This window comes from Ascaphus truei, chromosome 7, assembly GCF_040206685.1.
Source record: "Ascaphus truei isolate aAscTru1 chromosome 7, aAscTru1.hap1, whole genome shotgun sequence".
Classification (NCBI taxonomy): domain Eukaryota; kingdom Metazoa; phylum Chordata; class Amphibia; order Anura; family Ascaphidae; genus Ascaphus; species Ascaphus truei.
In genome coordinates, this window is record NC_134489.1 from 52,490,969 (window position 1) to 52,635,147 (window position 144,179).

General features: G+C 43.1%; 5 protein-coding genes across 13 annotated transcripts in view; 4 read left to right on the forward strand and 1 right to left on the reverse strand.

Moving 5' to 3' along the window:
- The first annotated feature begins 6,655 nt into the window (after positions 1-6,655).
- On the forward strand, positions 6,656-27,487 carry LOC142499281 (ferroportin-like). 5 transcript variants are annotated; one of them, XM_075608406.1, is made up of 9 exons: positions 6,657-7,840; positions 10,373-10,781; positions 17,400-17,467; positions 17,832-17,991; positions 18,191-18,306; positions 19,089-19,215; positions 21,896-22,138; positions 22,885-23,550; positions 24,296-27,485. In XM_075608406.1, exons 2-9 carry the CDS (start codon positions 10,466-10,468, stop codon positions 24,622-24,624), a joined length of 2,025 nt encoding a protein of 674 aa, XP_075464521.1. In that variant the 5' UTR covers positions 6,657-7,840; positions 10,373-10,465; the 3' UTR covers positions 24,625-27,485. The 5 variants fall into 5 exon arrangements, with proteins under 5 accessions (XP_075464523.1, XP_075464521.1, XP_075464522.1 ...); XM_075608407.1 differs by having other exon boundaries at positions 6,658-6,779; XM_075608410.1 differs by lacking the exon at positions 6,657-7,840 and having other exon boundaries at positions 10,689-10,789; positions 24,296-27,483.
- Positions 27,488-44,383: 16,896 nt separating this feature from the next.
- LOC142499283 (ferroportin-like) lies at positions 44,384-68,014 on the forward strand. Of its 3 annotated transcripts, XR_012802644.1 has the most exons (9): positions 44,384-44,702; positions 45,967-46,034; positions 46,399-46,558; positions 46,758-46,873; positions 47,656-47,782; positions 50,354-50,596; positions 51,344-52,009; positions 52,755-53,330; positions 67,835-68,014. XR_012802644.1 is itself a non-coding variant. In XM_075608411.1 (8 exons), exons 1-8 carry the CDS (start codon positions 44,657-44,659, stop codon positions 53,081-53,083), a joined length of 1,755 nt encoding a protein of 584 aa, XP_075464526.1. In that variant the 5' UTR covers positions 44,384-44,656; the 3' UTR covers positions 53,084-54,156. The 3 variants fall into 3 exon arrangements, 2 of the variants coding, with proteins under 2 accessions (XP_075464526.1, XP_075464527.1); XM_075608411.1 differs by lacking the exon at positions 67,835-68,014 and having other exon boundaries at positions 52,755-54,156; XM_075608412.1 differs by lacking the exons at positions 46,758-46,873; positions 47,656-47,782; positions 67,835-68,014 and having other exon boundaries at positions 52,755-54,156.
- A 5,028-nt stretch (positions 68,015-73,042) lies between these two features.
- On the forward strand, positions 73,043-96,923 carry LOC142499284 (ferroportin-like). Of its 2 annotated transcripts, XR_012802645.1 has the most exons (9): positions 73,043-73,349; positions 74,627-74,694; positions 75,059-75,218; positions 75,418-75,533; positions 76,316-76,442; positions 79,237-79,479; positions 80,227-80,892; positions 81,643-82,218; positions 96,726-96,923. XR_012802645.1 is itself a non-coding variant. In XM_075608414.1 (8 exons), the coding sequence occupies exons 1-8, from the start codon at positions 73,304-73,306 to the stop codon at positions 81,969-81,971; spliced, it is 1,755 nt and encodes a 584-aa protein (XP_075464529.1). In that variant the 5' UTR covers positions 73,043-73,303; the 3' UTR covers positions 81,972-83,042. The 2 variants fall into 2 exon arrangements, 1 of the variants encoding a protein (XP_075464529.1); XM_075608414.1 differs by lacking the exon at positions 96,726-96,923 and having other exon boundaries at positions 81,643-83,042.
- A 5,241-nt stretch (positions 96,924-102,164) lies between these two features.
- LOC142499285 (ferroportin-like) lies at positions 102,165-112,101 on the forward strand. 2 transcript variants are annotated; one of them, XM_075608415.1, is made up of 8 exons: positions 102,167-103,064; positions 104,238-104,305; positions 104,672-104,831; positions 105,031-105,146; positions 105,927-106,053; positions 108,105-108,347; positions 109,095-109,760; positions 110,506-112,101. In XM_075608415.1, the coding sequence occupies exons 1-8, from the start codon at positions 103,019-103,021 to the stop codon at positions 110,832-110,834; spliced, it is 1,755 nt and encodes a 584-aa protein (XP_075464530.1). In that variant the 5' UTR covers positions 102,167-103,018; the 3' UTR covers positions 110,835-112,101. The 2 variants fall into 2 exon arrangements, with proteins under 2 accessions (XP_075464531.1, XP_075464530.1); XM_075608416.1 differs by lacking the exons at positions 105,031-105,146; positions 105,927-106,053 and having other exon boundaries at positions 102,165-103,064.
- Positions 112,102-139,165: 27,064 nt separating this feature from the next.
- Positions 139,166-144,179, reverse strand: part of WDR75 (WD repeat domain 75) — a 36,853-nt gene continuing 31,839 nt past the window's right edge. Inside the window, exons 19-21 of the mRNA XM_075608417.1 lie at positions 141,832-141,969; positions 140,628-140,719; positions 139,166-139,454 (exon numbers count right to left, since the gene is read on the reverse strand). Coding sequence (XP_075464532.1) covers positions 139,259-139,454; positions 140,628-140,719; positions 141,832-141,969 — 426 coding nt within the window. The 3' untranslated portion in view covers positions 139,166-139,258. The remainder of the gene's footprint in view (positions 139,455-140,627; positions 140,720-141,831; positions 141,970-144,179) is intronic.

Sequence of the window (144,179 nt, forward strand, 5' to 3'; positions counted from 1 at the left end):
GGTCAGACTAATTAAGCAGCCCTTCTCAACTGAAACTTAACCTCGTCACTGCTGCACTGCAAGCCTAAACATAGGTTTGCCAGGTATATGGCTGGTGACATTCATTCACCCTGTCACACATGCCCTCAGTGGGAGCAGGATAGGCAGAGGTACAGGAGACAGATGCTGGTTATGCAGCTGATTGCGTCTGTTGACGTGGAGCTTGTGTGCATTGCGCACGCGTCATGTGCGCGCGCCACGTGCTGTTGGTGTGGGAGCACAATCCGGAGGCGGGACACTCCGCCTCTGTCCTCAGCAGAGAGCTGGGTGCACGACTGCGCATAGCGCTGCTGGGAGCAGGCGTGGGTCCTGCAGACTGCCATCTGATCGTAGACCAGTAAGTGATAAGGAACTCAGGCCCCAGCCTCAGCAATAGTTGTAAGTCTTTTAGAAAAAATTACAGGGGTTACACCCCTTACCCTAATCCCCATCCCTAAAAACCTGACCCCTTACCCTAAAACTCCTACCCTTAGCCCCCTACTCTAACTGCTAAAACCCCTTAAATTAACTTACAGTTCCTTCTGGCGAAGCAGGCAGCAGCTGAGTATCCAGCAGCGGAGCAGTGGTAGCGTAGGATCCCTTGGCAGCCAAATGCTGGTGTAGACTTGTTTGTTGAGAGATGGTTTCAATCAAATGTCCCATTCCATTGGAGTCAGTGTGAAGGGAGAGAAGAGATCTCTAGGCCAGAACCCTGGGCTACCTTAACAGAGAGATCGGCAAATCAATAACAAATAGAGACCATATGGATGTATTAAAATGCATATGTAACTATGACACTCTTACTTCATAAAAGCATTTTTTGATGCCACTTATTTTAACTATGCTTACTTAAGATTCTTTAAATACTTATCCACTGAAATGTAATTTACTTCCTAATGACTAGTGACTAGTAACCTTATTGCAATAGTTCAGAATGTATTAAATGTAATAAGTAAAATGTTGCCAAACAGGATTTGTGAGTTTGCACTCAGTCTGAAGTCAAATATGTGAAAAGGGCAGATTATTGTTCAACTCACTCCTACTAGTTGTAGAATGCCATTTTGAAATCATTGCATAATTATATATTTTTCTTACTTGATAAGGAAATCCTCTCATTCTAAATATACTTCATTCTGTTCCCTTCTTAGATGACCGTTGATGGAAGTTGAGCAATAAAGATTGTTAAAATAGCTGGAATAGGTGTGAGTGTCAGAGTTCAGTGGTGAAATATATGGGCATGTGAATCCCATATATTCCATTCATTGCACTATGGAAGTGAAGGGGGAGTTAGACAGGATATACTGTAATTGTGCTGTTTTATTTATTTATTTATAAAATGTTTTACCAGGAAGTAATACATTGAGAGTTACCTCTCTTTTTCAAGTATGTCCTGGGCACAGAGTTATAAGGGCAAATACATGGTTACAAATAAATAGTTACAGTTTGTGAAATGGGTTATACAGTACATTATATACAAGACATTGCATGCACAATAGGAGATAGTATATATTATAGGCGTATATAACAGTTACAGAGCAGATAAAAATGTAAGACAGCTTTAGTTTTGAGACTGGAGGCAGAAGTGAGAGTCTCCGATAGACTGTTCCAGTTGTGGGGTGCACGGTAAGAAAAGGAGGAGCGGACGGATATTTTGTTGAACCCTGGGACCATGAACAGTCTTGTGGAGTCAGATCTCAGATGATTTGGATTTGGTTTTACTCAAACGCGATTTATTTTGTTTCGGTGTTGGATGAAAAATCATATTAAAAAATCATATGTGAAAAATCATATAAATCACCCCAAAAATGAGTACATGCATTGCATGTACAGTACTCGGTCATGAATTGATCCTCAACTTGAAAGATGGAGATTAAAGCTTTCTTAATCAATGCTATAGCCTATTATCCCTCTGGTGGAAAGTAAATCAGAGACACCTAAGTCATCCCAAACAGTATATTGATGCAGTAATCTACAGAGAGATACTAGTAGGTCTCTATATATCATGATACATTATACTGTAATTTGAAACATGGCACAAAGTGTGCTAAGTTGCTTCCAATTAAATAAGTAAATAATTCTGTACTGCATCTGCATTATGTAAATAAACAGTGGGTCTGGCTCTAGTAGAGGATCCTGAAGATGGGGAAAAGTAATTTGAAATTGCACCCAGTCTACCCTATCCTGATACTCTTTGGTCTGACAGGTTATCAAGGATTTTACATGTGGAGTAGCATTGGCAAAGTTAAAAGTTGAACGAGTTTTTTGTTGACTTTCCTCTTACATACACTATATAGAGCCAAACATTTGTTGCCTTGACTACGATGAAGGGTATTCACGCTCCCTGGTAACATGCTCTCAGGGTACGCCCCAACAAAGTTTCTCTGGTAAGGGTTTAGGCAGCCCCCTCCCCGGTGACGCCTCAAGGAGAGATTCCCCCTTTCCTTGACACGGATGGGTGCCAAGTGTCCCTGGGGTAGCATCAGGAGCCCCGCCCCGGCCTTTTTTGCTATCTACTGCCAAGTCTCTGAAAGCCTGTCCTGATCTCAGCAGCGCCTCCAATTGTAGCCCTGCTTCCCCCCTCTCTGAAAGATGTACTGCTGGCTACTGCTCTGTGGTGCGTGCATACCCGTGAGAGGAGAGCTGAGTGGTCCGTGATGGTGTGGGGGACAGGCTTTGGTGAATTCTACTTGCTTCTCAGGGTGTCAGAGTCTCTAGCTCCGATGGGCTCCAGGGTTCCCAGAAACATTCTCCACCAGAACAGACTTCTTTCACACCCCTGCCTAATAGATTGTAGACTCAGGCAGGGGTATACAAAAAGGGATGCTTTATTGAGACATCCACTGTGGATGGTATTACAGCGGATGCAAAGTAGATTGATCTGGGTCCCAGACCTCTGGATGGTGCTTGGCTCTCTGATAGCATTGAGGCCCCTGATTTCTCTCTCAGTCAGCCCATGAGGGACTGCCTGGCATGTCTCACTCCCAGCAGGGAGGAGCAGCACATACCTCGTCTCCCTAAGAGGGGTGGAAGAGAACTCTCTTTGCTTCCTCACCCCAGGATGGAGGGAGCTGAACTGTTATAATTTAGCACTTCCTCTTTGATGCACCAGAAGGGGAGGGCAGAAGGTCTGCACCACAATTGGTTATATGCAGATCCCTGTGTCACCAGCACTCTGTGACTCAGAGAGTCAGCATGAGGGGGGTCAATGCCACTAGAATAGTCTCCCACAGCCTGTAGCTACTAAGGACTTACATGACAGGAGGCAGAGAGGCAGTCTGGACCAGCCATTGCTACATATATTAAGGAGGAAATAACGTGAGAAGGGATCTGATCCAAGCAAAAACCGAAAATGACGCTTTCACTTCGGATTGACTATGTAGCTACAGTTGTATGGTCCATAACAACCCAGAAAGCAAGTGGTCACACCACCCGGATTTGGGGAATACGGTCAATTCCAAATGTTCATGTGTGTCAAATGTTAGACCATATTTAGAGTCACTCACTGGCAGGAGCCATGCTATTCCTGGACTAGTGAAAATGCTGTTAATTCATTTTTTAAGCCTCATTTCAAAATACAGTTGCTGCCGTAAATGTAATCTTACAGTTCATTTTCTCTCTCTACGAATTCCTCTGTGCATTTAAAATACATACAGGGGGAAATATATATTCCCCACATGAAAGGACAGCTTGGTAGGAGTTAAAATATTGTTTCTATGTAATTGCTGGTTTCCCCAATGTGATGGGTGCCACAGATTGCACGCATGTAGCATTAGCCCCACCAAACGGGAATTAGAGTTTTGCAACTGCAAAAACGTAAATGTTGCAGGTGGTATATGATGCCACAATGGGCATTCTAAGCAGGCTCCTGTCACAATGCCCATATCCTGCATCACTCATCCCTTGATCGTCTTTTTGAGGAGGGGGTATATGGCAATGCATGGCTATTAGGTTAGTAACAAATGCGTTCATTTATTATTTTTGCACACATTCATTGAACTGTTTACCACTTTAAAAAGTAAATTCACCTTACTTTTTTTTTTGTTGCAAATATTTTTATTGTTTATTCAGGAGGGTTACAACAAAAATTCCAAATCATTTTCGGGAGGCATGTTTACCCGACACAGTGAGCAAACCGTAGCCCAACAAATCCTTAAAAGCCTATACAGGGAAAACTGCATCGAACATACCGATGTATGAACTCCACTTAACTCTGTGGAGAAGATAGAAGAGGACAGACAAGAAGGAGAGATAGAGAAAGAGGGAGAGGAAGGGAGAGGAAGGGTAGGGGGGGGGAGGAGGGGAAGGGATGGAGCTAGGGGAGGGGCGGGGAGAGGAGGAGGGGGAGATTGTCTCCCCCTCGTCCCGCCGGGGCCCCCCCCGTCCATGGGGGGGGGGAGGGGCGGCGCAGAGAGCTGGCGGTTCAAGTGGAAGGGCCATCAGGCCTCTTCTAGGCCTAATTCTTATACTATTTCAATTGTATGGCCACTGGTCCCATACCTCGTTGAACCGGTCTAGTTTCTGGTTCAGGAGAGCCGATAAGTACTCCATTAGTTTAACCTCATTTGTTCTACTGAGCACCATCTGTTTGGACGGGTTTTTATTTTTTTCCAATTGGCTGTGTGCGAGCAGTGAGCTGCGGTGAGCACATGTGAGATTAGTTTTCTGAGAGGGGTGGGGACTGACTCCATCGGTTTTGCTAGGAGAAACACCAGGGGATCTAGGCGGATCTCCTCTCCGGCTATTTCCTCAATTAGAGAGCAGATCATGCTCCAGAATATCTGGACCTTAGGGTATGTGCACCAGATCTCCACTCTGACTGCATCCTCTCCAACACATATCAGGCTGGTCAAGAAAGATCTGGTTCAGCCTGCTCGGGGACAGGTACCAATGAAATCAAATGTTGTAAATATTCACTTTGATAGTAGTACAAATGGAAGTTTTGGCTGCAGCTTCCCAAATGTCCTCCCAGTCTGCACTATCTATTTCTAGATTGAGGTCCTCAGACCATTTCATCATATAGTTATGGTTGGCGGGTATCATGGAACGTGCTAGCTCTGAGTAGATTCCAGAGATCAGGCCTCTTTGATATACTCCCACCGCACATTTCCTTTCGAAGGACATGGGGCCTGAAAACTTAGACTTTTGGGATATCGCTTGGAGGAAGTGCCTAATCTGAAAGAATCCATATAAGGGGAGTTTTACTGAGTGGTGTCTTTCCTGCAACTCCGAGAGTGGGATCAGAGTCCCCTTATTCAGTAGGCCTGCTGCCGTTTTTATCCCCGACACGCGGAATTGCATGAAATCCCTGGGGTCACAACCCGGGGGAAAATCTGGATTTTCAAATATGGGGGTGAGTACAGAGGGGGGAGATTCCCCTTACTTTTAACATCAGTGTAGATGTGCCAAAGTGTTTAAAAAAAAAGTTAATGAATGTGTACTTAATTTATTTAATACTAGCTAAAGTGCCTGGCTTTGCATGGGTTGCCATAATCAAAATCACTAATGCAAGTCAAAATTACAGGTTTGAGGGTTTTTTATTAAAAACTTCAGCTTCAACCTGCATTCTCATTCTCATTCTCACTCTCTCTCTCTCTCTCTCTCTCTCTCTCTCTCTCTCTCTCTCTCTCTCTCTCTCTCTCTCTCTCTCTCTCTCTCTCTCTCTCTCTCTCTCTCTCTCTCTCTCTCTCTCTCTCTCTCTCTCTCTCTCTCTCTCTCTCTCTCTCTCTCTCTCTCTCTCTCTCTCTCTCTCTCTCTCTCTCTCTCTCTCTCTCTCTCTCTCTCCTCTCTCTCTCTTCTCCCCCTCCACCCCTTCTCTCTCTTCCCCTCTTCCCACACCACTCTTGTCCTCCTCTCCCCCCTCATCTCTCTCCAATAACTTTCCTTTAATACTTTATGATTTCCCCAATTCTTTCTGCCTCACTCTCCTTCTCCTGCATTCTTGCTTTCTCCTCATGTGTCAACTGACTTTCTCTTTCTTTCTCGTCATCGGCTTTCTGTCTAAACTTTATAGCAGTGAAAGAAAAAAAAAAAAAACTGCACTCCAAAGAGGAAGTGATGACAGTGAATGTGACTATAATAATGTGAAAAAATGTGAAAAATCAATACATACAGTATAATAGTGACAACAATTGTGCAAAAAAGTGTTGATAAAGGTGTAAATAAATGCAGCTCAAAACCCTTTCAAGGAAAGGTCTGCAGTGTTCCCTCTTTGTTGAACGTTTGTATATAGTAGGGGAGCGCAGATCAGTAAGTTGTATATGTGAAGGAATAAAAATATAACATAGTGCAATAAAGTTTTTAACTGTGGGGTTGTTTCTCTGTGTTGAAGTGTACTATAGAATGGGAACTCACATTCTCCCAAAGAATAAAGTGCATCTCCAAAACTGTGGCAATAAGTAGAATGGGGTGATCTTTATCAGTCCTCTCCAGGCTGGATGATGTCACTCAGCGCGATATAGATGTGGCAATACATGGATTAAGAACGAAAAAACAAACATTGTGCAACCCAGTAATTGCAACATATTTAGCTATTAAAATCTATTCACATGTACACTTACATAGTGTTAAAAGGCTAAAGGCACATAATAAAAGCGAGTACTGCTCCCAGGCTCTCATCACCCTCTTTCGCTTGGATCTCTCAACACGCCGCATCACTTCCGGTTGTGACGCGCTTCCGTTCTCGGATATAGGAGGATCCTGGATGCAGTCAGGTTAGGGCAGAGCACTGGTAATGATTCTACACGTTTCGCATGGACAGCTTCGTAAGTACAGTGTTTTTGTCCCCGCTTTTGAAGATTGGGACAACACTGGCAGTTTTGCAGGTCTTAGGGAAATGGCCTGCAGACAGAATAGAGTTGACTATGGAAGCAGTTGGTTTGGCAATGGCTGGAACTTAGATTGCAGTAAATCAGGTCCACATTGGCTGCTTAGTTTTAATTTGAGGAGCGCTTGTGTAATCTCCTCTTCAGATACTGGACAAATTTGAAAAGCAGTGTTGGGAGAGGGTGGGGCTATACAAGTACTCAGAATGAGGTTCATGTTTGTGGTTTGGGTTGCATTTCGTTAATAATTTAGTAGCACACCCCACAAAGTAATCATTGAATGCATTTGCAATATCAATGGGATTTGTCAGAGTAATATCCTCCTTAGTGATATTACTTGGTTGTTGATGGCTAGAAGGCTGGCATATATTGTGGACAACCTTCCAGAAGCTGGGTTTGATGTGTAAGGATGTGGTAGGAACCTCATATGTGTGTTCAGTTGGTGTTTGACTCTGTTCAGTGAGAGGCCTGTGGAGTGTCTGCAACAGTGTTGCAGTGTGTCAGAGCAGAGTGAGACAGGCAGTGGCTGATGCAATAGCTGTGTGTCTGTGCAGATTAAGGCAGAGAGGCTCCGTGGAGAAACTACAACTCCCATGAGCTCCTGGGCAGTCACCTGATGTGAATAACCAATCAGAAGGCTAGGATGACGGGAGCAGGAAAGGGAAGCGTGGGGGAGAGACCATGCTAGTCAGAGGAGATCTGGACGGAGCTGAAGGAGGTAGTGTGAGTGCAGGGGGTCCGTGACCCACCTGCATAGGCCAGCTATCCCCTCAGGCCCATAGGAGCATCCCCTGAGTTCCAGTAGGCTGCTGTACTGCAGGGACGCCCTGTAGTGGAAGTGATTGTCACCCTACTATACATTAGTTAGGGACAAAGCACAGAGTTGCGGCCGGTTGCAGTCATCTGGGACCAGACGGCTGGACACCGCGACATCTGGAGGTCAAGGGTCGGAGGCATCGGATCCTTTGTGAAGAGGTACCGGTCACCGCCGTGACAGGAAGGTATATTGTAACAACAAGTACACCAACACCGGTCATCAGGCGCTGATCCCGCCTTAGGCTAAACTCTTTAGGGACACTAGCGAGTGGCTAGAGGACTGAGCCTATACCACGTAAGACAATACAAGGACAATACTCTATAAGAGCGTGGCTGAGCCACTATTGTACAGGACAATATTCCCTAGAGGTGTGGCCGAGCCACTATAGTATAAGGACCGTAGCAGTTATAACGGTGTTAGGTATTGCTGCCAAGACTAGCATTATAGTATAAGAATATGTTATGTGTGATGTCATATAGAGTATAAGGTATGATTGCATAGTAAAACTTGGTTGCACGCACTGTGGTGGTATGTTTCTTGCCCAGGGGAATCTTGCATAACGGGGATCCTGGGTAAGAGGAGGCGCTGCGCTAGAATAGTTACCCGAGGCTCCCAGTTAGCGGAGGCTCAGATCTCCTGGAGCCGCAGGTTGTGTACAGTGACCAGTAGTCCCTTTGGGAGGTGTCAGAAAAAGGGCTACAGATGTATTCTGGTGAAGATTGTCAGAGTAATATTGTGCTTTTGCGTGTCTTGTTTGCCGTGTGCACATGTTCCGCAGGCATCTGTAGTTATTAAGATCCTTGGTAGTGCCAGTTACTTTGTAGCTTTTCCACAAGGCATCCCTGAAATGGTAGAGCGCGATCAGGTCAGTTATATTCCACTGAAGGTGGGCTCCCCACCGTATCCTTATTCTGCGTAGTGGAGCATGGGTATCACAGAGGTTTAAGAACTCAGATAGGAAATAGTCGAGCGCAGAATCGGGGTCTGGAATTAAGTCGATTCTGTACCAAGTGCAGTTGGTAAGGTGAGCCAGAAACGGGTGTGGGTTAAAGTTTCTAAATGTTCTAGTGAGGAGAACTTTAGGACTTGATTGCGGTGCTTTCATTTTCCTTACACAGTACACTATTGCATGGTCACTGAAAATGGCAGTAAGGATGCCAAAGGATTGGATTCTGCTGGGATTTGAGGAGAGAATCCAGTCTAGCAAAGAGTGGTTGTGAGATTTCAGGTTTGTCCGTGTGGCTTGGGAAATTAGTTGCGTTTGGTTAAGTGACTTCAGTTGTATCTGGATGTTGTGGTTTTTTGGGTCGTGCCAATTATAGTTGAAATCCCCAAGAACTAACAGCTCACTCTTCTCATTCAGAGAGGAAATGGAGACAAGAAAGTGGGTGAAATCAGTCCGGGACTGTAGAGGGGCTTTAGGGGGGCGGTAGATGCCAGCAATCAGGACAGGCTTAAAAAAGGCGAGGAAGATTTTGCTAACTAGGATTCGAAAGAGGGTGGGCTTTGGGGGGCAATTTAACAGTGTAAATTGTAAGGTTTCTGCAATATAAAATAACAACGCTCCTCCTCTCTTTGACCTATCTCTCCTAGAAATGGAGTAACCCTGAATGGCAATATTTGCATTGAGGGTTTTAGGGGTTAGCCATGTTTCTGTGAGAACGATGGCTTTGGGTTTATGAATAAGGCACCATGCCCTTAGTTCATCCAGTTCGGGCAGCAGGCTCCGGATATTTATATGGGCGACAGATAGACCTTTTTTTTTTTAATTTGAAGGGGGTATTCTCAGTTGCACAGGACAGAGCTGAAAAGGGAGGGCCTGGGCTAAGTTCAATATCACCTGCTAAAGAGAGGAACAGTATGAGTAGAAATTTGACTAGTTGTTTGCAAGTTGTAAATTTGTGATGTTTGCCATTAGAATAAGCGGTGGTTGGCGTGCTGATTTTCAGAGTTCTCCACCAACATTCAGTAGATAGTGCAAGGTTTTTGAGTAATGAAGGGTGTATAATGATATTGGGTGTGGGCCAGGAGGGGGGGGATTGTAATGGATAGAGAGAGTAACATTTCCATGAGGCCACGAGAAAGCACAACGTTGAGGTACATAGCAGGTTCATTATCACAGAGGTAGGCAATGTTGCATGAAGCTGTTGTGAGCCACGTGAGTGTGTGCAGACTAAACAGCAGGGGTGTGCCTTTTTCTTGTCAAAATATTTTGCTGCATTGCAATGCTAGGGTCTATTCAGGGTTTGTTGAGGAAGTTAGTTGGGAGATTATGTAAAGTACCAAATGTAACCTCGTTCACCAACCTAATGCCCACCTTTAAACTTATAAAAGCATTTCATGGCAATATTATATGCCATTGTCCCTTGTGAGAAAATAAAGAATTATATTGTGTGTCATTATAAATGTCATTGTAAATATGTAAATGACCGTGATTATTTAAAATAATACCACACTAATTCTTCAAAGGAATATTGTTATTAATTACTGTTAGTTCACAGTATTCAGAATGCAAACATTTGCAACAAATAACATCAACATATACAAAATTAAAATAAACCAGACGTCGTCTTTTCTGTCTTGGATTGCTGGTTTGGCCAACGCACAGTCATCTTAATCCATGCTGGGGTTCCTGTGATGGTGTGTTTGAATATTTATGGTCTGTGTAGAGGCCTCCTGTGCTACCACAATGTTGTCTTCTGTTATCCCTTTTTAGGAGGACTAAATACTGTATTTCTTGGTTCTGTACTGACATCACATCCACCTCATAAGCAAGAATTAGTGATTCAACTGATTGTGCAGCAGCTGGATGGGTAACAGTTGGAGAAGCCACAGCAGCAGCCAGAAGGGCCACATTTGGAGAGACCACAGAAGCAGCACAGAAGGAGAGGCTACTGGAGAAGCTGGGGGCCCACAGGCAGGGCTACTGGAGAAGAGGGGCCACAGTCAGGTCCACCAGAGCAGCCAAAGGAGCCACTGGACCTCTGGGCCATTGGAGCAGCTGGAGGGGCCAAAGTCAGAGCCACTGGAGCAATGGAATGGGCCACAGATGGAGGTGCCACAGCAGCACATGGAGGGCCAGCAGCAGGTGGAAGAACCACAGTTGGATCATCTACTTCAGAAAGGTAAAAAGGTGAGGATTAAATAAGCCTCACTCTTTGCTGCCTATTATTTTTCCAGATCCAATACATTACCCTCTGCGGCTTGGGGTTGCACATGTTTTCTGTGTGATGGCCCTATGTTTAAAAAAATGCATTCTTCATTAGAACCTAAAGTGTTAAAATGATAGGTTTCAATAAAAAATATGTCTAGATCAAGAAAAGGGTGATAAACTTTAACACACTTTTACTTATTCCCCTTTTGTGAATCTGGCACTTTGTAACAGGGACTTATCACTGTTTGAGAGAACCTTCTTCTAAATACAGCAGTGTGCTGGTTAATTGCACACAGGCAATCAACCAGACACCTGGTTGATTACTGTAGGACTCTTAGAAAAAGCCTGACGTGAGAAACAGGAGAGGGATACCTTAGCTCACAATTGGACTGACACAGGAAAGCAGATAAGCCTGCACACAGACACAAGTCTTGAGCACAAAAGTGTGCTGAGATCAAGACATGCAGACACCCAGAGACCTATATTTCCTGGACACAGAGGACCCATGAACCTGCCAGAGACTGACATGGAGGGCCCCCTTGCTTAAGGTACTTCCTGAGACTTTGGGGTGATAGGCTGGTAATGGGAATATCCCTTCAGTCCCTACATGTCTAATCGATTCTTGGCCAGGAGCTATTCTGCCAAAGATGTGTCAGCTGATTTTGCCAAAGCGGATGCTATGGATAGGGATACCCTCATTTGTAAGAAGAGAAATTCCTCGCCCAACAAAGAGAGAGCCAAATCATCATACTCTAATAATACACAGAGTCCATTTTTTATTACTACATACAACAAACAAGCTCAACAAGTTTGTAATATCATATCTAAACATTGGCATACCATTTTATTGGACAAGGACATTCGTACAATGGTCCAAGGTGGACCTAGATTCACCTACCTTAAGGCCAAAACATTGGCCTTTCATTTGTCACCAAGCATTTTTGATTCCAGATCTAGTTTCCCTAATGTAAGAGGTATACCCAAAGGGTTCTTCAAGTGTGGCCAATGTTCAATGTGTCAGTATGCGTGCCCTACCAAGTTTATTACACACAATGATAATCATAGAAAATATTATATTAAGAATTTTCTCAATTGTAATATTAGTTTTGTAATATATGCCCTTTATTGTAGCTGTGGACATAGATATGTGGGTCGTACAACGAGACCCCTAAAAACCAGAATAGCCGAACATGTACGTTTAATCAGAAAGGGAGATTTGATTCACCCCGTGGCTAGACATTTTTTTTAGTGTTCAAGTGGAGGTATTAACAATTTTTTATTTTCTGCCATAGAACACATACCTTGTCACACGAGGGGGGTAACAGGGAAAATACTCTCAACAAACAAGAAATGTATTGGATATACACTCTCAACACTCTCCACCCACATGGCATGAATTTTGACTGGGAGATGAAACACTTCCTTTGAGCCAGTGGTATTAGGAGATTGTTGAGAGTGTATGTCAATGCATTATATCACTTTTTATTTTTTCATACGTATATATATTGTCCTCTTTTTTATACGGTTATGTATTTACTTTATCAAGATATATTTCAGTATCATGTTCGGCTGTTCTGGTAATATTGTATATTTCCACTGTTTTTAATTTTTAACTTTTTCATTTATTACATTTTTTATTTTTTATTTTTGTTTATGGTTCTAATCAATTATTATAATATATGTTTTATCAATATATTTTTTCCTTGACATTTAACTTTATTCAGGGATATCATTCGTTGTGTATCTTCCCCATATTCAAATTCCATGTTGTTGGTTTTTTCTAATTATTTTATGTATCATGCTCCACATCACATATTTTCATGTTTTTAATATTTTTTATATATTTTTTTGTTTTGTTTTTGGTTTATTGTATGTATATGTGTTTTCATTATTGTTCTAATGTTATATCATGTCACACAGACAGCCCTATATGGCATATTTCGACTTTTTGGCATACCGTTGACTTGTGCTCCCTGAATTAATTCTGTGAAACAAATGTCTTTAATATCAGGGGAAGAACAGGGAATGTGTAAATGTAACCCATGTCTGTAAGAATGTATTTCAAAGCATGTATTCTTTATTCCCTGTGACAATCCTTCCCCCAGTTTAGAAAGCCGGCATTATCTTATGATGTGATTTGGGCTAGCTGTGTGTAATTCTAAGTCCTGTCTTTTACATAATTACCTTATGTCTGTATGTATGCCTGTGTTAGCAATTCCTCCCAGCTTTGATACTTGGTATTGTGTGATGATGGAATTAACATGCCAGCCCTGCAGGAAAGTAAATTAGATATTCCACTGTTACTGTAATTTTTATGGAAAAAGACTAAGCAATCCTCTTAGTTGAAGCTCTCCATAGAAATAATAGGATTAAAACCATAGTTAGAACAGCTAGGTGTCAGGACTCCAGGGTGGAGGTGAAAGGCTGCTGATCAGATCTGGTAGTAAGAGCATTGTACTGCCCAGACTCTGAGGATCCTACCCACTGGGAGATCTTGAGTGCCTTAGCATGCCCTCCTCTGGCATTTGTGGCACCAACCTAATCCGTGCTCTGATTGGCCAGCAGCCCCCTCCCATGTAAAAGATAGCCCAGAGAAGGCTATATAAGGGGTGCTGCTGATCAGAGCATTAGAGACTATCAGTGGGAGAGACCATGGCGACCATCTGAGAGACACTCTGGGAAGGAGTGTGTAGAATATCTGAGGGACACTCAGGGAAAAAGTGTGGAGTTGGACTGTGACCAGCTAGCGATACATGTCAGAGTGGCTGCTGTGTGTTCAGCACTCTTATATCCTGAAGCAGAGAAACGGACAGGGGAACCCCATTTGAAGTGGGTCCCTGCACCTAGGAAAGGTAGTTCTCATTCCCCAGACCCTCGTAAGTGTGTATATTTTTGTATTTTGTATTCTTGTGTGTTTCCGAGGTCTTATCCAAAATAAACTACATTTTATTTCACTGTCTTGTTTTGCCCTGTAACTGATCCCTTAAATATAAAGGGTGTTAAAAGACCTGGTCTACCGTGACAGTGTGCACTAGGTTGGTATTAGAAGTTAACACGCATGTGTCGGCCTACATCTGTAATGGGCATGCACGATATTGGTGGAATTGCGCATGTGTATAACTATGTGCAGTGGCAGATTTCCCATTAGGCCCGTCAGGCTGGGGTGGCAAAATTTTGGGGCAGCAAAAATGCCCTCCCCATATACATTTGTCGTGCTCGCGAGTCAATCGGCCTAATGGGAAGGCACTTAGCTGTGGCGGCCGCCTCTTTGCTGCCACCCTCCTTCTCCTTCTTAATCTCAGAATATCATGACATTGCATTACCATGGAAACGCAACGCTGTGCGATGTCACGTTGGTGACGTCCGCTGCATCATTTGACGCTGCGGTTCAGACGGAGCAGGAAGGTGGCAGCAAAGAGACGGCTGTCACAGCTAAGTGCCTAGGTGCCTGTATGTGCATTAGCATATGTTTAACACACGTGCTAAAGTATGTTAATATTGCTAATGAGATGTATCAGCTGTTGTTTTTGCATATAATTAACCTTATGGATTCGGGTTAATCTCAGGGAAAATACGTACATTATAGATTTGGTCAGTACATTGTAAAACCAGATTTAGCAGAGTTCTGAGGATCTGGAGAGATACTTGTGAACACACCTGAGATACTGAGACTCTTTTTTTTGCTGATATTTAAAAAAAAAAACACCTCTCTTTTTACATTTCTGTACTTGTATTTTGGAGAGAATGGTTCCTGAAAATTGGCCACTGCCATGCACACTACAGCCAAAGAAACAATCAATAGATGAGAACAGCAACAATTAACATTAAAAGTAATAAGTACTGTATCACTTAATCATAAGACTTAATTATCAAAACAATGTGTTGACAGCCCATCTGGCAGTAAAATGGTTAAATGCTCTTTTAAATATAAGTGGAACTGCATCTTTAGAATTCTATTCCCTAGTTGACAATCTTTCAATAACTAGCCGGAGTCTCACGCCAAGAAGAAATATGTAAAGAAGTCACGTTGCTCAGTATCTCTCAATACTAATGATAAATACATATCTTACCATATCTGACCATTGATCTGAGCCCTTTGGGTCCTTGTGCAATAACCACTTTCCCACCTCAGCCATTTTGTTTGGGCAAAAAGCAAATAATTGAAGGAATCAATAACGAGGCTGTTCTAACCTCATTTCAGCTTCTGCGATATTACATTCACATATGCGCTGGCTGTTTGGGCTAAGTATCAAGTTATGAAAACTATTTCAATGAGTGCAAACATACTTTCAGATAATTAGGATTGATAAAAATAGCATATTCTATAAGCTCCGCGATCACTGATCCGGTCAATCGGAGACTCATTTCAAAGGGTTTTCCAGGTCAGACTGCATGGATCGGCGATCTCGGATCTTATAGAATATACCCCAGAAAATATCTAATTAAACAGCAAAAGGTGCAGTCCCATAAAGAACCAAACATAAGATAATGGACGTGATGTTTAATAAATTACATTTTGGCAATAAATGCCTCTTTAGATAATAAATGTATAAATGTTTTTAACCAATAATGCAGTAGCCGTTCTGTATGAGACATTCAGATAATACAGGTTTTTCTTGTTGGCTTGGATGTCACAGTGTACATCTACATACTGTTTATTTACTGCCACATGACTAAGGCAGTGCCTTCTCAGCACTTGTCAAGGCTTATCAAAAAACAGTGGTTCTGCAAATAATTTCCCATGATCCTAATACTTTCATAAAAATGCTGGTGGGGGGGGAATTAGCACTGCATACTAAATAGTGGGGCTATACTGTAAAGAGTACAAGCAATGGAATTATTTATAGCTGTCTAGTGTTTATATTTTGTGTATTATTCTACGAGGACTGAAGAAGATATGGGTGGAGCATGCAAATTCCTGAGTGATGATTAGTTGACCTTGGTTGCCCAGTGATAGAATATGTGCCTTACACCTGTGCTCGTATCATTAGTACATCAATAGGAAAGGTAACCTGAATGAATACAACAACAGCATCGTCAGTTGCCGTACTCATATGTTGAGTACTAATCATGGAAGAGTTGTCAGATCTTTCACGGTTGATTCAGTGTCATCCTCACTACAAGACTTTCAGGTTGTTTGATTTCAGCGAAGGAGAATAATACGTTTCTAGTGTATCAAGTATCAGTGCTGGCAATACTATTTTGGTGATCAAATAGCCTGTGCATGGAGAATAAGAGCTACAGACAGCTACATGATGAATAGAACAAGTGATCAAAAGCACAGTGAGGGGTGCAGTGGTGAGTATGTGAAATGTTAAGGGGCTAATAATTTAAAGTGGGATGTGGGATACTGTGTTAATGTTTTAGCATAGCATATGAACTTGTACATAATATTACAGGTAGCTACTGTACGTTGTGATGCTGTTTTATATGTTCCTCTCAAACCTTGATGTTTACATTGTAAACTCTGCAGGGCAAGGAGACACAGCTCTTGCCAGGGTGGTTTTCCATCTTTCCTGTGCAACAGGGTCCCAAAAATTGGGCGACCCCAAGACTGACAAATCTGTTTATCCTGGTTTCATGCATCTGCCCCTCTAACTGATCACTGTAATTGAGTCATTTTGGTCCTATGTGGCACAAACTTTTCAACACATGAAACATACTGTACCACTGTCATTAGAATATTTGGAGTCAGTTTGGAATTGACCTGTCATTGGCAGTGTGTGGGACTGATCAACTAACCCATTCAACAATCTCCCTACTCAACTTTATATAGTGCACGTTATGCATTGCATTGACCCTGGCATGTTATTTAACAGTAGCACGATTGAAAACAATGGTAAGGATATAACACGTGTTATTAAACATGTTTTTCGCATTGACCGGTGGTAATAACTTTTGTTACATCTGTAGTAGTCTTGGTAATGGTGAAATGCAAAGAAGAGAAGGTCTGATCATGGACAAACAAACATACTCAAAATTCTTAAGTTGATTCAACCAGAGCTGCAGTTATCAGGACTGATCTACAAATACATGTTTAGCAACTCAGTATGATCACCTTATTTATGTATTGCCATTTACTGTAACTCACAACATACAGCATTCTGATAATATATATTTAAAATTAAGATATCAAAGAATGGTCGCTTATCCACATAATTAATAGGAGTCCATTGATTGGGGTTGTTACAGTCAGAGAATATAAAACAAGGATAATGCATAAAAAAAGCAAATCCCCTATATTCATATTAATATTCCTAGGAATAATACATAAATAAGCTGTGGAGTGTGTGTATTATATCAAGGATTCTCAAACGTTTCTATACTGCAGAACACCTTAATGTGTCAACTTCAATGTTAATAATCATATGGAGAACACACACACACACACACACACACACACACACACACACACACACACACACACACACACACACACACACACACACACACACACACACACACACACACACACACACACACACACACACACACACACACACCTTTATATCATGTCAGTGTGTCACAAACTATAATCTCTAGTCATTATGGGTTTGTTTAATATTTGTATTTTTCTTTTCTTTTGCAGGATCCATTATCAATTATTTGACATCAGCAAAGTTTCTTCTTTACCTCACCCATGCGCTCTCCACCTGGGTAAGTGGGATATATTATCCTCAATTGGCAAATTAAATATTGATCATTTACTCCTCAGCAAGACGAAATGCAAGATGACATATAAATAATCGTAATAGAATACATTTAGTCCCTTGAGACAAGTGAAGTGACAAAACCACATTCCTTCACTATTATAAACATACTGTAGTATACTGCATACATTTACTCGCACACATGGGGACCTTTCTACTGGTGACACAACACAGAGAATATGTTGCTAGTCCCTACTGCAGTAGATTTGAAACCTGGGTGTGAATGGCTACACGAGACAATGACGTGAATGGCTTATTTCCATCTTTTAACATAATGTTCTCTGCATCTGCACTCTCATTCCTTTTTAAAGGGAGATCATATGTGGAATTTTGCAGTATCCATCTTTCTGGTTGAACTTTATGGCTACAGCTTACTGCTGACCGCAGTCTATGGGCTGGTGCTTTCTGGGTCTGTCCTCCTGCTTGGAGCCATCATTGGAGACTGGGTGGACAGGAACCCAAGACTTAAAGGTAACTAACATTAGCACTGGGTTTAGGATGGTAATTTACTTTGATGTGCAATGTAATCTACTTATTTATTTTTTGTTACACAATCTTTATTGTTTTTTTGAGGGAAATTGGGTACAAAAATAAAAAGGGGTAAGGATGGGATAGATGGAAGGGTACAAGCAACACATTCTAATTTACAATCCCTTTTCACCTATACCAGCGGCACGGTCATCTTTGATTGTACAGAATGTCTCTGTTATCCTCTGTGGGATCATCCTGATGATGATTTTCATGAATAAAGCGCAGCTTATGGCAGCTCAGAACAGCTGGCTCTTGGTGAGTGTGCAAATTGTTCTTATTTGCTTCAAAATTAAGTCAGCATTACACTCCTTCCCATACTGAATACAATATTCTGCACTATAAAAGAGCACTGAATATCCATATAAACACGTTACACTTTTCAACTCCTGTGTTGAATATGATTAAACACATAATCATAATATTTGTTTCCGTATATTCCGATGACAGTGTATGCTGTGCTGAACGTAGAGTCACAATGAGTTAGCGTACAATCTAATTTTGGTGTATAAGGCACGCAGAGATAAAGTGATTTGCCCAAGTTTACAATGAGGGGTGATACTGAGATTTGAAACAGGTTTGCCTGCTCTAAAGACTGTGGTCTTACCATTGAGATACTCCTTCAGTCTGTATGTAAGCTACATATAGTATAAGCCTTTAAAACGTCTTCTTTATTGAGACTCCAAAACATTATTGGGATCAACTACCCAACCCAAACTACAGCTTCTGAATCCTACCTAACTAATTCCCACTAGCCTATTCTGGACTAAAGACACCAGTACTGTGTGAAAAGACATCAGCTATTTAATAGTGTAGCTGGAGTGCTGCAATGGTTAAACTTATCTGGTCACAACAACACACTGTTACACTAAACTGTATTTATTACATCTATAAAGAATGGGTTCTTCTTTAAAACAATCTTTAAGGGTGTTGGTTGTATGCCTCCAATTATAGTATATTTATTATTATGCATATGATAGAAGGATATGTAATGCATTATGGGTTTCATTGTTTAACATGTTTGCTGTATTATTCCAAAGACATCTTGCTACATTTTAGTGATCATAATAGCAAGCATTGCAAATCTGGGGAGCACTGCTACAGGTATCACTATTGAGAGAGACTGGATCGTGGTAGTAGCAGGTGGTGATAAATGCACACTGGCAGGTAAGATATGAGACAAATACAGTAGAGCAAAAACTGCCCTTGAACTGGTTATTAACCCATTCGTGTATTGCTCTTTAAGAGACAAGAGTGAGAGCTAAAATCCAAAAGTAAAACCAAAACCAATTAAGTTACAGCTAGACCAAAACCCAGCATTTCTTTTAGAACCAAAACCAAAATACAAGTGAAGGTTTCCACCCTTATTACATATGCCATAACATGTGCATTGATTAGCAGTTTTCTTGTGCTATCTCCATAACTGAAGGGATTAATCAATGGCACGTGTTGACATTGCATTGTTAAACATGTGTTGGCATCTATTAGCATGGGACGTGTTGCACACCAACGACTTAAAGGAAGTGACCCATTTGTTTTTTTTTAGATGTTATTATTCTCATTAGAAAAACACTGGGATTCCAGGTGACTTACATTGTAATTATATCCTGGTTCAAGTAACAACTTAGTTCACAGCTACTAATGTCCTTTATCTCCTGGCATCCAAGCACCAAAATGTTGATTGTTTGTAAGGTTTATGTGTTTAAACATGTGTTCAGTTCATGCATTATCACTGCTTTGGAAAACAAATTATTTACTATTCAACTCAGCAACGTTTGTGGTGCACTTAAATAGACCCTGTACAGACACTTTGCCAGTTAAAGATGCACATTGTGGAATCTCAGTTTCATTATTTAGAGGCACAAAGGTTTATGGCTACATTACTAATAGAACAATACCCTGGGATACATTATATTTACTATATCTGAGCAGTGAGGCCACTCAGGGTTTGCTGTCCAGTCTGAAAACTACCATATGCTTGACAAAAGAAACAGACAGCCCTGGATGAAGTGTGATGTAATCAGGTTATGAAATACAACAGCTTTTCTATTCACAAGCTCAAAGTTCAACTCTTCTTCTTCACAAAATTATAGTTTCACTTTAATTAGACAGATAAATGTATTTTAAAAATCCTCTCTTATTTATTTTTTCACCATACTCTAAATATTTTATTAGCATTTCTAAAATGAGGTACAGAGTTTTGTCACTTAGTTTAAGAGGCTTAATGGTTTTTTTCCTAAATGAGTCACAGTACAACTGTTTTAATGCATCTCAACCACTGCCAGAGTATAAGTATTAGTCACCTAATGCTGTCTTCCAATAGTGCTTTTTAAATGTGCAATTGAACGTGTACAGATTTATTTTTTAAATATTGTCAAAAGAAATCATTCTGAGTCCCAGGGTTATTTTATATATAAATATATATATATATATATATATATATATATATATTTTTTGTGGGAGAAAAGGAAGACCCCGCATCCACAAGATAAATAATTGTGACTAAATACCGACTCTAAAGTTTCATCAATATGCAGTGATAAGTCGGTGGTGCTATAATGGCAAATAAATACGGTGAGAGAAGGAAAGGGCCCCAAACAAAAGCACTCTAGTATGCCTCTGAAGTACAAATTCACATAATCTTTATTTGATGGTTGTCACAGAACAAAGGTTAAAAAAAGCACAGAAAATATAAAATTGGGCATGGATCCCCTGTAAGTAGCAAGACTTGACAAATCCTCCAGCAGTTAAATCCCAATAGGAACAAAACCAATATCAAAATTGACAACGATTGCACTCTAAAGTACCTGACAAGGTTGACAGAATGAAACAGACAACAGGCCAAACTGTGGTGGCTATGGCTAAGTGGTCAAATCACATGCCACCACAGTTTGGCCTGTTGTCTGTTTCATTCTGTCAACCTTTGTTCTGTGACAACCATCAAATAAAGATTATGTGAATTTGTACTTCATAGGCATACTAGAGTGCTTTTGTTTGGGGCCCTTTCCTTCTCTCACTATATATATATATATATATATATATATATATATATATATATATATATATATATATATATATATATATATATATGAACAACAAGAAAAGTAAGCGCCCGTTGCCCGGCGCTCTCTTTTCTTGTTGTTCGCAGATTTCTGGGAGTTCGTTGGTCCTTGCGGAGAGCAGCCAGATCCTAGATATGGACCCTTGGTTTGGTTGATATATATATATATATATATATATATATATATATATATATATATATATATATATATATATTTACAATATTTTTTTTTTTTTTTCATCCTATTTTTTATTTTTTATTTTTATTTTTATATACACATATGTGTTCAATTTTTGCATTTTTTTAATATCAATCTTTAAAGTATTGTAGTACCATCCAGGAGGGTTTCTATTTGTGCAACAGTAGAACCTCACACAAGTGCCCATTCACAGCTATTATATTGTTTCATTGGTAGCAGCTTTTTAACCATTTGCACATTCAGCAATTAATCACTATCACATTGTGTGTAACTTTATTAGTGTGAGTCAATCAGCCATTTTTATTGATATATTAGCCACTGCCAAATCCATATTGTTCATTCAAATATAATACATCTATTTTTGTATGTAAGTGTTAGATACACCTAAGGAGCGCAGTCTTTTTCTTTTTTGTATATATTTCTTTATTGTAAATATATATATATATATATATATATATATATATATTTACAATAAAGAAAATCTGCATTTGATACTACTGTAATTTATTTTTGACTGTGTGCTAACCCTTCTTTGCTTTTGATACCTGAACAAATACAAAATCTGTTGTGTACCTACCTGTGTACAGGTATGAATGCCACAATTCGAAGGATAGACCAAGTAACCAATATTTTGGCACCAATGGCGGTTGGGCAGATAATGACGTTTGGCTCACTGGTGATTGGCTGTGGATTTGTTGTGGGTTGGAACTTGACTTCAGTCTGTGTGGAATACCTGCTGCTAAGGAAAGTGTATGAGAAGATACCAGAATTGGCCAACAAGAGTAGACGAAAAGAAGAACAGGAGATGAAACAACTAAATGTGCATGGAGGTAATCCAAGTACTGTGCAGATAAATCACTTTAAATATAGAAAAACAGCTATCATGTCCTTAGTACAGTACCTAACAACGACCTACATGAGAACTGGTCTGTGAAATATTGTTACCTACTGTACAAATGTGCCAGGCTACATTAATAATCCAGAAAACAATATATTCCATTACAATGCAGAATATCACAGAGTTTCCATAGGGTTCAATGGCAGTGTTGGTGCACAATATTACAACATATCCCACCATTTCCCATCAAAAGGGAACAATGAAGCCAGCTACATTTGTTGTTAATCATGTTTTAAATGCAAAGAGATGTAAAATTATAATTACAGATTAAAATATTAGAAAGGGTCAAATAAAAGTATTTGAATAGTGACTTGGGAATGCCCAAAGATTTTAAAAAGTTAACCGTAAAAATAAAAATGAATTTGAACACATTTAAGGTACAATTGTAATATTGCCCTCAGAACAGGGAATAACCAGTCCATTAATGCCCACCCTAGTTAATGCTCCCCTAGCCATGGGCAGTAACAGCCAGCAAATGTCCCTTTATTGGGGAATATTACTAAATTATAACATGGAAGTAGGTTTGTGATAGGATTTGAGATGTTCTAGTATTCATTGATCAGAACAAGAAGCTATGGGGTTTCCTTTAGGACATTTGAGAGCGATCCATAATGCTTTATTTAATTATGTTTCTGTTAATGAATATAAAACATGTTAAAGTTGCATTTCTTTCAACAGATAATGAACACAACACACCAAATGAAGTTGAAAATTTGGTTACTGACAATGCATCAACAATTTGTAGGCCTCAGAAAGAAGACAAGAACACCTGTTTTTCCCAGATTGCAAAACCTTTCCACACATTCCGGGATGGATGGATCCTGTATTACAAGCAGCCTTTTTTCCTTGCTGGTATGGGCCTTTCATTCCTCTACATGACCGTTTTAGGCTTTGATTCTATTACAGTTGGATATGCTTACACGCAAGGTCTGACCAGCTCTGTACTCAGTATCTTAATTGGAGTATCAGCCATTGCAGGCATTCTAGGAACGATGGCTTTCACATGGCTACAGAGAAAATGTGGTCTGATACAGACAGGCTTTATCTCTGGGATTGCCCAAATTTCTAGCCTGGTGTTTTGCGTGGTTTCTGTTTTCATGCCGGGAAGTTCTATGGATTTGTCAGTTTCCCCATATTTCAACATCAACAGCACACATAACCTGGATGGAAATTCATTTTTCACAGTTGCTCCTCATGTATGGTCCACAGCTAACTTTACCAGTGACATTGAAAACTCTGTTAATAAATCTACTACAGTCAACACAGCCATTGAGTTCAGTTCCAACACAGTGCCTTTAACTTCAGTTATACTGCTGTTCACAGGAATCATTGCAGCTAGAGCTGGTGAGTATATTTGTAAGAGATGCGTTTATGCATTTTGTGGGTGGAAAATGAACATTGTAATTATTTCATTTGTTTCTCTGCCCTTCCTCTGGGTTATCTATTCTCTTGGTGTATTATTCAGTCTTAATTGGATGATTGAACACGAACCTTAAATGACTAACTTCTATCAAAGTGATTGTCTATTCTGGGAATCTTATATAAGATAATATTGCTATTGACTCGTTACTCATGTAATAGGACTGTACTGTATCTTGTTTATCTGACTTCCAAGTTTTCTGTAATGCAGGAAATCTCTTATCGCACAATTGGTACTGGCATAAAATGTATTTATTTTCATCTAACTGCACAAATATATCTTATGTTACTGCTCTCTCTCTACTCTCCATCGTGCATGATCATGGTTGCCTCTGTATATTAGAGTGCTCCCTATTGGAGCTACTGTCTATGCTCAAAAGACCTCATATTAAAGACAGAAAAGTAAATTTTTATTAGTTGCCAGGGAGTTCCTAACTTATAAAGACGATTTAGTCTGACCATAATTACACAGATGAGAGAGATTTGGGAGGGAAACCTTCCACTGATTTGAATTGGGATGATAGAACTTTTATAATGGAAAAAGCACAAAATGCCACTGTTTTCAACTAAGAATCAGAGTCTGCCTAAAGAAATAAGAAGTAACCTTCCTATAAGAATGATTACCTCTGTAGCATATAACAGAAAATTAAATCAAATGTTTTCCCTATAGGTCTTTGGTCCTTTGATTTAACAGTGACGCAGCTGATTCAAGAAAATGTGAATGAGTCAGAGCGAGGGATTGTAAATGGTGTTCAGGACTCGATGAATTGCCTTCTGGACTTACTCCATTTTTTCATGGTTATCATGGCGCCCAATCCAGAAGCCTTTGGACTACTTGTGCTTATCTCAGTCTCATTTGTTGTTATGGGTCACATCATGTATTACCGTTATGCCTACAAAACTCTCGGAAAGAAGCTCTATACTTGCTGCCAAGTGTCTTCAAGAAGACCTCTTCCAGTGACTTCTAATTCCCAAGAAGTTATTTCTGCCAATACTTAAAGGGGTTTTTTAAATGATTTTTACCTTCCAGGACTGGATACCTTTGAACTATGCTTAACAAATCAACTGTCCTGTATACAGCACAGGAAAAGCCATACAGATTGGCGTTTAGTAGTCCTACGACTCATTGTGAATATAACTGACGCTCTTTCTGATGTAGAAGAAGATGAACAAACTAATATTAAAAGAGATGTGAAAATATCTGTTATTATTCAAAATGAATGGACAATGTTTGGAATGTGAACAGGTATGAATCCGACAATGTGAAGAACAGATTAAGAAACAAACCATATCATCAACTTCATGATACAACACAGAGTAGTAAAACTACAATGCAAACTAATCTTAAGGTGATAACAAAAGAATATGGTGTAGCCTCAAAAGCTCATGTGCAACCTACATTTAATACTGCTAACTAAAATAAGACAAGATTGTTTTATAAATAATTGCATTTTGAAATGAATGCAGATATAATGTGGGGTAATGGGTCTTTAATACAATAATGCAGCATGTTGCCAAAACACAATTTTTTACTTAGAGCAGTGGTTTTTCACACTATCCTCGGGCAACCCCCCAATCAGTAGATTTGAGGAGTAATTGGACTAGAAACAAACACCTTGATGCACTTATTTTACATCTGAATGGAATATTGGTTGGTTATCTACATAACATGGTCTGGTTGGGTTCCCCAAGGACAGGGTTGAAAAACATTGTTTTAGAGGTTCAAAAAGTATGCAATGTATTAATAAATAAAGAAGAGTGCAGTAATAGTTTCCACTCCTTGAATGTGTGTATCTAATGGTATGTTAATTTGATAACAAATAGCACTCTATGTAGGTGGGAGGAATAGCCCTATGAGTAAAGACACTGAGTCAATAAACAACCATACTGAGTTTGAATCAGGGGAACCGGGTTCAGATTCCCGGTGTCAGCGCCTTGTGAGCTTGGGCAAGTCACTTTATCTCAATGTACCTCAGACAACGAAAACATAGATTGTAAGCTCATCTGGGCAGGGACTGTGTCTGTAAAAATTCCTATGTGCTGCGTACCGTGCGCTAGACAAGGGGTGCGCAAACTGGGAGGCGCGGCTCACTTACCTGGCTTCAGTCCACGCGTCTCCATGACAACACGCAGTGACATTTGATGCTGCATTAGAGGTAAAGGGAGGGCTCGACACAGGGGAAGAGCAGGCAGTGGGGGCACAGCGCAGGAAGTTTGCACACCCCTGCACTATACTGTAATTGTGAAGCGCTTGAGCCCCATAGGAAGAAAGACGCTATATGAAATAAAGTTATTATTTATTATTACTCTGCTAATAAAAAGCCTGCCATTGATTTGAGGCTCAGCAATGTATTACCATATATTTGGTTGATGATATGAAAACGGTGCAGTATATTCAAACTTATAGAGTGTTTCTGCAGATATATTAATAGTATACCTTTTGTTACATAGTGCTGCAGTGTACACAGGACGATATCTAGTATTTGATGTCTGAGGAAAAGAGAGCAGAAGAAACAACGTGTCGAAGGTCACAAGTAGCTGGCTTTGGGATTTAAATTGGTAATTCTGCTCCATAAGCAACATCTCTACTTTAAGAATGTAACCCCCTGTGTGATGCAAGCAACATAATCACACTGCCCTCTGTGAGGTTCCGCTCCAGTGTGCCATTGGCCATGTGATTTATGATGGACATATGATCAGCTAATAACTAAAACTGGGGAAGAGGCAGGACTGAGGAGAGAGGAGCCTTTAAGAGTGGTTGACAGACACGTGGAGTTAGATCTGCATGCTCGTGGATAACTCCAAGCTCGATCAAGTGTGACCCAGGGGCCAGTCTGTGTCCTGCTAAGAGAGAGCTGCCATTGACTGGAGAGAGAGCAGTACAGCGTACTGAGAGGCCCAGCAGATAACCGCCGGGAAGCCTCCTGGAGCAATAAGCACTGGAGGGGACCTTCAATGGTTGCAGTTAAAGTGTTTTGTGAAGTACATGTAGCCATGACCCCTGGTTAGCCCCGAAAGAGCGGGAGATTGCATGTGTAGGGTTTTGCAAAAGCCCGCGAAGGAGGGGGAGCACAGTTGGCGGGAGAGAGTAGATCCTTGACCCAGCAGCCCCGCGGGGAGCGTCATGGAGAGGAGGGGATAAAGGGAGGTGGTTGCACGCACGTGAGTTAGAGCGCGTGGGAGAGGAGAGGAGACGGAGTGTTGGAGTAGGGGAGGTTCAGCTGCCCCGGCGTATGCCGTGTGCCCCAGGCCCAGTTTAGCCCTGAGTCACCATATGGACGAGCGGAGTCAGGGATCACCGTAGATAGGTTCCTATTCCCTACCATCTGTGTAATTGTATCAGGACAATCCTATTTGGCGTGCAGTCGGGGATCATACCCCGCAAGGTGTTACTAGTGTCCGGGTGGGATCGCCCTGGACCAGAGAGAGAGAGAGAGAGAGAGAGAGAACGGGAGGAAGGCTTCGATTGTGGAGACCCTTTGTGAAGATCTTTGCAGATCCGAGTACTGGAGTGCTCGGCAGGTATTTCAGCAAGGGCCCCAACGGTACCATTCACAAATCCAAGACATAGTGGCTGCGCAGTCACCCATACACACATAGAGACTGTGAAGTAACGGGACAGTGTTGTTTGGGGAATTGGACACGGGGGGGAATCACCCGGTGGCGGGTTCGGGGATTGTGGCATCCGCCATGGCGCATGAGTGTGGTAGCGTCCGCCGAGGCACGAGTCTGTGTTAAGCCCGCCGTGGCTTGTTATGTTGGGTGGATTCGGGGGATGCCATTGTGTGTACATATATCTGATCTTGGCCTAAGAGTAAAGGAAGTTGATTACGGTAATTGGCTGTGTGTCAGTACTTATTGCTTAGACGTCTTGCGAAGACTCACTCCCCCACTGGCGGGAGCTGTCGCAAGTGGAGGCGCTGCACCCGTGATAATAGTGGCTTATACCCCAGGCTCTCCGTGGCAGAGACTCAGACCCTGCGAGCCTACAGGTGACACAGCACAGAGTAGCAGCTTGCTAGTGATAGGAAGCAGGGCTACATTTGAAGGCGCTGCTGAGATCTTAGACCTGGGGTGCCCCTCGAAGATAAATTGTTGCTACCATGGCCCTTCCTACCCGTCACGAGATACCCGATTGGGCCCGCCAAGTCCGCACACCTACCCGTCGTGCCATAGCGCTGGCCCGAGTGCCCATGGCCTTGCCCTTAGAGACTTTACAGACCGCTTTACGACAACTCCTCGGCTTTGCCATAGCTCGCTTGGTAGATGTAATTGTAGACCGCAACTCGAATTGGAATACCTTGCTTGTAAACTGTTGGCGCAACCTGTTAGCGCTCGAGCCAGCCGTTCCACAATGTCTGGCCCTGCCTGACACCCCGCCGGGCGGTAGTCTCTTTGTCTACCCTCTCCAGGACACCCCCGTACGTCCGCTAGACAAAGACGACCCCACTCTTCCTTTTGCTTGTTATGCCGAGAGCGATGCCGGTAGTTGCCTATCCACCTCCAGTTACCCAGGGTCCAGCACCTCTGCCGAGGCCGAAGCGCGTAGTAATATGCTGCGGAAACTAACGGACAAAATAGACCAGTTATATGCCCCCCCTATTCTGCCGCCACTAGTTGAAGCGCTTACAATAGCCACTCATGCCCAGAACTACCGGAAGCTAAAAGCCTTCTCGGGAACCCTCCCCGTACCCACCGGTGAAGACGGGGTAGAAATCTGGAAGGAACATACAAGGGGCGTAATGGAGGAATGGTCGTGCACCGATGTGGTGAAACGGCAGAGACTTATGGAATGCCTGCGGCCCCCGGCGGCCACTCTGATCGGCATACACCGCGAACAGTACCCTGATTTAACCTCTCGCTTAATGATTGAGTTCCTGGTAGAAGCATATAGCACGAAAGAAAATGATGGGGCTTTATGGGCTAAATACTATGCCGTAAATCAAAAAGAAGGGGAAGAGCTGTCTGCCTATATCCACCGAGTGCAAATGTCTCTGGGACCGTTATTGCATCATAAACATGTACTACCTTCTCAGATGGATGAGTATCTACGTAAGCAGTACCTCCACGGATCTAGCCCTGTCCACCCCATAGCCAGTATGATCCGTGATCACCTCACGAGGGGCCCTCCCCCTTCGTTCATTCAGCTCCTGCAGCAGGTGAAAGAGCACGAGACGCATTTGATGTTGCACTCCCCTCCAAAGCCGAAAAGCAGCAGCAGTGCTAAACCCAAAGGGGACGTGGACAAGAAGGAAGACACCCCAGACAAGCAGGGCCCAGGAAAAACCCCTTATGCTGGCCGGTCATCGCCCCTCCTTGATCGACGCGGGGTCTATCGAGATATGTCGTGCTACAAATGTGGAAGAAGGGGGCATATATCCTATGACTGTCACCTGGGAGACTCTAGATGCCGAAGCCCTTCCCCCAAGAAGTTCCCGCCTCAAGCTATGGTGTGCGGGGTGTATGTGGCAGATAGCGTTCGGGCCGTGATGCCCGCGAAAGGATACGCAGCAGGGGACGACAATAACCGGGTAGGACCGGTAGTGTTAATCCGGGTGCTCGTGGACGGGAATCTACTCCTCCGCGCTACTAGACACGGGATCCCAGGTCACCATCATCTATCGGGGATTCTATGATCGGCATCTTCAAAAACGGCCGCTGCGGCCGGCTGAACACATCAAAGTGCGTGGGTTAATCAATGACGACTACCCTATCGACGGCCTAGTGACTGTGGATCTAGAAATACAGCAACTCAACACGGGAAAAACTCACCCCATGAAGGTGGACTCCTTGGTGTGTCCAGAACCCCGGGATACCCCCAGGTACCCCATCATACTCGGCACCAATGCTGACATTGTGCAAGCAGTCATCCGGGCCTATCTACAGGAGAATAAGGAGCTCCCCATGTCCAGTCTACAGCTGCAATTGGTTCAAGCAGATCCAGCCCCGCCCCCTTCGTCTCCCGAAGACTATGGACTGCTATTCTGCGGAAGGAGAGGCCTGACCCGCTTATTCCCAGGAGAAACGCAAAGCGTTCCTGCATGGTGTGCCTATGCCGAGCGGCTCGGCGAAGACCAACAGTTCTCGCTAGAAAGTACCCCTGAAGAGGATGTACGTCGAGTGTATCGGCTCATACCTGAATTTCGCCATTGGCGGGGGCCCATTCCTCATCGGATTGATGTGATGGTACAGAACCTGTCACCCTTCCCCCTGGCCATCGACGTGGGTCAGCGAATAGGGTGGATATATCCTGTCAGTTCGGTGGACGAAGCCGTACAAGTGAATGCGAACCGGGTGGAGAGGACCGGTACGGCTCTAAACTTTGACTTTGGTTCGTCCGCCTTGCCAGACGCCTGGAAGAGACGGTTGCAGGTGCAGCTAGAGCAGAGGTGATCCGTGTTCTCTACGGGGAGACAGATGTGGGGTGTAGCCGCAATGCCCAACACACCATTCGAATGACAGATGAGAAGCCGTTCCGGGAGCATTCTCGGCGACTCGCTCCCCGAGACGTGGAGGATGTGAGGGCCGCTATAAATGAAATGGAAGCCGCCGGGATTGTCAAGGAGTCCCGCAGTCCCTACGCCTCGCCCATAGTAGTTGTAAGAAAGAAAAATGGAACAGTGAGACTATGTGTGGATTATCGGACGCTGAACAATCGGACGGTGCTGGACCAGTATAATCTCCCCCGCATAGAAGAAATTCTGGACACTTTACATGGGAGCCATTGGTTCAGCGTACTGGACCTGCGGTCCGGGTATTACCAGGTCCCCATGAGCCCCGAGGATCAGGAGAAGACCGCTTTCGTCTGCCCCCTTGGGTTTTATCAATTCACCCGTATGCCCCAAGGCATATGCGGAGCACCCGCTACCTTCCAACGACTAATGGAGAAGACGCTGGGGGACCTCAACCCCCGAGAATGCCTGGTGTACCTAGATGATACCATAGTCTTTGGGAAAACCCTGGAAGAGCATGAGAGTCATCTTCTGAAGGTCCTGGATAGATTGTCGCAGGAGGGTCTCAAACTCTCCCTGGACAAATGCCGATTCTGCCAAACCTCTGTGACGTACGTAGGACACATTGTATCCAGAGAGGGGATTGCCACTGATCCCGCCAAGATAGAAGCTGTTGTTAACTCGCCCCGCCCAGAGAATGTGGGAGAGTTGCGCTAATTCCTGGAATTTTGTGGCTATTATCGCAGATTTGTGGAGGGGTACTCTCGCAGGGCCAAAGCCCTCAACAGCCTACTCAGAATCTACCCCGTGGAGACGAACCAGAGATCCAATCCTGCCCGACTACCGTTTGGAGATAAATGGACTCCCGAGTGCGAACAGGCATTCCACGACCTAAAACAGAGCCTGACAGCGGCCCCCGTTCTGGCCTATGTCAACCCCGACCAGCCCTACATTCTACATGTGGACGCCAGTCTGAGTGGCCTAGGCGCCGTGTTGCACCAGAAATATCCTGAGGGGTTGCGACCCGTTGCATATATCTGCCGCAGTCTCACCACTAGCGAACAGAATTATCCGGTACACAAGCTCGAGTTTTTGGCGCTGAAGTGGGCCATTGTGGACAAACTGCGAGATTGTCTCGGTGAAACTCGCCACCCGTCCGAGATGATGCCTACCTCAGTCAACTCCGGTATTATGCTTCTGGAAAGATGGGGCATCTTCGGGCGCGCTGCCCCTCCCTACGGAAAACGGCGTCTCGACCGGCCACGTCCATGCTGTGTACTCCCCAGGATGGCAGAGCCGTGGCCCAGCCTTCGACGAGTAATCGGATCGGACCAGCTGCCATCGTCCGAGTAGTGATTGAAGGCATCTATGCTTCTGCGTTGATGGATACGGGGTCTCAGGTGACCATAGTGTATCGGCCCTTCTACGATCAACACTTACACCGGCTGCCACTGTTATCTGCTGACTCTTTACGGTTGAGAGGGTTGAGTCACGAAGATTACCCCATCGATGGAGTGGTGAAGGTACATCTGGACATTCCCCAGCTGAACACCGGTAAGCACCACCCCATGGAAGTGGAAGCCTTAGTGTGTCCAGAACCACAAGACCACCCCAGTGCCCCGGTAATCATGGGTACCAACACCGACATTGTGCAATTGGTGATCCGCATGTACTTACAAGAAGCGGGCGAAGCCCCGTTGTTGGCTCTCACTACGTGTCCAGCACTACAAGAGGCTAACGGTAAAATCGCGACTGAAGAGGAGCATGGAATGCTGTACAGTCAAGAGTGGGGCGTGACCCAGATCCCTCCCGGGGAAGGGAGAATGATGATCGTGGCCTGCCACTACCCGGATAGACGTCCGGAGGTTCAGCTATTCTCATTGGAGAGCATGACACGGGATGATCAGCGGCTTGGCTACGAAATATTAGCTTCAGTGAAGAAATGGCCGAGGAAAATTCCGAATAGAACCTGGGTATATGTGCAGAACATCTCTCCGTACCCCATGTGCATTGATCGTCGGCAGCCTCTGGGTAGAATCTATCCCGTGATACCTGAAAAGAAGGCCGTAGAGGAACGGCCGGTGGCCACCACCCATGCAGTAACTCTCCTGTTGGCATTTGACTTTGGAGATTCGCCGCTAACGGAGGACTGGAGAAAAAGACTGCAGACCAAGCTAGGAGAACGATGAGAGGTGTTCTCCACGAGTGATATGGATGTGGGGTGCAGTCGCAGCGCCCACCACACCATTTGGATGAACGACACCGCCCCGTTCCGGGAGCGTACCCGCCGCATGGCTCCCCGAGCCGTGGAAGAGGTGCGGAGATTACTAGCCGAAATGGAGAAAGCTGGTATCGTTCAAGGATCACGCAGTCCGTACGCCTCTCCCATCGTGGTGGTCCGCAAAAAGAATGGGACGGTACGTCTATGCGTAGACTATAGGACACTGAACAATTGTACGGTACCTGATCAGTATACCCTCCCACGCATTGAGGACCTTCTGAACGCCTTTACGGGAAGTAAATGGTTCAGTGTACTAGATTTGAGGTCGGGATACTATCAAGTGCCCATAGGATCTGGAAGACCAGGAGAGAACAGCCTTCATCTGTCCGCTAGGGTTCTACCAGTTCACCCGCATGCCACAAGGGATCTGCGGGGCCCCTGCCACCTTTCAGAGGTTAATGGAACAGACCCTGGGAGACATGAACCCGCAAGAATGCTTAGTGTACTTGGATGACATTATAGTGTTCGGGAAAACGTTGGAGGAGCACGAGGAGCGGCTAATGAAGGTGTTGGATCGACTTCAGACCTCCAGAAGGAGGGACTCAAACTGTCCCTGGATAAATGTCAATTTTGCCACACGTCCGTGACTTATGTGGGCCACATTGTATCAGCTGAAGGGATATCCACCGACCCAGGAAAGATAGAGGCTGTAGTGAATTGGCCCAGGCCCAGTTACGTCCAAGAACTCCGATCCTTCCTGGGGTTCTGTGGCTACTACCGGCGCTTCATGGAGGGCTACTCAAGCAAAGCTAAGCTCCTGAATAACCTTTTACAGATCTATCCTGAGGATACGGGCAGGAATACCATCACGGCGCAAACGCCCTTTGGAGAGAAATTGACCCCTGCTTGTGAGCAAGCGTTCTTGAAACTGAAAGCCAGTCTAACGCAGGCCCCAGTACTGGCCTATGCCGATCCTGACCGTGAATACGTGCTACACGTGGATGCCAGTTTTAGTGGACTGGGAGCAGTGTTGCACCAGAAACATGACACAGGGCTCCGCCCCGTGGCGTATGCGAGTCGAAGCTTGACCCCAAGTGAACAGAACTATCCTGTCCACAAGCTGGAGTTCCTAGCCCTCAAATGGGCAGTAGTAGACAAGTTACACGATTACTTGTATGGGGTACAGTTTGAAGTCCGGACAGACAATAATCCAATGACGTACATTAACACGTCCGCCAAATTAGATGCGACAGGTCATTGGTGGTTGGCGGCACTGGCCAACTACCGTTTCAACCTCAAGTATAAACCAGGGCCCACCAACGTAGGGGCCGATGCTTTGTCATGAAGACCGGGGCTCCAGCCTGTCCTGGATGAGGAGGTGTGGGAAGAAATTCTGGGGCCTGGTATACGTGCTCTATGCTCCATAGCCGCAGTAGTCGACGACCAGGTCGCATTCTTGGAGCTAAGAGTAGCCGACTCATTAGGTTGTCAATCCCGTGCTGTCCCTCGGGCCTACCGAGGCTTGGAGGGAATGAACCTCACGGAAGACAAAATTATCTCCTGGAACGAGCTAGTGCAGCATCAAATTCAAGACCCAGGGGTAGAATTAGCTCGCCAAGCCCTGCAGCAAGGAAACCCCTCTATTCTTAAGCAAGCCCCCAGAGAATTGGTGAAACTCTTGTTGAACGAGTTCGGGAAATTCGAACTGGACAATTGCCTCCTGTATCGGGTCATACCCTACCATAATCATCCCAACCGGCGACAGCTATTCCTGCCCAAGATTCTGCGGAATATGGTCCTCAGGGCCCTACACTATGATCATGGCCATCTGGGTGTCGACAAAACATTTGGATTACTTCAGGACCGATTCTACTGGCCAAAGATGAGAGAATCCGTCGAATTGCATTGCCGACAGTGTACCCGCTGCATACAGAGGAAGACTCTCCCAACTCGGGCACACCAAATCCATGCACACCAAATCCATGGCACATTTGAAAAGCTCCGGCCCCATGGATTTGGTGTGCATGGACTTCTTATGCATCGAGCCAGATTCCCGGGGCATCGGTAATGTACTGTCGGAGCCAAGTTTATTCGAGCATTTGCCCGGTCTCGGCCGCAACAGTAACCGGGTGCGCGCCGGGGTGTCCCGGGCGCGTGCCGAAGCCTCGGAGGAGTGGCCCTCCGATCGGGGCTTCCCCCTCTCCTCTCCGGGTCCGCCGGGTCCCCCGGAACCCCCCACCGCCGTCCCCCACATCGCGGGAAACCAGGGCTCCCTCGGGGAGCCCTGGGCACGCAAAGCAGGGGGCGCAGGCACCCGATGACGCGTGACCGCGCATCGGTGACGCGCGGCACGCCGAGGGGATTCGGCTAGCAAGCCGGGACATCTCCCGGCTTGCGGAACTAGCCGCAGTCAAATTAAATGTGTTGCCACTGTACTAGTGATTACGGACCACTACACATGATATGCCCAAGCATTCCCCACCAAAGATCAACGAGCGGTGACTGTGGCTAGAGAATTATGGGAAAAATACTTCATTCATTATGGATTACCGAACCGGCTACATTTGGATCAAGGCCGAGATTTCGAGAGCACTCTCATTAGAGAACTGCTGAAGTTGCTAAATATAGCTAAGTCACGAACGACCCCGTACCACCCAGAAGGAGATGCTATGCCTGAATGGTTCAACCGCACGCTACTTGACATGCTGGGAACACTAACAGGCTCTCAGAAGACGGAGTGGAGCAAGCATGTGGAGACACTGGTGCATAAATATAACTGTACTCGCCACGAGTCTACCGGGTATACTCCATACTTCTTGATGTTTGGGAGGGAAGCTAGACTGCCCGTGGATGTGCGACTGCGGATATCTACCGATGGGGTATCCAACAGGACGCATTTCCGATATGTACAAAGACTACAAGACAGTCTACAGCAGGCCTATAAATTGGCAGAAAAGACGGCGGCGCAATTAAATGCAAGCAACAAAAGACGCTATGACCACAAGGTGAGGCATAAAGAGATTCGCCCGGGGGATGCTGTTCTTCTTCATAATTTAGGCATTCCTGGAAAGCATAAATTGGCTGATCGGTGGAGAAATGGGGTGTATGAGGTAGAATCACAGATGCCTGGCCTCCCGGTGTACCGCATCAAGGATTCAGAAGGCCGGATAAAGGTATGGCATAGGAATCATCTGCTCCCCATACCTCAAGTAGGGGACAACGAATTGGAAGTGCCCACTGTTTCAATAGATGGAGAAGATGAAAATACAGAGGTTGGCCCGGAGACTGTAATAAATGCCACCTCTGAGAATCCTATGGAGGGAACCTCTCAAAGGGGCCTTCCGGGCGCGGGGGCATCTCCTGAAGGAGCTACGGGTAAAGAGCCCTTGGTCCAACGACAATGACGCTGACTCCAATGAGCCAGCCGCTAGATCCACAGAGCCCGTGCTTTGTGCCACAAAGAGACTTTTATCAAGCCCCTCAAGGGTAGAGTTGGAAATGCCAAATGGGAATTGCTATTCTCCAGAGGAGGTAGCTGAAGAACAAATTTGCAGAAGCCAAAGAGCTGGTCAACCTCCAATGAGGATGGCTTATGATCAATTTGGGGTACCCCATTATGAGGCTCAGCAGTGGGCTCGCCGCAGAGTACAGTCGGTAGTGATAATGTTCACTGAACTGTGCAATTTAATATAGAGCAATAAGTAAGATGTACTGTGTTGCGTTATTTTTGGTTATATAACATTCTGTGTATAGTTATGTAGGTGTAGCCCAAGCAGGGCCGTTGGATTCTGCAAGGGGGAGAATGTAAGGAAGTGGTAGGAACCTCATATGTGTGTTCAGTTGGTGTTTGACTCTGTTCAGTGAGAGGCCTGTGGAGTATCTGCAACAGTGTTGCAGTGTGTCAGAGCAGAGTGAGACAGGCAGTGGCTGATGCAATAGCTGTGTGTCTGTGCAGATTAAGGCAGAGAGGCTCCGTGGAGAAACTACAACTCCCATGAGCTCCTGGGCAGTCACCTGATGTGAAGAACCAATCAGAAGGTTAGGATGACGGGAGCAGGAAAGGGAAGCGTGGGGGAGAGACCACGCTAGTCAGAGGAGATCTGGATGGAGCTGAAGGAGATAGTGTGAGTGCAGGGGGTCCGTGACCCACCTGCATAGGCCAGCTGTCCCCTCAGGCCCATAGGAGCATCCCCTGAGTCACAGTAGGCTGCTGTACTGCAGGGACGCCCTGTAGTGGAAGTGATTGTCACCCTACTATACATTAGTTAGGGACAAAGCACAGAGTTGCGGCCGGTTGCAGTGATCTGGGACCAGACGGCTGGACACCGCGACATCTGGAGGTCAAGGGTCGGAGGCATCGGATCCTTTGTGAAGAGGTACCGGTCACCGCCGTGACAGGAAGGTATATTGTAACAACAAGTACACCTACACCGGTCATCAGGCGCTGATCCCGCCTTAGGCTAAACTCTTTAGGGACACTAGCGAGTGGCTAGAGGACTGAGCCTATACCACGTAAGACAATACAAGGACAATACTCTATAAGAGCGTGGCTGAGCCACTATTGTACAGGACAATATTCCCTAGAGGTGTGGCCGAGCCACTATAGTATAAGGAACGTAGCAGTTATAACGGTGTTAGGTATTGCTGCCAAGACTAGCATTATAGTATAAGAATATGTTATGTGGGATGTCATATAGAGTATAAGGTATGATTGCATAGTAAAACTTGGTTGCACGCACTGTGGTGGTATGTTTCTTGCCCAGGGGAATCTTGCATAACGGGGATCCTGGGTAAGAGGAGGCGCTGCACTAGAATAGTTACCCCAGGCTCCCAGATAGCGGAGGCTCAGATCTACTGGAGCCGCAGGTTGTGTACAGTGACCAGTAGTCCCTTTGGGAGGCATCAGAAAAAGGGCTACAGATGTATTCTGGTGAAGATTGTCAGAGTAATATTGTGCTTTTGCGTGTCTTGTTTGCCGTGTGCACATGTTCCGCAGGCATCTTTAGTTATTAAGATCCTTGGTAGTGCCAGTTACTTTGTAGCTTTTCCACAAGGTATCCCTGAAATGGTAGAGCGCGATCAGGTCAGTTATATTCCACTGAAGGTGGGCCCCCCACCGTACCCTTATTCTGCGTAGTGGAGCATGGGTATCACAGAGGTTTAAGAACTCAGATTGGAAATAGTCGAGCGCAGAATCGGGGTCTGGAATTAAGTCGATTCTGTACCAAGTGCAGTTGGTAAGGTCAGCCAGAAACGGGTGTGGGTTAAAGTTTCTAAATGTTCTAGTGAGGAGAACTTTAGGACTTGATTGCGGTGGTTTCATTTTCCTTACACAGTACACTATTGCATGGTCACTGAAAATGGCAGTAAAGATGCCAAAGGATTGGATTCTGCTGGGATTTGAGGAGAGAATCCAGTCTAGCAAAGAGTGGTTGTGAGATTTCAGGTTTGTCCGTGTGGCTTGGGAAATTAGTTGCGTTAGGTTAAATGACTTCAGTTGTCTCTGGATGTTGTGTTTTTTTGGGTCGTGCCAATTATAGTTGAAATCACCAAGAACTAGCAGCTCACTCTTCTCATTCAGAGAGGAAATGGAGACAAGAAAGTGGGTGAAATCAGTCCGGGACTGTAGAGGGGCTTTAGGGGGGCGGTAGATGCCAGCAATCAGGACAGGCTTAAAAAAGGCGAGGAAGATTTTGCTAACTAGGATTCGAAAGAGGGTGGGCTTTGGGGGGCAATTTAACAGTGTAAATTGTAAGGTTTCTGCAATATAAAATAACACCCCTCCTCCTCTCTTTGACCTATCTCTCCTAGAAATGGTGTAACCCTGAATGGCAATATTTGCATTGAAGGTTTTAGGGGTTAGCCATGTTTCTGTGAGAACGAGGGCTTTGGGTTTATGAATAAACAACAAGATATCCTCACGGAAAGAACGGATGAATATAGGCAAAATTCAGAATTCCCTGAAGAAGTAGTTAGATCTACGAAACATGTTGGATGTATTAATGCCATAATTTTGCCTATATTCATCCTTTGGATTTGTATCACTATCAGCTTATATTGGCTGCCACCGTGCTAACTGAGCGATCTCTGCGCCGGTAAGAGACTGTAAGGGACTCTCCTTCCTCCCTATTGATTCCTCCATTGCCACGAGAACTGTGACGTCACTCCGCTATACCACGTGACGGAGCGGCATCGTGGCACGCTGTGTAAGCCCCTGCAGCTGCGGAAGTGTTTGCAGAGCAATTCCAACAGCTCTGGACTGCCCTAAGATCATAGCAGCTGGGAAAAGCAGCAAATCTAGACAGGAGAGACGGGGGACTGTAGGGGAATTCCCCTGGAGGCAGTATATCGCCGGTTGAGGAGCGGTCCCACTAAGTGTCTGAATCTGCAGTGAAACCAGGCTGCTTGAAAGGAATCCCCTTGTGAGCAGCGTCCTGCTGTGTGAGGAGTGCATGAAGGATCCCATGCCCCAGAACCATCATAGAGGCTCCTGCAGAGACAGCTGAGTGCCGGACCGTCCTGTTTTACAGCTACAGAGTGGTAACCAGTGTGTTATGCACTAAATGCACATGTTATTTCTATCTGATGTACGCAGATTTATTACCCCTTTAACATTGTAATACATTCTATTACTTACTTCACTATTTGGCGTTGTGCGCTGTTTTCTTTTTGTTTCCATTTCCTAGAGTGTGTGGGGTGCTGAGCCACCCCTAATGTTTATAGCAGCAGACGCCCTTATCAACCACACGGTTATGTTATAATTTAATTATTTAATCACTTATTCACTGTGGTATTGTGGTTTACTTTATTTATATATGGTTTAGTCACTGCACTGTATTCAATTATAAGGAGATAGATAGTAGCGCACAGTTTATTTCTGTTTTTCCAGGGCTACTGGTGAAGAGGGGCCACAGTCAGGTCCACCAGAGCAGCCAAAGGAGCCACTGGACCTCTGGGCCATTGGAGCAGCTGGAGGGTCCAAAGTCAGAGCCACTGGAGCAATGGAATGGGCCACAGATGGAGGTGCCACAGCAGCACATGGAAGGCCAGGAGCAGGTGGAAGAACCACAGTTGGATCATCTACTTCAGAAAGGTAAAAAGGTGAGGATTAAATAAGCCTCACTCTTTGCTGCCTATTATTTTTCCAGATCCGATACATTACCCTCTGCGGCTTGGGGTTGCACATGTTTCCTGTGTGATGGCCCTATGTTTAAAAAAATGCATTTTCATTAGAACCTAAAGTGTTAAAATGAAAGGTTTCAATAAAAAATATGTCTAGATCAAGAAAAGGGTGATAATCTTTAACACACTTTTACTTATTCCCCTTTTGTGAATCTGGCACTTTGTAACAGGGACTTATCACTGTTTGAGAGAACCTGCTTCTAAATACAGCAGTGTGCTGGTTAATTGCACACAGTCAATCAACCAGACTCCACCTGGTTAATTACTGTAGGACTCTTAGAAAAAGCCTGACGTGAGAAACAGGAGAGGGATACCTTAGCTCACAATTGGACTGACACAGGAAAGCAGATAAGCCTGCACACAGACACTGTCTTGAGCACAAAAGTGTGCTGAGATCAAGACATGCAGACACCCAGAGACCTATATTTCCTGGACACAGAGGACCCATGAACCTGCCAGAGACTGACATGGAGGGCCCCCTTGCTTAAGGTACTTCCTGAGACTTTGGGGTGATAGGCTGGTAATGGGAATATCCCTTCAGTCCCTACATGTCTAATCGATTCTTGGCCAGGAGCTATTCTGCCAAAGATGTGTGAGCTGATTTTGCCAAAGCGGATGCTATGGATAGGGATACCCTCATTTGTAAGAAGAGAAATTCCTCGCCCAACAAAGAGAGAGCCAAATCATCATACTCTAATAATACACAGAGTCCATTTTTTATTACTACATACAACAAACAATCTCAACAAGTTTGTAATATCATATCTAAACATTGGCATACCCTTTTGTTGGACAAGGACATTCGTACAATGGTCCAAGGTGGACCTAGATTCACCTACCGTAAGGCCAAAACATTGGCCTTTCATTTGTCACCAAGCATTTTTTATTCCAGATTTAGTTTCCCTAATGTAAGAGGTATACCCAAAGGGTTCTTCAAGTGTGGCCAATGTTCAATGTGTCAGTATGCGTGCCCTACCAAGTTTATTACACACAATGATAATCATAGAAAATATTATATTAAGAATTTTCTCAATTGTAATATTAGTTTTGTAATATATGCCCTTTATTGTAGCTGTGGACATAGATATGTGGGTCGTACAACGAGACCCCTAAAAACCAGAATAGCCGAACATGTACGTTTAATCAGAAAGGGAGATTTGATTCACCCCGTGGCTAAACATTTTTTTTAGTGTTCAAGTGGAGGTATTAACAATTTTTTATTTTCTGCCATAGAACACATACCTTGTCACCCGAGGGGGTAACAGGGAAAATACTCTCAACAAACAAGAAATGTATTGGATATACACTCTCAACACTCTCCACCCACATGGCATGAATTTTGACTGGGAGTTGAAACACTTCCTTTGAGCCAGTGGTATTAGGAGATTGTTAAGAGTGTATGTCAATGCATTATATCACTTTTTATTTTTTCATACGTATATATATTGTCCTCTTTTTTATACGGTTATGTATTTACTTTATCAAGATATATTTCAGTATCATGTTCGGCTGTTCTGGTAATATTGTATATTTCCACTGTTTTTCATTTTTTTACTTTTTCATTTATTACATTTTTTATTTTTGTTTATGGTTCTAATCAATTATTATAATATATGTTTTATCAATATATTTTTTCCTTGACATTTAATTTTATTCAGGGATATCATTCGTTGTGTATCTTCCCCATATTCAAATTCCATGTTGTTGTTTTTTTCTAATTATTTTATGTATCATGCTCCACATCACATATTTTCATGTTTTTAATATTTTTTATATATTTTTTTGTTTTGTTTTTGGTTTATTGTATTTATGTGTTTTCATTATTGTTCTAATGTTATATCATGTCACACAGACAGCCCTATATGGCATATTTCGACTTTTTGGCATACCGTTGACTTGTGCTCCCTGAATTAATTCTGTGAAGCAAATGTCTTTAATATCTGGGGAAGAACAGGGAATGTGTAAATGTAACCCATGTCTGTAAGAATGTATTTCAAAGCATTTATTCTTTATTCCCTGTGACAATCCTTCCCCCAGTTTAGAAAGCCGGCATTATCTTATGATGTGATTTGGGCTAGCTGTGTACATAATTACCTTATGTCTGTATTTATGCCTGTGTTAGCAATTCCTCCCAGCTTTGATACTTGGTATTGTGTGGTGATGGAATTAACATGTCAGCCCTGCAGGAAAGTAAATGAGATATTCCACTGTTACTGTAATTTTTATGGAGAAAGACTAAGCAATCCACTTAGTTGAAGCTCTCCATAGAAATAATAGGATTAAAACCATAGTTAGAACAGCTAGGTGTCAGGACTCCTGGGTGGAGGTGAAAGGCTGCTGATCAGATCTGGTAGTAAGAGCATTGTACTTCCCAGACTCTGAGGCTCCTATCCACTGGGAGATCTTGAGTGCCTTAGCATGTCCTCCTCTGGCATTTGTGGCACCAACCTAATCCGTGCTCTGATTGGCCAGCAGCCCCCTCCCATGTAAAGGATAGCCCAGAGAAGGCTATATAAGGGGTGCTGCTGATCAGAGCATTAGAGACTATCAGGGGGAGAGACCATGGCGACCATCTGAGAGACACTCTGGGAAGGAGTGTGTAGAGTATCTGAGGGACACTCAGGGAAAAAGTGTGGAGTTGGACTGTGACCAGCTGGTGATACATTACATGTCAGAGTGGCTGCCGTGTGTTCAGCACTCTTATATCCTGAAGCAGAGAAACAGACAGGGGAAACCCATTTGAAGTGGGTCCCTGCACCTAGGAAAGGTAGTTCTCATTCCCCAGACCCTCGTAAGTGTGTATATTTTTGTATTTTGTATTCTTGTGTGTTTCCGAGGTCTTATCCAAAATAAACCACATTTTATTTCACTGCCTTGTTTTGCCCTGTTACTGATCCCTTAAATATAAATGGTGTTAAAAGACCTGGCCTACCGTGACAGTGTGCACAAGGTTGGTATTAGAAGTTAACACGCATGTGTCGGCCTACATCTGTAATGGGCATGCACGATATTGGTGGAATTGCGCATGTGTATATTTTTGTGCAGTGGCAGATTTCCCATTAGGCCCGTCAGGCTGGGGCGGCAAAATTTTGGGGCAGCAAAAATGCCCTCCCCATATACATTTGTCGTGCTCGCGAGTCAATCGGCCTAATGGGAAGGCACTTAGCTGTGGCGGCCGCCTCTTTGCTGCCACCCTCCTTCTCCTTCTGAATCGCAGCATCAAATGATATCATGACATTGCGTTACCATGGAAACGCAACGCTGTGCGATGTCACGTTGGTGACGTCCGCTGCATCATTTGACGCTGCAGTTCAGAAGGAGCAGGAGGGTAGCAGCAAAGAGGCGGCTGTCACAGCTAAGTGCCTAGGTGCCTGTATGTGCATTAGCATATGTTTAACACACGTGCTAAAGTATGTTAATATTGTTAATGAGATGTATCAGCTGTTTTTTTTGCATATAATTAACCTTATGGATTCGGGTTAATCTCAGGGAAAATACATCCATTATAAATTTGGTCAGTACATTGTAAAACCAGATTTAGCAGAGTTCTGAGGATCTGGAGAGATACTTGTGAACACACCTGAGATACGGAGACTCTTTTTTTTTGCTGATATTTAAAAAAAAACACCTCTCTTTTTACATTTCTGTACTTGTATTTTGGAGAGAATGGATCCTGAAAATTGGCCACTTCCATGCACACTACAGCCAAAGAAACAATCAATAGATGAGAACAGCAACAATTAACATTAAAAGTAATAAGTACTGTATCACTTAATCATAAGACTTAATTATCAAAACAATGTGTTGACAGCCCATCTGGCAGTAAAATGGTTAAATGCTCTTTTAAATATAAGTGGAACTGCATCTTTAGAATTCTATTCCCTAGTTGACAATCTTTCAATAACTAGCCGGAGTCTCACGCCAAGAAGAAATATGTAAAGAAGTCACGTTGCTCAGTATCTCTCAATACTAATGATAAATACATATCTTGCCATATCTGACCATTGATCTGAGCCCTTTGGGTCCTTGTGCAATAACCACTTTCCCACCTCAGCCATTTTGTTTGGGCAAAAAGCAAATAATTGAAGGAATCAATAACGAGGCTGTTCTAACCTCATTTCAGCTTCTGCGATATTACATTCACATATGCGCTGGCTGTTTGGGCTAAGTATCAAGTTATGAAAACTATTTCAATGAGTGCAAACATACTTTCAGATAATTAGGATTGATAAAAATAGCATATTCTATAAGCTCCGCGATCACTGATCCGTGCGATCGGAGACTCATTTCAAAGGGTTTTCCAGGTCAGACTGCATGGATCGGCGATCTCGGATCTTATAGAATATACCCCAGAAAATATCTAATTAAACAGCAAAAGGTGCAGTCCCATAAAGAACCAAACATAAGATAATGGACGTGATGTTTAATAAATGACATTTTGGCAATAAATGCCTCTTTAGATAATAAATGTATAAATGTTTTTAACCAATAATGCAGTAGCCGTTCTGTATGAGACATTCAGATAATACAGGTTTTTCTTGTTGGCTTGGATGTCACAGTGTACATCTACATACTGTTTATTTACTGCCACATGACTAAGGCAGTGCCTTCTCAGCACTTGTCAAGGCTTATCAAAAAACAGTGGTTCTGCAAATAATTTCCCATGATCCTAATACTTTCATAAAAATGCTGGTGGGGGGGGGGAATTAGCACTGCATACTAAATAGTGGGGCTATACTGTAAAGAGTACAAGCAATGGAATTATTTATAGCTGTCTAGTGTTTATATTTTGTGTATTATTCTACGAGGACTGAAGAAGCTATGGGTGGAGCATGCAAATTCCTGAGTGATGATTAGTTGACCTTGGTTGCCTAGTGATAGAATATGTGCCTTACACCTGTGCTCGTATCATTAGTACATCAATAGGAAAGGTAACCTGAATGAATACAACAACAGCATCGTCAGTTGCCGTACTCATATGTTGAGTACTAATCATGGAAGAGTTGTCAGATCTTTCACGGTTGATTCAGTGTCATCCTCACTACAAGACTTTCAGGTTGTTTGATTTCAGCGAAGGAGAATAATACGTTTCTAGTGTATCAAGTATCAGTGCTGGCAATACTATTTTGGTGATCAAATAGCCTGTGCATGGAGAATAAGAGCTACAGACAGCTACATGATGAATAGAACAAGTGATCAAAAGCACAGTGAGGGGTGCAGTGGTGAGTATGTGAAATGTTAAGGGGCTAATAATTTAAAGTGGGATGTGGGATACTGTGTTAATGTTTTAGCATAGCATATGAACTTGTACATAATATTACAGGTAGCTACTGTACGTTGTGATGCTGTTTTATATGTTCCTCTCAAACCTTGATGTTTACATTGTAAACTCTGCAGGGCAAGGAGACACAGCTCTTGCCAGGGTGGTTTTCCATCTTTCCTGTGCAACAGGGTCCCAAAAATTGGGCGACCCCAAGACTGACAAATCTGTTTATCCTGGTTTCATGCATCTGCCCCTCTAACTGATCACTGTAATTGAGTCATTTTGGTCCTATGTGGCACAAACTTTTCAACACATGAAACATACTGTACCACTGTCATTAGAATATTTGGAGTCAGTTTGGAATTGACCTGTCATTGGCAGTGTGTGGGACTGATCAACTAACCCATTCAACAATCTCCCTACTCAACTTTATATAGTGCACGTTATGCATTGCATTGACCCTGGCATGTTATTTAACAGTAGCACGATTGAAAACAATGGTAAGGATATAACACGTGTTATTAAACATGTTTTTTCGCATTGACCGGTGGTAATAACTTTTGTTACATCTGTAGTAGTCTTGGTAATGGTGAAATGCAAAGAAGAGAAGGTCTGATCATGGACAAACAAACATACTCAAAATTCTTAAATTGATTCAACCAGAGCTGCAGTTATCAGGACTGATCTACAAATACATGTTTAGCAACTCAGTATGATCACCTTATTTATGTATTGCCATTTACTGTAACTCACAACATACAGCATTCTGATAATATATATTTAAAATTAAGATATCAAAGAATGGTCGCTTATCCACATAATTAATAGGAGTCCATTGATTGGGGTTGTTACAGTCAGAGAATATAAAACAAGGATAATGCATAAAAAAAGCAAATCCCCTATATTCATATTAATATTCCTAGGAATAATACATAAATAAGCTGTGGAGTGTGTGTATTATATCAAGGATTCTCAAACGTTTCTATACTGCAGAACACCTTAATGTGTCAACTTCAATGTTAATAATCATATGGAGAACACACACACACACACACACACACACACACACACACACACACACACACACACACACACACACACACACACACACACACACACACACACACACACACACACCTTTATATCATGTCAGTGTGTCACAAACTATAATCTCTAGTCATTATGGGTTTGTTTAATATTTGTATTTTTCTTTTCTTTTGCAGGATCCATTATCAATTATTTGACATCAGCAAAGTTTCTTCTTTACCTCACCCATGTGCTCTCCACCTGGGTAAGTGGGATATATTATCCTCAATTGGCAAATTAAATATTGATCATTTACTCCTCAGCAAGACGAAATGCAAGATGACATATAAATAATCGTAATAGAATACATTTAGTCCCTTGAGACAAGTGAAGTGACAAAACCACATTCCTTCACTATTATAAACATACTGTAGTATACTGCATACATTTACTCGCACACATGGGGACCTTTCTACTGGTGACACGACACAGGGAATATGTTGCTAGTCCCTACTGCAGTAGATTTGAAACCTGGGTGTGAATGGCTACACGAGACAATGACGTGAATGGCTTATTTCCATCTTTTAACATAATGTTCTCTGCATCTGCACTCTCATTCCTTTTTAAAGGGAGATCATATGTGGAATTTTGCAGTATCCATCTTTCTGGTTGAACTTTATGGCTACAGCTTACTGCTGACCGCAGTCTATGGGCTGGTGCTTTCTGGGTCTGTCCTCCTGCTTGGAGCCATCATTGGAGACTGGGTGGACAGGAACCCAAGACTTAAAGGTAACTAACATTAGCACTGGGTTTAGGATGGTAATTTACTTTGATGTGCAATGTAATCTACTTATTTATTTTTTGTTACACAATCTTTATTGTTTTTTTGAGGGAAATTGGGTACAAAAATAAAAAGGGGTAAGGATGGGATAGATGGAAGGGTACAAGCAACACATTCTAATTTACAATCCCTTTTCACCTATACCAGCGGCACGGTCATCTTTGATTGTACAGAATGTCTCTGTTATCCTCTGTGGGATCATCCTGATGATGATTTTCATGAATAAAGCGCAGCTTATGGCAGCTCAGAACAGCTGGCTCTTGGTGAGTGTGCAAATTGTTCTTATTTGCTTCAAAATTAAGTCAGCATTACACTCCTTCCCATACTGAATACAATATTCTGCACTATAAAAGAGCACTGAATATCCATATAAACACGTTACACTTTTCAACTCCTGTGTTGAATATGATTAAACACATAATCATAATATTTGTTTCCGTATATTCCGATGACAGTGTATGCTGTGCTGAACGTAGAGTCACAATGAGTTAGCGTACAATCTAATTTTGGTGTATAAGGCACGCAGAGATAAAGTGATTTGCCCAAGTTTACAATGAGGGGTGATACTGAGATTTGAAACAGGTTTGCCTGCTCTAAAGACTGTGGTCTTACCATTGAGATACTCCTTCAGTCTGTATGTAAGCTACATATAGTATAAGCCTTTAAAACGTCTTCTTTATTGAGACTCCAAAACATTATTGGGATCAACTACCCAACCCAAACTACAGCTTCTGAATCCTACCTAACTAATTCCCACTAGCCTATTCTGGACTAAAGACACCAGTACTGTGTGAAAAGACATCAGCTGTTTAATAGTGTAGCTGGAGTGCTGCAATGGTTAAACTTATCTGGTCACAACAACACACTGTTACACTAAACTGTATTTATTACATCTATAAAGAATGGGTTCTTCTTTAAAACAATCTTTAAGGGTGTTGGTTGTATGCCTCCAATTATAGTATATTTATTATTATGCATATGATAGAAGGATATGTAATGCATTATGGGTTTCATTGTTTAACATGTTTGCTGTATTATTCCAAAGACATCTTGCTACATTTTAGTGATCATAATAGCAAGCATTGCAAATCTGGGGAGCACTGCTACAGGTATCACTATTGAGAGAGACTGGATCGTGGTAGTAGCAGGTGGTGATAAATGCACACTGGCAGGTAAGATATGAGACAAATACAGTAGAGCAAAAACTGCCCTTGAACTGGTTATTAACCCATTCGTGTATTGCTCTTTAAGAGACAAGAGTGAGAGCTAAAATCCAAAAGTAAAACCAAAACCAATTAAGTTACAGCTAGACCAAAACCCAGCATTTCTTTTAGAACCAAAACCAAAATACAAGTGAAGGTTTCCACCCTTATTACATATGCCATAACATGTGCATTGATTAGCAGTTTTCTTGTGCTATCTCCATAACTGAAGGGATTAATCAATGGCACGTGTTGACATTGCATTGTTAAACATGTGTTGGCATCTATTAGCATGGGACGTGTTGCACACCAACGACTTAAAGGAAGTGACCCATTTGTTTTTTTTTAGATGTTATTATTCTCATTAGAAAAACACTGGGATTCCAGGTGACTTACATTGTAATTATATCCTGGTTCAAGTAACAACTTAGTTCACAGCTACTAATGTCCTTTATCTCCTGGCATCCAAGCACCAAAATGTTGATTGTTTGTAAGGTTTATGTGTTTAAACATGTGTTCAGTTCATGCATTATCACTGCTTTGGAAAACAAATTATTTACTATTCAAATCAGCAACGTTTGTGGTGCACTTAAATAGACCCTGTACAGACACTTTGCCAGTTAAAGATGCACATTGTGGAATCTCAGTTTCATTATTTAGAGGCACAAAGGTTTATGGCTACATTACTAATAGAACAATACCATGGGATACATTATATTTACTATATCTGAGCAGTGAGGCCACTCAGGGTTTGCTGTCCAGTCTGAAAACTACCATATGCTTGACAAAAGAAACAGACAGCCCTGGATGAAGTGTGATGTAATCAGGTTATGAAATACAACAGCTTTTCTATTCACAAGCTCAAAGTTCAACTCTTCTTCTTCACAAAATTATAGTTTCACTTTAATTAGACAGATAAATGTATTTTAAAAATCCTCTCTTATTTATTTTTTCACCATACTCTAAATATTTTATTAGCATTTCTAAAATGAGGTACAGAGTTTTGTCACTTAGTTTAAGAGGCTTAATGGTTTTTTTCCTAAATGAGTCACAGTACAACTGTTTTAATGCATCTCAACCACTGCCAGAGTATAAGTATTAGTCACCTAATGCTGTCTTCCAATAGTGCTTTTTAAATGTGCAATTGAACGTGTACAGATTTATTTTTTAAATATTGTCAAAAGATATCATTCTGAGTCCCAGGGTTATTTTATATATAAATATATATATATATATATATATATATATATATATATTTATTTTTTTTGTGGGAGAAAAGGAAGACCCCGCATCCACAAGATAAATAATTGTGACTAAATACCGACTCTAAAGTTTCATCAATATGCAGTGATAAGTCGGTGGTGCTATAATGGCAAATAAATACGGTGAGAGAAGGAAAGGGCCCCAAACAAAAGCACTCTAGTATGCCTCTGAAGTACAAATTCACATAATCTTTATTTGATGGTTGTCACAGAACAAATGCTTTTGTTTGGGGCCCTTTCCTTCTCTCACTATATATATATATATATATATATATATATTATATATATATATATATGAACAACAAGAAAAGTAAGCGCCCGTTGCCCGGCGCTTTCTTTTCTTGTTGTTCGCAGATTTCTGGGAGTTCGTTGGTCCTTGCGGAGAGCAGCCAGATCCTAGATATGGACCCTTGGTTTGGTTGATATATATATATATATATATATATTTTTTTTTACAATATTTTTTTTTTTTTTTCATCCTATTTTTTATTTTTTATTTTTATTTTTATATACACATATGTGTTCAATTTTTGCATTTTTTTAATATCAATCTTTAAAGTATTGTAGTACCATCCAGGAGGGTTTCTATTTGTGCAACAGTAGAACCTCACACAAGTGCCCATTCACAGCTATTATATTGTTTCATTGGTAGCATTTTTTTTAGCAGCTTTTTAACCATTTGCACATTCAGCAATTAATCACTATCACATTGTGTGTAACTTTATTAGTGTGAGTCAATCAGCCATTTTTATTGATATATTAGCCACTGCCAAATCCATATTGTTCATTCAAATATAATACATCTATTTTTGTATGTAAGTGTTAGATACACCTAAGGAGCGCAGTCTTTTTCTTTTTTGTATATATTTCTTTATTGTAAATATATATATATATATATATATATATATATATATATATATATATATATATATATATATATATATATATATATATATATATATATATATATATATATACTGAGTTAAGTTATGGTGAGTAAAAAAAGTGACAAAAACCCTCCACAGGAAAGCAAATATGCAAATATAGCTGTATGCTCATCTGCATGTCTTAGGCAGGTCTGCAACCCCGCCTTTCCCCATTATCACCCAGCATACAGCATATATATATATATATATATATATATATATATATATATATTTACAATAAAGAAAATCTGCATTTGATACTACTGTAATTTATTTTTGACTGTGTGCTAACCCTTCTTTGCTTTTGATACCTGAACAAATACAAAATCTGTTGTGTACCTACCTGTGTACAGGTATGAATGCCACAATTCGAAGGATAGACCAAGTAACCAATATTTTGGCACCAATGGCGGTTGGGCAGATAATGACGTTTGGCTCACTGGTGATTGGCTGTGGATTTGTGGTGGGTTGGAACTTGACTTCAGTCTGTGTGGAATACCTGCTGCTAAGGAAAGTGTATGAGAAGATACCAGAATTGGCCAACAAGAGTAGACGAAAAGAAGAACAGGAGATGAAACAACTAAATGTGCATGGAGGTAATCCAAGTACTGTGCAGATAAATCACTTTAAATATAGAAAAACAGCTATCATGTCCTTAGTACAGTACCTAACAACGACCTACATGAGAACTGGTCTGTGAAATATTGTTACCTACTGTACAAATGTGCCAGGCTACATTAATAATCCAGAAAACAATATATTCCATTACAATGCAGAATATCACAGAATTTCCATAGGGTTCAATGGCAGTGTTGGTGCACAATATTACAACATATCCCACCATTTCCCATCAAAAGGGAACAATGAAGCCAGCTACATTTGTTGTTAATCATGTTTTAAATGCAAAGAGATGTAAAATTATAATTACAGATTAAAATATTAGAAAGGGTCAAATAAAAGTATTTGAATTAGTGACTTGGGAATGCCCAAAGATTTTAAAAAGTTAACCGTAAAAATAAAAATGAATTTGAACACATTTAAGGTACAATTGTAATATTGCCCTCAGAACAGGGAATAACCAGTCCATTAATGCCCACCCTAGTTAATGCTCCCCTAGCCATGGGCAGTAACAGCCAGCAAATGTCCCTTTATTGGGGAATATTACTAAATTATAACATGGAAGTAGGTTTGTGATAGGATTTGAGATGTTCTAGTATTCATTGATCAGAACAAGAAACTATGGGTTTTCCTTTAGGACATTTGAGAGCGATCCATAATGCTTTATTTAATTATGTTTCTGTTAATGAATATAAAACATGTTAAAGTTGCATTTCTTTCAACAGATAATGAACACAACACACCAAATGAAGTTGAAAATTTGGTTACTGACAATGCATCAACAATTTGTAGGCCTCAGAAAGAAGACAAGAACACCTGTTTTTCCCAGATTGCAAAACCTTTCCACACATTCCGGGATGGATGGATCCTGTATTACAAGCAGCCTTTTTTCCTTGCTGGTATGGGCCTTTCATTCCTCTACATGACCGTTTTAGGCTTTGATTCTATTACAGTTGGATATGCTTACACGCAAGGTCTGACCAGCTCTGTACTCAGTATCTTAATTGGAGTATCAGCCATTGCAGGCATTCTAGGAACGATGGCTTTCACATGGCTACAGAGAAAATGTGGTCTGATACAGACGGGCTTTATCTCTGGGATTGCCCAAATTTCTAGCCTGGTGTTTTGCGTGGTTTCTGTTTTCATGCCGGGAAGTTCTATGGATTTGTCAGTTTCCCCATATTTCAACATCAACAGCACACATAACCTGGATGGAAATTCATTTTTCACAGTTGCTCCTCATGTATGGTCCACAGCTAACTTTACCAGTGACATTGAAAACTCTGTTAATAAATCTACTACAGTCAACACAGCCATTGAGTTCAGTTCCAACACAGTGCCTTTAACTTCAGTTATACTGCTGTTCACAGGAATCATTGCAGCTAGAGCTGGTGAGTATATTTGTAAGAGATGCGTTTATGCATTTTGTGGGTGGAAAATGAACATTGTAATTATTTCATTTGTTTCTCTGCCCTTCCTCTGGGTTATCTATTCTCTTGGTGTATTATTCAGTCTTAATTGGATGATTGAACACGAACCTTAAATGACTAACTTCTATCAAAGTGATTGTCTATTCTGGGAATCTTATATAAGATAATATTGCTATTGACTCGTTACTCATGTAATAGGACTGTACTGTATCTTGTTTATCTGACTTCCAAGTTTTCTGTAATGCAGGAAATTTCTTATCGCACAATTGGTACTGGCATAAAATGTATTTCTTTTCATCTAACTGCACAAATATATCTTATGTTACTGCTCTCTCTCTACTCTCCATCGTGCATGATCATGGTTGCCTCTGTATATTAGAGTGCTCCCTATTGGAGCTACTGTCTATGCTCAAAAGACCTCATATTAAAGACAGAAAAGTAAATTTTTATTAGTTGCCAGGGAGTTCCTAACTTATAAAGACGATTTAGTCTGACCATAATTACACAGATGAGAGAGATTTGGGAGGGAAACCTTCCACTGATTTGAATTGGGATGATAGAACTTTTATAATGGAAAAAGCACAAAATGCCACTGTTTTCAACTAAGAATCAGAGTCTGCCTAAAGAAATAAGAAGTAACCTTCCTATAAGAATGATTACCTCTGTAGCATATAACAGCAAATTAAATCAAATGTTTTCCCTATAGGTCTTTGGTCCTTTGATTTAACAGTGACGCAGCTGATTCAAGAAAATGTGAATGAGTCAGAGCGAGGGATTGTAAATGGTGTTCAGGACTCGATGAATTGCCTTCTGGACTTACTCCATTTTTTCATGGTTATCATGGCGCCCAATCCAGAAGCCTTTGGACTACTTGTGCTTATCTCAGTCTCATTTGTTGTTATGGGTCACATCATGTATTACCGTTATGCCTACAAAACTCTCGGAAAGAAGCTCTATACTTGCTGCCAAGTGTCTTCAAGAAGACCTCTTCCAGTGACTTCTAATTCCCAAGAAGTTATTTCTGCCAATACTTAAAGGGGTTTTTTAAATGATTTTTACCTTCCAGGACTGGATACCTTTGAACTATGCTTAACAAATCAACTGTCCTGTATACAGCACAGGAAAAGCCATACAGATTGGCGTTTAGTAGTCCTACGACTCATTGTGAATATAACTGACGCTCATTCTGATGTAGAAGAAGATGAACAAACTAATATTAAAAGAGATGTGAAAATATCTGTTATTATTCAAAATGAATGGACAATGTTTGGAATGTTAACAGGTATGAATCCGACAATGTGAAGAACAGATTAAGAAACAAACCATATCATCAACTTCATGATACAACACAGAGTAGTAAAACTACAATGCAAACTAATCTTAAAATGATAACAAAAGAATATGGTGTAGCCTCAAAAGCTCATGTGCAACCTACATTTAATACTGCTAACTAAAATAAGACAAGATTGTTTTATAAATAATTGCATTTTGAAATGAATGCAGATATAATGTGGGGTAATGGGTCTTTAATACAATAATGCAGCATGTTGCCAAAAAACAATTTTTTACTTAGAGCAGTGGTTTTTCACACTATCCTCGGGCAACCCCCCAATCAGTAGATTTGAGGAGTAATTGGACTAGAAACAAACACCTTGATGCACTTATTTTACATCTGAATGGAATATTGGTTGGTTATCTACATAACATGGTCTGGTTGGGTTCCCCAAGGACAGGGTTGAAAAACATTGTTTTAGAGGTTCAAAAAGTATGCAATGTATTAATAAATAAAGAAGAGTGCAGTAATAGTTTCCACTCCTTGAATGTGTGTATCTAATGGTATGTTAATTTGATAACAAATAGCACTCTATGTAGGTGGGAGGAATAGCCCTATGAGTAAAGACACTGAGTCAATAAACAACCATACTGAGTTTGAATCAGGGGAACCGGGTTCAGATTCCCGGTGTCAGCGCCTTGTGAGCTTGGGCAAGTCACTTTATCTCAATGTACCTCAGACAACGAAAACATAGATTGTAAGCTCATCTGGGCAGGGACTGTGTCTGTAAAAATTCCTATGTGCTGCGTACCGTGCGCTAGACAAGGGGTGGGCAAACTGGGAGGCGCGGCTCACTTACCTGGCTTCAGTCCATGCATCTCCATGACAACACGCAGTGACATTTGATGCTGCATTAGAGGTAAAGGGAGGGCTTGACACAGGGGAAGAGCAGGCAGTGGGGGCACAGCGCAGGAAGTTTGCACACCCCTGCACTATACTGTAATTGTGAAGCGCTTGAGCCCCATAGGAAGAAAGACGCTATATGAAATAAAGTTATTATTTATTATTACTCTGCTAATAAAAAGCCTGCCATTGATTTGAGGCTCAGCAATGTATTACCATATATTTGGTTGATGATATGAAAACGGTGCAGTATATTCAAACTTATAGAGTGTTTCTGCAGATATATTAATAGTATACCTTTTGTTACATAGTGCTGCAGTGTACACAGGACGATATCTAGTATTTGATGTCTGAGGAAAAGAGAGCAGAAGAAACAACTTGCCGAAGGTCACAAGTAGCTGGCTTTGGGATTTAAATTGGTAATTCTGCTCCATAAGCAACATCTCTACTTTAAGAATGTAACCCCCTGTGTGATGCAAGCAACATAATCACACTGCCCTCTGTGAGGTTCCGCTCCAGTGTGCCATTGGCCATGTGATTTATGATGGACATATGATCAGCTAATAACTAAAACTGGGGAAGAGGCAGGACTGAGGAGAGAGGAGCCTTTAAGAGTGGTTGACAGACATGTGGAGTTAGATCTGCATGCTCGTGGATAACTCCAAGCTCGATCAAGTGTGACCCAGGGGCCAGTCTGTGTCCTGCTAAGAGAGAGCTGCCATTGACTGGAGAGAGAGCAGTACAGCGTACTGAGAGGCCCAGCAGATAACCGCCGGGAAGCCTCCTGGAGCAATAAGCACTGGAGGGGACCTTCAATGGTTGCAGTTAAAGTGTTTTGTGAAGTACATGTAGCCGTGACCCCTGGTTAGCCCCGAAAGAGCGGGAGATTGCATGTGTAGGGTTTTGCAAAAGCCCGCGAAGGAGGGGGAGCACAGTTGGCGGGAGAGAGTAGATCCTTGACCCAGCAGCCCCGCGGGGAGCGTCATGGAGAGGAGGGGATAAAGGGAGGTGGTTGCACGCACGTGAGTTAGAGCACGTGGGAGAGGAGAGGAGACGGAGTGTTGGAGTAGGGGAGGTTCAGCTGCCCCGGCGTATGCCGTGTGCCCCAGGCCCAGTTTAGCCCTGAGTCACCATATGGACGAGCGGAGTCAGGGATCACCGTAGATAGGTTCCTGTTCCCTACCATCTGTGTAATTGTATCAGGACAATCCTATTTGGCGTGCAGTCGGGGATCATACCCCGCAAGGTGTTACTAGTGTCCGGATGGGATCGCCCTGGACCAGAGAGAGAGAGAGAGAGAGAGAGAGAACGGGAGGAAGGCTTCGATTGCGGAGACCCTTTGTGAAGATCTTTGCAGATCCGAGTACTGGAGTGCTCGGCAGGTATTTCAGCAAGGGCCCCAACGGTACCATTCACAAATCCAAGACATAGTGGCTGCGCAGTCACCCATACACACATAGAGACTGTGAAGTAACGGGACAGTGTTGTTTGGGGAATTGGACACGGGCGGGAATCACCCGGTGGCGGGTTCGGGGATTGTGGCATCCGCCATGGCGCATGAGTGTGGTAGCGTCCGCCGAGGCACGAGTCTGTGTTAAGCCCGCCGTGGCTTGTTATGTTGGGTGGATTCGGGGGATGCCATTGTGTGTACATATATCTGATCTTGGCCTAAGAGTAAAGGAAGTTGATTACGGTAATTGGCTGTGTGTCAGTACTTATTGCTTAGACGTCCTGCGAAGACTCACTCCCCCACTGGCGGGAGCTGTCGCAAGTGGAGGCGCTGCACCCGTGATAATAGTGGCTTATACCCTAGGCTCTCCGTGGCAGAGACTCAGACCCTGCGAGCCTACAGGTGACACAGCACAGAGTAGCAGCTTGCTAGTGATAGGAAGCAGGGCTACATTTGAAGGCGCTGCTGAGATCTTAGACCTGGGGTGCCCCTCGAAGATAAATAGTTGCTACCATGGCCCTTCCTACCCGTCACGAGATACACGATTGGGCCCGCCAAGTCCGCACACCTACCCGTCGTGCCATAGCGCTGGCCCGAGTGCCCATGGCCTTGCCCTTAGAGACTTTACAGACCGCTTTACGACAACTCCTCGGCTTTGCCAAAGCACGCTTGGTAGATGTAATTGTAGACCGCAACTCGAATTGGAATACCTTGCTTGTAAACTGTTGGCGCAACCTGTTAGCGCTCGAGCCAGCCGTTCCACAATGTCTGGCCCTGCCTGACGCCCCGCCGGGCGGTAGTCTCTTTGTCTACCCTCTCTGGGACACCCCCGTACGTCCACTAGACAAAGACGACCCCACTCTTCCTTTTGCTTGTTATGCCGAGAGCGATGCCGGTAGTTGCCTATCCACCTCCAGTTACCCAGGGTCCAGCGCCTTTGCCGAGGCCGAAGCGCGTAGTAATATGCTGCGGAAACTAACGGACAAAATAGACCAGTTATATGCCCCCCCTATTCTGCCGCCACTAGTTGAAGCGCTTACAATAGCCACTCATGCCCAGAACTACCGGAAGCTAAAAGCCTTCTCGGGAACCCTCCCCGTACCCACCGGTGAAGACGGGGTAGAAATCTGGAAGGAACATACAAGGGGCGTAATGGAGGAATGGTCGTGCACCGATGTGGTGAAACGGCAGAGACTTATGGAATGCCTGCGGCCCCCGGCGGCCACTCTGATCGGCATACACCGCGAACAGTACCCTGATTTAACCTCTCGCTTAATGATTGAGTTCCTGGTAGAAGCATATAGCACGAAAGAAAATGATGGGGCTTTATGGGCTAAATACTATGCCGTAAATCAAAAAGAAGGGGAAGAGCTGTCTGCCTATATCCACCGAGTGCAAATGTCTCTGGGACCGTTATTGCATCATAAACATGTACTACCTTCTCAGATGGATGAGTATCTACGTAAGCAGTACCTCCACGGATCTAGCCCTGTCCACCCCATAGCCAGTATGATCCGTGATCACCTCACGAGGGGCCATCCCCCTTCGTTCATTCAGCTCCTGCAGCAGGTGAAAGAGCACGAGACGCATTTGATGTTGCACTCCCCTCCAAAGCCGAAAAGCAGCAGCAGTGCTAAACCCAAAGGGGACGTGGACAAGAAGGAAGACCCCCCAGACAAGCAGGGCCCAGGAAAAACCCCTTATGCTGGCCGGTCATCGCCCCTCCTTAATCGACGCGGGGTCCATCGAGATATGTCGTGCTACAAATGTGGAAGAAGGGGGCATATATCCTATGACTGTCACCTGGGAGACTCTAGATGCCGAAGCCCTTCCCCCAAGAAGTTCCCGCCTCAAGCTATGGTGTGCGGGGTGTATGTGGCAGATAGCGTTCGGGCCGTGATGCCCGCGGAAGGATACGCAGCAGGGGACGACAATAACCGGGTAGGACCGGTAGTGTTAATCCGGGTGCTCGTGGACAGGAATCTACTCCTCCGCGCTACTAGACACGGGATCCCAGGTCACCATCATCTATCGGGGATTCTATGATCGGCATCTTCAAAAACGGCCGCTGCGGCCGGCTGAACACATCAAAGTGCGTGGGTTAATCAATGACGACTACCCTATCGACGGCCTAGTGACTGTGGATCTAGAAATACAGCAACTCAACACGGGAAAAACTCACCCCATGAAGGTGGACTCCTTGTTGTGTCCAGAACCCCGGGATCATCATACTCGGCACCAATGCTGACATTGTGCAAGCAGTCATCCGGGCCTATCTACAGGAGAATAAGGAGCTCCCCATGTCCAGTCTACAGCTGCAATTGGTTCAAGCAGATCCAGCCCCGCCCCCTTCGTCTCCCGAAGACTATGGACTGCTATTCTGCGGAAGGAGAGGCCTGACCCGCTTATTCCCAGGAGAAACGCAAAGCGTTCCTGCATGGTGTGCCTATGCCGAGCGGCTCGGCGAAGACCAACAGTTCTCGCTAGAAAGTACCCCTGAAGAGGATGTACGTCGAGGGTATCGGCTCATACCTGAATTTCGCCATTGGCGGGGGCCCATTCCTCATTGGATTGATGTGATGGTACAGAACCTGTCACCCTTCCCCCTGGCCATCGACGTGGGTCAGCGAATAGGGTGGATATATCCTGTCAGTTCGGTGGACGAAGCCGTACAAGTGAATGCGAACCGGGTGGAGAGGACCGGTACGGCTCTAAACTTTGACTTTGGTTCGTCCGCCTTGCCAGACGCCTGGAAGAGACGGTTGCAGGTGCAGCTAGAGCAGAGGCGATCCTTGTTCTCTACGGGGAGATGGATGTGGGGTGTAGCCGCAATGCCCAACACACCATTCGAATGACAGATGAGAAGCCGTTCCGGGAGCATTCTCGGCGACTCGCTCCCCGAGACGTGGAGGATGTGAGGGCCGCTATAAATGAAATGGAAGCCGCCGGGATTGTCAAGGAGTCCCGCAGTCCCTACGCCTCGCCCATAGTAGTTGTAAGAAAGAAAAATGGAACAGTGAGACTATGTGTGGATTATCGGACGCTGAACAATCGGACGGTGCTGGACCAGTATAATCTCCCCCGCATAGAAGAAATTCTGGACACTTTACATGGGAGCCATTGGTTCAGCGTACTGGACCTGCGGTCCGGGTATTACCAGGTCCCCATGAGCCCCGAGGATCAGGAGAAGACCGCTTTCGTCTGCCCCCCTTGGGTTTTATCAATTCACCCGTATGCCCCAAGGCATATGCGGAGCACCCGCTACCTTCCAACGACTAATGGAGAAGACGCTGGGGGACCTCAACCCCCGAGAATGCCTGGTGTACCTAGATGATACCATAGTCTTTGGGAAAACCCTGGAAGAGCATGAGAGTCATCTTCTGAAGGTCCTGGATAGATTGTCGCAGGAGGGTCTCAAACTCTCCCTGGACAAATGCCGATTCTGCCAAACCTCTGTGACGTACGTAGGACACATTGTATCCGGAGAGGGGATTGCCACTGATCCCGCCAAGATAGAAGCTGTTGTTAACTCGCCCCGCCCAGAGAATGTGGGAGAGTTGTGCTAATTCCTGGAATTTTGTGGCTATTATCGCAGATTTGTGGAGGGGTACTCTCGCAGGGCCAAAGCCCTCAACAGCCTACTCAGAATCTACCCCGTGGAGACGAACCAGAGATCCAATCCTGCCCGACTACCGTTTGGAGATAAATGGACTCCCGAGTGCGAACAGGCATTCCACGACCTAAAACAGAGCCTGACAGCGGCCCCCGTTCTGGCCTATGTCAACCCCGACCAGCCCTACATTCTACATGTGGACGCCAGTCTGAGTGGCCTAGGCGCCGTGTTGCACCAGAAATATCCTGAGGGGTTGCGACCCGTTGCATATATCTGCCGCAGTCTCACCACTAGCGAACAGAATTATCCGGTACACAAGCTCGAGTTTTTGGCGCTGAAGTGGGCCATTGTGGACAAACTGCGAGATTGTCTCGGTGAAACTCGCCATCCATCCGAGATGATGCCTACCTCAGTCAACTCCGCTATTATGCTTCTGGAAAGATGGGGCATCTTCGGGCGCGCTGCCCCTCCCTACGGAAAACGGCGTCTCGACCGGCCACGTCCTTGCTGTGTACTCCCCAGGACGGCAGAGCCGTGGCCCAGCCTTCGACGAGTAATCGGATCGGACCAGCTGCCATCGTCCGAGTAGTGATTGAAGGCATCTATGCTTCTGCCTTGATGGATACGGGGTCTCAGGTGACTATAGTGTATCGGCCCTTCTACGATCAACACTTACATCTGCTGACTTTTTACGGGTTGAGTCACGAAGATTACCCCATCGATGGAGTGGTGAAGGTACATCTGGACATTCCCCAGCTGAACACCGGTAAGCACCACCCCATGGAAGTGGAAGCCTTAGTGTGTCCAGAACCACAAGACCACCCCAGTGCCCCGGTAATCATGGGTACCAACACCGACATTGTGCAATTTGTGATCCGCATGTACTTACAAGAAGCGGGCGAAGCCCCGTTGTTGGCTCTCACTACGTGTCCAGCACTACAAGAGGCTTACGGTAAAATCGCGACTGAAGAGGAGCATGGAATGCTGTACAGTCAAGAGTGGGGCGTGACCCAGATCCCTCCCGGGGAAGGGAGAATGATGATCGTGGCCTGCCACTACCCGGATAGACGTCCGGAGGTTGAGCTATTCTCATTGGAGAGCATGACACGGGATGATCAGCGGCTTGGCTACGAAATATTAGCTTCAGTGAAGAAATGGCCGAGGAAAATTCCGAATAGAACCTGGGTATATGTGCAGAACATCTCTCCGTACCCCATGTGCATTGATCGTCGGCAGCCTCTGGGTAGAATCTATCCCGTGATACCTGAAAAGAAGGCCGTAGAGGAACGGCCGGTGGCCACCACCCATGCAGTAACTCTCCTGTTGGCATTTGACTTTGGAGATTCGCCGCTAACGGAGGACTGGAGAAAAAGACTGCAGACCAAGCTAGGAGAACGATGAGAGGTGTTCTCCACGAGTGATATGGATGTGGGGTGCAGTCGCAGCGCCCACCACACCATTTGGATGAACGACACCGCCCCGTTCCGGGAGCGTTCCCGCCGCATGGCTCCCTGAGCCGTGGAAGAGGTGCGGAGATTACTAGCCGAAATGGAGAAAGCTGGTATCGTTCAAGGATCACGCAGTCTGTACGCCTCTCCCATCGTGGTGGTCCGCAAAAAGAATGGGACGGTACGTCTATGCGTAGACTATAGGACACTGAACAATCGTACGGTACCTGATCAGTATACCCTCCCACGCATTGAGGACCTTCTGAACGCCTTGACGGGAAGTAAATGGTTCAGTGTACTAGATTTGAGGTCGGGATACTATCAAGTGCCCATAGGATCTGGAAGACCAGGAGAGAACAGCCTTCATCTGTCCGCTAGGGTTCTACCAGTTCACCCGCATGCCACAAGGGATCTGCAGGGCCCCTGCCACCTTTCAGAGGTTAATGGAACAGACCCTGGGAGACATGAACCCGCAAGAATGCTTAGTGTACTTGGATGACATTATAGTGTTCGGGAAAACGTTGGAGGAGCACGAGGAGCGGCTAATGAAGGTGTTGGATCGACTTCAGACCTCCAGAAGGAGGGACTCAAACTGTCCCTGGATAAATGTCAATTTTGCCGCACGTCCGTGACTTATGTGGGCCACATTGTATCAGCTGAAGGGATATCCACCGACCCAGGAAAGATAGAGGCTGTAGTGAATTGGCCCAGGCCCAGTTACGTCCAAGAACTCCGATCCTTCCTGGGGTACTGTGGCTACTACCGGCGCTTCGTGGAGGGCTACTCAAGCAAAGCTAAGCTCCTGAATAACCTTTTACAGATCTATCCTGAGGATACGGGCAGGAATACCATCACGGCGCAAACGCCCTTTGGAGAGAAATGGACCCCTGCTTGTGAGCAAGCGTTCTTGAAACTGAAAGCCAGTCTAACGCAGGCCCCAGTACTGGCCTATGCCGATCCTGACCGTGAATACGTGCTACACGTGGATGCCAGTTTTAGTGGACTGGGAGCAGTGTTGCACCAGAAACATGACACAGGGCTCCGCCCCGTGGCGTATGCGAGTCGAAGCTTGACCCCAAGTGAACAGAACTATCCTGTCCACAAGCTGGAGTTCCTAGCCCTCAAATGGGCAGTAGTAGACAAGTTACACGATTACTTGTATGGGGTACAGTTTGAAGTCCGGACAGACAATAATCCAATGACGTACATTAACACGTCCGCCAAATTAGATGCGACAGGTCATTGGTGGTTGGCGGCACTGGCCAACTACCGTTTCAACCTCAAGTATAAACCAGGGCCCACCAACGTAGGGGCCGATGCTTTGTCATGAAGACCGGGGCTCCAGCCTGTCCTGGATGAGGAGGTGTGGGAAGAAATTCTGGGGCCTGGTATACGTGCTCTATGCTCCATAGCCGCAGTAGTCGATGACCAGGTCGCATTCTTGGAGCTAAGAGTAGCCGACTCATTAGGTTGTCAATCCCGTGCTGTCCCTCGGGCCTACCGAGGCTTGGAGGGAATGAACCTCACGGAAGACAAAATTATCTCCTGGAACGAGCTAGTGCAGCATCAAATTCAAGACCCAGGGGTAGAATTAGCTCGCCAAGCCCTGCAGCAAGGAAACCCCTCTATTCTTAAGCAAGCCCCCAGAGAATTGGTGAAACTCTTGTTGAACGAGTTCGGGAAATTCGAACTGGACAATTGCCTCCTGTATCGGGTCATACCCTACCATAATCATCCCAACCGGCGACAGCTATTCCTGCCCAAGATTCTGCGGAATATGGTCCTCAGGGCCCTACACTATGATCATGGCCATCTGGGTGTCGACAAAACATTCGGGTTACTTCGGAACCGATTCTACTGGCCGAAGATGAGAGAATCCGTCGAATTGCATTGCAGACAGTGTACCCGCTGCATACAGAGGAAGACTCTCCCAACTCGGGCTGCCCCATGGCACATTTGAAAAGCTCCGGCCCCATGGATTTGGTGTGCATGGACTTCTTATGCATCGAGCCAGATTCCCGGGGCATCGGTAATGTACTGTCGCGGCCAAGTTTATTCGAGCATTTGCCCGGTCTCGGCCGCGACAGTAACCGGGTGCGCGCCGGGGTGTCCCGGGCGCGTGCCGAAGCCTCGGAGGAGCGGCCCTCCGATCGGGGCTTCCCCCTCTCTTCTCCGGGTCCGCCGGGTCCCCCGGAACCCCCCACCGCCGTCCCCCACATCGCGGGACACCAGGGCTCCCTCGGGGAGCCCCGGGCATGCAAAGCAGGGGGCGCAGGCACCCGATGACGCGTGACCGCGCATCGGTGACGCGCGGCACGCCGAGGGGATTCGGCTAGCAAGCCGGGACATCTCCCGGCTTGCGGAACTAGCCGCAGTCAAATTAAATGTGTTGCCACTGTACTAGTGATTACGGACCACTACACATGATATGCCCAAGCATTCCCCACCAAAGATCAACGAGCGGTGACTGTGGCTAGAGTATTATGGGAAAAATACTTCATTCATTATGGATTACCGAACCGGCTACATTTGGATCAAGGCCGAGATTTCGAGATCACTCTCATTAGAGAACTGCTGAAGTTGCTAAATATAGCTAAGTCACGAACGACCCCGTACCACCCAGAAGGAGATGCTATGCCTGAACGGTTCAACCGCACGCTACTTGACATGCTGGGAACACTAACAGGCTCTCAGAAGACGGAGTGGAGCAAGCATGTGGAGACACTGGTGCATAAATATAACTGTACTCGCCACGAGTCTACCGGGTATACTCCTTACTTCTTGATGGTTGGGAGGGAAGCTAGACTGCCCGTGGATGTGCGACTGCGGATATCTACCGATGGGGTATCCAACAGGACGCATTTCCGATATGTACAAAGACTACAAGACAGTCTACAGCAGGCCTATAAATTGGCGGAAAAGACGGCGGCGCAATTAAATGCAAGCAACAAAAGACGCTATGACCACAAGGTGAGGCATATAGAGATTCGCCCGGGGGATGCTGTTCTTCTTCATAATTTAGGCATTCCTGGAAAGCATAAATTGGCTGATCGGTGGAGAAATGGGGTGTATGAGGTAGAATCACAGATGCCTGGCCTCCCGGTGTACCGCATCAAGGATTCAGAAGGCCGGATAAAGGTATGGCATAGGAATCATCTGCTCCCCATACCTCAAGTAGGGGACAACGAATTGGAAGTGCCCACTGTTTCAATAGATGGAGAAGATGAAAATACAGAGGTTGGCCCGGAGACTGTAATAAATGCCACCTCTGAGAATCCTATGGAGGGAACCTCTCAAAGGGGCCTTCCGGGTGCGGGGGCATCTCCTGAAGGAGCTACGGGTAAAGAGCCCTTGGTCCAACGACAATGACGCTGACTCCAATGAGCCAGCCGCTAGATCCACAGAGCCCGTGCTTTGTGCCACAAAGAGACTTTTATCAAGCCCCTCAAGGGTAGAGTTGGAAATGCCAAATGGGAATTGCTATTCTCCAGAGGAGGTGGCTGAAGAACAAATTTGCAGAAGCCAAAGAGCTGGTCAACCTCCAATGAGGATGGCTTATGATCAATTTGGGGTACCCCATTATGAGGCTCAGCAGTGGGCTCGCCGCAGAGTACAGTCGGTAGTGATAATGTTCACTGAACTGTGCAATTTAATATAGAGCAATAAGTAAGATGTACTGTGTTGCGTTATTTTTGGTTATATAACATTCTGTGTATAGTTATGTAGGTGTAGCCCAAGCAGGGCCGTTGGATTCTGCAAGGGGGAGAATGTAAGGATGTGGTAGGAACCTCATATGTGTGTTCAGTTGGTGTTTGACTCTGTTCAGTGAGAGGCCTGTGGAGTGTCTGCAACAGTGTTGCAGTGTGTCAGAGCAGAGTGAGACAGGCAGTGGCTGATGCAATAGCTGTGTGTCTGTGCAGATTAAGGCAGAGAGGCTCCGTGGAGAAACTACAACTCCCATGAGCTCCTGGGCAGTCACCTGATGTGAAGAACCAATCAGAAGGTTAGGATGACGGGAGCAGGAAAGGGAAGCATGGGGGAGAGACCACGCTAGTCAGAGGAGATCTGGATGGAGCTGAAGGAGGTAGTGTGAGTGCAGGGGGTCCGTGACCCACCTGCATAGGCCAGCTGTCCCCTCAGGCCCATAGGAGCATCCCCTGAGTCACAGTAGGCTGCTGTACTGCAGGGACGCCCTGTAGTGGAAGTGATTGTCACCCTACTATACATTAGTTAGGGACAAAGCACAGAGTTGCGGCCGGTTGCAGTCATCTGGGACCAGACGGCTGGACACCGCGACATCTGGAGGTCAAGGGTCGGAGGCATCGGATCCTTTGTGAAGAGGTACCGGTCACCGCCGTGACAGGAAGATATATTGTAACAACAAGTACACCTACACCGGTCATCAGGCGCTGATCCCGCCTTAGGCTAAACTCTTTAGGGACACTAGCGAGTGGCTAGAGGACTGAGCCTATACCACGTAAGACAATACAAGGACAATACTCTATAAGAGCGTGGCTGAGCCACTATTGTACAGGACAATATTCCTTAGAGGTGTGGCCGAGCCACTATAGTATAAGGAACGTAGCAGTTATAACGGTGTTAGGTATTGCTGCCAAGACTAGCATTATAGTATAAGAATATGTTATGTGTGATGTCATATAGAGTATAAGGTATGATTGCATAGTAAAACTTGGTTGCACGCACTGTGGGGGTATGTTTCTTGCCCAGGGGAATCTTGCATAACGGGGATCCTGGGTAAGAGGAGGCGCTGCACTAGAATAGTTACCCCAGGCTCCCAGATAGCGGAGGCTCAGATCTACTGGAGCCGCAGGTTGTGTACAGTGACCAGTAGTCCCTTTGGGAGGCATCAGAAAAAGGGCTACAGATGTATTCTGGTGAAGATTGTCAGAGTAATATTGTGCTTTTGCGTGTCTTGTTTGCCGTGTGCACATGTTCCGCAGGCATCTTTAGTTATTAAGATCCTTGGTAGTGCCAGTTACTTTGTAGCTTTTCCACAAGGTATCCCTGAAATGGTAGAGCGCGATCAGGTCAGTTATATTCCACTGAAGGTGGGCCCCCCACCGTACCCTTATTCTGCGTAGTGGAGCATGGGTATCACAGAGGTTTAAGAACTCAGATTGGAAATAGTCGAGCGCAGAATCGGGGTCTGGAATTAAGTCGATTCTGTACCAAGTGCAGTTGGTAAGGTCAGCCAGAAACGGGTGTGGGTTAAAGTTTCTAAATGTTCTAGTGAGGAGAACTTTAGGACTTGATTGCGGTGGTTTCATTTTCCTTACACAGTACACTATTGCATGGTCACTGAAAATGGCAGTAAAGATGCCAAAGGATTGGATTCTGCTGGGATTTGAGGAGAGAATCCAGTCTAGCAAAGAGTGGTTGTGAGATTTCAGGTTTGTCCATGTGGGTTGGGAAATTAGTTGCGTTAGGTTAAATGACTTCAGTTGTATCTGGATGTTGTGTTTTTTTGGGTCGTGCCAATTATAGTTGAAATCCCCAAGAACTAGCAGCTCACTCTTCTCATTCAGAGAGGAAATGGAGACAAGAAAGTGGGTGAAATCAGTCGGGGACTGTAGAGGGGCTTTAGGGGGGCGGTAGATGCCAGCAATCAGGACAGGCTTAAAAAAGGCGAGGAAGATTTTGCTAACTAGGATTCGAAAGAGGGTGGGCTTTGGGGGGCAATTTAACAGTGTAAATTGTAAGGTTTCTGCAATATAAAATAACACCCCTCCTCCTCTCTTTGACCTATCTCTCCTAGAAATGGAGTAACCCTGAATGGCAATATTTGCATTGAAGGTTTTAGGGGTTAGCCATGTTTCTGTGAGAACGATGGCTTTGGGTTTATGAATAAGGCACCATGCCCTTAGTTCATCCAGTTCGGGCAGCAGGCTCCGTATATTTATATGGGCGACAGATAGACCTTTTTTTTAATTTGAAGGGGGTATTCTCAGTTGCACAGGACAGAGCTGAAAAGGGAGGGCCTGGGCTAAGTTCAATATCACCTGCTAAAGAGAGGAACAGTATGAGTAGAAATTTGAGTAGTTGTTTGCAAGTTGTAAATTTGTGATGTTTGCCATTAGAATAAGCGGTGGTTGGCGTGCTGATTTTCAGAGTTCTCCACCAACATTCAGTAGATAGTGCAAGGTTTTTGAGTAATGAAGGGTGTATAATGATATTGGGTGTGGGCCAGGAGGGGGGGGATTGTAATGGATAGAGAGAGTAACATTTCCATGAGGCCACGAGAAAGCACAACGTTGAGGTACATAGCAGGTTCATTATCCCAGAGGTAGGCAATGTTGCATGAAGCTGTTGTGAGCCACGTGCATGTGCAGACTAAACAGCAGGGGTGTGCCTTTTTCTTGTCAAAATGTTTTGCTGCATTGCAATGCTAGGGTCTATTCAGGGTTTGTTGAGGAAGTAAGTTGGGAGATTATGTAAAGTACCAAATGTAACCTCATTCACCAACCTAATGCCCACCTTTAAACTTATAAAAGCATTTCATGGCAATATTATATGCCATTGTCCCTTGTGAGAAAATAAAGAATTATATTGTGTGTCATTATAAATGTCATTGTAAATATGTAAATGACCGTGATTATTTAAAATAATACCACACTAATTCTTCAAGGGAATATTGTTATTAATTACTGTTAGTTCACAGTATTCAGAATGCAAACATTTGCAACAAATAACATCAACATATACAAAATTAAAATAAACCAGACGTCGTCTTTTCTGTCTTGGATTGCTGGTTCGGCCAACGCACAGTCATCTTAATCCATGCTGGGGTTCCTGTGATGGTGTGTTTGAATATTTATGGTCTGTGTAGAGGCCTCCTGTGCTACCACAATGTTGTCTTCTGTTATCCCTTTTTAGGAGGACTAAATACTGTATTTCTTGGTTCTGTACTGACACCACATCCACCTCATAAGCAAGAATTAATGATTCAACTGATTGTGCAGCAGCTGGATGGGTAACAGTTGGAGAAGCCACAGCAGCAGCCAGAAGGGCCACATTTGGAGAGACCACAGAAGCAGCACAGAAGGAGAGGCTACTGGAGAAGCTGGGGGCCCACAGGCAGGGCTACTGGAGAAGAGGGGCCACAGTCAGGTCCACCAGAGCAGCCAAAGGAGCCACTGGACCTCAGGGCCATTGGAGCAGCTGGAGGGTCCAAAGTCAGAGCCACTGGAGCAATGGAATGGGCCACAGATGGAGGTGCCACAGCAGCACATGGAAGGCCAGGAGCAGGTGGAAGAACCACAGTTGGATCATCTACTTCAGAAAGGTAAAAAGGTGAGGATTAAATAAGCCTCACTCTTTGCTGCCTATTATTTTTCCAGATCCAATACATTACCCTCTGCGGCTTGGGGTTGCACATGTTTCCTGTGTGATGGCCCTATGTTTAAAAAAATGCATTTTCATTAGAACCTAAAGTGTTAAAATGAAAGGTTTCAATAAAAAATATGTCTAGATCAAGAAAAGGGTGATAAACTTTAACACACTTTTACTTATTCCCCTTTTGTGAATCTGGCACTTTGTAACAGGGACTTATCACTGTTTGAGAGAACCTGCTTCTAAATACAGCAGTGTGCTGGTTAATTGCACACAGTCAATCAACCAGACTCCACCTGGTTAATTACTGTAGGACTCTTAGAAAAAGCCTGACGTGAGAAACAGGAGAGGGATACCTTAGCTCACAATTGGACTGACACAGGAAAGCAGATAAGCCTGCACACAGACACTGTCTTGAGCACAAAAGTGTGCTGAGATCAAGACATGCAGACACCCAGAGACCTATATTTCCTGGACACAGAGGACCCATGAACCTGCCAGAGACTGACATGGAGGGCCCCCTTGCTTAAGGTACTTCCTGAGACTTTGGGGTGATAGGCTGGTAATGGGATTATCCCTTCAGTCCCTACATGTCTAATCGATTCTTGGCCAGGAGCTATTCTGCCAAAGATGTGTGAGCTGATTTTGCCAAAGCGGATGCTATGGATAGGGATACCCTCATTTGTAAGAAGAGAAATTCCTCACCCAACAAAGAGAGAGCCAAATCATCATACTCTAATAATACACAGAGTCCATTTTTTATTACTACATACAACAAACAATCTCAACAAGTTTGTAATATCATATCTAAACATTGGCATACCCTTTTGTTGGACAAGGACATTCGTACAATGGTCCAAGGTGGACCTAGATTCACCTACCGTAAGGCCAAAACATTAGCCTTTCATTTGTCACCAAGCATTTTTGATTCTAGATTTAGTTTCCCTAATGTAAGAGGTATACCCAAAGGGTTCTTCAAGTGTGGCCAATGTTCAATGTGTCAGTATGCATGCCCTACCAAGTTTATTACACACAATGATAATCATAGAAAATATTATATTAAGAATTTTCTCAATTGTAATATTAGTTTTGTAATATATGCCCTTTATTGTAGCTGTGGACATAGATATGTGGGTCGTACAACGAGACCCCTAAAAACCAGAATAGCCGAACATGTACGTTTAATCAGAAAGGGAGATTTGATTCACCCCGTGGCTAGACATTTTTTTTAGTGTTCAAGTGGAGGTATTAACAATTTTTTATTTTCTGCCATAGAACACATACCTTGTCACCCGAGGGGGTAACAGGGAAAATACTCTCAACAAACAAGAAATGTATTGGATATACACTCTCAACACTCTCCACCCACATGGCATGAATTTTGACTGGGAGTTGAAACACTTCCTTTGAGCCAGTGGTATTAGGAGATTGTTGAGAGTGTATGTCAATGCATTATATCACTTTTTATTTTTTCATACGTATATATATTGTCCTCTTTTTTATACGGTTATGTATTTACTTTATCAAGATATATTTCAGTATCATGTTCGGCTGTTCTGGTAATATTGTATATTTCCACTGTTTTTCATTTTTTTACTTTTTCATTTATTACATTTTTTATTTTTGTTTATGGTTCTAATCAATTATTATAATATATGTTTTATCAATATATTTTTTCCTTGACATTTAATTTTATTCAGGGATATCATTCGTTGTGTATCTTCCCCATATTCAAATTCCATGTTGTTGTTTTTTTCTAATTATTTTATGTATCATGCTCCACATCACATATTTTCATGTTTTTAATATTTTTTATATATTTTTTTGTTTTGTTTTTGGTTTATTGTATGTATGTGTTTACATTATTGTTCTAATGTTATATCATGTCACACAGACAGCCCTATATGGCATATTTCCACTTTTTGGCATACCGTTGACTTGTGCTCCCTGAATTAATTCTGTGAAGCAAATGTCTTTAATATCTGGGGAAGAACAGGGAATGTGTAAATGTAACCCATGTCTGTAAGAATGTATTTCAAAGCATTTATTCTTTATTCCCTGTGACAATCCTTCCCCCAGTTTAGAAAGCCGGCATTATCTTATGATGTGATTTGGGCTAGCTGTGTACATAATTACCTTATGTCTGTATTTATGCCTGTGTTAGCAATTCCTCCCAGCTTTGATACTTGGTATTGTGTGGTGATGGAATTAACATGTCAGCCCTGCAGGAAAGTAAATGAGATATTCCACTGTTACTGTAATTTTTATGGAGAAAGACTAAGCAATCCTCTTAGTTGAAGCTCTCCATAGAAATAATAGGATTAAAACCATAGTTAGAACAGCTAGGTGTCAGGACTCCTGGGTGGAGGTGAAAGGCTGCTGATCAGATCTGGTAGTAAGAGCATTGTACTGCCCAGACTCTGAGGCTCCTATCCACTGGGAGATCTTGAGTGCCTTAGCATGTCCTCCTCTGGCATTTGTGGCACCAACCTAATCCGTGCTCTGATTGGCCAGCAGCCCCCTCCCATGTAAAGGATAGCCCAGAGAAGGCTATATAAGGGGTGCTGCTGATCAGAGCATTAGAGACTATCAGGGGGAGAGACCATGGCGACCATCTGAGAGACACTCTGGGAAGGAGTGTGTAGAGTATCTGAGGGACACTCAGGGAAAAAGTGTGGAGTTGGACTGTGACCAGCTGGTGATACATTACATGTCAGAGTGGCTGCCGTGTGTTCAGCACTCTTATATCCTGAAGCAGAGAAACAGACAGGGGAAACCCATTTGAAGTGGGTCCCTGCACCTAGGAAAGGTAGTTCTCATTCCCCAGACCCTCGTAAGTGTGTATATTTTTGTATTTTGTATTCTTGTGTGTTTCCGAGGTCTTATCCAAAATAAACCACATTTTATTTCACTGCCTTGTTTTGCCCTGTTACTGATCCCTTAAATATAAAGGGTGTTAAAAGACCTGGCCTACCGTGACAGTGTGCACAAGGTTGGTATTAGAAGTTAACACGCATGTGTCGGCCTACATCTGTAATGGGCATGCACGATATTGGTGGAATTGCGCATGTGTATATTTTTGTGCAGTGGCAGATTTCCCATTAGGCCCGTCAGGCTGGGGCGGCAAAATTTTGGGGCAGCAAAAATGCCCTCCCCATATATACATTTGTCGTGCTCGCGAGTCAATCGGCCTAATGGGAAGGCACTTAGCTGTGGCGGCCGCCTCTTTGCTGCCACCCTCCTTCTCCTTCTGAATCGCAGCATCAAATGATATCATGACATTGCGTTACCATGGAAACGCAACGCTGTGCGATGTCACGTTGGTGACGTCCGCTGCATCATTTGACGCTGCAGTACAGAAGGAGCAGGAGGGTGGCAGCAAAGAGGCGGCTGTCACAGCTAAGTGCCTAGGTGCCTGTATGTGCATTAGCATATGTTTAACACACGTGCTAAAGTATGTTAATATTGCTAATGAGATGTATCAGCTGTTTTTTTTGCATATAATTAACCTTATGGATTCGGGTTAATCTCAGGGAAAATACATCCATTATAAATTTGGTCAGTACATTGTAAAACCAGATTTAGCAGAGTTCTGAGGATCTGGAGAGATACTTGTGAACACACCTGAGATACTGAGACTCTTTTTTTTGCTGATATTTAAAAAAAAACACCTCTCTTTTTACATTTCTGTACTTGCATTTTGGAGAGAATGGTTCCTGAAAATTGGCCACTGCCATGCACACTACAGCCAAAGAAACAATCAATAGATGAGAACAGCAACAATTAACATTAAAAGTAATAAGTACTGTATCACTTAATCATAAGACTTAATTATCAAAACAATGTGTTGACAGCCCATCTGGCAGTAAAATGGTTAAATGCTCTTTTAAATATAAGTGGAACTGCATCTTTAGAATTCCCATTCCCTAGTTGACAATCTTTCAATAACTAGCCGGAGTCTCACGCCAAGAAGAAATATGTAAAGAAGTCACGTTGCTCATTATCTCTCAATACTAATGATAAATACATATCTTGCCATATCTGACCATTGATCTGAGCCCTTTGGGTCCTTGTGCAATAACCACTTTCCCACCTCAGCCATTTTGTTTGGGCAAAAAGCAAATAATTGAAGGAATCAATAACGAGGCTGTTCTAACCTCATTTCAGCTTCTGCGATATTACATTCACATATGCGCTGGCTGTTTGGGCTAAGTATCAAGTTATGAAAACTATTTCAATGAGTGCAAACATACTTTCAGATAATTAGGATTGATAAAAATAGCATATTCTATAAGCTCCGCGATCACTGATCCGGTCAATCGGAGACTCATTTCAATGGGTTTTCCAGGTCAGACTGCATGGATCGGCGATCTCGGATCTTATAGAATATACCCCAGAAAATATCTAATTAAACAGCAAAAGGTGCAGTCCCATAAAGAACCAAACATAAGATAATGGACGTGATGTTTAATAAATTACATTTTGGCAATAAATGCCTCTTTAGATAATAAATGTATAAATGTTTTTAACCAATAATGCAGTAGCCGTTCTGTATGAGACATTCAGATAATACAGGTTTTTCTTGTTGGCTTGGATGTCACAGTGTACATCTACATACTGTTTATTTACTGCCACATGACTAAGGCAGTGCCTTCTCAGCACTTGTCAAGGCTTATCAAAAAACAGTGGTTCTGCAAATAATTTCCCATGATCCTAATACTTTCATAAAAATGCTGGTGGGGGGGGAATTAGCACTGCATACTAAATAGTGGGGCTATACTGTAAAGAGTACAAGCAATGGAATTATTTATAGCTGTCTAGTGTTTATATTTTGTGTATTATTCTACGAGGACTGAAGAAGCTATGGGTGGAGCATGCAAATTCCTGAGTGATGATTAGTTGACCTTGGTTGCCCAGTGATAGAATATGTGCCTTACACCTGTGCTCGTATCATTAGTACATCAATAGGAAAGGTAACCTGAATGAATACAACAACAGCATCGTCAGTTGCCGTACTCATATGTTGAGTACTAATCATGGAAGAGTTGTCAGATCTTTCACGGTTGATTCAGTGTCATCCTCACTACAAGACTTTCAGGTTGTTTGATTTCAGCGAAGGAGAATAATACGTTTCTAGTGTATCAAGTATCAGTGCTGGCAATACTATTTTGGTGATCAAATAGCCTGTGCATGGAGAATAAGAGCTACAGACAGCTACATGATGAATAGAACAAGTGATCAAAAGCACAGTGAGGGGTGCAGTGGTGAGTATGTGAAATGTTAAGGGGCTAATAATTTAAAGTGGGATGTGGGATACTGTGTTAATGTTTTAGCATAGCATATGAACTTGTACATAATATTACAGGTAGCTACTGTACGTTGTGATGCTGTTTTATATGTTCCTCTCAAACCTTGATGTTTACATTGTAAACTCTGCAGGGCAAGGAGACACAGCTCTTGCCAGGGTGGTTTTCCATCTTTCCTGTGCAACAGGGTCCCAAAAATTGGGCGACCCCAAGACTGCCAAATCTGTTTATCCTGGTTTCATGCATCTGCCCCTCTAACTGATCACTGTAATTGAGTCATTTTGGTCCTATGTGGCACAAACTTTTCAACACATGAAACATACTGTACCACTGTCATTAGAATATTTGGAGTCAGTTTGGAATTGACCTGTCATTGGCAGTGTGTGGGACTGATCAACTAACCCATTCAACAATCTCCCTACTCAACTTTATATAGTGCACGTTATGCATTGCATTGACCCTGGCATGTTATTTAACAGTAGCACGATTGAAAACAATGGTAAGGATATAACACGTGTTATTAAACATGTTTTTCGCATTGACCGGTGGTAATAACTTTTGTTACATCTGTAGTAGTCTTGGTAATGGTGAAATGCAAAGAAGAGAAGGTCTGATCATGGACAAACAAACATACTCAAAATTCTTAAGTTGATTCAACCAGAGCTGCAGTTATCAGGACTGATCTACAAATACATGTTTAGCAACTCAGTATGATCACCTTATTTATGTATTGCCATTTACTGTAACTCACAACATACAGCATTCTGATAATATATATTTAAAATTAAGATATCAAAGAATGGTCGCTTATCCACATAATTAATAGGAGTCCATTGATTGGGGTTGTTACAGTCAGAGAATATAAAACAAGGATAATGCATAAAAAAAGCAAATCCCCTATATTCATATTAATATTCCTAGGAATAATACATAAATAAGCTGTGGAGTGTGTGTATTATATCAAGGATTCTCAAACGTTTCTATACTGCAGAACACCTTAATGTGTCAACTTCAATGTTAATAATCATATGGAGAACACACACACACACACACACACACACACACACACACACACACACACACACACACACACACACACACACACACACACACACACACACACACACACACACACACACACACACACACCTTTATATCATGTCAGTGTGTCACAAACTATAATCTCTAGTCATTATGGGTTTGTTTAATATTTGTATTTTTCTTTTCTTTTGCAGGATCCATTATCAATTATTTGACATCAGCAAAGTTTCTTCTTTACCTCACCCATGCGCTCTCCACCTGGGTAAGTGGGATATATTATCCTCAATTGGCAAATTAAATATTGATCATTTACTCCTCAGCAAGACGAAATGCAAGATGACATATAAATAATCGTAATAGAATACATTTAGTCCCTTGAGACAAGTGAAGTGACAAAACCACATTCCTTCACTATTATAAACATACTGTAGTATACTGCATACATTTACTCGCACACATGGGGACCTTTCTACTGGTGACACGACACAGAGAATATGTTGCTAGTCCCTACTGCAGTAGATTTGAAACCTGGGTGTGAATGGCTACACGAGACAATGACGTGAATGGCTTATTTCCATCTTTTAACATAATGTTCTCTGCATCTGCACTCTCATTCCTTTTTAAAGGGAGATCATATGTGGAATTTTGCAGTATCCATCTTTCTGGTTGAACTTTATGGCTACAGCTTACTGCTGACCGCAGTCTATGGGCTGGTGCTTTCTGGGTCTGTCCTCCTGCTTGGAGCCATCATTGGAGACTGGGTGGACAGGAACCCAAGACTTAAAGGTAACTAACATTAGCACTGGGTTTAGGATGGTAATTTACTTTGATGTGCAATGTAATCTACTTATTTATTTTTTGTTACACAATCTTTATTGTTTTTTTGAGGGAAATTGGGTACAAAAATAAAAAGGGGTAAGGATGGGATAGATGGAAGGGTACAAGCAACACATTCTAATTTACAATCCCTTTTCACCTATACCAGCGGCACGGTCATCTTTGATTGTACAGAATGTCTCTGTTATCCTCTGTGGGATCATCCTGATGATGATTTTCATGAATAAAGCGCAGCTTATGGCAGCTCAGAACAGCTGGCTCTTGGTGAGTGTGCAAATTGTTCTTATTTGCTTCAAAATTAAGTCAGCATTACACTCCTTCCCATACTGAATACAATATTCTGCACTATAAAAGAGCACTGAATATCCATATAAACACGTTACACTTTTCAACTCCTGTGTTGAATATGATTAAACACATAATCATAATATTTGTTTCCGTATATTCCGATGACAGTGTATGCTGTGCTGAACGTAGAGTCACAATGAGTTAGCGTACAATCTAATTTTGGTGTATAAGGCACGCAGAGATAAAGTGATTTGCCCAAGTTTACAATGAGGGGTGATACTGAGATTTGAAACAGGTTTGCCTGCTCTAAAGACTGTGGTCTTACCATTGAGATACTCCTTCAGTCTGTATGTAAGCTACATATAGTATAAGCCTTTAAAACGTCTTCTTTATTGAGACTCCAAAACATTATTGGGATCAACTACCCAACCCAAACTACAGCTTCTGAATCCTACCTAACTAATTCCCACTAGCCTATTCTGGACTAAAGACACCAGTACTGTGTGAAAAGACATCAGCTATTTAATAGTGTAGCTGGAGTGCTGCAATGGTTAAACTTATCTGGTCACAACAACACACTGTTACACTAAACTGTATTTATTACATCTATAAAGAATGGGTTCTTCTTTAAAACAATCTTTAAGGGTGTTGGTTGTATGCCTCCAATTATAGTATATTTATTATTATGCATATGATAGAAGGATATGTAATGCATTATGGGTTTCATTGTTTAACATGTTTGCTGTATTATTCCAAAGACATCTTGCTACATTTTAGTGATCATAATAGCAAGCATTGCAAATCTGGGGAGCACTGCTACAGGTATCACTATTGAGAGAGACTGGATCGTGGTAGTAGCAGGTGGTGATAAATGCACACTGGCAGGTAAGATATGAGACAAATACAGTAGAGCAAAAACTGCCCTTGAACTGGTTATTAACCCATTCGTGTATTGCTCTTTAAGAGACAAGAGTGAGAGCTAAAATCCAAAAGTAAAACCAAAACCAATTAAGTTACAGCTAGACCAAAACCCAGCATTTCTTTTAGAACCAAAACCAAAATACAAGTGAAGGTTTCCACCCTTATTACATATGCCATAACATGTGCATTGATTAGCAGTTTTCTTGTGCTATCTCCATAACTGAAGGGATTAATCAATGGCACGTGTTGACATTGCATTGTTAAACATGTGTTGGCATCTATTAGCATGGGACGTGTTGCACACCAACGACTTAAAGGAAGTGACCCATTTGTTTTTTTTTAGATGTTATTATTCTCATTAGAAAAACACTGGGATTCCAGGTGACTTACATTGTAATTATATCCTGGTTCAAGTAACAACTTAGTTCACAGCTACTAATGTCCTTTATCTCCTGGCATCCAAGCACCAAAATGTTGATTGTTTGTAAGGTTTATGTGTTTAAACATGTGTTCAGTTCATGCATTATCACTGCTTTGGAAAACAAATTATTTACTATTCAACTCAGCAACGTTTGTGGTGCACTTAAATAGACCCTGTACAGACACTTTGCCAGTTAAAGATGCACATTGTGGAATCTCAGTTTCATTATTTAGAGGCACAAAGGTTTATGGCTACATTACTAATAGAACAATACCCTGGGATACATTATATTTACTATATCTGAGCAGTGAGGCCACTCAGGGTTTGCTGTCCAGTCTGAAAACTACCATATGCTTGACAAAAGAAACAGACAGCCCTGGATGAAGTGTGATGTAATCAGGTTATGAAATACAACAGCTTTTCTATTCACAAGCTCAAAGTTCAACTCTTCTTCTTCACAAAATTATAGTTTCACTTTAATTAGACAGATAAATGTATTTTAAAAATCCTCTCTTATTTATTTTTTCACCATACTCTAAATATTTTATTAGCATTTCTAAAATGAGGTACAGAGTTTTGTCACTTAGTTTAAGAGGCTTAATGGTTTTTTTCCTAAATGAGTCACAGTACAACTGTTTTAATGCATCTCAACCACTGCCAGAGTATAAGTATTAGTCACCTAATGCTGTCTTCCAATAGTGCTTTTTAAATGTGCAATTGAACGTGTACAGATTTATTTTTTAAATATTGTCAAAAGAAATCATTCTGAGTCCCAGGGTTATTTTATATATAAATATATATATATATATATATATATATATATATATATATATATATATTTTTTTTTTGTGGGAGAAAAGGAAGACCCCGCATCCACAAGATAAATAATTGTGACTAAATACCGACTCTAAAGTTTCATCAATATGCAGTGATAAGTCGGTGGTGCTATAATGGCAAATAAATACGGTGAGAGAAGGAAAGGGCCCCAAACAAAAGCACTTTGATGGTTGTCACAGAACAAAGGTTAAAAAAAGCACAGAAAATATAAAATTGGGCATGGATCCCCTGTAAGTAGCAAGACTTGACAAATCCTCCAGCAGTTAAATCCCAATAGGAACAAAACCAATATCAAAATTGACAACGATTGCACTCTAAAGTACCTGACAAGGTTGACAGAATGAAACAGACAACAGGCCAAACTGTGGTGGCTATGGCTAAGTGGTCAAATCACATGCCACCACAGTTTGGCCTGTTGTCTGTTTCATTCTGTCAACCTTTGTTCTGTGACAACCATCAAATAAAGATTATGTGAATTTGTACTTCATAGGCATACTAGAGTGCTTTTGTTTGGGGCCCTTTCCTTCTCTCACTATATATATATATATATATATATATATATATATATATATATATATATATATATTATATATTATATATATATATATATGAACAACAAGAAAAGTAAGCGCCCGTTGCCCGGCGCTTTCTTTTCTTGTTGTTCGCAGATTTCTGGGAGATATGGACCCTTGGTTTGGTTGATATATATATATATATATATATATATATATATATATATATATATATATATATATATTTTTTTTTTTACAATATTTTTTTTTTTTTTTCATCCTATTTTTTATTTTTTATTTTTATTTTTATATACACATATGTGTTCAATTTTTGCATTTTTTTAATATCAATCTTTAAAGTATTGTAGTACCATCCAGGAGGGTTTCTATTTGTGCAACAGTAGAACCTCACACAAGTGCCCATTCACAGCTATTATATTGTTTCATTGGTAGCATTTTTTTTAGCAGCTTTTTAACCATTTGCACATTCAGCAATTAATCACTATCACATTGTGTGTAAGTCACTTTATTAGTGTGAGTCAATCAGCCATTTTTATTGATATATTAGCCACTGCCAAATCCATATTGTTCATTCAAATATAATACATCTATTTTTGTATGTAAGTGTTAGATACACCTAAGGAGCGCAGTCTTTTTCTTTTTTGTATATATTTCTTTATTGTAAATATATATATATATACTGAGTTAAGTTATGGTGAGTAAAAAAAGTGACAAAAACCCTCCACAGGAAAGCAAATATGCAAATATAGCTGTATGCTCATCTGCATGTCTTAGGCAGGTCTGCAACCCCGCCTTTCCCCATTATCACCCAGCATACAGCATATATATATATATATATATATATATTTACAATAAAGAAAATCTGCATTTGATACTACTGTAATTTATTTTTGACTGTGTGCTAACCCTTCTTTGCTTTTGATACCTGAACAAATACAAAATCTGTTGTGTACCTACCTGTGTACAGGTATGAATGCCACAATTCGAAGGATAGACCAAGTAACCAATATTTTGGCACCAATGGCAGTTGGGCAGATAATGACGTTTGGCTCACTGGTGATTGGCTGTGGATTTGTTGTGGGTTGGAACTTGACTTCAGTCTGTGTGGAATACCTGCTGCTAAGGAAAGTGTATGAGAAGATACCAGAATTGGCCAACAAGAGTAGACGAAAAGAAGAACAGGAGATGAAACAACTAAATGTGCATGGAGGTAATCCAAGTACTGTGCAGATAAATCACTTTAAATATAGAAAAACAGCTATCATGTCCTTAGTACAGTACCTAACAACGACCTACATGAGAACTGGTCTGTGAAATATTGTTACCTACTGTACAAATGTGCCAGGCTACATTAATAATCCAGAAAACAATATATTCCATTACAATGCAGAATATCACAGAATTTCCATAGGGTTCAATGGCAGTGTTGGTGCACAATATTACAACATATCCCACCATTTCCCATCAAAAGGGAACAATGAAGCCAGCTACATTTGTTGTTAATCATGTTTTAAATGCAAAGAGATGTAAAATTATAATTACAGATTAAAATATTAGAAAGGGTCAAATAAAAGTATTTGAATTAGTGACTTGGGAATGCCCAAAGATTTTAAAAAGTTAACCGTAAAAATAAAAATGAATTTGAACACATTTAAGGTACAATTGTAATATTGCCCTCAGAACAGGGAATAACCAGTCCATTAATGCCCACCCTAGTTAATGCTCCCTTAGCCATGGGCAGTAACAGCCAGCAAATGTCCCTTTATTGGGGAATATTACTAAATTATAACATGGAAGTAGGTTTGTGATAGGATTTGAGATGTTCTAGTATTCATTGATCAGAACAAGAAACTATGGGTTTTCCTTTAGGACATTTGAGAGCGATCCATAATGCTTTATTTAATTATGTTTCTGTTAATGAATATAAAACATGTTAAAGTTGCATTTCTTTCAACAGATAATGAACACAACACACCAAATGAAGTTGAAAATTTGGTTACTGACAATGCATCAACAATTTGTAGGCCTCAGAAAGAAGACAAGAACACCTGTTTTTCCCAGATTGCAAAACCTTTCCACACATTCCGGGATGGATGGATCCTGTATTACAAGCAGCCTTTTTTCCTTGCTGGTATGGGCCTTTCATTCCTCTACATGACCGTTTTAGGCTTTGATTCTATTACAGTTGGATATGCTTACACGCAAGGTCTGACCAGCTCTGTACTCAGTATCTTAATTGGAGTATCAGCCATTGCAGGCATTCTAGGAACGATGGCTTTCACATGGCTACAGAGAAAATGTGGTCTGATACAGACGGGCTTTATCTCTGGGATTGCCCAAATTTCTAGCCTGGTGTTTTGCGTGGTTTCTGTTTTCATGCCGGGAAGTTCTATGGATTTGTCAGTTTCCCCATATTTCAACATCAACAGCACACATAACCTGGATGGAAATTCATTTTTCACAGTTGCTCCTCATGTATGGTCCACAGCTAACTTTACCAGTGACATTGAAAACTCTGTTAATAAATCTACTACAGTCAACACAGCCATTGAGTTCAGTTCCAACACAGTGCCTTTAACTTCAGTTATACTGCTGTTCACAGGAATCATTGCAGCTAGAGCTGGTGAGTATATTTGTAAGAGATGCGTTTATGCATTTTGTGGGTGGAAAATGAACATTGTAATTATTTCATTTGTTTCTCTGCCCTTCCTCTGGGTTATCTATTCTCTTGGTGTATTATTCAGTCTTAATTGGATGATTGAACACGAACCTTAAATGACTAACTTCTATCAATGTGATTGTCTATTCTGGGAATCTTATACTGTATAAGATAATATTGCTATTGACTCGTTACTCATGTAATAGGACTGTACTGTATCTTGTTTATCTGACTTCCAAGTTTTCTGTAATGCAGGAAATTTCTTATCGCACAATTGGTACTGGCATAAAATGTATTTCTTTTCATCTAACTGCACAAATATATCTTATGTTACTGCTCTCTCTCTACTCTCCATCGTGCATGATCATGGTTGCCTCTGTATATTAGAGTGCTCCCTATTGGAGCTACTGTCTATGCTCAAAAGACCTCATATTAAAGACAGAAAAGTAAATTTTTATTAGTTGCCAGGGAGTTCCTAACTTATAAAGACGATTTAGTCTGACCATAATTACACAGATGAGAGAGATTTGGGAGGGAAACCTTCCACTGATTTGAATTGGGATGATAGAACTTTTATAATGGAAAAAGCACAAAATGCCACTGTTTTCAACTAAGAATCAGAGTCTGCCTAAAGAAATAAGAAGTAACCTTCCTATAAGAATGATTACCTCTGTAGCATATAACAGCAAATTAAATCAAATGTTTTCCCTATAGGTCTTTGGTCCTTTGATTTAACAGTGACGCAGCTGATTCAAGAAAATGTGAATGAGTCAGAGCGAGGGATTGTAAATGGTGTTCAGGACTCGATGAATTGCCTTCTGGACTTACTCCATTTTTTCATGGTTATCATGGCGCCCAATCCAGAAGCCTTTGGACTACTTGTGCTTATCTCAGTCTCATTTGTTGTTATGGGTCACATCATGTATTACCGTTATGCCTACAAAACTCTCGGAAAGAAGCTCTATACTTGCTGCCAAGTGTCTTCAAGAAGACCTCTTCCAGTGACTTCTAATTCCCAAGAAGTTATTTCTGCCAATACTTAAAGGGGTTTTTTAAATGATTTTTACCTTCCAGGACTGGATACCTTTGAACTATGCTTAACAAATCAACTGTCCTGTATACAGCACAGGAAAAGCCATACAGATTGGCGTTTAGTAGTCCTACGACTCATTGTGAATATAACTGACGCTCATTCTGATGTAGAAGAAGATGAACAAACTAATATTAAAAGAGATGTGAAAATATCTGTTATTATTCAAAATGAATGGACAATGTTTGGAATGTTAACAGGTATGAATCCGACAATGTGAAGAACAGATTAAGAAACAAACCATATCATCAACTTCATGATACAACACAGAGTAGTAAAACTACAATGCAAACTAATCTTAAGATGATAACAAAAGAATATGGTGTAGCCTCAAAAGCTCATGTGCAACCTACATTTAATACTGCTAACTAAAATAAGACAAGATTGTTTTATAAATAATTGCATTTTGAAATGAATGCAGATATAATGTGGGGTAATGGGTCTTTAATACAATAATGCAGCATGTTGCCAAAAAACAATTTTTTACTTAGAGCAGTGGTTTTTCACACTATCCTCGGGCAACCCCCCAATCAGTAGATTTGAGGAGTAATTGGACTAGAAACAAACACCTTGATGCACTTATTTTACATCTGAATGGAATATTGGTTGGTTATCTACATAACATGGTCTGGTTGGGTTCCCCAAGGACAGGGTTGAAAAACATTGTTTTAGAGGTTCAAAAAGTATGCAATGTATTAATAAATAAAGAAGAGTGCAGTAATAGTTTCCACTCCTTGAATGTGTGTATCTAATGGTATGTTAATTTGATAACAAATAGCACTCTATGTAGGTGGGAGGAATAGCCCTATGAGTAAAGACACTGAGTCAATAAACAACCATACTGAGTTTGAATCAGGGGAACCGGGTTCAGATTCCCGGTGTCAGCGCCTTGTGAGCTTGGGCAAGTCACTTTATCTCAATGTACCTCAGACAACGAAAACATAGATTGTAAGCTCATCTGGGCAGGGACTGTGTCTGTAAAAATTCCTATGTGCTGCGTACCGTGCGCTAGACAAGGGGTGGGCAAACTGGGAGGCGCGGCTCACTTACCTGGCTTCAGTCCATGCATCTCCATGACAACACGCAGTGACATTTGATGCTGCATTAGAGGTAAAGGGAGGGCTTGACACAGGGGAAGAGCAGGCAGTGGGGGCACAGCGCAGGAAGTTTGCACACCCCTGCACTATACTGTAATTGTGAAGCGCTTGAGCCCCATAGGAAGAAAGACGCTATATGAAATAAAGTTATTATTTATTATTACTCTGCTAATAAAAAGCCTGCCATTGATTTGAGGCTCAGCAATGTATTACCATATATTTGGTTGATGATATGAAAACGGTGCAGTATATTCAAACTTATAGAGTGTTTCTGCAGATATATTAATAGTATACCTTTTGTTACATAGTGCTGCAGTGTACACAGGACGATATCTAGTATTTGATGTCTGAGGAAAAGAGAGCAGAAGAAACAACTTGCCGAAGGTCACAAGTAGCTGGCTTTGGGATTTAAATTGGTAATTCTGCTCCATAAGCAACATCTCTACTTTAAGAATGTAACCCCCTGTGTGATGCAAGCAACATAATCACACTGCCCTCTGTGAGGTTCCTCTCCAGTGTGCCATTGGCCATGTGATTTATGATGGACATATGATCAGCTAATAACTAAAACTGGGGAAGAGGCAGGACTGAGGAGAGAGGAGCCTTTAAGAGTGGTTGACAGACATGTGGAGTTAGATCTGCATGCTCGTGGATAACTCCAAGCTCGATCAAGTGTGACCCAGGGGCCAGTCTGTGTCCTGCTAAGAGAGAGCTGCCATTGACTGGAGAGAGAGCAGTACAGCGTACTGAGAGGCCCAGCAGATAACCGCCGGGAAGCCTCCTGGAGCAATAAGCACTGGAGGGGACCTTCAATGGTTGCAGTTAAAGTGTTTTGTGAAGTACATGTAGCCGTGACCCCTGGTTAGCCCCGAAAGAGCGGGAGATTGCATGTGTAGGGTTTTGCAAAAGCCCGCGAAGGAGGGGGAGCACAGTTGGCGGGAGAGAGTAGATCCTTGACCCAGCAGCCCCGCGGGGAGCGTCATGGAGAGGAGGGGATAAAGGGAGGTGGTTGCACGCACGTGAGTTAGAGCACGTGGGAGAGGAGAGGAGACGGAGTGTTGGAGTAGGGGAGGTTCAGCTGCCCCGGCTTATGCCGTGTGCCCCAGGCCCAGTTTAGCCCTGAGTCACCATATGGACGAGCGGAGTCAGGGATCACCGTAGATAGGTTCCTGTTCCCTACCATCTGTGTAATTGTATCAGGACAATCCTATTTGGCGTGCAGTCGGGGATCATACCCCGCAAGGTGTTACTAGTGTCCGGATGGGATCGCCCTGGACCAGAGAGAGAGAGAGAGAGAGAGAGAGAACGGGAGGAAGGCTTCGATTGCGGAGACCCTTTGTGAAGATCTTTGCAGATCCGAGTACTGGAGTGCTCGGCAGGTATTTCAGCAAGGGCCCCAACGGTACCATTCACAAATCCAAGACATAGTGGCTGCGCAGTCACCCATACACACATAGAGACTGTGAAGTAACGGGACAGTGTTGTTTGGGGAATTGGACACGGGCGGGAATCACCCGGTGGCGGGTTCGGGGATTGTGGCATCCGCCATGGCGCATGAGTGTGGTAGCGTCCGCCGAGGCACGAGTCTGTGTTAAGCCCGCCGTGGCTTGTTATGTTGGGTGGATTCGGGGGATGCCATTGTGTGTACATATATCTGATCTTGGCCTAAGAGTAAAGGAAGTTGATTACGGTAATTGGCTGTGTGTCAGTACTTATTGCTTAGACGTCCTGCGAAGACTCACTCCCCCACTGGCGGGAGCTGTCGCAAGTGGAGGCGCTGCACCCGTGATAATAGTGGCTTATACCCCAGGCTCTCCGTGGCAGAGACTCAGACCCTGCGAGCCTACAGGTGACACAGCACAGAGTAGCAGCTTGCTAGTGATAGGAAGCAGGGCTACATTTGAAGGCGCTGCTGAGATCTTAGACCTGGGGTGCCCCTCGAAGATAAATAGTTGCTACCATGGCCCTTCCTACCCGTCACGAGATACACGATTGGGCCCGCCAAGTCCGCACACCTACCCGTCGTGCCATAGCGCTGGCCCGAGTGCCCATGGCCTTGCCCTTAGAGACTTTACAGACCGCTTTACGACAACTCCTCGGCTTTGCCAAAGCACGCTTGGTAGATGTAATTGTAGACCGCAACTTGAATTGGAATACCTTGCTTGTAAACTGTTGGCGCAACCTGTTAGCGCTCGAGCCAGCCGTTCCACAATGTCTGGCCCTGCCTGACGCCCCGCCGGGCGGTAGTCTCTTTGTCTACCCTCTCTGGGACACCCCCGTACGTCCACTAGACAAAGACGACCCCACTCTTCCTTTTGCTTGTTATGCCGAGAGCGATGCCGGTAGTTGCCTATCCACCTCCAGTTACCCAGGGTCCAGCGCCTTTGCCGAGGCCGAAGCGCGTAGTAATATGCTGCGGAAACTAACGGACAAAATAGACCAGTTATATGCCCCCCCTATTCTGCCGCCACTAGTTGAAGCGCTTACAATAGCCACTCATGCCCAGAACTACCGGAAGCTAAAAGCCTTCTCGGGAACCCTCCCCGTACCCACCGGTGAAGACGGGGTAGAAATCTGGAAGGAACATACAAGGGGCGTAATGGAGGAATGGTCGTGCACCGATGTGGTGAAACGGCAGAGACTTATGGAATGCCTGCGGCCCCCGGCGGCCACTCTGATCGGCATACACCGCGAACAGTACCCTGATTTAACCTCTCGCTTAATGATTGAGTTCCTGGTAGAAGCATATAGCACGAAAGAAAATGATGGGGCTTTATGGGCTAAATACTATGCCGTAAATCAAAAAGAAGGGGAAGAGCTGTCTGCCTATATCCACCTAGTGCAAATGTCTCTGGGACCGTTATTGCATCATAAACATGTACTACCTTCTCAGATGGATGAGTATCTACGTAAGCAGTACCTCCACGGATCTAGCCCTGTCCACCCCATAGCCAGTATGATCCGTGATCACCTCACGAGGGGCCCTCCCCCTTCGTTCATTCAGCTCCTGCAGCAGGTGAAAGAGCACGAGACGCATTTGATGTTGCACTCCCCTCCAAAGCCGAAAAGCAGCAGCAGTGCTAAACCCAAAGGGGACGTGGACAAGAAGGAAGACCCCCCAGACAAGCAGGGCCCAGGAAAAACCCCTTATGCTGGCCGGTCATCGCCCCTCCTTGATCGACGCGGGGTCCATCGAGATATGTCGTGCTACAAATGTGGAAGAAGGGGGCATATATCCTATGACTGTCACCTGGGAGACTCTAGATGCCGAAGCCCTTCCCCCAAGAAATTCCCGCCTCAAGCTATGGTGTGCGGGGTGTATGTGGCAGATAGCGTTCGGGCCGTGATGCCCGCGGAAGGATACGCAGCAGGGGACGACAATAACCGGGTAGGACCGGTAGTGTTAATCCGGGTGCTCGTGGACGGGAATCTACTCCTCCGCGCTACTAGACACGGGATCCCAGGTCACCATCATCTATCGGGGATTCTATGATCGGCATCTTCAAAAACGGCCGCTGCGGCCGGCTGAACACATCAAAGTGCGTGGGTTAATCAATGACGACTACCCTATCGACGGCCTAGTGACTGTGGATCTAGAAATACAGCAACTCAACACGGGAAAAACTCACCCCATGAAGGTGGACTCCTTGGTGTGTCCAGAACCCCGGGATACCCCCAGGTATCCCATCATACTCGGCACCAATGCTGACATTGTGCAAGCAGTCATCCGGGCCTATCTACAGGAGAATAAGGAGCTCCCCATGTCCAGTCTACAGCTGCAATTGGTTCAAGCAGATCCAGCCCCACCCCCTTCGTCTCCCGAAGACTATGGACTGCTATTCTGCGGAAGGAGAGGCCTGACCCGCTTATTCCCAGGAGAAACGCAAAGCGTTCCTGCATGGTGTGCCTATGCCGAGCGGCTCGGCGAAGACCAACAGTTCTCGCTAGAAAGTACCCCTGAAGAGGATGTACGTCGAGGGTATCGGCTCATACCTGAATTTCGCCATTGGCGGGGGCCCATTCCTCATTGGATTGATGTGATGGTACAGAACCTGTCACCCTTCCCCCTGGCCATCGACGTGGGTCAGCGAATAGGGTGGATATATCCTGTCAGTTCGGTGGACGAAGCCGTACAAGTGAATGCGAACCGGGTGGAGAGGACCGGTACGGCTCTAAACTTTGACTTTGGTTCGTCCGCCTTGCCAGACGCCTGGAAGAGACGGTTGCAGGTGCAGCTAGAGCAGAGGCGATCCTTGTTCTCTACGGGGAGATGGATGTGGGGTGTAGCCGCAATGCCCAACACACCATTCGAATGACAGATGAGAAGCCGTTCCGGGAGCATTCTCGGCGACTCGCTCCCCGAGACGTGGAGGATGTGAGGGCCGCTATAAATGAAATGGAAGCCGCCGGGATTGTCAAGGAGTCCCGCAGTCCCTACGCCTCGCCCATAGTAGTTGTAAGAAAGAAAAATGGAACAGTGAGACTATGTGTGGATTATCGGACGCTGAACAATCGGACGGTGCTGGACCAGTATAATCTCCCCCGCATAGAAGAAATTCTGGACACTTTACATGGGAGCCATTGGTTCAGCGTACTGGACCTGCGGTCCGGGTATTACCAGGTCCCCATGAGCCCCGAGGATCAGGAGAAGACCGCTTTCGTCTGCCCCCCTTGGGTTTTATCAATTCACCCGTATGCCCCAAGGCATATGCGGAGCACCCGCTACCTTCCAACGACTAATGGAGAAGACGCTGGGGGACCTCAACCCCCGAGAATGCCTGGTGTACCTAGATGATACCATAGTCTTTGGGAAAACCCTGGAAGAGCATGAGAGTCATCTTCTGAAGGTCCTGGATAGATTGTCGCAGGAGGGTCTCAAACTCTCCCTGGACAAATGCCGATTCTGCCAAACCTCTGTGACGTACGTAGGACACATTGTATCCGGAGAGGGGATTGCCACTGATCCCGCCAAGATAGAAGCTGTTGTTAACTCGCCCCGCCCAGAGAATGTGGGAGAGTTGTGCTAATTCCTGGAATTTTGTGGCTATTATCGCAGATTTGTGGAGGGGTACTCTCGCAGGGCCAAAGCCCTCAACAGCCTACTCAGAATCTACCCCGTGGAGACGAACCAGAGATCCAATCCTGCCCGACTACCGTTTGGAGATAAATGGACTCCCGAGTGCGAACAGGCATTCCACGACCTAAAACAGAGCCTGACAGCGGCCCCCGTTCTGGCCTATGTCAACCCCGACCAGCCCTACATTCTACATGTGGACGCCAGTCTGAGTGGCCTAGGCGCCGTGTTGCACCAGAAATATCCTGAGGGGTTGCGACCCGTTGCATATATCTGCCGCAGTCTCACCACTAGCGAACAGAATTATCCGGTACACAAGCTCGAGTTTTTGGCGCTGAAGTGGACCATTGTGGACAAACTGCGAAATTGTCTCGGTGAAACTCGCCACCCATCCGAGATGATGCCTACCTCAGTCAACTCCGCTATTATGCTTCTGGAAAGATGGGGCATCTTCGGGCGCGCTGCCCCTCCCTACGGAAAACGGCGTCTCGACCGGCCACGTCCTTGCTGTGTACTCCCCAGGACGGCAGAGCCGTGGCCCAGCCTTCGACGAGTAATCGGATCGGACCAGCTGCCATCGTCCGAGTAGTGATTGAAGGCATCTATGCTTCTGCCTTGATGGATACGGGGTCTCAGGTGACCATAGTGTATCGGCCCTTCTACGATCAACACTTACATCTGCTGACTCTTTACGGGTTGAGTCACGAAGATTACCCCATCGATGGAGTGGTGAAGGTACATCTGGACATTCCCCAGCTGAACACCGGTAAGCACCACCCCATGGAAGTGGAAGCCTTAGTGTGTCCAGAACCACAAGACCACCCCAGTGCCCCGGTAATCATGGGTACCAACACCGACATTGTGCAATTTGTGATCCGCATGTACTTACAAGAAGCGGGCGAAGCCCCGTTGTTGGCTCTCACTAGGTGTCCAGCACTACAAGAGGCTTACGGTAAAATCGCGACTGAAGAGGAGCATGGAATGCTGTACAGTCAAGAGTGGGGCGTGACCCAGATCCCTCCCGGGGAAGGGAGAATGATGATCGTGGCCTGCCACTACCCGGATAGACGTCCGGAGGTTGAGCTATTCTCATTGGAGAGCATGACACGGGATGATCAGCGGCTTGGCTACGAAATATTAGCTTCAGTGAAGAAATGGCCGAGGAAAATTCCGAATAGAAGCTGGGTATATGTGCAGAACATCTCTCCGTACCCCATGTGCATTGATCGTCGGCAGCCTCTGGGTAGAATCTATCCCGTGATACCTGAAAAGAAGGCCGTAGAGGAACGGCCGGTGGCCACCACCCATGCAGTAACTCTCCTGTTGGCATTTGACTTTGGAGATTCGCCGCTAACGGAGGACTGGAGAAAAAGACTGCAGACCAAGCTAAGAGAACGATGAGAGGTGTTCTCCACGAGTGATATGGATGTGGGGTGCAGTCGCAGCGCCCACCACACCATTTGGATGAACGACACCGCCCCGTTCCGGGAGCGTTCCCGCCGCATGGCTCCCTGAGCCGTGGAAGAGGTGCGGAGATTACTAGCCGAAATGGAGAAAGCTGGTATCGTTCAAGGATCACGCAGTCCGTACGCCTCTCCCATCGTGGTGGTCCGCAAAAAGAATGGGACGGTACGTCTATGCGTAGACTATAGGACACTGAACAATCGTACAGTACCTGATCAGTATACCCTCCCACGCATTGAGGACCTTCTGAACGCCTTGACGGGAAGTAAATGGTTCAGTGTACTAGATTTGAGGTCGGGATACTATCAAGTGCCCATAGGATCTGGAAGACCAGGAGAGAACAGCCTTCATCTGTCCGCTAGGGTTCTACCAGTTCACCCGCATGCCACAAGGGATCTGCGGGGCCCCTGCCACCTTTCAGAGGTTAATGGAACAGACCCTGGGAGACATGAACCCGCAAGAATGCTTAGTGTACTTGGATGACATTATAGTGTTCGGGAAAACGTTGGAGGAGCACGAGGAGCGGCTAATGAAGGTGTTGGATCGACTTCAGACCTCCAGAAGGAGGGACTCAAACTGTCCCTGGATAAATGTCAATTTTGCCGCACGTCCGTGACTTATGTGGGCCACATTGTATCAGCTGAAGGGATATCCACCGACCCAGGAAAGATAGAGGCTGTAGTGAATTGGCCCAGGCCCAGTTACGTCCAAGAACTCCGATCCTTCCTGGGGTACTGTGGCTACTACCGGCGCTTCGTGGAGGGCTACTCAAGCAAAGCTAAGCTCCTGAATAACCTTTTACAGATCTATCCTGAGGATACGGGCAGGAATACCATCACGGCGCAAACGCCCTTTGGAGAGAAATGGACCCCTGCTTGTGAGCAAGCGTTCTTGAAACTGAAAGCCAGTCTAACGCAGGCCCCAGTACTGGCCTATGCCGATCCTGACCGTGAATACGTGCTACACGTGGATGCCAGTTTTAGTGGACTGGGAGCAGTGTTGCACCAGAAACATGACACAGGGCTCCGCCCCGTGGCGTATGCGAGTCGAAGCTTGACCCCAAGTGAACAGAACTATCCTGTCCACAAGCTGGAGTTCCTAGCCCTCAAATGGGCAGTAGTAGACAAGTTACACGATTACTTGTATGGGGTACAGTTTGAAGTCCGGACAGACAATAATCCAATGACGTACATTAACACGTCCGCCAAATTAGATGCGACAGGTCATTGGTGGTTGGCGGCACTGGCCAACTACCGTTTCAACCTCAAGTATAAACCAGGGCCCACCAACGTAGGGGCCGATGCTTTGTCATGAAGACCGGGGCTCCAGCCTGTCCTGGATGAGGAGGTGTGGGAAGAAATTCTGGGGCCTGGTATACGTGCTCTATGCTCCATAGCCGCAGTAGTCGATGACCAGGTCGCATTCTTGGAGCTAAGAGTAGCCGACTCATTAGGTTGTCAATCCCGTGCTGTCCCTCGGGCCTACCGAGGCTTGGAGGGAATGAACCTCACGGAAGACAAAATTATCTCCTGGAACGAGCTAGTGCAGCATCAAATTCAAGACCCAGGGGTAGAATTAGCTCGCCAAGCCCTGCAGCAAGGAAACCCCTCTATTCTTAAGCAAGCCCCCAGAGAATTGGTGAAACTCTTGTTGAACGAGTTCGGGAAATTCGAACTGGACAATTGCCTCCTGTATCGGGTCATACCCTACCATAATCATCCCAACCGGCGACAGCTATTCCTGCCCAAGATTCTGCGGAATATGGTCCTCAGGGCCCTACACTATGATCATGGCCATCTGGGTGTCGACAAAACATTCGGGTTACTTCGGGACCGATTCTACTGGCCGAAGATGAGAGAATCCGTCGAATTGCATTGCAGACAGTGTACCCGCTGCATACAGAGGAAGACTCTCCCAACTCGGGCTGCCCCATGGCACATTTGAAAAGCTCCGGCCCCATGGATTTGGTGTGCATGGACTTCTTATGCATCGAGCCAGATTCCCGGGGCATCGGTAATGTACTGTCGCGGCCAAGTTTATTCGAGCATTTGCCCGGTCTCGGCCGCGACAGTAACCGGGTGCGCGCCGGGGTGTCCCGGGCGCGTGCCGAAGCCTCGGAGGAGCGGCCCTCCGATTGGGGCTTCCCCCTCTCCTCTCCGGGTCCGCCGGGTCCCCCGGAACCCCCCACCGCCGTCCCCCACATCGCGGGACACCAGGGCTCCCTCGGGGAGCCCCGGGCACGCAAAGCAGGGGGCGCAGGCACCCGATGACGCGTGACCGCGCATCGGTGACGCGCGGCACGCCGAGGGGATTCGGCTAGCAAGCCGGGACATCTCCCGGCTTGCGGAACTAGCCGCAGTCAAATTAAATGTGTTGCCACTGTACTAGTGATTACGGACCACTACACATGATATGCCCAAGCATTCCCCACCAAAGATCAACGAGCGGTGACTGTGGCTAGAGTATTATGGGAAAAATACTTCATTCATTATGGATTACCGAACCGGCTACATTTGGATCAAGGCCGAGATTTCGAGAGCACTCTCATTAGAGAACTGCTGAAGTTGCTAAATATAGCTAAGTCACGAACGACCCCGTACCACCCAGAAGGAGATGCTATGCCTGAACGGTTCAACCGCACGCTACTTGACATGCTGGGAACACTAACAGGCTCTCAGAAGACGGAGTAGAGCAAGCATGTGGAGACACTGGTGCATAAATATAACTGTACTCGCCACGAGTCTACCGGGTATACTCCATACTTCTTGATGGTTGGGAGGGAAGCTAGACTGCCCGTGGATGTGCGACTGCGGATATCTACCGATGGGGTATCCAACAGGACGCATTTCCGATATGTACAAAGACTACAAGACAGTCTACAGCAGGCCTATAAATTGGCGGAAAAGACGGCGGCGCAATTAAATGCAAGCAACAAAAGACGCTATGACCACAAGGTGAGGCATACAGAGATTCGCCCGGGGGATGCTGTTCTTCTTCATAATTTAGGCATTCCTGGAAAGCATAAATTGGCTGATCGGTGGAGAAATGGGGTGTATGAGGTAGAATCACAGATGCCTGGCCTCCCGGTGTACCGCATCAAGGATTCAGAAGGCCGGATAAAGGTATGGCATAGGAATCATCTGCTCCCCATACCTCAAGTAGGGGACAACGAATTGGAAGTGCCCACTGTTTCAATAGATGGAGAAGATGAAAATACAGAGGTTGGCCCGGAGACTGTAATAAATGCCACCTCTGAGAATCCTATGGAGGGAACCTCTCAAAGGGGCCTTCCGGGCGCGGGGGCATCTCCTGAAGGAGCTACGGGTAAAGAGCCCTTGGTCCAACGACAATGACGCTGACTCCAATGAGCCAGCCGCTAGATCCACAGAGCCCGTGCTTTGTGCCACAAAGAGACTTTTATCAAGCCCCTCAAGGGTAGAGTTGGAAATGCCAAATGGGAATTGCTATTCTCCAGAGGAGGTGGCTGAAGAACAAATTTGCAGAAGCCAAAGAGCTGGTCAACCTCCAATGAGGATGGCTTATGATCAATTTGGGGTACCCCATTATGAGGCTCAGCAGTGGGCTCGCCGCAGAGTACAGTCGGTAGTGATAATGTTCACTGAACTGTGCAATTTAATATAGAGCAATAAGTAAGATGTACTGTGTTGCGTTATTTTTGGTTATATAACATTCTGTGTATAGTTATGTAGGTGTAGCCCAAGCAGGGCCGTTGGATTCTGCAAGGGGGAGAATGTAAGGATGTGGTAGGAACCTCATATGTGTGTTCAGTTGGTGTTTGACTCTGTTCAGTGAGAGGCCTGTGGAGTGTCTGCAACAGTGTTGCAGTGTGTCAGAGCAGAGTGAGACAGGCAGTGGCTGATGCAATAGCTGTGTGTCTGTGCAGATTAAGGCAGAGAGGCTCCGTGGAGAAACTACAACTCCCATGAGCTCCTGGGCAGTCACCTGATGTGAAGAACCAATCAGAAGGTTAGGATGACGGGAGCAGGAAAGGGAAGCATGGGGGAGAGACCACGCTAGTCAGAGGAGATCTGGATGGAGCTGAAGGAGGTAGTGTGAGTGCAGGGGGTCCGTGACCCACCTGAATAGGCCAGCTGTCCCCTCAGGCCCATAGGAGCATCCCCTGAGTCACAGTAGGCTGCTGTACTGCAGGGACGCCCTGTAGTGGAAGTGATTGTCACCCTACTATACATTAGTTAGGGACAAAGCACAGAGTTGCGGCCGGTTGCAGTCATCTGGGACCAGACGGCTGGACACCGCGACATCTGGAGGTCAAGGGTCGGAGGCATCGGATCCTTTGTGAAGAGGTACCGGTCACCGCCGTGACAGGAAGGTATATTGTAACAACAAGTACACCTACACCGGTCATCAGGCGCTGATCCCGCCTTAGGCTAAACTCTTTAGGGACACTAGCGAGTGGCTAGAGGACTGAGCCTATACCACGTAAGACAATACAAGGACAATACTCTATAAGAGCGTGGCTGAGCCACTATTGTACAGGACAATATTCCCTAGAGGTGTGGCCGAGCCACTATAGTATAAGGAACGTAGCAGTTATAACGGTGTTAGGTATTGCTGCCAAGACTAGCATTATAGTATAAGAATATGTTATGTGTGATGTCATATAGAGTATAAGGTATGATTGCATAGTAAAACTTGGTTGCACGCACTGTGGGGGTATGTTTCTTGCCCAGGGGAATCTTGCATAACGGGGATCCTGGGTAAGAGGAGGCGCTGCACTAGAATAGTTACCCCAGGCTCCCAGATAGCGGAGGCTCAGATCTACTGGAGCCGCAGGTTGTGTACAGTGACCAGTAGTCCCTTTGGGAGGTGTCAGAAAAAGGGCTACAGATGTATTCTGGTGAAGATTGTCAGAGTAATATTGTGCTTTTGCGTGTCTTGTTTGCCGTGTGCACATGTTCCGCAGGCATCTTTAGTTATTAAGATCCTTGGTAGTGCCAGTTACTTTGTAGCTTTTCCACAAGGTATCCCTGAAATGGTACAGCGCGATCAGGTCAGTTATATTCCACTGAAGGTGGGCCCCCCACCGTACCCTTATTCTGCGTAGTGGAGCATGGGTATCACAGAGGTTTAAGAACTCAGATTGGAAATAGTCGAGCGCAGAATCGGGGTCTGGAATTAAGTCGATTCTGTACCAAGTGCAGTTGGTAAGGTCAGCCAGAAACGGGTGTGGGTTAAAGTTTCTAAATGTTCTAGTGAGGAGAACTTTAGGACTTGATTGCGGTGGTTTCATTTTCCTTACACAGTACACTATTGCATGGTCACTGAAAATGGCAGTAAAGATGCCAAAGGATTGGATTCTGCTGGGATTTGAGGAGAGAATCCAGTCTAGCAAAGAGTGGTTGTGAGATTTCAGGTTTGTCCATGTGGGTTGGGAAATTAGTTGCGTTAGGTTAAATGACTTCAGTTGTATCTGGATGTTGTGTTTTTTTGGGTCGTGCCAATTATAGTTGAAATCCCCAAGAACTAGCAGCTCACTCTTCTCATTCAGAGAGGAAATGGAGACAAGAAAGTGGGTGAAATCAGTCGGGGACTGTAGAGGGGCGGTAGATGCCAGCAATCAGGACAGGCTTAAAAAAGGCGAGGAAGATTTTGCTAACTAGGATTCGAAAGAGGGTGGGCTTTGGGGGGCAATTTAACAGTGTAAATTGTAAGGTTTCTGCAATATAAAATAACACCCCTCCTCCTCTCTTTGACCTATCTCTCCTAGAAATGGAGTAACCCTGAATGGCAATATTTGCATTGAAGGTTTTAGGGGTTAGCCATGTTTCTGTGAGAACGATGGCTTTGGGTTTATGAATAAGGCACCATGCCCTTAGTTCATCCAGTTCGGGCAGCAGGCTCCGTATATTTATATGGGCGACAGATAGACCTTTTTTTTAATTTGAAGGGGGTATTCTCAGTTGCACAGGACAGAGCTGAAAAGGGAGGGCCTGGGCTAAGTTCAATATCACCTGCTAAAGAGAGGAACAGTATGAGTAGAAATTTGAGTAGTTGTTTGCAAGTTGTAAATTTGTGATGTTTGCCATTAGAATAAGCGGTGGTTGGCGTGCTGATTTTCAGAGTTCTCCACCAACATTCAGTAGATAGTGCAAGGTTTTTGAGTAATGAAGGGTGTATAATGATATTGGGTGTGGGCCAGGAGGGGGGGGATTGTAATGGATAGAGAGAGTAACATTTCCATGAGGCCACGAGAAAGCACAACGTTGAGGTACATAGCAGGTTCATTATCCCAGAGGTAGGCAATGTTGCATGAAGCTGTTGTGAGCCACGTGCATGTGCAGACTAAACAGCAGGGGTGTGCCTTTTTCTTGTCAAAATGTTTTGCTGCATTGCAATGCTAGGGTCTATTCAGGGTTTGTTGAGGAAGTAAGTTGGGAGATTATGTAAAGTACCAAATGTAACCTCATTCACCAAACTAATGCCCACCTTTAAACTTATAAAAGCATTTCATGGCAATATTATATGCCATTGTCCCTTGTGAGAAAATAAAGAATTATATTGTGTGTCATTATAAATGTCATTGTAAATATGTAAATGACCGTGATTATTTAAAATAATACCACACTAATTCTTCAAGGGAATATTGTTATTAATTACTGTTAGTTCACAGTATTCAGAATGCAAACATTTGCAACAAATAACATCAACATATACAAAATTAAAATAAACCAGACGTCGTCTTTTCTGTCTTGGATTGCTGGTTCGGCCAACGCACAGTCATCTTAATCCATGCTGGGGTTCCTGTGATGGTGTGTTTGAATATTTATGGTCTGTGTAGAGGCCTCCTGTGCTACCACAATGTTGTCTTCTGTTATCCCTTTTTAGGAGGACTAAATACTGTATTTCTTGGTTCTGTACTGACACCACATCCACCTCATAAGCAAGAATTAATGATTCAACTGATTGTGCAGCAGCTGGATGGGTAACAGTTGGAGAAGCCACAGCAGCAGCCAGAAGGGCCATATTTGGAGAGACCACAGAAGCAGCACAGAAGGAGAGGCTACTGGAGAAGCTGGGGGCCCACAGGCAGGGCTACTGGAGAAGAGGGGCCACAGTCAGGTCCACCAGAGCAGCCAAAGGAGCCACTGGACCTCAGGGCCATTGGAGCAGCTGGAGGGTCCAAAGTCAGAGCCACTGGAGCAATGGAATGGGCCACAGATGGAGGTGCCACAGCAGCACATGGAAGGCCAGGAGCAGGTGGAAGAACCACAGTTGGATCATCTACTTCAGAAAGGTAAAAAGGTGAGGATTAAATAAGCCTCACTCTTTGCTGCCTATTATTTTTCCAGATCCGATACATTACCCTCTGCGGCTTGGGGTTGCACATGTTTCCTGTGTGATGGCCCTATGTTTAAAAAAATGCATTTTCATTAGAACCTAAAGTGTTAAAATGAAAGGTTTCAATAAAAAATATGTCTAGATCAAGAAAAGGGTGATAAACTTTAACACACTTTTACTTATTCCCCTTTTGTGAATCTGGCACTTTGTAACAGGGACTTATCACTGTTTGAGAGAACCTGCTTCTAAATACAGCAGTGTGCTGGTTAATTGCACACAGTCAATCAACCAGACTCCACCTGGTTAATTACTGTAGGACTCTTAGAAAAAGCCTGACGTGAGAAACAGGAGAGGGATACCTTAGCTCACAATTGGACTGACACAGGAAAGCAGATAAGCCTGCACACAGACACTGTCTTGAGCACAAAAGTGTGCTGAGATCAAGACATGCAGACACCCAGAGACCTATATTTCCTGGACACAGAGGACCCATGAACCTGCCAGAGACTGACATGGAGGGCCCCCTTGCTTAAGGTACTTCCTGAGACTTTGGGGTGATAGGCTGGTAATGGGAATATCCCTTCAGTCCCTACATGTCTAATCGATTCTTGGCCAGGAGCTATTCTGCCAAAGATGTGTCAGCTGATTTTGCCAAAGCGGATGCTATGGATAGGGATACCCTCATTTGTAAGAAGAGAAATTCCTCACCCAACAAAGAGAGAGCCAAATCATCATACTCTAATAATACACAGAGTCCATTTTTTATTACTACATACAACAAACAATCTCAACAAGTTTGTAATATCATATCTAAACATTGGCATACCCTTTTGTTGGACAAGGACATTCGTACAATGGTCCAAGGTGGACCTAGATTCACCTACCGTAAGGCCAAAACATTGGCCTTTCATTTGTCACCAAGCATTTTTGATTCCAGATTTAGTTTCCCTAATGTAAGAGGTATACCCAAAGGGTTCTTCAAGTGTGGCCAATGTTCAATGTGTCAGTATGCGTGCCCTACCAAGTTTATTACACACAATGATAATCATAGAAAATATTATATTAAGAATTTTCTCAATTGTAATATTAGTTTTGTAATATATGCCCTTTATTGTAGCTGTGGACATAGATATGTGGGTCGTACAACGAGACCCCTAAAAACCAGAATAGCCGAACATGTACGTTTAATCAGAAAGGGAGATTTGATTCACCCCGTGGCTAGACATTTTTTTTAGTGTTCAAGTGGAGGTATTAACAATTTTTTATTTTCTGCCATAGAACACATACCTTGTCACCCGAGGGGGTAACAGGGAAAATACTCTCAACAAACAAGAAATGTATTGGATATACACTCTCAACACTCTCCACCCACATGGCATGAATTTTGACTGGGAGTTGAAACACTTCCTTTGAGCCAGTGGTATTAGGAGATTGTTGAGAGTGTATGTCAATGCATTATATCACTTTTTATTTTTTCATACGTATATATATTGTCCTCTTTTTTATACGGTTATGTATTTACTTTATCAAGATATATTTCAGTATCATGTTCGGCTGTTCTGGTAATATTGTATATTTCCACTGTTTTTCATTTTTTTACTTTTTCATTTATTACATTTTTTATTTTTGTTTATGGTTCTAATCAATTATTATAATATATGTTTTATCAATATATTTTTTCCTTGACATTTAATTTTATTCAGGGATATCATTCGTTGTGTATCTTCCCCATATTCAAATTCCATGTTGTTGTTTTTTTCTAATTATTTTATGTATCATGCTCCACATCACATATTTTCATGTTTTTAATATTTTTTATATATTTTTTTGTTTTGTTTTTGGTTTATTGTATGTATGTGTTTACATTATTGTTCTAATGTTATATCATGTCACAGAGACAGCCCTATATGGCATATTTCCACTTTTTGGCATACCGTTGACTTGTGCTCCCTGAATTAATTCTGTGAAGCAAATGTCTTTAATATCTGGGGAAGAACAGGGAATGTGTAAATGTAACCCATGTCTGTAAGAATGTATTTCAAAGCATTTATTCTTTATTCCCTGTGACAATCCTTCCCCCAGTTTAGAAAGCCGGCATTATCTTATGATGGGATTTGGGCTAGCTGTGTACATAATTACCTTATGTCTGTATTTATGCCTGTGTTAGCAATTCCTCCCAGCTTTGATACTTGGTATTGTGTGGTGATGGAATTAACATGTCAGCCCTGCAGGAAAGTAAATGAGATATTCCACTGTTACTGTAATTTTTATGGAGAAAGACTAAGCAATCCTCTTAGTTGAAGCTCTCCATAGAAATAATAGGATTAAAACCATAGTTAGAACAGCTAGGTGTCAGGACTCCTGGGTGGAGGTGAAAGGCTGCTGATCAGATCTGGTAGTAAGAGCATTGTACTGCCCAGACTCTGAGGCTCCTATCCACTGGGAGATCTTGAGTGCCTTAGCATGTCCTCCTCTGGCATTTGTGGCACCAACCTAATCCGTGCTCTGATTGGCCAGCAGCCCCCTCCCATGTAAAGGATAGCCCAGAGAAGGCTATATAAGGGGTGCTGCTGATCAGAGCATTAGAGACTATCAGGGGGAGAGACCATGGCGACCATCTGAGAGACACTCTGGGAAGGAGTGTGTAGAGTATCTGAGGGACACTCAGGGAAAAAGTGTGGAGTTGGACTGTGACCAGCTGGTGATACATTACATGTCAGAGTGGCTGCCGTGTGTTCAGCACTCTTATATCCTGAAGCAGAGAAACAGACAGGGGAAACCCATTTGAAGTGGGTCCCTGCACCTAGGAAAGGTAGTTCTCATTCCCCAGACCCTCGTAAGTGTGTATATTTTTGTATTTTGTATTCTTGTGTGTTTCCGAGGTCTTATCCAAAATAAACCACATTTTATTTCACTGCCTTGTTTTGCCCTGTTACTGATCCCTTAAATATAAAGGGTGTTAAAAGACCTGGCCTACCGTGACAGTGTGCACAAGGTTGGTATTAGAAGTTAACACGCATGTGTCGGCCTACATCTGTAATGGGCATGCACGATATTGGTGGAATTGCGCATGTGTATATTTTTGTGCAGTGGCAGATTTCCCATTAGGCCCGTCAGGCTGGGGCGGCAAAATTTGGGGGCAGCAAAAATGCCCTCCCCATATATACATTTGTCGTGCTCGCGAGTCAATCGGCCTAATGGGAAGGCACTTAGCTGTGGCGGCCGCCTCTTTGCTGCCACCCTCCTTCTCCTTCTGAATCGCAGCATCAAATGATATCATGACATTGCGTTACCATGGAAACGCAACGCTGTGCGATGTCACGTTGGTGACGTCCGCTGCATCATTTGACGCTGCAGTACAGAAGGAGCAGGAGGGTGGCAGCAAAGAGGCGGCTGTCACAGCTAAGTGCCTAGGTGCCTGTATGTGCATTAGCATATGTTTAACACACGTGCTAAAGTATGTTAATATTGCTAATGAGATGTATCAGCTGTTTTTTTTGCATATAATTAACCTTATGGATTCGGGTTAATCTCAGGGAAAATACATCCATTATAAATTTGGTCAGTACATTGTAAAACCAGATTTAGCAGAGTTCTGAGGATCTGGAGAGATGCTTGTGAACACACCTGAGATACTGAGACTCTTTTTTTTGCTGATATTTAAAAAAAAACACCTCTCTTTTTACATTTCTGTACTTGCATTTTGGAGAGAATGGTTCCTGAAAATTGGCCACTGCCATGCACACTACAGCCAAAGAAACAATCAATAGATGAGAACAGCAACAATTAACATTAAAAGTAATAAGTACTGTATCACTTAATCATAAGACTTAATTATCAAAACAATGTGTTGACAGCCCATCTGGCAGTAAAATGGTTAAATGCTCTTTTAAATATAAGTGGAACTGCATCTTTAGAATTCCCATTCCCTAGTTGACAATCTTTCAATAACTAGCCGGAGTCTCACGCCAAGAAGAAATATGTAAAGAAGTCACGTTGCTCAGTATCTCTCAATACTAATGATAAATACATATCTTGCCATATCTGACCATTGATCTGAGCCCTTTGGGTCCTTGTGCAATAACCACTTTCCCACCTCAGCCATTTTGTTTGGGCAAAAAGCAAATAATTGAAGGAATCAATAACGAGGCTGTTCTAACCTCATTTCAGCTTCTGCGATATTACATTCACATATGCGCTGGCTGTTTGGGCTAAGTATCAAGTTATGAAAACTATTTCAATGAGTGCAAACATACTTTCAGATAATTAGGATTGATAAAAATAGCATATTCTATAAGCTCCGCGATCACTGATCCGGTCAATCGGGGACTCATTTCAATGGGTTTTCCAGGTCAGACTGCATGGATCGGCGATCTCGGATCTTATAGAATATACCCCAGAAAATATCTAATTAAACAGCAAAAGGTGCAGTCCCATAAAGAACCAAACATAAGATAATGGACGTGATGTTTAATAAATTACATTTTGGCAATAAATGCCTCTTTAGATAATAAATGTATAAATGTTTTTAACCAATAATGCAGTAGCCGTTCTGTATGAGACATTCAGATAATACAGGTTTTTCTTGTTGGCTTGGATGTCACAGTGTACATCTACATACTGTTTATTTACTGCCACATGACAAAGGCGGTGCCTTCTCAGCACTTGTCAAGGCTTATCAAAAAATAATGGTTCTGCAAATAATTTCCCAAGATCCTAATACTTTCATAAAAAAGCTGGTGGAGGGGGGGGGGTGGGGGAGAGGGGGAGGGTTGAAGTCCCTTTGACTGCAATTTTGAAGCACTATTCCATGCTGCTATACCCATAATATATATGTATATTTTTACTTTTGGTACCGATTTGGTATCTGTCACCCTAGCGCTCTTAATGAATTAATTTTAAGGATCTTTGTTCCTTTTTTTTTTTTTTTTAGTTACAGAGCATCTGCAAACATGGTTCTGAGAATGAATTAATTGTCTTCAAAAGCATAATTTATGCAAAATTAACAATGGTTACGATCTGAGATCAAGAAAGCATCATCACAATCTAAACTTTAAATGAATATGCTTTAAAATGTTTGTTTCATTAAACTTCACAGGTGTCTTCTTCATGTGGGGTTTCCTTTGCTAGTTGCACTTTTTAAAATTCTGTTTACATTACCTTTGCATTCCTTTTTTCATTCACGTAATATGCTATGAAATGATCTAGTAATTGTTGATTTAAGAGAAATAGTACTGTAAAATGATAATCTGTGGATGCTCTTAAAATGACTTTCATTGTATTTTCTAAAAAAAACAACTTTGAAACAAACAGCAAAAAGAGAAGAAAAGATGTAGTATTGTAATGCATTTAGGCCCATGTTTACTAAGTGGTGCAATGCCATAAGACACTTTCCTGCTCCGCAAAACAACTAGGGACAAATTTATGAAGCAGTCTTCGGTCACAAGGCTCCTTACAGCCCATCCAAGTAGATGGACTGTAAGGTATCTTATGGGAGGAGACCGCTTAAGAAATATGGACCCTAACGATCCATTCACTGGAATTGGCTTTCTGGTGCCAAATGATGTCTTATGGATTAGCACTGCATACTAAATAGTGGGGCTATACTGTAAAGAGTACAAGCAATGGAATTATTTATAGCTGTCTAGTGTTTATATTTTGTGTATTATTCTACGAGGACTGAAGAAGCTATGGGTGGAGCATGCAAATTCCTGAGTGATGATTAGTTGACCTTGGTTGCCTAGTGATAGAATATGTGCCTTACACCTGTGCTCGTATCATTAGTACATCAATAGGAAAGGTAGCCTGAATGAATACAACAACAGCATCGTCAGCTGCCGTACTCATGTGTTGAGTACTAATCATGGAAGAGTTGTCAGATCTTTCACGGTTGATTCAGTGTCATCCTCACTACAAGACTTTCAGGTTGTTTGATTTCAGCGAAGGAGAATAATACGTTTCTAGTGTATCAAGTATCAGTGCTGGCAATACTATTTTGGTGATCAAATAGCCTGTGCATGGAGAATAAGAGCTACAGACAGCTACATGATGAATAGAACAAGTGATCAAAAGCACAGCGAGGGGTGCAGTGGTGAGTATGTGAAATGTTAAGGGGCTAATAATTTAAAGTGGGATGTGGGATACTGTGTTAATGTTTTAGCATAGCATATGAACTTGTACATAATATTACAGGTAGCTACTGTACGTTGTGATGCTGTTTTATATGTTCCTCTCAAACCTTGATGTTTACATTGTAAACTCTGCAGGGCAAGGAGACACAGCTAGTGCCAGGGTGGTTTTCCATCTTTCCTGTGCAACAGGGTCCCAAAAATTGGGGGACCCCAAGACTGCTAAATCTGTTTGTCCTGGTTTCATGCATCTGCCCCTCTAACTGATCACTGTAATTGAGTCATTTTGGTCCTATGTGGCACAAACTTTTCAACACATGAAACATACTGTACCACTGTCATTAAAATATTTGGAGTCAGTTTGGAGTTGACCTGTCATTGGCAGTGTGTGGGACTGATCAACTAACCCATTCAACAATCTCCCTACTCAACTTTATATAGTGCACGTTATGCATTGCATTGACCCTGGCATGTTATTTAACAGTAGCACGATTGAAAAAATTGTAAGGATATAACACGTGTTATTTAACATGTTATTTTGCATTGACCGGTGGTAATAACTTCTGTTACATCTGTAGTAGTCTTGGTAATGGTGAAATGCAAAGAAGAGAAGGTCTGATCATGGACAAACAAACATACTCAAAATTCTTAAGTTGATTCAACCAAAGCTGCCGTTATCAGGACTGATCCACAAATACATGTTTAGCAACTCAGTATGATCACCTTATTTATGTATTGCCATTTACTGTAACTCACAACATACAGCATTCTGATAATATATATTTAAAATTAAGATATCAAAGAATGGTCGCTTATCCACATAATTAATAGGAGTCCATTGATTGGGGTTGTTACAGTCAGAGAATATAAAACAAGGATAATGCATAAAAAAAGCAAATCCCCTATATTCATATTAATATTCCTAGGAATAATACATAAATAAGCTGTGGAGTGTGTGTATTATATCAAGGATTCTCAAACGTTTCTATATTGCAGAACACCTTAATGTGTCAACTTCAATGTTAATAATCATATGGAGAACACACACCACTTTATATCATGTCAGTGTGTCACAAACTATAATCTCTAGTCATTATGGGTTTGTTTAATATTTGTATTTTTCTTTTCTTTTGCAGGATCCATTATCAATAATTTGACATCAGCAAAGTTTCTTCTTTACCTCAGCCATGCGCTCTCCACCTGGGTAAGTGGGATATATTATCCTCAATTGGCAAATTAAATATTGATCATTTACTCCTCAGCAAGACGAAATGCAAGATGACATATAAATAATCGTAATAGAATATACATTTAGTCCCTTGAGACAAGTGAAGTGACAAAACCACATTCCTTCACTATTATAAACATACTGTAGTATACTGCATACATTTACTCGCACACATGGGGACCTTTCTACTGGTGACACGACACAGAGATTATGTTGCTAGTCCCTACAGCAGTAGATTTGAAACCTGGGTGTGAATGGCTACACGAGACAATGCTGTGAATGGCTTATTTCCATCTTTTAACATAATGTTCTCTGCATCTGCACTCTCATTCCTTTTTAAAGGGAGATCGGATGTGGCATTTTGCAGTATCCATCTTTCTGGTTGAACTTTATGGCTACAGCTTACTGCTGACCGCAGTCTATGGGCTGGTGGTTTCTGGGTCTGTCCTTCTGCTTGGAGCCATCATTGGAGACTGGGTGGACAGGAACCCAAGACTTAAAGGTAACTAACATTAGCACTGGGTTTAGGATGGTAATTTACTTTGATGTGCAATGTAATCTACTTATTTATTTTTTGTTACACAATCTTTATTGTTTTTTTGAGGGAAATTGGGTACAAAAATAAAAAGGGGTAAGGATGGGATAGATGGAAGGGTAGAAGCAACACATTCAAATTTACAATCCCTTTTCACCTATACCAGCGGCACGGTCATCTTTGATTGTACAGAATGTCTCTGTTATCCTCTGTGGGATCATCCTGATGATGATTTTCATGAATAAAGCGCAGCTTATGGCAGCTCAGAACAGCTGGCTCTTGGTGAGTGTGCAAATTGTTCTTATTTGCTTCAAAATTAAGTCAGCATTACACTCCTTCCCATACTGAATACAATATTCTGCACTATAAAAGAGCACTGAATATCCATATAAACACGTTACACTTTTCAACTCCTGTGTTGAATATGATTAAACACATAATCATAATATTTGTTTCCGTATATTCCGATGACAGTGTATGCTGTGCTGAGCATAGTCACAATGAGTTAGCGTACAATCTAATTTTGGTGTATAAGGCACGCAGAGATAAAGTGATTTGCCCAAGTTTACAATGAGGGGTGATACTGAGATTTGAAACAGGTTTGTCTGCTCTAAAGACTGTGGTCTTACCATTGAGATACTCCTTCAGTCTGTATGTAAGCTACATATAGTATAAGCCTTTAAAACGTCTTCTTTATTGAGACTCCAAAACATTATTGGGATCAACTACCCAACCCAAACTACAGCTTCTGAATCCTACCTAACTAATTCCCACTAGCCTATTCTGGACTAAAGACACCAGTACTGTGTGAAAAGACATCAGCTGTTTAATAGTGTAACTGGAGTGCTGCAATGGTTAAACTTATCTGGTCACAACAACACACTGTTACACTAAACTGTATTTATTACATCTATAAAGAATGGGTTCTTCTTTAAAACAATCTTTAAGGGTGTTGGTTGTATGCCTCCAATTATAGTATATTTATTATTATGCATATGATAGAAGGATATGTAATGCATTATGGGTTTCATTGTTTAACATGTTTGCTGTATTATTCCAAAGACATCTTGCTACATTTTAGTGATCATAATAGCAAGCATTGCAAATCTGGGGAGCACTGCTACAGGTATCACTATTGAGAGAGACTGGATCGTGGTAGTAGCAGGTGGTGATAAATGCACACTGGCAGGTAAGATATGAGACAAATACAGTAGAGCAAAAACTGCCCTTGAACTGGTTATTAACCCATTCGTATATTGCTCTTTAAGAGACAAGAGTGAGAGCTAAAATCCAAAAGTAAAACCAAAACCAATTAAGTTACAGCTAGACCAAAACCCAACATTTCTTTTAGAACCAAAACCAAAATCCAAGTGAAGGTTTCCACCCTTATTACATACAGTATGCCATAACATGTGCATTGATTAGCAGTTTTCTTCTGCTATCTCCATAACTGAAGGGATTAATCAATGGCACGTGTTGACATTGCATTGTTAAACATGTGTTGGCATCTATTAGCATGGGACGTGTTGCACACCAACGACTTAAAGGAAGTGACCCATTTGTTTTTTTTAGATGTTATTATTCTCATTAGAAAAACACTGGGATTCCAGGTGACTTACATTGTAATTATATCCTGGTTCAAGTAACAACTTAGTTCACAGCTACTAATGTCCTTTATCTCCTGGCATCCAAGCACCAAAATGTTGATTGTTTGTAAGATTTATGTCTTTAAACATGTGTTCAGTTCATGCATTATCACTGCTTTGGAAAACAAATTATTTACTATTCAAATCAGCAACGTTTGTGGTCCACTTAAATGGGCCCTGTACAGACACTTTGCCAGTTAAAGATGCACATTGTGGAATCTCAGTTTCATTATTTAGAGGCACAAAGGTTTATGGCTACATTACTAATAGAACAATACCATGGGATACATTATATTTACTGTATCTGAGCAGTGAGGCCACTCAGGGTTTGCTGTCCGGTCTGACAACTACCATATGCTTGACAAAAGAAACAGACAGCCCTGGATGAAGTGTGATGTAATCAGGTTATGAAATACAACAGCTTTTCTATTCACAAGCTCAAAGTTCAACTCTTCTTCTTCACAAAATTATAGTTTCACTTTAATTAGACAGATAAATGTATTTTAAAAATCCTCTCTTATTTATTTTTTCACCATACTCTAAATATTTTATTAGCATTTCTAAAATGAGGTACAGAGTTTTGTCACTTAGTTTAAGAGGCTTAATGTTTTTTTTGCTAAATGAGTCACAGTACAACTGTTTTAATGCATCTCAACCACTGCCAGAGTATAAGTATTAGTCACCTAATGCTGTTTTCCAATAGTGCTTTTTAAATGTGCAATTGAACGTGTACAGATTTATTTTTTAAATATTGTCAAAATAAATCATTCTGAGTCCCAGGGTTATTATATATATATATATATATATATATATATATATATATATATATATATATATATATATATATATATAATAACCCTGGGACTCAGAATATATATAATATATGAACAACAAGAAAAGTAAGCGCCCGTTGCCCGGCGCTTTCTTTTCTTGTTGTTCGCAGATTTCTGGGAGTTCGTTGGTCCTTGCGGAGAGCAGCCAGATCCTAGATATGGACCCTTGGTTTGGTTGATATATATATATATATATTTTTACAATTTTTTTTTTTTCATCCTATTTTTTATTTTTTATTTTTATATACACATATGTGTTCAATTTTTGCATTTTTTTAATATCAATCTTTATAGTATTGTAGTACCATCCAGGAGGGTTTCTATTTGTGCAACAGTAGAACCTCACACAAGTGCCCATTCACAGCTATTATATTGTTTCATTGGTAGCATTTTTTTAGCAGCATTTTAACCATTTGCACATTCAGCAATTAATCACTATCACATTGTGTGTAACTTTATTAGTGTGAGTCAATCAGCCATTTTTATTGATATATTAGCCACTGCCAAATCTCCATATTGTTCATTCAAATATAATACATCTATTTTTGTATGGTAAGTGTTAGATACACCTAAGGAGCGCAGTCTTTTTCTTTTTTGTATATATATATATATATATATATATATATATATATATATATATTTACAATAAAGAAAATCTGCATTTGATACTACTGTAATTTATTTTTGACTGTGTGCTAACCCTTCTTTGCTTTTGATACCTGAACAAATACAAAATCTGTTGTGTACCTACCTGTGTACAGGTATGAATGCCACAATTCGAAGGATAGACCAAGTAACCAATATTTTGGCACCAATGGCGGTTGGGCAGATAATGACGTTTGGCTCACTGGTGATTGGCTGTGGATTTGTTGTGGGTTGGAACTTGACTTCAGTCTGTGTGGAATACCTGCTGCTAAGGAAAGTGTATGAGAAGATACCAGAATTGGCCAACAAGAGTAGACGAAAAGAAGAACAGGAGATGAAACAACTAAATGTGCATGGAGGTAATCCAAGTACTGTGCAGATAAATCACTTTAAATATAGAAAAACAGCTATCATGTCCTTAGTACAGTACCTAACAACAACCTACATGAGAACTGGTCTGTGAAATATTGTTACCTACTGTACAAATGTGCCAGGCTACATTAATAATCCAGAAAACAATATATTCCATTACAATGCAGAATATCACAGAGTTTCCATAGGGTTCAATGGCAGTGTTGGTGCACAATATTACAACATATCCCACCATTTCCCATCAAAAGGGAACAATGAAGCCAGCTACATTTGTAGTTAATCATGTTTTAAATGCAAAGAGATGTAAAATTATAATTACAGATTAAAATATTAGAAAAGGTCAAATAAAAGTTTTTGAATTAGTGACTTGGGAATGCCCAAAGATTTTAAAAAGTTAACCGTAAAAATAAAAATGAATTTGAACACATTTAAGGTACAATTGTAATATTGCCCTCAGAACAGGGAATAACCAGTCCATTAATGCCCACCCTAGTTAATGCTCCCCTAGCCATGGGCAGTAACAGCCAGCAAATGTCCCTTTATTGGGGAATATTACTAAATTATAACATGGAAGTAGGTTTGTGATAGAATTTGAGATGTTCTAGTATTCATTGATCAGAACAAGAAGCTATGGGTTTTCCTTTAGGACATTTGAGAGCGATCCATAATGCTTTATTTAATTATGTTTCTGTTAATGAATATAAAACATGTTAAAGTTGCATTTCTTTCAACAGATAATGAACACAACACACCAAATGAAGTTGAAAATTTGGTTACTGACAATGCATCAACAATTTGTAGGCCTCAGAAAGAAGACAAGAACACCTGTTTTTCCCAGATTGCGAAACCTTTCCACATATTCCGGGATGGATGGATCCTGTATTACAAGCAGCCTTTTTTCCTTGCTGGTATGGGCCTTTCATTCCTCTACATGACCGTTTTAGGCTTTGATTCTATTACAGTTGGATATGCTTACACGCAAGGTCTGTCCAGCTCTGTACTCAGTATCTTAATTGGAGTATCAGCCATTGTAGGCATTCTAGGAACGATGGCTTTCACATGGCTACAGAGAAAATGTGGTCTGATACAAACTGGCTTTATCTCTGGGATTGCCCAAATTTCTAGCCTGGTGTTTTGCGTGGTTTCTGTTTTCATGCCGGGAAGTTCTATGGATTTGTCAGTTTCCCCATATTTCAACATCAGCAACACACATAACCTGGATGGAAATTCATTTTTCACAGTTGCTCCTCATGTATGGTCCACAGCTAACTTTACCAGTGACATTGAAAACTCTGTTAATGAATCTACTACAGTCAACACAGCCATTGAGTTCAGTTCCAACACAGTGCCTTTAACTTCAGTTATACTGCTGTTCACAGGAATCATTGCAGCTAGAGCTGGTGAGTATATTTGTAAGAGATGCGTTTATGCATTTTGTGGGTGGAAAATGAACATTACAATTATTTCATTTGTTTCTCTGTCCTTCCTCTGGGTTATCTATTCTCTTGGTGTATTATTCAGTCTTAATTGGATAATTGAACACAAACCTTAAATGACTAACTTCTATCAAAGTGATTGTCTATTCTGGGAATCTTATATAAGATAATATTGCTATTGACTCGTTACTCATGTAATAGGACTGTACTGTATCTTGTTTATCTGACTTCCAAGTTTTCTGTAATGGAGGAAATTTCTTATCGCACAATTGGTACTGGCATAAAATGTATTTATTTTCATCTAACTGCACAAATATATCTTATGTTACTGCTCTCTCTCTACTCTCCATCGTGCATGGTCATATTGGCCTCTGTATATTAGAGTGCTCCCTATTGGAGCTACTGTCTATGCTCAAAAGACCTCATATTAAAGTAAGAAAAGTACATTTTTATTAGTTGCCAGGGAGTTCCTAACTTATAAAGACGATTTAGTCTTACCATAAATACACAGATGAGAGAGATTTGGGAGGGAAACCTTCCACTGATTTGAATTGGGATGATAGAACTTTTATAATGGAAAAAGCACAAAATGCCACTGTTTTCAACTAAGAATCAGAGTCTGCCTAAAGAAATAAGAAGTAACCTTCCTATAAGAATGATTACCTCTGTAGCACATAACAGCAAATTAAATCAAATGTTTTCCCTATAGGTCTTTGGTCCTTTGATTTAACAGTGACGCAGCTGATTCAAGAAAATGTGAATGAGTCAGAGCGAGGGATTGTAAATGGTGTTCAGGACTCGATGAATTGCCTTCTGGACTTACTCCATTTTTTCATGGTTATCATGGCGCCCAATCCAGAAGCCTTTGGACTACTTGTGCTTATCTCAGTCTCATTTGTTGTTATGGGTCACATCATGTATTACCGTTATGCCTACAAAACTCTCGGAAAGAAGCTCTATACTTGCTGCCAAGTGTCTTCAAGAAGTCCTCTTCCAGTGACTTCTAATTCCCAAGAAGTTATTTCTGCCAATACTTAAAGGGTTTTTTAAAATGATTTTTACCTTCCAGGACTGGATACCTTTGAACTATGTTGAACAAATCAACTGTCCTGTATACAGCACAGGAAAAGCCATACAGATTGGCGTTTAGTGTCCTACGACTCATTGTGAATATAATTTAAGCTCTTTCTGATGTAGAAGAAGATGAACAAACTAATATTAAAAGAGATGTGAAAATATCTGTTATTATTCAAAATGAATGGACAATGTTTGGAATGTTAACAGGTATGAATTCGACAATGTGAAGAACAGATTAAGAAACAAACCATATCATCAACTTCATGATACAACACAGAGTAGTAAAACTACAATGCAAACTAATCTTAAAGTGATAACAAAAGAATATGGTGTAGCCTCAAAAGCTCATGTGCAACCTACATTTAATGCTGCTAACTAAAATTAAGACAAGATTGTTTTATAAATAATTGCATTTTGAAATGTGCAGATATAATGTGGGTTAATGGGGCTTTAATACAATAACGCAGCATGTTGCCAAAACACAATTTTTTACTTAGAGCAGTGGTTTTTCCCACTATCCTCAGGCAACCCCTCAATCAGTAGATTTGAGGAGTAATTGGACTAGAAACAAACACCTAGATGCACTTATTTTACATCTGAATGGAATATTGGTTGGTTATCTACAGTACATAACATGGTCTGGTTGGGTTCCCCAAGGACAGGGTTGAAAAACATTGGTTTAGAGGTTCAAAAAGTATGCAGTATGTCAATAAATAAAGAAGAGTGCAGTAATAGTTTCCACTCCTTGAATGTGAGTATCTAATGGTATGTTAATTTGATAACAAATAGCACTCTATGTAGGTGGGAGGAATGGCCCTATGAGTAAAGACACTGACTCAAAAACAACCATACTGAGTTTGAATCAGGGGAACCGGGTTCAGATTCCCGGTGTCAGCGCCTTGTGAGATTGGGCAAGTCACTTTATCTCAATGTACCTCAGACAACGAAAACATAGATTGTAAGCTCATCTGGGCAGGGACTGTGTCTGTAAAAATTCCTACATGCTGCGTAGCATGCGCTAGACAAGGGGTGCGCAAACTGGGAGGCGTGGCTCACTTACCTGGCTTCAGTCCACGCGTCTCCATGACAACACGCAGTGACATTTGATGCTGCATTAGAGGTAAAGGGAGGGCTCGACACAGGGGGAGAGCAGGCAGGGGGGCGCAGGAAGTTTGCACACCCCTGCACTATACTGTAATTGTGATACGCTTGAGCCCCATTGGAAGAAAGACGCTATATGAAATAAAGTTATTATTTATTATTACTCTGCTAATAAAAAGTCTGCCATTTATTAGAGGCTCAGCAATGTTGGTTTGGTTATGGTATTTGGTTGATGATATGAAAACGGTGCTGTATATTCAAACTTATAGAGTGTTTCTGCAGATATATTAATAGTATACCTTTTGTTACATAGTGCTGCAGTGTACACAGGACGATATCTAGTATTTGATGTCTGAGGAAAAGAGAGCAGAAGAAACAACGTGTCGAAGGTCACAAGTAGCTGGCTTTGGGATTTAAATTGGTAATTCTGCTCCATAAGCAACATCTCTACTTTAAGAATGTAACCCCCTGTGTGATGCAAGCAACATAATCACACTGCCCTCTGTGAGGTTCCGCTCCAGTGTGCCATTGGCCATGTGATTTATGATGGACATATGATCAGCTAATAACTAAGACTGGGGAAGAGGCAGGACTGAGGAGAGAGGAGCCTTTAAGAGTGGTTGACAGGGCACGTGGAGTTAGATCTGCATGCTCGTGGATAACTCCAAGCTCGATCAAGTGTGACCCAGGGGCCAGTCTGTGTCCTGCTAAGAGAGAGCTGCCATTGACTGGAGAGAGAGCAGTACAGCGTACTGAGAGGCCCAGCAGATAACCGCCGGGAAGCCTCCTGGAGCAGCAAGCACTGGAGGGGACCTTCAATGGTTGCAGTTAAAGTGTTTTGTGAAGTACAGTTACACTTTGTTGCATTAAAGAGCTCCAACGGTGTCCGGCAACATCACTTAGGCCTAGAGACGCAGGATTGGGTGGCCGCATCCTCACTGGCATTGACATTCACCCGAGCAGTGTCTATGTGTAATGTTATTATGATGTACTGCAATATGACTGTCGTGATACTTTATTAAAAAACATGAGGTTCCTAAGTATCCATAATATATATATATATATATATATATATATATATATATATATATATATATAGAGAGAGAGAGAGAGAGAGAGAGAGAGAGAGAGAGAGAGAGAGAGAGAGAGAGAGAGAGAGAGAGAGAGAGAGAGAGAGAGAGACACAAAAAAGAAAAAAGGGGTCTATTGAAAGCACTCAAAGATAATGTGAAAATACAAAATGGATTTTATTAGCAACACAAAACACAAAGGGTTAAATGCATAACCCTGATGAAGGTCTCCCTGTGGTGACCGAAACGTTGGTTGCAGTGTTCTTTGTTCCATTATAATTTCCTCTCTGGATAACTACTTGCAGTGTGCTGTCTCTCATTACTGGACCCCAATCTGGTATTTATTTTTATTTTATTCATATGGGATAAGCATCTGTTTTTGCCTGGATACTAGGTTGCCAACTGCTTTCTTTTTTGTGTATATATATATATATATATATATATATATATATATAAAATATATATATATATATATATAAATAAATAAAATCAGTTACATCACACCGGCATTGTAGTTATTTATTTATAACAACATTTATATAGCACCCTTATCCAGAGCGCTGTACATTAGTTAGTAAAACTTGTTTGGTTGGTGGGCAGGGGAGAGAACATTATGGACTGGGTTATGGGTTGGGAGCATTTAAGAGCTTGCTTGGTTGGTGGACAGGGGTTGGGGTAAGGTCTCTGGATTTAATCTGGTCGGTGGCATGGTGATGGGTCTGACAGTGGGCAGAGTGGTGTCAATTGGATCTATGAGGTGGGTGACTTTGGACTGTTTTGGAGAGGCTTTAGGCTTTAGGACGGTTTAGGGAGGGCTTAGGGTATGGAAGATCATGGGTGTTGTGGTGGGTGGGGTGAGGGAGGGATTTGGAAGCAGGTTAAAGGGGGAACCATTTCTCTCTAAAATGTGACATCACAGGCCGTATAAGAGCCTGTGTAGTCTCATTTGACGGTACGGAGCTGAAGGAGCAGCATCTCCCTATTGAATTGACAAATGAAGAACAGAGAAAAACAGATGAAGATGAAGATAAAGAAGAACCGAGTGGATTGCAAGTACAGAAGAAGATAAAGAAGACCCCAAAATAAATTACAAATTACAGATGAAGAAAAGAAAAAAAAAGACAAAGATTTTACCTGTGGACCATGGCTGTTGAGGATCATTGCATCTTGGACCTGGAGTTGCTCATGCTGCTGGAGTTGCTGCTGGTGTTGCTGTTGGAGTCGGATTCGGTGAGAGAAACATCAAAACGTAAGAAAAAGATGGATTTTTTTTTTTTAGCTTGCCATTTGCATTGGCATAGTGGCAGCTCGCCATCTTGCCAATTAATTGTTTTTTTTTGGCATTTTTATATTTCTGGCAATGCAATGTGTTTTTTGTTTTATGCATGTTTATTTTTTGTGCAGTTTGCCCAGTCCTGGCACAGTGGCAGGTCATGCCCACAGGGCATGGGTGTGCAACCTTGGCAATCAATTGTTTTTTTGGCCTTTGTGGTGTTTTAAATTGAATGTGTTTTAAATGTGAAGGTTCTATTTAAGATTGGCATGTTACCCATTGCCTGGCATAGTGGCAGCTCATGCCCACATGGCATGGGTGTGCCACTTTGCCAATCAATTGTTTTTTTGGCATTTTTTTATTTCTGGCAAAGCAATGTGGTTTTTATTTTATGCATGTTGTTATTTTTTGCAGGTTGCCCATTGTCTGGCATAATGGCAGCTCATGTATAGGCGTGCAACCTTGCCAATCGATACGTTGATTAAGGAGTTAGGGGCCATTAGATTGTATTTTTTTTATTGTGCTGTTGCTGTTGATGACCACGGAGGACAAGCACGGTGATGAGAATGAGCACAGCCTCATCCTGGCAGGTATAAGTGCCAGTTTAATTTACTTTAGGCTTCTGATTTATGTTTTATTTTAAATGGGCAAATGCACTATTATCCATATCTGGATAATAGTAATTTTGCCCATTACTGTACTGTATGTATTGGGGGTGTGTATTTATTTGAATATATTGCATTTTTTTATGCACAGGATTGATACCGCAGGCCAGTGGGGACCCCTGACACCTGCGGGAACCACCCGATGACTCCTGGACACCCGCGGGGACCACCTGGAGGCCCACAGACACCCACAGGAACCACTCAAGGCCCTCCAGACACCCATGGGGACCACACGAGGACCCCCGTGGGGCCCCCAGACACCTGTGAGGGCCACCTGGGGCCCTTGGACACATGTGGGAACCACCTGACGACCCTCAGACACCTGCAGGAACCACTTGCAGGCCCCCGGACACCCAAGGGAACCACCTGGAGGCCCCCGGACATCTGGTGGAACCACCCGAGAACCCCCAGAGACCCACGGGGACCACCCGAGGACCCCAGTGGGGCCCCAGGACACCCGTGGGACCCACCTGGCATCCCCTGGACACCTGCAGGGACCACCTGAGGACCCCTGTGGGGCCCCCGGACACCCGTTGGGACCAATTGGAGGCCCCCGGACACCCGTGGGGACCACCTGGAGGCCCCCGGACACCCGCAGGGACCACCCGTGGACCCCTGTGGGCCCCCCGGACATCCGTTGGGACCACTTGGAGGCCCCCAGCCCCCAGACACCCATGGGGACCACCTGAGGACCCCCGCCGGCCTCTGGTATTAATCCTGTGCAGAAAAAATGAAAAATGTTTTTATGTGGGAGCACAGGGGGTGGGTTGTGTATTGGTGGGTAGTACATATTGTAATGTTTATTGGGGGGCAGAGGGAGTGAGTTAAGGGCCAAGTACCCCCTTCACTCACCCCCTCTGCCCCCAATAAATCTGCTATTGTGCCTTAACCCCTTCATTGCCTTAGCAGCTAACCGCTAAGGTAATGAAGCTGCTTATATTTTATTTTTATTTATAGTGTTGCGTGAGCAGGGGGTCTTCTGAGCTGAACAAATTTGATTTCAGCCTCGGGGACCCCCTACTTCCTGAGATACAGGCCCCGTTATGGGGTGCCGGTATCCCTCTGCTTTGTTTAGATCCCACGGTCACGTGACCCACAGGATTTTAACATTGGGATACTGGCACCCCATAACGGGGCCTGTATCTCGGGAAGTAGGGGGTCCCCGGACCTGAAATCAATGCGGTTCAGCTCCGGAGACGCCCTGCTACAATACTGTAGTGTTTAAAATTAAATAAAAACCCTGCGATCGCCTGTTAGAGGTGCGCAGTTAGACTGACTGATTCAGCCTCTCTCTTACTGCGTGTCTCTTACAGACAGGTAGACCCTGGTAGGATGACCATGTCAGACCACGATGCACTATAGTGCGTGATTCACCCCGGTAAATGATCGGATAACGGCCGCTGCATCTGTACACACAAAAAAAGTTGTTAAAGTCAGTGGGTGGACTTAACGTTAGTATGTTATTTAAGTTATACTTAAACTTGGCATTACACTTTTGCAGTGATAGGCATCACTTAAATAGCGTAGCGTTACTTCCTGGTGTTATTTAAACTCTCTCCACTTGTGTAAAAGCCCTATTTCGGGGTCTGAATAGGTGTACTGCATAGACTGTATAACATCATGTTATTGGAAGATATCGCAACTTTTTGCTACAATAATGTGATCTTAGGCCTATGAAAATGTGATGTGGTTCGGACGTTGTTTTTGCATATAATTAGCTTTGAGAACACCATGTTAACTCAGGGAACATAAAGTCCATTCCTACTTAAGGTAATATCATGTTATAAGTCCTGATTTAAGGGTTCTGTGTGCATCTAGTTCATAATGTTCCACGTATTTGTTTTCTCTATGTCAACGATATTGCCAGCAGCATTTTCTTACATTTAAAAATTCTGTAACCAAACGATATTAAATAAACTGAGCTCTAAAACCCAATGTGGGATAAAAAGCCTTCCAGAGATTGTCATGAATAAAATTCACAGAAAGAAAATAAAAATGCCAACAACAAATTCATTTAAAAAACCGGGCCATTTGAGGACAAACCGCATAGTTCTGTAATACTTTCTTAATATCTGTGCATTTGCACTTATTTTAAATTAAATTAAATGCAATACATTGACTTAGGGGGCATTTAATTAAAAAAGATTATTTCAATGCTAGCTGTATTAAGCCAAGTACAGATTAAAATGTAACTGTTTGGAAAGCTTGTTTATATGAAAATCAGGTAAGAAACATGTTTGTACTGTACCTACTGTATGCATGTTACCTTATCCCTGTACAGTATTTTTAAATGTAATAATAGACCAAACCTATTATACTTGTGATTAAGATTGTATATGCTGATCAACAAGTATAACTGTTAGAGTGGCTTGTTCTGCGCCTGTATGGGTTTTTTTCTTTGCCTATACTGTAGTTTCCCTAGCCATAGTTGTTACTTTGTAACTCCTACCTGTCTGCCTCTGATTTGGTATGATCCAGGACCCCTGGCTCTTGGTTTTACCCTGCTCTATTTCCTGCATGTAAGGTCATGGCCACTTCCTTTTCAAGCCAGCAGCCATTGTGAGAAGTCATCCCTCATTGATTTCCTCAGGGAAAGCCTAGTCTTTTTACCTTTCCCTTATTTTGCTAACCCCACGTTCCCCTTTTTTGTTATTTGTTGTACTCCAATAAAGTGTACAGAAGCTTAAAGAAGGACTCTATGTGCATGTAAGGGGAAGAGTTTAACTGCCTGTCTCTACTCACTAAGCCACAGTGAGCCTGGGCCAGAACATGGCTCTTTACAGTATGTTATATTGTTGAAAAGAGGAATCTTTCACATTGACTGATATGTACAACTGGAGACACTACTAAATTGGAAGTTTCTCTCTCCTCTCTCTCTTCCGAGTTTGGATTATTAAAAATCCGTCGGAATTGTATTCAATGTCGGGAAACGGATTTGGACTGGTTTGCCCATCTGTAGCCCTTGGAGGATATACAGCTTGAAAAACTGCACATACATATGCAAATAAATACACATGACCTTGGCTATACAGATATTATACATTGTGATATGCTTATATATGGTGCAATCATTACCATTAAATCTAATATTTAATAAGCAGTCTTCTGCCATGAGGGACCTTCAGATGCTAGAAGAAACCTTGCAGCCCATCGATGTCAATGGACTGTAAGGTGTCCTCTAGCATAGGAAGGTGTCTTTTGCAGTAGCTCTTCTTAATAAATAGGGGGCAAAATATCTGTTCTTTTACAGACACAAACGTAATTTCGTTATTTAAATTGATAATCTCTGATATGTTCTATGTTATGATTTATTGCAATAGGTGGTGACACTCTAAGGAAAAGATAAAGCCATGAAACACGTCATGGGTGACATCATGACTTGCTAAGTCCCCCTCCTCCATTGCACATGCTTGTTTTTGCATGATAAATAAAGACAAATTAAAGACTGCATTCTCCATGAGCAATGTCACATGATTTTTTTGTTTAAAGGGATAAAACACATACTGGTTTAATAAATGCTATTCCATAAGACACCTTCCGTAGCCCGATAAGACCTTACAACATAGTCACTTGAATAGGTTAAAAGTTGTCTTCCATTGTCGGAAGGTGTCTTATGACAGAAGACTGCTTAGTAGCTATGGGCCCATATCTGTTCCTATACAGACACAAAACTTGCAATTGCCTGTATTATTCGATACATATACTAAATATAAGAATTCTATTATTCTATTACACGTGGACTCATATCAGGAAGAATTTTGAAAGGAAATAAATGAAACTTCTTAAATATACAATTATTATTATTATCATCATCCTTTATTTGTAAAGTGCCAACATATTGCGCAGCGTGGTACAATGGGGGTACAGTGACATCAATTACATAAACTGAATGAAATACAAATAAGGACAAACATGCACAGATACAGAAGTTAATAATGGCCCTGCTCCTGAGAGCTTACAATTGCCATGCATTAAGTTGACAAAAAATATAATAAGGGACAAACATAGAATTATACATTTTCACCTATATCAAAGAGTGTTCTTATAAAAGTATGTGTTGGCCAGTGTATTCTTTGCATGGGACATACTGTAGAATGTGCTGTGTCAATTTCTGCTCTATAATTAAACCAGGTAGATTGAACTATTCACATTCAACACTTATACTGGGACATATCAGCCTCAGCTCTTGCTCCTGTATTTACCTTGTGTAAATATTATGTTAGGAATAATGTGCTTGTTTCTCCCTACATAGATTTGACAAAAATATGCAAAGTCATATTTCTCTAATCTAGACATCTTTAAATACCATACTGTCGCCAGGTAATAATAATTATAGAAGTCTGTCTTGGCAGTTTTCCTAGATAAACAATATCAAGCACATGACTAGGCATTTTACTGCTTGGACTATCAGTTTTCGCTTAGTCATCATGATAAAGCTTAAGTTACAGGTTAACTAATATAGCACAGTAACCATGTACGTGTAACTATGCTGGCTGCTATTCTGATGCAATGTCATGCTTTGTGAACACAAAGAGGTCAGTTTGATTTTCACATTGTCGGCTCTTGAAATGAAGACCTAAATACTGCAAACAGAAGGTAGAAGATGCTTATACACTTTTCTTTGACAGTGCATAAAAGTCTGGTTCCCAACTAGTGCCCTGAAAGTCTGTGTGTTTGAGTGTTAGGCCCCGTTCACGCATTCGTCACCAACCCCTGGCGGCCAATGGCAGTGTTCAGTATTGAAACTACCATTGGCTGCAAAGTGCGGCGTCGACGCTGCTGCAGTCGTGGGAGTCTTTTCAATCTGTGATCTCCGGCTGCAGCAGCGTGATGTCAGTTTCAACAGCCAATCAATGTCCAGACGTTTTACATTGATTGGCTGCTGAAATTGTGGGGACGGCAGTGGGCAGTGGGGACGGGGTGGGGAGGACGGGGGAAATAAATAAATAAAATAAAACTAGCTTCGGGGACACGGACACACACACCCCGGTCCCTGCTGCGTACACCCCCGGTCCCCGCTGCACACCCCGCAGGTCCCCGCTGCACACCCTCCCGGTCCCCGGTCCCTTCTGCACACACCTCCCCTCCGGTCCCCACTGCACCCCCCCCGGTCCCCGCTCCCCGCTCCCCGCCCTGTGTCAGATCATTACATCTGCTGGGGATAATCACACATCACATAGAGAGCATAGAACACAGTTCCATATAGCGGTGCTACTAATGACTTGGGTAACCAATGTGTAAAACAGATAGAGTGCTTTTTATTTTTTCTGTACCATGCTGTCTGTCAATTATTAAAGGATTTTTTCATTAAGTACCTTGCTGTAGCTCCGATTCTGCCTTGTTCATTGCACGGCTGTGCTCCGTTCTTCCTTCTCCTCCTGGGATCATTGATCACACATCACCCAGCAGATGGAGGCGCGGACACGCGCACACGCAACGTCGCGAAGTGCTCTGTGTGAACAGGGCCTTAGGTATAGGGAGTCATGTGTGGATGCTTCAATTCAATAAGATGTGAAGTCGCTGTGTACTTTTTGGAGAAGCCTGAAGCCCATTCCACTTAAATCAAGCTCAAAGGTTCCCTGACAAGGATCTAACAATATGCAGTATTATTATTATCATTTATTTGTAAAGCGCCAACATATATTGCAGCACTGTACAATGGAGGTACAGAGTGATATAAAATTACATAACAGAATGACATACTGTACCCGCTATTCGGCGCTCCACGGAACCTCCTTCCGTTAAGTCAGTCCAAGCAGTAACTAGCACTGCGCAACATATCTTTTCTGGGTCCGTTCAGCGGGCTAGGACATTTGTGGCCTGTAGGCCCGGGAACTGCCCAAGTACTTGGCAGATGTCATAAAAGGAGATGTCGGCGGGGACTTGCCCAATGGTGAGCACCTTGTGGGGTGGTATGTAGCTTTTCAACGCCCATTCATAGACCTCCCGCCGGGATGGTAATGATATGATCAGCGACATAATTTGGTTCTACTAATTTTAGGCACCCCAGGTCTGAATCTCAGTAGCGCCTCCAAATGTAGCCCCCTTCCCCTATGCCTGAGGGAACTACGCGGGCAACAATGCATGCTGATATACCTGTTGCTCACAGGAGGCCTAAGCCTCCGCCTCTGGGAGCCTGGGGTGAGCTATTTCTTCTTATGTGCAGTGCCTCCACCTATGCGGGATCCCAGCGTTGGCGGGATAACCCCTCACAGGAACCAATACCCAGTAGTAAGCAATACACCACACAAAGTATATAACTAATCTTTACTGTACACCCACTAAACACAGATAACACATGTAACCCTTCTATGGTACCCCACCCCACATGAGATTGGGGGGTACACTCCTTCTCGTTACTCTGAGTGGTCTTGGTGCTGTGACCTGCTGGTAAACAGGAGGGCTGAGTGTCCCGCGGTGTTGTGGGGAGAAGCCCAGGACAGGGACAGGGGTGTGGTGTGGGACAGGTTACCTTGTTCTCTCAGGGTGCACAGCGCCTCCAGCCAGTAGGGATCCCCTGGGGTCTCCAGAGGAGAGACCCCCACTGACACTCCATTCTCCAGACACCAGTAACAGGGACACACACAGCAGCTTATTTTCTGTGGATCTTTATTCAGGGCAGCATACACAGCATACAGCAGAAAATGATAAGCCTGATATGCTCTCTGCCCTTCTGCTCATAGCAGCTTGATTCCCCTCCCTCCTCACCCAGGTGGGGCAGGAGGGAGAGAACTCATTACAACTCAAAGCTGGATACCGATTGGCTCACACACATTAGGGGGTGTTGCAACCCATATCCACCCATTGGATTAACATGCTCAAAGGTTGCTTAGGCCCGCCCCTGAATATTGCTACATACTCAGAGCTGAAATGCAAAACAGGTCAACTGAAGGAATTAACCTTTCCACTGCCTGTTCTAACAGGACTGACAGAGGAAAGGCCCAGAATTATCAATAGCTGCCAAAGGCCAGGCTATACACAATAAACGGTATCCACAGTATAACACAGTGACCCAACACTTAGTGGTTCCCCCAAAGTACTGAGGTTGCCGTGTCCTGTCCCAGCAATTCCACCCAAATGTGAGTTAGTGCTACCCCCAATAGATGTAGGTGCACGTTGGATACCTGCCTGGGTACTCCAGTACCCAGGTGCTGCTTGGTGCAATGGGTTGGAGTGGGTCCCACATAGCTGGGCCTCCAATACAAATCCCCTCTCTCCTAAATGGGTCTGGATCCTCCTTGCCATGTGAGCTCCAGCCAGAGGATCTCACAAAATGTCTGTGATCTCTGGCCTGGTCCCAAGCCGCAGAACGCGGCATGGCCATCCGGTCACAAGCGAAGTAGTACAGTGCAAGTATAAAGGGGAGCATCCCTACCTGGGGCCTTCCCTACAACACTGTCTCTGATATGGTTCAGGGCCTAGGGGCCAGGTCTAGGCCTAGCCCAGGAAGCTACTGCTCCCTGGACACTACCTCCTGTCTCCTCTGTACCTCCATCAGACTGATTCGCTGGCTTTACGCCCGCGGAGGATATCCTCTTCCTCCTGCTGCCAGAGCCCTATTGGCTGGGACAGAGCCATGTGAGGTTTCCTTCCCCCCAGAGGATTCTGGGACATGTAGTTCGACGTTGGCCTGTGCGGAGCTAGTCCAAGATGGCTGGCACACTATTTTCCCGCAATACCTTATGGGGCTTGTAATTTCTTATGGCTTTTGCAGCCATTCCAATATGGCCGCCGCCCTCCTGACACTGCACGCCTCGCCGCACAATGCATGCGTGCCTCGCAACATGGCCACCCCCACTCTCCCTATCGAGCGGTGCCCCGGAGGGCAACCCAGCAGTTCCCCCTCAGCGGAGGTAAGGAGGGGACTCTGCTACACTATTTTTAATGGTAACATATCAAGCATGGAGAGATTTCTGCCTTCGATTCTTTTGTATCAAAGCACCATGGGCAGTGGTGGACTTACTTTTCTGCCGCCTGTAGGCTGGGGGCGGCCCTCCTCCTCAGCATTTGATGTCGCGGCTTCACATGAGGCTGAGTTCTCATGGCAACTAGAGATGGGCAATTTTTGGGGGCGGATTTGGATCCACAGCGGATTGGCCAGTTCCTTTGGTCCGCGGATCAGTCTCAAAATGGGTGATTCACGTTTTGCGCATTTTTAATTATTATTACCAATACATATATCCTTCTTCTATTTGGCTACATGCACAGGCGGCAGCACCATTGAATCCGGAATCAAGTTTGCTTATTTTTTATACAGACCGGGTCTATCTAACTAGTACAATCATTACAAATACATAGTATGCTTTATTTTGGCACCATCCAAGTTAATAGATTGTATTAGATTTTTAATTATTTTTTTTTAAACAAGTTAATTAAAAGTTATTTTTTAATTTATTTTGTTATTTTATAAACACAATTGTTTTTTCGGAATTAGTCACTCTCAAGCGTTTGCAAAACATTACCTTGTCACGGAAGAAGTAGAAGAACAAGCAACTACATCTTCAAATGTTAGAACCTACTCCTACAATAATGTTGATTTTACGAATAGGAAAAGACAAGCGGAGTATATGTTTGACGGTACTGGGTCTATCCCTTGTGATACTCCAGCCGATTAATCCCTATATTTCTTTCAATTAGAGAAATTGCGTGTACAAGAGCTACAGTAAGGTTATGGTGGGACATAACTTCCCTTGAAAACTACTTACGGGTACATGGAATACCAAGGGGTCTACGAATTAAAAAATCTCTCACGTTTGGATTTCAAAATAAAAGCTTTGAAGACAGCTGGCGCAAAACCCTTGATGATTGCTCCTTTGGTCTTATGGAACTAATAGTGCAGTCGAAAATACAACAAAGAACTGTACTAGCTGTAGCTATAAACTCACTGCAAGTTAAACTGCAAGAATTTGAATGCATGGATACTTTTCAGGTAAATGATGAGAAACTTTCAAACAATATCATCAATATAGAAAAAACTATCACAGCTAAAAAACAATAAAAATTCCAAAGGGACAAAATGGACTATGAAAGAAACCAGATATATATCTGGCAAAAACCTATAGGAATGCAATCTAAAATCATGCAAAAAATCTCCTAAAGGCCAATATCAAGGGAACAAGGGCAGTCATATACATCCAAATCCTAAGAAGTCCATTCTAAAGAAGAAACAAGGTGATACATCAAGTGCGGATTCAGATACATCAAAATTTGACCCAAGATTACATGGAGTATCCTTTTGAGAGGAAACATGAAATAGGAGAGATTCCACTGCCAACGAAAGAAGAGAGGAATCTGCACCCAACAGGACTTCTTCGCAAAATAACTCCTATGTTTCATTTTTTGATGAGCCAAAAAACTCAAGACGCCAAGACGCACAAGAAGATCACAAAGGAGAAAGTACCTATGGAGGAAAAGGGAAAAGGAAGAAATACTAGAGATGAACATTGTTATAAACATCTCAGGCGTCGAACTCACTTTTAACCAATTAAAATTACTAAATAAAGGCCTTAATTTTGCCCCTGAAGCAGATTTCCAATTGTTCAACACCATAATTGATGTACAAAAGTATACACGCAAGTTGGCATTAAAGAATTTTTTTCTTAAGAAAGATCAATTAAACCCAATGGAGGAGCAGACAGAGGATGATACAGTTCAAAATACAGAATCTAATAGCAGTTACACTCAAAACAATATCTCAAGCTTAAAAGAACTTTGCTCTTTACAGGACATGGAGGCCCTTTTGGAAGAACAACTTCACTCAGATGATGAAGATATGGACAAACTAACATCATCTTTTTTTACCTCAATAAGGAGGTTCAGGCTTTAGAAGAAAATCTCTGTTTTGTCCCAACTTTAGTAAGGGTCCCCATGTTCTTACTTTTTAGCGACTAGTAGAAAGGGATCTTCTGGCACTGTCTCGTGGCTTCTCTTTTAATGTGGGGGGTTCTAACTTAACGGGAGAGGAGAGAAATGATTTGAAAGCATTGCAAAAAAATAAAGATATAATTATAAAGAACGCCGACAAAGGCGGAGCCATAATGATCCAGTCCTCTAGACTAGAGCATACAGATTGGAAGCCCTACGTCAACTAAATGATGATTCTTCATATGTTAAACTCAAGAGCAACCACACAGAAGTTTTTCTTGGGGAATTGAAAGAAATATTAGAATTGGGTATTATCATGTGTGTTCTGCTTAAGAGTGAGTTTGACTATTTGCTTCCGGCCAAACCCACTGTACCGATATTTCACTATCTCCCAAAGATCCTAAGACGCTGGAGAACCCTCCGGGGCGACCCATCCTCTCCAGCATTGGATCTTTGGGAGATGGTTTATCTCGATACGTGGATTCCTTTCTTCAACCCTTAGTGGGATTATTACCCTCTTACATTAGGGATTCCGCTGATCTAATTAAATGGTTGACTGGTATCAATTGGTCTAAAACATACATGTGGGCAACATTGGACGTCTCTTCTCTTTATAGCATCATTGATCATGCCCAGGGAGTGGCTGCTGTCCAATATTATCTACACAAATCCAACATGTCAGGAGCCCAACAAACTTTTTTGTATAACACATAACTACTTTATGTTTGATTCACAATTTTATCTTCAATCACGGGGTACAGCTATGGGCACATCCTTTGCCCCTTCATATGCAAATTTGTTTGTGGGTTTTGGGAGAGCACTCACATTTTTGGTGATGGGAATTTGTTTCGTGAACACATTATATTTTACAAGAGATACATTGATGACCTCATCTTCATCTGGGATGAGATGAGGTCACTTTGCAGAAATTTATAGACTCACTTAATATTAACACTTATAATCTTAAATTCACTTTTGAGTATCACACTAATTTTATTAATTCTTTGGATTATTTGGAAAGAACAACTCAAGGAACACCTATTTACATGCAGACAGCAGCCACCCCCGTTCATTAATTGACGGGATACCGAAAGGGCAGTTTTTAAGATTGAGGAGGTTATGCTCCAATGAGGAGACGTTCAGGTTGCGCTCTAAAGAAATGACAGATAGGTTCAAACAGAGAGGTTAACAACAGTCTGTTATTTCTAAGGCATTTAACCAGGCCTCAAAATTGGATCGCAAAGATTTGATTTTGTATTGTGGATCAAAAAAGAAATCAAAGAAAAACTATACCAGTAGTGATAAATTTAAAACACCATTATTTATTACTAAATATAGCAATCAGGCAAAAGAAATTAGAACCATAATTAAACGCCATTGGGAAATCTTAAGTCTGGACACAGATCTATACTGTATTGTAAAAGAGGGTCCCAAATTTGTTTTTACAAAAGCAGATACGCTAGGGTCACGCTTGTCTCCCAGTTTGTTCTCCTCAGCAGTGCCCTTAGCAGACAATATGAGGTTTACAACTGGCTTTTTCAGGTGTGGCTCCTGCAAAATTTGCAACTATGCATGCCCTACAAAAAAGATTAAAGATACGAAAACAGGAAAAATGTATACAATAAAATAATTTATTAACTGTAACACTCAATTCCTGGTGTATTACATTAGATGTGGTTGCAAAAGGGGCTATATTGGAAGAACAATTAGACCCGTGAAGCAACGCATCATGGAGCATGTTCGGGCAATCAAAAATAAAGATTTAAACTATCCAGTGTCAAGACACTTCATACAATGCAGTCAGGGAGGGCTGAGTAATTTTCAATTTATGGGAATTGAACATCTTTACAAGGGGAGGAGATAGGCTGAAGCTCCTTAATCAAAAAGAAATGTCTTGGATATTTTCCCTAGATACTCTCAGTCCTTCTGGAATGAACATAGATTGGGAGCTTCAACATGTTCTGTATTAATTATAGTCCCCTTCTCCCTTTCCCCCTCCTCCTCCCTTTCCTCGAAACAAAAAATACGGCACAAATATCAGATAAGGGAAAAATTCAAAAGTGATCTCAGACAGTTAGTGAAACACATAACAGATCAGTGTAAAACTGTTTAAGGCAGTTGATAATATACAATGCAAATACATAGATAATATAAACATTATTTTTGAGAATTAAGAGGTGTGATTCTCCACCTACTTTTTTTAATTGGGGAGGTTCTACACCCAGCACTGTATATATAGTTCACTGTTACTGTTACTGTTCATGCTACATATTTAATAAAATTGTATTATTTTGGCCATTTTGGCTTTTATTGGTATTCTTCCTCCTGCAGCGATGGGAGCGGCTACTATGGGTAATTTGAACCTGGGTCCCAGTTAATAGCATATCTATTAAACAATTGTGTTTATCAGACCGTACACTACCGGACTGAGTGCAGCAAATAGGGTTCTTTTGGGTGATTTTTTTTCATCACCTATTTTGGCTTAATTTAGTCTGTCTGATTAGCAAGGTGGAGACTGGTTAATTGACTTTGGTTGCAATTAACCAGATTCCTGCTGGCTTACTCAAACCACTAGAGGCTTTCTATGGATGCCTCATTGAGGCAGGGTTAAGTCCAGTGGAGTAGCCCCCGGCAAACAGTTTTTCAGGGCCCCATTAATATTAATACTAACTGCAATTTTTTTCTCCCTTCCCCCATCCTCTCTCTCATCATCCCTCCTAATCATCATCCCTCCTCAGCTCTCCTCAGCTTTCCACCTCATCACCATCATCAGCTCTCTCCCTCATTACCATCATCAGATCTCCCCCTTATCACCATCAGATCTCCTCAGTCCCCCTAACCATCATCAGATCTCCCCCAGTCCCTATCATCCTCCTCACAACTTCCCCAGACCCCCTCACCATCATCCTCAGATCTCCCCCAGTCATCCTCATCATCATCAGATCTCCCCCAGTCGTCCTCATCATCACCATCATCCTCCATTTTGGCTTTATTTTTGTTAAATAAATCATGACACGGTGTAATATGTCATGTGTTGTTGTTGTTCATCTGAGGTTGTATTTACCTATTTGTTAGACCTGCTAAGGAACAGATGATTGTTATTATGTCATGATATGTAAAACCATGGAATTCAAAGAGGGTGTACTTTCTTTCTCACATGACTGTGCGTGTGCGTGTGCGTATATATGATCACTGTTTCTCAAATGTTGCCGGACTTGAATATTTGTTATTATTTCTACATTGATATTATCAAATCCAGTAATTCCTCTCTCCCGATTGGTTCCTTAATAATCCGGGTTTTGTCATTGTCTTTTAGCACCCCCAAAAACCTGCTTGCTTTCATTGTAATGCTAATCTCATTGCTCCAGTCAATGTCTGGATAATTAAAAATGATAATTTATAATTTTAAAATTAAAATCACGCAATATGCAAACATGACCTAGTTTTGATGCCTTCGCCATTTGCAAAGGTATTTTAGCTTCCTCAATCTCACAGATATTTGTGGTTTCTATCACATCCCTACACACATTTTCTTTGTACTTTTATCTCCACTGCTAATTTCTATCCACAAGGAAGGTCTTTACATTCTCATAATTCCCTTCATAAACATCTTCCCTTATAATAGGTTTTAGATCCGGTTTAACATATAAACATACTCCACCTCCTCTTCTGTTTGTTCGGTCCTTCTGAAAAATGGAATAACCCTCTAAATTAACTGCCCAGTCATAAGTTCCATCCGACCATGTATCAATAATGCCTATGATATTATATTGCTCCGTTGTAGCTATTAATTCAAGCTCCCACATTTTATCTATCAGGCTTCTTGCATTAGCAAGCATGTATTTAAGGTTTTTTCCAGTGCGCTATTATCTTATTTGCTCTTGCTTTTCTACTTCAATTGTATTTCTGTGATAAGGAGGTACATAGCTAAAATATATCTGGTATTCAGTTCTTCAGTGGCAGGTTTGGCAGGGAACAAGGGAGGTCAGGGCTGCGGAGAGATAGGAGGAGGTTGAATAAAGGGGGTGGCCAATTTTGTCAAAAGTTTAGCGGGAATCTCTTTAAGGCACAGGAATTTGGAAGTGATTGGTCAGGTTTGTACAGGGAGGATGGTATTCATCTCTTGGACATAGCCCTCAATATTTTTAATATGGGCTTGCTGGAAGGAGTGGAAAGAATTTTTAGTTTGGTGGGGAACATGGCAAATGTTATGGGTTAAAATTGCCCTGTTTATGGCGTTGGGTTAGTGTTCAGATTGCACGTGGAAAGGATAGCTCAGTGATCCAATTGAAAATAAGGTGGGGAAGGTGTTGCTGGGCTGTGGCGGCCAGTCTGGTAATGTCCTCCTGGTTTGGCTGGTACTGTAAAAAAAAAACACACACACACATGTTGCCCTAAAGGTGGACAGTCTGATGGGGCTTCCCAAGAGCTGCTCCCCTCTGCACAGGACCAGCGTGCTATGGGTTAACATTTGTTTGTACTTTGTGGAACGTCAACCCCACCCACTGGAATGTTAATGAGCCATGAGGACACAAAGAACTTTGTGTTCACAGCTGCATTGAATCTCAACCACAGTGTAGACCTGCGTTGCCCCAAAGGCGGAGAGCTTTGGACAGGCGAAGAGCAGCTAGAGGGTCTGAGCCGTTTTCCGCCGTTTGGTGATATTAAAGCTTCTCTATTTCAATCTGAAAATCACAAGCCTTTTATCCCCTGTACCCAATTTTCCAACTCTATATGTCCATGAAATGTCTGTGAATTGACTGTATAACCCTGTTCTTTTAATGTAACCATGTATTTTTATAACTCTGTGCCCAGGACATACTTGAAAACGAGAGGTAACTCTCAATGTATTGCTTCCTGGTAAAACATTTTTTATAAATAAATATATATTTGGTAAAGCTCGTGGGTTTAGGTGTTTATATGATGCAGGTGGATTAAATCGTGTGGGTGCAATCTGACACTGCTGGTATTTTTAGGTATGTTTTCTAATTAAGTTGTGCCCATTTTACCCCCTACTTTGGAGTCTGTTTGGGTTGTTAAAGGACTGAGTGGTTAACCCGAAACCTCTTCACATCATGTGGTATGCAAGTGCACATATAACTCAAACAAACATTGTCTGCTTCCTCTTTATCCTACTGTCATATGGCAGATAAATCTGCTAACTACAGGGCACTCATCGACTCTGGGCTTTGCTGGTGCAGCAAATTCCATCTCATTAAAACACAACACTTAAGATTTTATTTGCTGATGTGGTTACTGCTTCCAACAGGTAAGCAATGAAAAATACTGAATTTCATAAAGGTCATAGCACACTAACGTGCGTTAAACACTTTGTTAAAGACTTAAACCCTCAGTTCATCATTGTAACATATAACGGGGTTGCAATAATGTAAAAAGGTTCATTCTCACTAACATCTTTAACCTTTTTTGCAGCAAGTGACCTGCAAATGCATTGCTGGCTGATTGACTAATCACAGCTTCAGGTCAGTGGCCATATTAAAATCCCGAAACTGCTGGATCACAGTGAATCATCCCATGAATTGCAGGGAGCTCTCATTGGTAAAATAGTGAGGTCTCTGCCTATTAACTCTTTTAGTGCTGGAATGTGGTAGGCACCCAAGAACTATATGAAAAATAGATGTTCCAGGGCACTGCGGATTTGTCAAAAAAGAAAAATATATTCAATCATTAAACACAACGTTTCAACCAACTGTGTGGTCTTTTTCAAGTGAAGATGAAGTGCATCGTAGGCACCCAAGAGCCATGGTCCTTAGACAGTGTCCACACAAGTGTGATCACATGGACACTGATGTCAGGAGTAGAAGAGATAGTCATCTCCTTTCATTTCATTCATGCCCAAGTTAGTAGCTCCCAGGGACCTATAATCTCCTTTAGAAAAATGCAGAAACGGGATGATGTTAGGTGGGTACCATAAGGTAAAACTAATATATAAAAATCCAAAATATAAATAAAAACAATGTTCCTCTTATAGGTTGAAATGTTTTTATTTATCAAAATGTTTTACCAGGAAGTAATACATTGAGAGTTACCTCTCGTTTTCAAGTATGTCCTGGGCACAGAGTTATAAAAATACATGGTTACATTAAAAGAACAGGGTTATACAGTCAATTCACAGACATTTCATTGACAGATAGTGTTGGAAAATTGGGTACATGGGATAAAAGGGCTGGTGAGTTTCAGATTGAAATAGAGACACTTTAACATCACCAAACATCAGCGAAAGGCAGCAAACGGCTTACACCCTTTAGCTGCTCTTCGCCTGCGCCAAAGGCTCTACTCGTTAAGAGCGACGTAGATGTACACTGAAAGGGCTCAGATTGAATGCAGCTGTGAATTCAAAGTCCTTTGTCCTCTTGGCTCATTAACATTCCAGTGGGTGGGGTTGACGTTACAGAGCACAGAAAATGTTAACCCTTAGCACGCTGGTCCTGTGCAGAGGGGAGCAGCTATTGGGTAATCCCATCAGGTGTCCGCCTTAGTGGCGATTCAGATATTATCAAAGCAACATGATTTGGGGGCTCTCGACCAAAAATGGCATAATTGAAAAGCATCAAGACCCCACTGACATCTATAAGACTGCTGCTGATGCTAAAAAAAACAGTGAGACTGACTCCATATCAGTTAAGAAAATCAGTGAGCGTTCACGTCTGGCTTTGAATCAGCCCTGGTGTAGGACATTCATTTTCAGTTGATACTGTGCCAAATAGGAAATGCATTGGGGATAAAGCACCTATTTACTCATGTCAATGATTACTGAAAACATGGCATACGTGATGTGCTGTATCCTGGCCGACTGGCACACAGGACACTTCGCTGCCCTATATACTTAATGCTATTTCTGTAGAGCTGCAAACGATGTTTTAAACCCGGTGTTCAAACAGCAACTTCATGCCTCAACTTTACTGTCTTCTCTATGTTGAAATGATTTATTCTCCTTTGAATTAGAGGGAATGGAGCCAAATTATGATAGGAACATTCGCCAGCTAATCCATAATGACTTGCTGAGATTAGCAGGTGACAAATATTGCTGGCTTCTAAGTATGGCTAAGATAAGATTGCATTGTAAAATATATTTTAAAGTGGCAATGATGTGTGTGTGTGTGTGTGTGTGTGTGTGTGTGTGTGTGTGTGTGTACGAACATACGCACGCACACACGCCTTAATTTTCTCACAACTGTGAATTTCACAGTTTTCAGAGGAAGCTGTAAATGTGATTGCTTTTCTCTTGCAACACACTACATACTGTATGTATATATATTAACTTTATATAGCGCTTCTCTCCCAATGGGACTCAAATCACTTCATAGTTACAAAAATAAAAATAGAAGAAAACATTTAAGGTTATAAAAGAGACTAAACACAAGGAAAGATACAATACAGTATGGGATGGGAGAGGGCGAGAGGGAATCTCAACCATACGTACAGGAATAAAAGTGAGCACACACAGTGACACTAGATAAGCTACCCCGGTCTAAGGCAAAGAGGCAAGCGTTCACAGGATTTGATTAAGACACCGAAACGTTGATTCTTATTTAACAAATAATAAAATTATTTAATGATCAATCATGAGTGCTGGCCTTCTTAACCCGTGTGCGTGCGTGCGTGCGTGTGTGAGTACACACACACACACACACACACACACACACACACACACACACACACACCTTTCCCCTCACTTTTTACATGGTGATCTCCCCTCTCCCTCTGTACATGAAGCTCAAGTTCAGACCATCAATCTTCTCATCCCAGCCCCCTCACAAATAGGGCAATGTGTTGTTGGCCCCAAAAAGGGGTTAATACAGATGTTCTGCTCACTTCAAATAGACGTGTGCAGGGAAGGATACGCAAGACACTTGTGCATAATTATATTCATATGTTCTGGGTGGATGTTTGTCTTTTTATGGTATTCATAGTAATAAATAAAGGGAAAATGAATGAATAAAGGATACATACAGTATCGGTATCCTTGGTGCTCCTGGTTCAGAACTCTCTGTGATAATCCAAAGTATAATGAAGGGTAAAGGAACAGGGCTCCACGGATTTCTAAACAAACTGATTTATTGCCAACAAGATAACTTGACTTTTGGGCCACACTTGGCCTTTCTCAAAAGCAGAATGGCATTCTCAAGTTATCTTGTTGGCAATAAATTAGTTTGTTTAGAAATCCGTGGAGCCCTGTTCCTTTACCCTTCATTCATAGTAATAAGCCACACTCTGCTGCACAGTCTGCTGCTGAAGCAGGTTCCCAAGATGTATTTGAATGTATTTAATATTACTAAGTGTCACGGGAGACCAGGCATAACACTGAGCAAAACGGGTTGATGAAATTAATTGCGGTTTATTCACTTAAAATAGGCTAGGCTAACACACAGTGAAACACAAAATACATGAGAAAATACACTACTGTGGGTCTGGGCTAAAAAAAACTAGACTTTCCTAGTTGAAATGAACGCAAATACCAAAGTCTTTAGTTGACCGGGTCTTGGCCCGAAATGTCCTGGAACTCAAATCGGGTTGAAGTTCCTGACGCCACCGCTCTCTTTCTTCCGGAGGTGCTGAAATCCCTTGACCGGGAGTTAGTCCCAAACATCCTGGAAATATTTTCGGCTTGCAATCCCAGCTGCGACCGCTACGTCCAATTTGTAAAATTTGGTCCCAAAAAGCTGTACTCAGAAAATATTTTGACCTGAAATTTCTGAAGCCGGCTCGCTGCTATTTCTCCAAGAGCATATTTTCGTTCATTCAAATTTGCCGCTGATGTTCTGGCGCTTAGAATCTTCTCTCCGGATTGGCTGAGGGTTTCATATAGTATTTCAGAGTTATAATACTACAGCCAATCTAAGCGTGGGAAATTTCCTACCAGCCAATCAGAGGGATGCCAGTCTTCTGAAGCGAGGCAAGCAGATCTTCTGCATCAGACAAGGGCATGCGCAAGCTTGCCACCTCAGCCACTTGATATGCAGAAGCCACCCGCTGGTTTAGGCTCCTCAGTCTGAGAAAAGGCAAATGGTAGTCTGAGGACCTCCATTCATCCTAGGAATGTGGGTGCTCAACCTATACTTCCTGCCCAAATGCTCTTCACACCTCTGGCATCCTCTGTGGCTTTCATGTCCGATGTCTGGGTAGACACAGTAAGCACCAAGCTCGTGGCCCAGTGACTCACCCAGAATATCGGTCCGGAAAGACCCAGCTCATTATACCGTGCACAAGCATATATGTACTTTAAACACACTGTTTAATAAACCATACATTTATACTTTTCTAAGTCTTATGGTTATGTGGAATAGAATAAGAAGTTTGCACTTTATTCTTTCTAGCCATATTCCCCACACACTATACTAGACTTTAAAAATCCTCACAACCTTATCTATGGTTGGAGCACGCCAGAACCCCTATACTGGGTTCTGGTTGACCCAGGCATAAACTGTGCATCCACCCTTAATCTAGCAACCCCTTTATTGTTCCAGGGACGCCTCACATCACTATGCCCCATTTACCTTTCTGGTCTGTGCTGAAGCAGGGAATCCTAGCAGTAAGTCCTGCAAGCGTTTAAGGGGAGATTTTGCCGGAGCATTTTGCCTAACCCAGCAATCTCTGCTTGCTGGCTCTCCTGGAAAGGTAAAAACACATACAATCTTTATTGTCGCATAATCACAATGCATATAGAATCACTGGGCTCAAGAGCTGACACTCCCGAACCCCAATACAAGGATCAGAGGTAACCAAACAGGCTTAATCTTTACTATTGAGCCTGGTTACCCCCTCACCGTCACACTAAATTACTATACAGAATGTAATGGTTTCAAAACAGACAGTGATTATTAAACTTTTTCCCTTATGATCCCAAGTGTTAATCAAAATCAGTATAAAGTTCCTACAATTACTTCCTAAGAAACTACAATAAAATACCTAGTTACTGCAAAATATGCAATTAAATACAGAATTACAGTCATAAATTAACCTTTACAGCTGCATTCAAAATGATTATGCTATCTGAATTAGTTTTCCTAAAATGTGAATTCCTATTCTTTCATCAATTCACTAATAATTAGTTTCTCAGCAGCAGCACAAAAACAGTTCTGCTTGGGAACCACCAAAGTAACATTTTTATAAATATGTAGCATCCCAAAAAACCCCATCAGTCTTCTGCATTATGCCGAGCATTATGGGGGCATTTCTACAGCAGGAATGTTTGCTTTTTTTCCTGCATGAACTCTCACCCAGTGACTACCTGCTCCCTCTCTGCTACAAACAAAACCCACAGCTGTCAAAAAGGGCAGCCCTCCTCACCTTTTTTTTTTTTAACCTATTGTATTCCTGTTTACTTTCCCCATACACATGGATGCACGACTCTCACTAGCTCTGTATATACTCTTTTGAAGAAGCAATCCTAACCTTACCTGAAATTGGGGGAGGGGGAATACTTTGGATCTGATCAATGGTCAGGAATCTGTATGAGGTTTTCAACGAGTACGTGTGTACGGTCTCTGGAGAGCAATGCGACTTGTGCATTGTTCATTATGCTACTCCTCTCAGACCCTTTTCACCCAGCCCACAATCTTAACTTTGGGTGCAAAAGGCCACCCCAATTTATTAAAAGTTTTACATTCTCAGACTCATTATATATGTAGCCCCCTTTCCCTAGGACTAAGGGAACTACGTGTGCTGCTGTACCTGTTGATGCACAGGAGGCCTAAGCCTCAGCTTCTGGGAGCCTGGGATGATCTCTCTGTTTCCGTTCAGTGCAGCACCTATGAGGGATCCCAGCAGAGCGGGATGGTTCCAAATAGGACTCAATAACCACTATACACAAGAGTATAATATAACATTTTTACTATAACACACTGTAACCATAACGCACCCACAATACAATATCACAGTGCAATAACCAACACAGTACCCAACACTCCGGTGTGGTTCCCCCAAAGTACAGAGGGTGCCCTAGGCACCTAAACAACCGGTGTCCATAGAACAGTCCCACTCAAAGTGTGAGGTAGCGCTACCCCATTTGTGGCTTGTTGGTGCACTTATATACCTCTCTGGGCACTCCTGTACCTTGGTACCACTGGCAGATACAGAACAGTCAGGTCCCACGCCGCTGCATCAATCCCCTCAAGCCTTAAGGTCCTGATCCGCCTTGTGGGTGAGCTACAGCAGGAGTGTCTCACGTAAATGTCTATGTGGCCAATGGCCTGGTCCCAGACCGCATGGCTGTCCAGTCATCGATGCAACAGCACTAATAGCTAGAGGGGAAGCGTCCATACCTGGGGCCTTCCCTACAATACTTATACAATACAAGGCCTTAGGGCCTAAGGGTCAAGGGCCTAAGGCGACTTAGGGCCTAAGGGTCAAGTCTAGGCCTAATCCATGGAAGCACTGCTCCCTGGACACTACCTGCTCCATTGCCTTCCTCCGTCCGACTGCCGCGAGGGTGTTTGTGCACCAAAGTATCTTTCCTCCCTGCATCTACCCCTGAGGACTCTGGGACATGTAATCAATCTGCAGGCTATGCGGAGCCTGTTCAAGATGACCGTCGCACTATTTCCATAAGGCATTATGGTATTTGTAGTTCCCAATGTCTTTTTCAGGCATGCCAAGATGTCCGCCACGTCGCTTGCCACTGCGCATGCGCCCCACCTAAGATGGCAGCTCCCGCACTCCGTTACAGCGTGGAGCTCCGCCGACTATCCCAGCAGTTCCCCCCTCACTGGAGGTGAGGAGGAGGGGGGTGAGGGGGAGGGGGGCTCTGCTACATATACCTCTATGCCAGCCACTAGCCATCCCACCCTTTTCTAGCTCAGGAGCATGTCCCCTTACCTTTCCCAACCACTCCTGCTGCTCCGTACATTCCAAGTAGCATATCTTTAACCCCCCCTGCTCCACTTCACAACTAGCATGGTCACGCTCCTTTCTGCCAGTCTACGATTTACTACGGTGCCCGGGGCCAGTCTTTCAATTATGTAAACAAAAACCCCAGCGGGATTACTGCTTTAAGGCAATATTTGATTTTTTTTTTTTTAACCTGATCTGAGAGTCCCTCAAAGCTTATTGAAGGTCCCCTGACATCAAACCAGGAATGATAAACTGGGGAAACAATATGGCCAGGGTCAGTGCTTGTTCTGGTGGCCGATATACAAGCTATGCTGTCGGGAGATTACATCACAGCTTCCTATCAGCCATTTCTGTAGTTGTGTGAGACAGACAGACACACCTTCCCTGGTGGTCTCCGGATGTTAAGAGACCATTGATCAGATCCAGGGGAACACACCATCCTCCCCAAACCCGACAAGCATGTTGAAAAATCACACACACTGCAGAACCCCAAGAACAAGTACTGCCTCCTCCCCATATCGTTTCCCCAGCTTATCTGTTAGACCCCGGGTGTTCTTGAGTTGAGTGGTCCTGAGATGTCAGGGGACCTCCAATGAGCCAGAGACACCCCCAGTTCAAGTAACCCCCCCTCTCTCCCCCAGTTATATGGGGCTCAAGCTGTAGAAACAATATAAGTAGGGATTCCAGTTTTCAGCGTTTATTTTTAATAAAATGAAAACACAAGAAAAGAAAAAGTTAATGAAAAAGAAACTCACACGCATTTGAATTTGGTGGTTGTCAGTGCACTTTGTTTTTTTCCATACTCCCTCGTGATGCCTTTGCCTCCGACCCGTAGATGGTTTTAAAATCGTAAGTGCAACATTTTTTGGGAGGTTAAATAACCTAAAACCGGAATCCATAAATAAAATTGTTGAAATCTCACAGGATAAGAGCAAAAAGGATTCCAGCCACATCACTGTTCACTGACCAATAGGGAGCCACACACCCTGGTGGTAGGGTTGCCAGGTGTCCAGTATTGAACATTACTGTCCTGTATTTGGGCAATGTGCCCAGTAAAAAAATTTTTTAAGCAATACCAGACGTGTGTTTGTTATTACCTCTCTGGACGTAGTGACCTGACTGGCTTGGGGCCAGAGGGCTATTGCTAGGGGGCTGGGTAGCTTCCTCCATCCTGATTGGCTGTTGCTGGGTAATGCAGCCAATCAGGGGAAGGTGTAAGGAGCCTGGGGGTGGGGCCAAGAAGGAAACAGCATGGAGCAGTGTGTGTGTTTCCTGTGGCAGGGAAAATAACAGGGAGGAGAGGGGGTGGGGGGAAGGAGAACGTCAGGAGGGGAGGATGAGGGGGGAGAGAGTATGAGGGGGCGATAGAGCGTGGCTGAAGAAGGGGTTAAACAATCTTGGAATTTGTGGGAATGGAGCATTCAGATCAGTACTGCTCGCTATGGGCCTGTATGACTGAAGGTATGTTATTTTAAAATGATCTGACCGTTATGTAATTTTTTCAAAATTTCACTCCAAGTACAGTATGCACAACCAATTTGCACCATTAGATATAAAAATAAAATGGTGCAAAATGGTGCATAATTAGCTGATTTCCCCCCCAAAATTTCACGCCAAGGTCATTTTATTTATAAATAACATACCTCCCCACCGACTTTTCTTGAGTGTGTTGCACCTTTCACCATTGTGTCCAGTATTTTTGGAGAAAACCCCGGGCGTCGGGCGTGCACCCGAGGCATTTTTTTTGCAAGAGTGTCAAGAGAACGCACCTTATCTTCCCCATCTACATGTAACAGAGTGCTCACCACAAACAGGGCGCGACCGTGGGGCAGAGGTGGGGATTGTGAATAAACCGACCTCCAGCCGCGAGCGCGTCTGGAGTGCAGATTGGTAGTGGGTAGTCGGGTCGGGTTTGGAGAAGTCGGGATTGTTGTAGGTACTTGCCTTGGTCGGGGTTGGAGAGGTAAAGGTGCCTGAGGTCACCCCCCCCCCCCCTTTGTCAGGGAGGCACATGGTCGTAGGGCAAGGTAGACCTGTGCTACGGGGTGCGCGGCCAGACCTCTACACTACAACCCTAAGTGGTGGCCATATTGGAATCACAATGAGGGCCTACAAAAGGTAATTACCCCAATAACATGGGTGGAGGAGGGGGAAATCCCTGATCTGAAAGTAGCGTGGTCCAGCTCCAAGGATTAAACTTTCTCTCCAGAATTGCTTCACTAAAATAGGAAGTTGCAGACTCTCTCTAAAATGAATTAATTTTCTGTGTGTGGAATTTGAATATATATATAAAAAACAGTGGTCAATTCTAATGCTGCAATGCATTATTTTGCTGGTGGCAAAAATAAGTGTAACAAAAAAAAGGGGGAACTAAAATACAGGAATTAGAAAGCGCACAAACTTTCGAAAACACCATAAATCGCTGAATAAAGAAAACGTTACTGAACAAAAAGGTCACAAGACAAGTTTCTTGAATAAAGTGTATTATTTTTTCTGTTCAAGGCGAAAGCTCTGGATTAAGAACACAATATAAAAATAGAGGGTGCAAATGTGACAGTCCTACAAAGTGGATACCCAGCTGTAATCTGTTTTTCGTATCCTTCTCAGTTCTTTTTCTTGGGATTTGGGCAATTTGCAGGGGGTCTCGGCTGGAAATGCGGTGGGGAGGGTCTCCTGGTCCTTTTTAGTTTCTGCGACTTCTTCAGAGTCGGATTTGTCGCTTTCCATTTCCACATCTTTGTTGACATCCTCGATTCTGTGGGAATTAATGGGGGGAGAGAAAAGTAAGATGCTACCTGCCACATTAACTACTTTCTAGTGCCATTTGCCCAAACTGTACAGCTGGTGAACCATCCATTTAGGGTTGTATTTAGTAAGCGGTGCCACACCATAAGTTACCTTCCAGCCTGGCTTAGTAAATATGGCCCTTTATGGCCTATTGACTTGAATGAGACTAATGTATCTTCAAGAATGGAAGGTGTCTTATGAGGCACATGTTAGTAAATATAGCCCTTCACCTCTGTTGAGTGCTGGCTCCTCTGGCAAAACAAAGAATTCAAGTTCGAGCCATTATGTTAACCAGTATTTTCTACAAATTCCCAACCTGCAATACATCATGAGATGTGGAAATAGCAGTGGTAAAATACAGGTCAAGATGAACAAGGGAAGATTGAATAGTTGAACAAGCAATAAAAAGTAATCGTAGCAATTTATTAGGAAAGTCAGGTCTTTTTTGTATTTGGACATTGTTTGTTCACCAGGCGCTGTTTTTTTCTGTATAATTTATTTATTAGGACTTTAATGAGGGTTTCCAAGCGTCATACACCGATGTAGTATATTGCACCTATTAAACCAATGCATTGCGTTAACACTGGCGTGTTCTAGAACAGTAGTGCTATTGAAAACAATGCTTGAGAACGGAGCTATTTCGTACTTTATTGCATGTTAACATGGGTAATATCTGCAACATCTATCTATGTATATATGCATGCAACAACTGTAAGGCTGCAATTACACAGAGAAACAGCAACGCGTGCGTGCGCATCTGTGACATCACATTTGCGACGTCGCATAGCGATATGTGCAGAAGCACATTCTTCTGTAAGCACGACTGCAGGGGAGACAAGGCTGACCTCTGTTCTTTGATTGGATGGCTGCGTCATTTGACGCGGCCGTCGCAACCAGAAAACAAATTTGGAAAACTCTTCAACTGTCTCCCGCATTGCAGTATCAAGCAGCGCGACAGTCACGGTAGCTGTAAGCACTTTGCGGGGACGCATACTCTTTGTTTTGGCTCTGCGCAGCGTCCCTCAGGGCAATGCTGCGTGAGTTTTTTGGTATAATCACAGCATAAAGAGCAGAAGAGATGACTTGCAACACATCACTGAATAGGAATTAATTCAATAAAAACGTTGATAAATAAAATTACCTATGGCTCTTTTTTGAGATCAGTAAGGAATTGACAAACACCGTGCACAAGACAGAAGCGGGTGGCAAAACGTGAGCCGGCGTATGAAGAAGCTGCAAAGATAAAATAGATTATTATTCCCAATACACATGTACTGCAGTCAGCAATACCCCTTATTTGGCCCTTTACAGATAGCAGGAGTTGGAAATCACATAAGCGTATTCTTCATAAATGCTGACAGCTATTGTGCAGATACCCTGTCTACCTACTTACCCATGGACGCACCAGGACAAAGAGATTTTCATCTGAACTGTCTATCAAAGTAGATTTCTACTTTCTATCCCTCAAAGTTGTACATTCGACTGATATTATCTAAGCAGCGATACCCATGAGGACTCCTCGTACAGAAACTAAATTCCCAGCATACATGCCAGTGCTAGCACTAGTAATACCAGAATTACAACTCCCAGGATCCTGCACTACAGAAACAATGCAGAGTCTCTGCAAGGGACAGGCACAGAGCAGTTTGGGGACCTGTGTTTTGAGAACCGCTGATCTAAAGAAAAACCTTTACGAGGTCTGAATACAACATCTTTGAATAACTAGGGGGTTGGCTTATCGAATTGTCTTTACAAACTTCACAATATTGATCATTCCTGGTGGAATACTGTACTACTTGACATTTTTCAGTGGCATTGATCGTAGACTATTACTGCACACCGTTTACTAGTTAACATGTCCCTGCACAATACATGCGGGAGATTGTTCACCCACTGCAAACTTTCAGTTATCTTGTGGGCTGTTCAAGCATGGTAACGGTCCTCTAGCTGTATGGTCTACTTATTCCCATGAGTAAAACCAGGATTTACAATCCAATACAATTACAATACAAATAAAGACTTCTATCCCCATTAAAAATAAAAACAGCATTTCCAAGAAGTATCATTGTGGGGGACAGATGGAGTATTTTGTTTATACTACAAGAACCAGAGGGTTCCTCAGATATTATCTTTGGCTCTCCCATGACCTCCGAAAAACAACTAGTTCTTGCAATATGAAAAAAATAATACAAATAAATGCCCAGTGGCCAAAGAGGGCTACATCGGGGAGGTCACTGCTTTCTATTGGAGACCTGCGGCCGTATTTATAGATTGGGGGGAGCCATGTCAGTAACAAAAGAAAAAAAATTACGGACACAAATGGGAACTGCTGTTTTAACACTTACCTCTTTGATTGCAACCGTCCCGTGATCTTTGTGGCTACTGGGGGCCGATTTCCCCGACTTCCCATCATGCTCCTGCTGCCGTTTCTTTCCCAGCAGTACGTAAAAAGGTGTGACTGGCAAGCTCTCTTCCACTGCCAACTGAAACGCCAAAAAAAAGTCAGAAACAAATAAATACCCTTAAGCAATATGCCGGATTTATTTGGGGTAAATGTAATATCTGCACGACAATCGTTTTCTTTACTAAAAATAATAATTAAAAAACAAAAAAAAAAGATCCTGTGGAATTACACCCTTTTTTCTCAGGGCTGGGTTCAAAGTGCAGTACACTCTGGCACTCGAGGGGTTAAGGAGCATTGGAAGTGCCGTGCAACATTCACATATATTAGTTGGAAATCTGCAGAGTTGCTTTCTCACTCTTCCTCGTTTTTGTGGCTGCGTATGACTTGCTAAATTACTTCCATGTATTTTCAGGACTTGTTTGCCAGTGCACAGTTCTTGTTTATGAATTTCAGATAAAGCGACCCCCAGTCCTTCTAATACTGAAACACACATTCACCGCAGAAAATATGGTGCACGTCAACTTCTTTTACTATTGCAGCTACAATTTTTATTGCTGCTTTAAGAAAATAAAAATATAGAATCTATTTACTAATCACTGCCTTAAAAGGCTGACAATTTAATGTTGGTGCCCAGTGTCATTTGTATTGTATTGTACAGGAGGGCCCGGGCATGCGGCGGCTTCAGTTCTAAGGGCCCGCCGCACAGTGAAAATCGGCGGAAAGCGGAAATTTTTGGCGTGTGCGCATGCGCAGACCGGCAATTCCCCCTTCTGCGCGTGCGCAACCTCCGTTCGGCACCTGCCCATTCTGCGCATGCGCGACCTCGGAATTCCCCGTTTTGGGCATGCGCAGATATGACGGCCCCTTCTCGGTACCCCCGTATCGCCGAAAAGCAGGGCCTTGCTGTGTCTTTATTTATATAGCGCCATTAATGTACATAGCGCTTCACAGTAGTAATACACCTGACAACCATAAATAACAAATAATACAAATAACAGATCATGGGAATATGTACGTCAGACATAAAAGTAACATTTTGGAAGAGGAGTCCCTGCTCTGAAGAGCTTACAATCTAATTAGTAGGTAGGAAGAACATACAGAGACAGTAGGAGGTCATTCTAGTAAGTGCGTCTGGAGGGGGCCAAGTTTATGTATCGTACATTTTGAATGCGAGAGGAGAATGTGAGAGGTGTCGAGTGTGACCCCTAGGCAGCGTGCTTGGGCTACTGGGTGAATGATAGTACTTCCAACAGTAATGTGGAAGGAGATAACAGGGCCATGTTTGGGAGGAAGTATGACGAGCTCTGTTTTTGCCATGTTAAGTTTAAGTCGGCGGAGGGCCATCCAGGATAATATCGCAGAGACACATTATGAGAATCAGACCAGGTTCGCTGACTTATAAAAAGTGCAATTCCAAGAAGCCGGCCAAAAAACAACCACCGCTGGTCAACAATTTAACAATCTAATTACTTGAATTAATCTAACTGTGCTAAAAGCAAATATTTGGATAATGTTGCTTCTTTAGAAATTTATTACAAATTACATTTACTAGGAGTTCCGAATTGGGGAGAATTTGTCAATTGAGTGTTTCCTCTACCGTTAGCTCAGTCTGCCATAATCAGAGGTACAAACATAAGAAATGTTTATCGCTCTCCATAATTACCTCTAATAACATAAAAACCTATGGTGCATAGGGAATAGGATATACATGAACACAGAAACTAGTCAGGATCATGCCATAAATCAGAGCCAATAAAGATACGCGGGATTTCACACAAAAGAGCAGTCCGAGGAAATCAAACCCCTTCCAAGTCACAGCTCGATAGGTTTACAAACTTTAAAAATGGACTGAAATATACTTATCTGTTAGATATTGGTTTAAACAAAATAAACCCCAAAAAAACTTATCAATCACCCAGATTTAAGGCGTAAACATCCCCACTGCCATTAGCACACTTTGGTCCTACAAAGGATTCACCATTTGAGTGCCGGTGATAGACCCTCTTCCCGATAGACCACAGGAAACGAGCAATAAGATTATGAAGTAGCCAGACCCCATGACTTAGTAGCGGAGTTGAAAGGTGGAAACATCGCCACTACACCATATCCTCCCACCTGCACTGAACCTATTTTTTATATTTCCTGTTCCTATTAAAACCAGGTGTACCCATCGGACCCCTTTCTGCATGTGTGCGAGAGCCTCTCCCCCATTTGTTCAAGCTAGGAACCATCAGCTAATTACAGCCTTTTGAAGATCAATGACTGATTTGATAGATCAGCAGGTTACAG

What these genes read in the sequence shown, in the direction of transcription:
- LOC142499281 (XM_075608406.1), top strand. Translation starts at nt 10,466, where the DNA reads ATGGGTAACAGTTGGAGAAGCCACAGCAGCAGCCAGAAGGGCCACATT. An exon ending in CAGGAACCCAAGACTTAAAG is followed by an intron (nt 17,992 to 18,190) that starts GTAACTAACATT and finishes CACCTATACCAG; the next exon opens with CGGCACGGTCATCTTTGATT. An exon ending in ACAACTAAATGTGCATGGAG is followed by an intron (nt 22,139 to 22,884) that starts GTAATCCAAGTA and finishes TTCTTTCAACAG; the next exon opens with ATAATGAACACAACACACCA.
- LOC142499283 (XM_075608411.1), top strand. Translation starts at nt 44,657, where the DNA reads ATGATGAATAGAACAAGTGATCAAAAGCACAGTGAGGGGTGCAGTG. An exon ending in CCCATGTGCTCTCCACCTGG is followed by an intron (nt 46,035 to 46,398) that starts GTAAGTGGGATA and finishes TCCTTTTTAAAG; the next exon opens with GGAGATCATATGTGGAATTT. An exon ending in CTCAGAACAGCTGGCTCTTG is followed by an intron (nt 46,874 to 47,655) that starts GTGAGTGTGCAA and finishes ATTATTCCAAAG; the next exon opens with ACATCTTGCTACATTTTAGT.
- LOC142499284 (XM_075608414.1), top strand. Translation starts at nt 73,304, where the DNA reads ATGATGAATAGAACAAGTGATCAAAAGCACAGTGAGGGGTGCAGTG. An exon ending in GCACAGTGAGGGGTGCAGTG is followed by an intron (nt 73,350 to 74,626) that starts GTGAGTATGTGA and finishes TTTCTTTTGCAG; the next exon opens with GATCCATTATCAATTATTTG. An exon ending in AATCATTGCAGCTAGAGCTG is followed by an intron (nt 80,893 to 81,642) that starts GTGAGTATATTT and finishes TTTTCCCTATAG; the next exon opens with GTCTTTGGTCCTTTGATTTA.
- LOC142499285 (XM_075608415.1), top strand. Translation starts at nt 103,019, where the DNA reads ATGATGAATAGAACAAGTGATCAAAAGCACAGCGAGGGGTGCAGTG. An exon ending in CTCAGAACAGCTGGCTCTTG is followed by an intron (nt 105,147 to 105,926) that starts GTGAGTGTGCAA and finishes ATTATTCCAAAG; the next exon opens with ACATCTTGCTACATTTTAGT. An exon ending in TGATAAATGCACACTGGCAG is followed by an intron (nt 106,054 to 108,104) that starts GTAAGATATGAG and finishes ACCTGTGTACAG; the next exon opens with GTATGAATGCCACAATTCGA.